Source organism: Rhipicephalus microplus, chromosome X, assembly GCF_043290135.1.
Source record: "Rhipicephalus microplus isolate Deutch F79 chromosome X, USDA_Rmic, whole genome shotgun sequence".
NCBI classification, from domain to species: domain Eukaryota; kingdom Metazoa; phylum Arthropoda; class Arachnida; order Ixodida; family Ixodidae; genus Rhipicephalus; species Rhipicephalus microplus.
Window position 1 is genome coordinate 396272583 of NC_134710.1, and position 144179 is coordinate 396416761.

Here is a 144179-nt window from a genome sequence, read left to right on the forward strand (position 1 = left end):
ATCTATATGTATTTACATGCATTAACCACCGGCTTCTTGGCCAATCCCCCTTAGTGGGTGAGAGCCACAAAAGAAAGGAACAAGCAAGCAAGCAAGCAAAATTCGATCGAATTGGTTGCTCGGTGTTCTGTGGTGGGTCTGCGGCGCATAGCAGTCTTGCTTCACTCGCCCTTCTTACTCGTGACGCCTGCTGCTGCGTCTCGTCGTCTCTCTGCACGTCATCCTTGTGCCAGAAAGCGTTCTCACCGTCATGTGAGTACCATTTCGAAGCACTCGGCGAGCTCGCGCTTTCTTTTCGATGTCATCACGAGTTCCGTCGTGATGTCCTCGTTTGAAAAGCTTTCCGAAACTCAGCTGTCTTACAGAGAGAGCCACGACATTGCCTCGTCAAGGAATTGACAAGAGCAGTGTCTTACATAGAAGAAATTTAACGGCGTTTCAAGAACAGCGCGTCCTTACGCCTCGTTCGCGATCTTTGGTATTAGCTTGGTGCCACTTTTTTGCGAGCTACGTCAATTGCTTGAATTGCATCTGAATACGGCTGCGAGCCCAGACGAGATATTGCTTTTTCCAATGTCGACGGTATTCAGAAGTCTTATGTGCTTTGACTCTGCCGAAGCTCTCTCTCTCGCAGCAAGTGGCGCAGTCTGGTGGCATGTGTTTCCCATTTGATCAATTTGCCGGGTGTAGCTGTCGCACCCCAACACTTCACTTGTTCTACTGACGCCTCTGCATGGTTCAGTAGCGGAAAACGTCTGCTAGCTGCTTAGGTCACAATAACTGTCGATATGTGGCTGTTCTGTACGACTTGAATTTGTTCAGATTTCTTCGCTGATGTTGAGGCAGTTTATCGGGAGATTTATGGCTACACGCGTACAATCGCAAGGTGAGGCTACGCGCAAGGTGAGGAATCTGGGGATTTGGTACGTGCGCATAATTCATCGTGTCGCTTTCGGCATATGAAATCTTATCATCGCTGTCATTCAACTTCGTTCATCAATGTCCTACCCCCATCAACTGTACTCACCATTCTGTTATCATTGCAGGTCGGTCAAGAAGTGGTGTCTCCAGGACTTTGAGATTGGTCGGCCACTTGGCAAAGGCAAGTTTGGCAATGTGTACCTCGCACGCGAGAAGACAACCAAGTACGTCGTGGCACTGAAGGTAAGTTTGAAGCTTGTCTGCAGCCGTGTTTTGGCACTGACAAGCATGCCAGCTCAGGAAAGTAATACTTCCTGCATTCTAAACATGTAGCTGCTAACGAACATGGTCGTCCCAGTTTAATTGCGCACTGCAGGTAATGTAATGATAAAATTGCTCACTAACAAATGTATTTGTTTACTGTGCATGTGTTTATTCTTAAATAGCACCTTCCAAGGTCAATGCATCACGAGCAAAGTAGTATGGTGCATAGATAACACCATAGCTAGAGTGTTTATAACGGCATCAAAGGAGTGCTGACACAAATTTTATATATTTTCAGATTCTTGTTGTAAGTAACAACACTGGTGTCGAGTGCCTTAAAAGTAGTGATGTGGTGTTTAAATAGGCGTTGAATATATCAATACCGCTGCTGGTTGTGGAATCGTGGGGGTGATTTCCCAGTAACATGTCATTGCAGTGTGACGTCACAAGGAGACAATAATTCACGAGGCTAGCAGTGGCAGACCTTTCATGTGCTGGAGGTGCATAAAAAAAGAGATAAGTGAATTGTCATGCAGCAACACCAAAAGCATGCAAGACACTCAGGCATAGAAAATGGCATTCGGTAGCGAAGGCATTGATTTCCTGAATGAAATTTTTTTTCGGCGGCGCTGCTACACGTCCAAAGCAAATGCCAAAGCTACACCTAGGCCAATGCTTGTCAGATCCACAGCTTAAAGGAAAATGGTGCCTGTCGCATTTATTTTACAGTATCTTCCAGCTGAAGATCTTACAGTATTTTCCGGCTATTGCCAAAACTCAGTTGAATGAGTTTTGGCAATAGCATTAGGTGACGAATGGCATTTGGCCGAATGCCATTTCATTCATCCGTGTGGCACCGCGCGATTGACATTCAATCTTAAGGCATTAAGAGGTAAATGCCATTTTCTCTGCCCGTGTGGCACGGGTATAAGTTCCCAAACTAAGAGAGAATGTGTTGATGGTGATATAGTCATATCGTCTGGATCGGGTTGCCTGTAGTCATTGTGTAGGGTAGTCTCAAACAATATTGTCAGGATGAGTCACAAGTACTGGGGGATTTATTAAACCACCAGGTAGCTAGCACTAGGACGATGCGTCAGTCGTGGCTGGCTCTCGAGCAAAGAAGCACGCGATCTTCTTTTTTCCTCCAGATTGAGAGCCGCTCTTGCTGTCAACCCACTACGTGCTGGTGGCATTATCGCCCCTTCCGAAAAGAAAAAAAAGAAGTACCAAAAAGAGGAAAGGAAAGTACACAGCAGCACCGCGATGCTACTACATAGGCACGTGAAAAAAAATGGAAATTCGGATGAAGTGAAAGTAAAAATTGAAGAGCGTGCCAACATAGGAAACGTCAATGAACGAGAAAGTAAGTTCACAAAATGAACAAAAAACACAAAAAACGCTGTACGGTAAAGGAAAAGTTACGAACAACGCGCAATAAATGGCTTCATGCGCAACACATGAACTACGTCCGGCCTCAGCCGTGTCCTGCTCCGTGCATGGGGTGTTGAGTCCGGAACCACTTCGTAGTTCACGTCACTGACGCGACGTAACACTTTATATGGGCCAAAGTACCGGCTCAGCAACTTTTCACTGAGGCCATGGCGGCGGACGGGCGTCCACACCCAAACTTGATCTCCGGGGCTGTAAAACACTTCTCTGTGGCGGGTATTATAGCGTCGTGCGTCTGCCTGCTGTTGCTGGCCGATGTGCAGTCGCGCGAGCTGCCGGGCTTCCTCGGCACGCTCTGCGAATTCTTCGGCGTCTGTTGCCAACTCGTCTTCGTCCTGACACGGTAGCATTGAGTCTAGCATGGTCTGCACTTCGCGGCCGTAGAGAAGCCGAAATGGCGTGAATCGCGTGGTCTCTTGCACGGCGGTATTATACGCGAAGGTCACGTAAGGCAAGATCCGGTCCCACGTTTTGTGCTGTACGTCGATGTAAATTGAGATCATGTCTGCGAGGGTCTTATTCAGTCGTTCAGTAAGTCCGTTGGTTTGCGGGTGGTACGCAGTTGTCCTTCGGTGTCTGGTGTTGCTCAGTTTGAAAACTTCGTCCGTAAGCTGCGCCGTGAATGCCGTCCCTCTGTCCGTTATTACACTGGAAGGAGCACCGTGTCGTAACACAATGTGGCGCATGAAAAATTGTGCTACCTCAGAAGCCGTGGCTCGTGGGATCGCCTGGGTTTCAGCGTAGCGTGTCAAATAGTCGGTCGCGACGATCACCCATTTGTTGCTGTCCGCAGACATAGGAAATGGCCCCAGAATGTCCATGCCGACTTGGTCGAACGGCGTGCAGGGTGCTTCAATGGGCTGAAGCAAACCAGCTGGCTTAACAGACGGTTGCTTTCGGCGCTGACATTCCCGACAGCTCTTTACGTACTTCTTTACGCTTGCTGAAAGTCCTGGCCAATAGTACCTCTCGCTCACTCTGGCAAGTGTCCTTGAGTAGCCCAGATGACCGGATGTGGGTTCGTCATGGCAAGCGAAGAGGACGTCGTGTCGCATGTCTCGAGGAACCACCAGGAGGTAAGCACGATTGTTCGAACGAGCGTTCTTCTTGTACAGCACACCGTCTCGTAGGCAGAACGACGTCAACGAGCGGGATAAATGACGTGGTATGATTGCGCCCTGGCCCTCTAAATGATCAATGATTGGACGAATCTCTGCATCATCTCGCTGTCGTTTGCTCAAGTCTGATGCACTAACGGCGCCCAGAAAGCCTTCGTCTTCCTCTGCTTCCTGACTGACGACATGAAGGGGTGCGCGTGACAGTGTGTCAGCGTCTTCATGCTTACGGCCGGACTTATGGACGATGGTGACATCAAATTCGTGTAGCCGCAAACTCCACCGTGCTAGCCGACCTGAAGGGTCACGCAGGCTTGCCAACCAAGAGAGCGCGTGATGGTCCGTCACTATCTTGAAGGGACGACCATAAAGGTACGGGCGGAACTTGGTGATTGCCCACACGACTGCGAGGCACTCTTTCTCCGTAGTGGAATAATTCGCCTCGGCACGGGATAGAGAGCGGCTGGCGTAGGCTATCACTCTTTCGATGTCCTCTTGACGCTGAACGAGCACTGCACCCAATGTTATTAGCGTCGGTATAGACCTCCGTGTCAGCATCATCGTCAAAATGAGCGAGAACGGGCGCTGATTGCATGCGCTGTCGAAGCTCATCAAAAGCTGCTTGTTGCTCGTTTTCCCAGACAAACGGTGTGTCGTCCCTTGTGAGACGAGTCAGAGGTTCTGCTATCTGTGAAAAGCCATGAATGAATCGGCGATAGTAGGCGCACAAACCAAGTAAGCGCCGGACGGCTTTCTTATCGAAAGGAGCTGGTAATTCGGCAACAGCGGCAAGCTTGTCCGGATCGGGACGGATTCCTTCGGCGCTAACTACATGTCCAAGAAATTTTAGTTCTTTATAGCCGAAGTGGCACTTCTGTGGCTTTAGTGTGAGGTCCGCCGATTGGATAGCCTCCAGCACGCTGCGCAGGCGGTGAAGGTGCTGCTCAATCGTGGTAGAGAAGGCCACCACATCATTAAGGTAGACAAGACAAGTCTGCCACTTGAGCCCTGCGAGGACAGTGTCCATTATTCGCTGGAAAGTTGCCGGTGCTGAACACAAGCCAAAAGGAAGCACTCGAAATTGGTATAGGCCGTCTGGAGTCACAAAGGCTGTTTTCTCACGGTCTCGCTGATCTACTTCAATTTTCCAATACCCGCTTTTGAGATCGAGAGAAGTGAAATAATGGGCACGACGAAGTCTATCCAGTGAATCGTCGATACGTGGCAGCGGATACACATCCTTTTTCGTCACGTTGTTAAGCTTTCGGTAGTCGACGCAGAAGCGTAGCGACCCGTCCTTCTTTTTGACAAGTACGACAAGAGATGACCACGGGCTGTTAGATGGTTCAATAACGCCATCGTCAAGCATCTCGGTGACTTGCGTACGTATTGCTTCACGTTCTTTGGCCGACACGCGGTAGGGGTTCTGGTGTATCGGACGTGCGTCCTCGTACGTGATGATCCTGTGTTGAGTGATGGACGGCTGGCGGATCTTTGAGCAAGTTGCGAAGGAAGACCTGAACTCGAACAAGAGCGCTCGTAGTGCAGTCTGGTTAACGGTGGACAGATCAGGATTGATGTCAATATTACTCATTGACGTGTCGGCGGTATCCACTATTTCCGACGTGAAACAGTTGGTGACGTTTGCTACTTCGTGGGCAAACGCTATCGAAGTGCCACGGAAAAGATGTCGATGCTCGTTGCTAAAGTTGGTTACGAGCAATTCAGATCGACCATCACGAAGGTGTATTACACTTCTAGCTACACAAATGCCTTGCTGCAGGAGGTGTTCTAAATTTGTCTCAGCCACCACATCGCCATCGCCCAAACCACAGCATGTTACGTCGACTAGAACACTTGTTCGTGGAGGAAGCGTCACACTCTGTTCAGAAATACGGAGTACGTCGACACGCCTTCCACCATCCTGCACGTTGATTGCTCGCTGGGCTGAGAACGTGACGCGGCGCTCTTGCAGATCAATGATAGCTCCATTTTCTTGTAGAAAGTCAACTCCCAGAATGACGTCACGGGAACATTCGCGTAGAACAAGGCAGCTTGCTGTACCCTTGAATCTGTATTCTAGTTGTGCAGGCACCCAGTCGAGTAACGACGTGGCCACCAGCTGTCCGAATCTGCGAGTTATGCCACGGCGTGATGACTTTCTTCAGCTGCGTTGTCAGTTTCCCGCTCAGTGTGGAATAGTCTGCGCCGGTGTCCACTAACGCATTAACTGCACAACCATCAATTATCACTACTATGTCGAGTGAAAGTCGGCCATCCTTTGCAGCAGTATGTGATGTCGGGCCGGTTTCTGTACAGTTCTGCGTCAATAGGAGGTCTTCAGCGCTTCGACGTTCAGCGACCCCGCCCCCAGAGGTCGCTTTGGCTAGTTTTCCCGTCGGGGGCTGGGAGACCGTGTGGTGGAATACCGCTGGGGCGTTGATGGATATCGCCTCGGTGATGGCGAGCGCGACTGGCACCCGGCAGATGGTGGTGCATGCTGCTGGGAGAGGTAGTTTTCGATGTCGCGCGGTCTCTGGCCGTAACGGGGTGGCGGTGAGTACGCAGAGAAGCCACAAAGCCCAAGATGGTGATATGGGCACTGGCGGTACAAGTGATCAGCTTCTCCGCAGTGAAAGCACAGAGGCCGGCGATCAGGTGTGCGCCAAACACCAGACTTTCGAGGAGACGTGCGCCGATCGTCGATGTACTGAACTGGTTGCACTGAACGATGGGCGACAGAAGCACCAGAGACAAAGGCCAACGGTGGTGGCGTGTACGTGCCTTCGTAGTACTGTATGTGCTGCGCTGACTGTAGTGAAACAGCAGGAACAGGATGGACGAATAATGGCGGCGTTGCAGCAGGGCGTTTCAAGGCTTCCGCGTAGGTTGTCTCACGGCGGTATTCAGCAGAAGCTGGCACAGCTGTATCATGAGGCAAGGTGTCCCGGAGGGCCTCGTGCAGCTCATCCTTGATCACAGTTGCAATAGAGTTGACTGTAGGATGAGGTGTTACACCAGCCTTTTGCAACTCTTCACGTACTATATCACGGATGAGTTCACGTAGACAGTCGTTGTTGGTTCTAGTGGCGGTGAAAATGTCGGCAGTAGACATGCCACTGACTTGCCTGTCGTATTGGTTGGATCGCTGCTGCAGCATTTTATCCATTGTCACGGCCTCGGACAAGAACTCCGCGACCGTCTTAGGAGGACTTCGCACGAGGCCGGCAAAAAACTGGTCCTTGACACCGCGCATCAAGTGACGCAACTTCTTGTCCTCCGTCATTCTTGAATCGGCCCGTCGGAAGAGGCGCGTCATGTCTTCGACGAACGTGGTCACAGTTTCGTTTGGCAGCTGGACGCGGGCCAGAATAGCTCGTTCAGCTCGTTCTTGGCGATCAGCGCTGGCATACGTCTGCAGAAGTCTACGAGAGAATTCGGGCCACGTCGTCAGCTGTTCCTCTCGGTTTTGATACCACGTACGTGCCCCGTCTTCGAGATAGAAGTAGACACGACCCAGTTTCGCCGCGTCGTCCCACTGATTCAAGGTGGCTACGCGATCGAAATCCGCCAACCAGTCCTCAACGTCCTCGTGCTCCGAGCCATGGAACGTCGCCGGTGCGCGTGGGCTTTCCAACGTGTAGCGGTTCGACGTCGTGCTTCCCGTGCCGGTTGCCGAGGTTTGCACCGAAGCGCTGGTCATGTTTGTCGACGCGGTGGGAGCAGTATCGTCGGCTTCCGGAGGCAATCCCCTAATTTGGCGGCTGGTCCGATGCACGGGAGTATTGACTGGCACTGGACTCGTATCGTGGCTTCCTGGGGGGGGGGTCTGCAGCATCCGTGAGACTACCCAGCACTTCCACCAGTTTGTCACGATGAGTCACAAGTACTGGGGGATTTATTAAACCACCAGGTAGCTAGCACTAGGACGATGCGTCAGTCGTGGCTGGCTCTCGAGCAAAGAAGCACGCGATCTTTTTTTTCCTCCAGATTGAGAGCCGCTTTTGCTGTCAACCCACTACGTGCTGGTGGCAATATTTAAGAAAATAGCAATGCTATAATGTCAAACAAGAACATCTGACAATTTTTCACATGATCAATTTTCTCTTACTGATGTTGGCACCATTACCTGCCCATCCTTGCTCCAGCAATGTGTAAATAACCATTGTGAAACTTTTTAGTTTGCAAATCATGTGAAAGATTGTTAACCCACCCCTCATGTAATATCTGCATCGGGTGACCCTTAAGGTGAATAAACTGAGTTGAATTGATTCGTTGAGGTAATGTTCATTGTGGTGGACTGGCTTGCAGAAAATCAGCGACAAAAACTTGAAGGTCAAAGTAAAATATTTCATGTGTGTTGACTTACTTCGGTGTGTGGAGAGCAATAATTTTGCTTTGTGAGAAAACGAAAAACGTCCCTTTTGCAATGCCTCAAAATCGCATCTGTGTGGCTTCATGCAAACAGCTGTGTCGTATAGAAACTGTTGAAATGTCAAATCGAATAGCGTGCACCCTTCCAGAGAAAGTTGCAGTTTGAATGAGAGCCGAGATGATATGCTCAATTTCCCTATGCAACGCTCACTGCTTCCGTACAACAAAACAAACTCTGACCTTGACATGGCTTCATCTCATCTGGAACACACAACTGCTTTCCCTGTAAAGGTACCTCAATGAAAAAACGCCAGGCCTGCGCGGAAAGTGCAGCACAGTTACAGCGAAAGCTAGAAAGCGACCTTTCAGAGCCTTTTCTAAACACTCATTGGATAACTGCTGCAAGCACTCTTGCTGGGTACCCACTACAGCATTAATGATAATAATTTCTGGGCAGTAGGCCGGCATTCACTTTGCTATCCTTCGTCATTCTTCTTAGAAGTTTGGTATCTGCTACACACTTGCAAGGAAATTTGTGCCTATTGTTCATGCAGTGGCTGACGATGACAAGGAATCATGGCTGAAGTGGGGATGCGCCACAGTGAATAGGTGATCAAGAAAAAGATATTGTAGTGGGTTAGAGCATTGGAGGACCCACTCGTTACACTATTGTCATTGTCGGACACCTGGTTGTTCTTTTGCTGTTATAAAACACTTCTTTACTCATTTCAATGCGATTCCTTTCCCGGCGTCAAGACTGTCAAAGGAAAGTTAGTGAACAAGTCTCAAGCACCGGCACGAATGAATGGTAGAACTATGGGCTGCTACGCAACGGACCCTGGTTTGAGCTCCACTGTGTCATTGGTGCTAGATTTTTTAGGGGCGAAGCTCCTTAGGGCGTGGGTCTGTACATCCCATGGGGTTTGTTGTTGGTGAAGTATATGGGCACCAATGGCGGTACTTGTAGTTGATTATGCTTGTATTTGATAAAGTTTAAACTAGATCGCGATACTTGTGGTTTATAAGCTTAAAACATAATAAATTTAAAACTACATGGCGGTTCTTGTAGTTGATGATGAAAGGTGTGAGATGTTGTAATTTGAATTCTGTCACATGAAGAACGTATCATTGGTGGAGTGCATTTGTTCGGCGACGTACGCTAGGGGAGCTTTTTAATGAAATTTTTTCGCTGTTGGCGCGCGCTCAGAGTCGTTGAGTGATTCTAGAAGAAGAAAGAAGGCACCTAATTTCTGTCTGCATCATGAGCCACATGGCGCAGTGCCTACACGCTCGGAGTCATTGGATGGACACGGCTGCGGAGCGTAAATCGCTCAAGGTTGCTGCGGCGCTTGCTCGCAGGTAGAATTCTAATGTGTGAACTCGCGAGGCAGGTGAGCAGTTCCTATACAGGAACCGGTCACTCTTCATTTCAAGGACCATAAAGCCATCATAATGAAGGGACATCGCAAGCCATTCATCGTCTCTAAGAACAAATAAAAGTTGATTTCTATATATACACACACAGTGTTTCTCACGATCTACTTATATCATGATCGACTGGGCGAATTACACACGGAAAATTCACGGCTTTACTGATGATACTCTCCGGAGCTTTGCCCACTCGTCATCATTCACCCCGTGGATATGCTGTGATTTTTTTGATCTTTTTTCCTGCGAAGTGGTTACGGACAACGGCGGGAGAGGCGAACAAAGAACTACGGCACCACCCGTGACCCGAGTTGTGATCTCATAACAGCTTCCGCTTTAAATGAAAGTGGTGGTCCGCTGGGGTGGTATGGTGGTTGCACTGCTCAGCTGCCGACTCGAAAGTCGGTGGTTCGATGTTAGCTGCAGTGGTTGCCTTTCTACGGAGGCGAAATGCTAAAGACTCGTGCAACGTGTGACATCTATACACATTAAGGTTGAGCAAGACTTCGTTTTGTCGGAAAACTTGATTTTGAGATTTCTCAATCGTCTGACGCAGAATTTTTTTATCTCTCAGAAAATTTGTCACCCTTGAGTGCTCGCGGTTCCAAAAATCATTTTTGGGCCTTCTTCTTTGAAAGTGTGACAGAAAATGTGGGTGTACCTCTACGTTGTTTCCGAGTTTGAGTACCTTTTTCTGGGGAGCTTCATGACATAAACAAAGATTCTCCCACATGTTTCTTAGCGGTACTTACATAACTAAAACTGAAGCCTAGGCACTGCATTTATATATTTTTTATTATAAAAGATAACCTTCATATGTGGCAACTGTGATGCAGTGACAAGTCTAAAAAAGCAGTTTTCGTAGTCTGCTCGCAATTTTAGTTCCACTTCAATAAACCTTCGATAGCTGCCCTTGTGCGAAATTGCAGTGATCTGCAGGTAGTGTATATTAACAAGAAGAACAAGAAAAACTAAAACAGTATACAGAACACCATCTACAATTTAAAAATATTTTTGGGTTGTAATGCAACCCGCGTGTATTTTAAAAATGTTTTGCAGAATTTATAGCCATAGCTTTTTAAAATCTGCTGTACAGTCAAATAATAAAACTCTCTAAATCTCGCTCCATGTTAAGAGGAACATTAGATGGTGTAAATTTGTGGGGCCTTCTTCTGTGGAGTCACTCATAATGGGGCGGGGGGGAGGGTATATGCTACACATCGTGAATGAATGAGAAACCATCACAGACGACGTAGGCGATCACGCTTGTGTTGTTGTGATCGCTTCGGCAGGAGCGGGCCCCTGGCTTGCCATGGTGGAAAAAACCAAACCTTGGCCACTTCGAAGTTTACTCATGTCATGTTGTTGCCAACATCTCCGCCAAATGTCGCGGGGTTGAGAGTATGAATGAAAGATATATATATATTTACAAAATATAAAGGTAGAATTTCGGGAAGCTGCAGGCAAAATGGCGGGACAACAACACAAGTGAAATCACCTTCGTTGTCTCCATCGTCCGTCTGATGGTTCCTCATTCGTTCCTAATGTCACACAACAATATTGTGGTTTTGGTGCGAAACCGTACAAATGATTTATTATTAAAGGGGCCCTGCAACACTTTTTGAGCATGCTCATAAAACACTGCCGATCAGTAGTAGAGGCTCCTGACAACACTTGAGCAAAATATTATGGCGCAACATATGGCCTGGAATTCACAGTGAATTATCAAGGTCAGCTAAAAATTGCTTTCTTTTATGTCGTGAATTGACGGAAGATGCTCAAAAATCACTCGTAGTAAGCCCACCTATCAGCCATTAGCTGATTTGAACGTGGTACACTCGGTTGTTACAGAGATCGTCGCGATATGCTGCGCGATCACACTGAAAAAGCCGCAAATTCAAAAAAAGAAATTAAAAAATTCCTCAAGGTCACGACGCGTCACGTGACATATTTTGTTTGCCTTGGCCATCCCTCTGTGCTTAGCTTGTAGCGCTTTTGTCGGGACGAGAGGAGAGATAATGTAATTGTAGCATACAGCAAATTTTTGTAACTCCACTCGCACTGGACGGATTCTTAGAAATTTTCTGGCGTTGAATTTGTGAGGCAATAAACATTTCCTGTGAATTCGTTCCATGGTTACTTTAAAAAGTGTTTCAGGGCCCCTTTAAAAGCAAGTGCTGTGGTTCGGTGCGGGAATGTGTCATGAGTGCTAGGATCTGGCGCATGGGAGAATGCTGAGAATGAGCAGCGCTTCAGGGCACTGATCGTTGAGAAGTCTGTAAAGAGTAAAACTAGTCTCTGTGTGATGTGCCTACTTTTGATACTTCATGAATATTTTGAAAACTGCTGATTTACACTGCGGGATCTGCTTGGTTGCTAAAGAAAGCTAAAAATGGATGATAGTGGCCTTGACAGGCTTTCATTAGGGCTATGCTACCAAGTTTAAATGAGCAGTGGTAACGTACGGTTATTTTGTGTAAAAGTACAGTGCAAGCTGCATAAAAACTCATTTGCATATATTATAACGCTCAAGTGACCGTGACAGCTTTTGCAATGAACAATACGATTTACTAACATAATGTAGTAAGATAACATGATATGTGATGCCAACAGGCAAAAAATATTCCACGCTTGCTGTAATACCTGCTGACTGCGCTGACTGACACTCTCGTGTTTAAATGCACGCACACACCCCATAAAGTGGATGGAGGGATGACCGCTGGTGTAGCTCATTAGGTAGAGCATCAGATGCATTATTCTAAAGTCAAAGGTTTGGTCCCTGCTCGTGGCGAGTTATCTCTTCATCTGCTTTTCTTTCTCAACATGTAAATTTCAATTATTTCTAATAACATTTCATGTTAGGCTTGTGCGAGTAGTAAATTCTAGGTTCAAAGTGAATAGTGATCTTAGTAGAATAATTTTGAAGAGAATTCGAATAGTATATATGATATACAAAGAAAAATGGACATATTTATCGTCACCTAACTAACCTGTACATTATTTCTTCAAAATTGAAATAGGACCTCTATTTCTTTTGTTCAAAGAAAGTCAAAATAACTTTGAGTAGTAGCAGGATTTAACTTTCAGTAGGGTGTGAGTGATGACCTGTAAAATACGTAAGATATCAAAATTTATTTACTTACGAGCATATAAGCAGTCATAACAAGCTTTTAGGCTTAATTAAATGATAAATTGATTTGAGGGTAATATGCTTATTGAAAAGTGCCTTGCAACACTTGTTCAAGTAGCCATGGAATGGCTTCAGTAACGAAGCTTATTGCCTCGTGAATTCACCACAGCAAAAATTTTTAGAATTTGTCCAGTACAAGCGGAGTTGCAAAGATTTGTTTCCCACTGCAGTTGCATTCTCTTCTCTCGTCCTGACAAAAGAGGAGGAAGCTAAGCAAGGAGGGATGGCACTGGGAAAGAAGATCACGCTCTTTTTTTCTTTTCTTCGAATACGCAACCTTTCAATGTTATCCCGCACGTTCATGTAGACAAGTTGCGGCTGTCTGCAGCAACCCCTAGTAATGACTGAGCGCACCATGCTCAAATCAGCCAGTGGCTGATACAATGGTTGTGACGAGTGATTGTTGAGCTTGTGGTATCATTTGCTGAGAGAAGAGAGCAGTTTTTAGCTGACTGAGAATTTATTGTGAATTCAAGGCCGTGTACTGCGCTATAAAATTTGGCTTGCGTGTTCTCGTTAGCCTCGAGTGCTGATTGGCAGCATTTTCTGACCATGCTCAAGAAATGTTGCGGGACACTTTAAATTTGAGGGGGAGGGGGGCTTCGCGGCAGAGCGGATTTCTCCTGGACAGGTACTTTTTTGGCTTAGCATTATTACACTACAGAAAAGTTGCTTTTAAAGGCAGTTGCGTGCGGAATAATATACTATACATTTATTGGTTCATTGCGAATACGTTGAAATGTTCATTAATTTGAATTTGAATACACTACTATCATTCACACAAGCCTATCTGATTTGCTTTCTTTGGCATCGTTATCTATTACCTTGTATTATTATAATTATAACGTCAAGCAGTAACTACTGACTCAGTGGAATAAAGCTTCTTTGATGCCCCGTTACGGATGTCTAGTGGCTAAGGTACTCGGCTGCTGACCCGCAGGTCGCGAGTTCAAATCACGGTTGAAGTGGCTGCATTTCGGATGGAGGCGGAAATGTTGTAGGCCCGTGTACTCAGATTTGGGTGCACGTTAAAGAATCTCAGGTGGTCAAAATTTCCGGAGCCCTCTACTACGGCGTCTCTCATAATCAAATAGTTGTTTTGAGACGTTAAAACCCACAAATCAATCAAATCAATCAAAGCTTCTTTGATGTTTTCCCCTATTTTATATATAGTGAAAGAAGCACATTTGATCTCATAAGATGAACATCACAAATTGGAGTTGTAAAACTTGTGAACATAGAAATGATTGCTGGCGCTTCGGTATTCTCAAAGGTGCATGAGCAGCGGCAATCGCTATTACTTGGTGACACTTGTGTAAATGACAGATCGGCTCATCTCAAGACGTACAGTATTGTCAAATTTTACTGCACTGTTGTGTGCATATGACCACTGTTGTTTCGTAAAGTCCATCGAATGAGAACCAAACTGAGCGTGATGCTCTTTGCTCAGGTCATGTTCAAGTCTCAGCTTCAGAAGAGCGGAATGGAGCATCAACTTCGACGGGAGATTGAGATCCAGTCTCATCTCAGGTGAGCTTAATTTTTGACGCTGAATGTAGTGCGGCTATCATACACAATGAGACGTTGGCAGGCTTGTTACGCCATCCAATGTACGTTCTTCCGTAACAGCGATGACCGCGCCACTGTTTTTCTTTTTATCTCTAATTATGACAGCTTACGGCAGATATCTGTTTTCCTCGCCTGCGTTGTTAAGGTACGAGGCCAAGAGTCAAAAATGTTTTTTAAGGCAATAATCATTACAGAATATTAGTCTGCAATATAAAGCACACCATTTTAGGCACATGTGAGCATTATAAACAATCACATTTTTTGTAACCTTTTCATAATTAAAAAGATTTTTTAAAGGTAGGCCTTACACCAATACTTGTAACTCAAGTTTTACTTGTAACTCAGAATATTATTTTTGTAGGGACATAGGGAAATAAAAAAGCTTTAGCCTGTGCAGTGAACCAAAACAAATGAGATCTGGTGAATATTTTGAAAAAATTCTTATTGAATGAATACCCAGAAATTATCTACTAGTACTAAAGGCACATAAGTATAACAGGCAGCCATATTTAAGGGGGGAGGTGGCATTGAAAAAAACTTTTGGTTTGTTGACCTACAGCAATGAAATTTGGCATGCATATTCATAAGTGTCTCGAATTGGGAAATATGCAGTTTCATCATGATATCTTCAGCAGTTCTCAAGTTACATAATGCTGCACGATACAAATACATGGTCTGCTCGTGGAAAGGCCAGGAAGCTGCTGGCCTTTCCTGGCATGAAAACATGCCAAGAAGCTGCGAATGGTGTTGATCTTTACTCAAAAGAAAGCTACAGGGTATGACACTCTCAGAAGTTTTTATTAAGTACTCTTTTTTTAGAGATCATCATGGCTGCCGACATACATTGTCAGAAACAGTGGCAGGAACAAATCATCGTCTAGAAAAATAACAGGGCCATAAAACAGAAAGTCAAGATTGCTGTACCCACAAGCAGTGTTCAGGAATTCAGGGGAAAAAACAGAATCAAAATCGGTCTAATTGTTCCCGTGCTAATTTTTCCACGAGCAATGCACAATGTCCAAAATACACTTGTGAGAAAAAGCCTGTCGAAGTTTTCGACAGGCGTTTTTCAATGAACTTTTTTGTTTCTCGTTGAATATTGATGAAAATTGGCACCGACACTAACAATTACCTCACAATGCTTTCAAAAAAATTTTGAAGTGATACCACAAATATTTTACGAGAAACAAATTATTTCTTCATTGAACCATGTGGAGGGGCTGAGCATAATGTCAAAAAAAAACAGTATTGAGAAAGCTGCGCTTAAAGTTTGAACTTTCTTTACGTCTCTAAGACACCTAAAAATTGTGATCTCTGGTTTGTCTTGAGATATTTGACTTCTTTTCACGATTTACTCCTTTTCATGATTTACAAAGAACAAGTATGGATTTCAAACCAAGTTCTTTGCATGAAGCAGTGGTGTGATAGGTATGACACAAAAGATTGTCAATTGAATAAAACCATATACTGAAATTATTACACATACTTTTTGTGCTGAAATTGTAATTAGTGTAATTAGGTACTTGATTACAAATATTCACTGAACTTTTCTTTATTTGGAGAGAGGCTTATTGCATCAGAAATAAGGATCACATCATGACGGCCTACGCCTTCTTTCTCAATAACAAAATTATGGGCAGAAGACTGGTGGCACGGGGATTTCTTGCACAATAATTAATGACACAAAATAGGCATATAAAAATTCGTGCTCCTGATTCATACATGCTCTTTCGCCGCTCTTGCTGTAAAACGCATCATCATACAGCCGGTCGCGGAAACTCTAATCTACAGCAATTCATTAACCTCGGAACATTCATGGACGTTCATGGCGATATCAAGCACGCCTCCAAGCACGTCAGAACTTCATCACAAAAGCTTATTGACAGCACTTCATATGATCGTGGGGTGCGCGGCCGCGTGGACAGTGCAGCCGGCACGTGATGCACTTGCCGGCGGCGTTCGATGACGATGCGCGAATTGTGTAACTACGAAGACTAAAAAGTCGGCACGCACTGCACTTGGCATCTCATTTTCGAATGACGACGCGCGAAATTGCTAGCCGCTGTTCTGAGCGACCCTTGGCAGTGAAGGGTTGGGGGGGGGGGGGGGCGAGCTTGACTGCGTTGTCCGCGGCCGATGCGTAAAATGCCCGTACGTGATTCAGAGGAGCTAGCGAGTGATGTGGTACATTCCTTGCGAAAAAGCATGTCTCCAAGAGTGCGCTTGCGCGTCGTTTCTGCCCGCAGTCTCGCTGTCAGCGGAGTTAAGCCTATAGCCGACTCCGTTGACGCGCCGCACTCGTAGACCGCCGCGCGCCCGCTCGTAGTAATCTGATTGTGCATCCGGTGCGGCCACTCGTAGTAATCAGATTGTGCCGCCGCTTTCAGCTTCGTTGCTTGCGAAGAAGCACGTCACCGCGAATGCGCTAGCGCGCCGTTCCTGCCCGCAGCTTCACTGTCGGCGTAGTCAGGGCTAAAGAAGACTCCGATGACGCGCGGCGCTTGTAGAGTGCGCTCCCGCTCGTAGTAACCTGATCCCGCATCCGCTTACTGCTCGTAACTAAAGCGTGGTTATATCTCAAGTGATTATCAAGCCGTTAACACGTCACAAAGTGGCGATTTTCGAGAGTCATGTCCTCGCGGCGCACAAGCAGCAGACGACGATCTCCCGGAGCGAGCATCGGGCCAATGGCGATGCGAGCTGAGGCAACATGGCCACCACGGCCAATCAAGGGCCTCAAAACGACCTTCAAACATTTGCTTTTTGCTCGCTTGTTGTTAAAAAAAGGAGTCAGCTGAGGCGGGAAAATTAAAGACAGAGAAATGCTATTTCCGATGAGCTCAAGAAGCCGGCTCCCGGCCCAAGCATCGCGAAGCTAAAATTTTTTGAAAAACGCCGTTTTCTTGCCATTTACAAAAAAATTTTCCCTTCCTAGGAGGGTGAAACGAATTTTCCAAAGCACTTCTGCGCGGTTTTCAGTGTAGGTATTTTCGAACCAGATAGAAAAAGGTTCCAGAAACTGAAAACTTGAGTTTCAAACAATCAATTTTTTTGCCATTTTTCGCGATCTCAAAGCCGCGTCCCCCCCTTAATATTGTAGCACGGTGTTTGCTCATTAAGGTTCATTGCGTTGCAAGAATCGAGGCTAGTCCGTCGCCTCTTTCTGCGTTCTCATGTCCCGGCATTACTCTCCTCTCCTCCGCGGTGTGCCGCGTTGGGAGAGTGGGGAGGGACGTTTAACTCCTCTCACCCGGTTGCGGATATTGACTGTGGCACCATGCGTGGAGTCTCTCGGGACGTTTCGCGCACGTGCGTCGGGAGTGAGAGAGAACCTCTCCGAGACGACATAAGGTAAGCACGCATTTCTTTTTCGTCCGTCGACTGGTTTTGTTTGGGGCTCATCGGGACTTCACCAACAGCGCCTTGCGCCTGCAGAGGACGCTCGCCTTTATCTGAAGCCAATGCGCACGGAGTTTTTGCCCTCGTTTGAGCAACCGGGCCCTTTGTCCTGGTGTCACCGTGAATCACATTTGCCCACGGAGACGAGCTCGTGGCACCCCTGTGTAGTACTTCTCGCCCGTGGCATGGATAAGCCCATTTGCTTTCCCGCTGCACCTTTGCAACGGGCTCTGTACGGTTTTTTGATGTTGCTGCAGACAATCAAGTATTACGACCTTTAGCAGTACCGTGTTTTCGCCACAGCGACGGTTATCGCGTGCCCGGCGGCTTGCTAAGACTGAACCCCCGCTAGTGGCCGTACGCCTTTGGGATACTTGTACACTACACGGGTGCCCAACCTGCAATCAAGCGATGGGGCACTAAAGCATGCATACTAGTTTGATAAGGAATTGTGTCAAGTTTTACTCAAAACTATTTATTAGCAAAAGAGTTATGACTGTTCCCGTACGGAAAAATAGCAGGAATGTAAGTTCTGAGAATGTCGACAAAATAGACGGGAACAAGCAGATCACTTTCACCAGATAATAATCATTATCATCATAATCAGCCTGACTACGTCCACTGCAAGACAAAGGCCTCTCCAATGTTCCGCCACTCATCTCGGTCCTCTGCTTGCTGCTGCCAATCTATACCCGCAAATTTCTTAATCACATCTGTCCGCCTAATCTTATGTCTCCCCCTAACCTACTTGCCTTTTCTGGGAATCTAGTTAGTTACCCTAATAACCAGTGGTTATCCTGTCTACGTGCTATGTGCCCGGCCCATGTCTATTTCCTCTTCTTGATTTCAACTATAATATCCTTAACGCCGGTTTGTTTCCTGATGCGATCTGCTCTCTTCTTGTCTCTTAAGGTTACACCTACCATTTTTCTTTCCATTGCTCGCTGAGTCATCCTCGATTTAAGCTTAACTCTTATTGTAAGTCTCCAGGTTTCTGCTCTTTAGCTAAGTGCCGGCAGGGTGCAGATGTTATATACCTTCCTCTTGAGGTATAGTGGCAAACTACCTGTCATGATTTGAGAGTGCTTGCCAAATGGGCTCCATCCCATTTTTATTCTTCTAGTTACTTCAATCTCGTGGTTCTGCTCCGCTGTTACTACCTGTCCTAAGTAGACACAGTCTTTCACAAATTCAAGTGCACTATTACCTATCTCGAAGAGCTGCACTCTTGCGAGATTGGTGTACATTATTTTCATTTTCTGCAGATAAATTTAAGACCTACTTTTCTGCTCTCGGTGTCTCACTCCGTAATCATGAATTGGGATTCGTCCCCTGAGTTACTGAGCAATGCAATGTCATCGGCAAAGGGCAGCTTACTAAGGTACTCTCCATTAACACTTATGCCAAACATTTCCCATTCTAGGCCTCTGAAAACCTCCCTTAAGCCCGTGTTAAACATCATTGGGGAGATTGTGTCCCCCTGCCTTACACACTTGTTAATTGTTATTTTGTTGCTTTCTTTATAAAGCACTACTGTAGCAGTTGATCCCATGTAGATTTCTTGCAGGATGTTTATATATGCTTCGTCGATGCCCTGATTCCGCAGTGTCTGCATAACTGCTGATATTTCTACTACATAAAATGCCCTCTCGTATTCTATGAAAGCTATGTGTAGTGGCTGGCTGTATTTTGAACATTTCTCTCTTAGCAGATTGATAGCATGAATGCGTTTGATTGTTGATTAGCCTGTTCTAAATCCTGCTTGTTCCTTTGGTTGATTGAATTTTAATGTTTTCTTAATTTTGTTAGAAATTACCTTTGTAAATAGCTTGTATCCTATGGAGAGCAAGCTGATCAGCCTGTATTCTTCAAGTCCTTGTTATCTCCTTTCTTATGTATTAGGATGATGTTAGCATTCTTCCAAGATGATCAGGAGTCCTGAAATTTTTAATATTTGCAGCAACTTTTGTCGCGGACTTTACTGCTGTGCGCCCTCGCTCGAGTGGCAACTCTGCATTTTCGTTTTGTAGCTGACATTGTATGGTCAGTACAAGAACCACGGTGTTTTCAGGCTGAGGTGCTAATTAATATTGAGGCAAGCTTTTGCAGTGCAGAGACCAGGCTTGATTCAGATTTGCTTATAATATCAAATGTTCTTCTTCTGTCATTATTGAAATGACACGCAGCGTCAACCAGAGCAAATTTGATGGTTGACAAGTTCACATATCAGTGCTTGAGCACGAACAACACATGTAACATGTTATATGTTTATTTAGTTAGACGTTTATGATTTTTATGATAAAAAATGAGGGGTGGACAATGCTTTTAGAGCACTGTTACGTTAGCACTTGATATCATAGCTAAATAACGAAGAAAATACTACATAACAAGCTAATCTGATGATGCAGACGAAGCTCGCAGTTTCAGTTTCGTGGGTGATCGGTGGTCTCACATTTTTGCCTGTAACTCTTCATAAAAAAACAAAAAACTAGGCGGAAGCTTTCTGCAGCTAAATGTTGGGCGAAAAAGTGCACATTTCCCATGATAGAAAACCAAAAAATTGACATTTAGAAAAAAATCTGTTTTTTCCTTGAAGTAATATGCATTAACAAAAACATTTCACAAAACATTCCCTTATGAATCGATCGCCCTTAGATTCTTTAGAATCTGTGAAGTATCAGCAAAGTCGAACATTTCTTGCACACTAAATTGCTTTCTCTCTTCTCTTGTCTCGACAAGGACGGTGGAAGCAAAGCAGGCAGGGTTGGCATGGTAGAAACAAGTTACGTCACGCAAATCAGGACCTTGAGCACATTTTCTTTTTTTCTCTTCGAACACGCAACTTACCTTCAATGTGATCACGCACACGGCCGCGTGTCTGTCTTCTACGGTGACCTCCGTAACTGTGCAGCTAACAATGCTCAAATCGGCCAGTGACTATAAATTTGGGCATAGAGCATCATTTGTACAAAGAAAAAGGAACGATTTCTAGCCTACGTTGTGAGTTAGTTCTAAATTTCTGGCTGCATGCCGAGCTATATCGTTTGCCTCACGTGTTCATCATAGTCTTGATTACTGGATAGCAGCGTTTTCTAAGCCTGCTGATAAGGTGTTGCAGGTCCTCTTTTCATTCCCACTGAGGCATGTGCCGCAACTGTGCAGCGAGCAGTTCTCCAATCAGCCAGTGAACATAAATTTCGGTATGTGGCATAATTTGTAGAAAAAGTAGGGAACGAACTCTAGCTAAAGTTTCGAGTGAATATGCTGCGATTTTTGTTTCCTTCCCCAGCTGTTACACCCACTGTGGTAGCTAAACAGTCCGGCGCATAGCCAGAAATTTTTTTCAGGGGGTGAAAGGGGGGCCACCAATTTTATTTTGGGAGGGGCACCCTCTTGCAAGGGTTATTTTTCACTTTCTGTGCCTTGGTGAAAAAAAAAATTTGGGGGGGCAGTGGTCTTGTGTGCCACCCCCTGTGTAGGTCTCTGGGTCATGTTGGTGATATTTTGAACACAGATGTGACTTTTGGTCATGGTTTTCTAGTTCCAGGAAGGATGGAACTTGAAAGGGGTGAGGGCCATGGATATGTAAATGGCATGTATGTGAACTTAAATTTAGGAGTATTTTGGATAATCTCACGAAATTGATTTGCTCTCCTTGTTATGGCGTATCTCGGTTTCGACATGTAAAACCCCTAACTTCATCTAAAGCCTGTGACCGTGCCTGTGTTGTTGGGAACACTTTGCTGAAGACTGTCAATAGTGTCATATTGCAAAGACAACTGGCATTTTACAAAGACCTGCGATAATACTCTTCATGCCTTTGTGGAACTTAGCCTGATGGCTTATGAATTTGAAGCTTGCTGAACGTGTGCTTTTTTGTATCTCTCAAAAGGTTTTGATTTGCTGGTTTATTGACATTTGCTCCTAATTTTTGCTGCCATATGCTCCTGCTCCTGTATTCGACTAATAAGCAAACTCAATGTAATAATATGCATTCGAACCTGTGGAACCATGTTCCTTAGTTTTCTTGCCATGGTAGCCCAACAGGCTGAGGCATCTTGCTGCTACACTGATGAACGGCAATGTGATTTCTGGCCACTGGCTAGGTTTCAGTGGAGGTGCAATGAAAGAATACCAACATACTTAGCATGCAGCATGACCACCATTAGTGCGCATGCGCCAAGTATCTCCTTACGCGTGCGCGAGGAAAGGGGAGAGTTGGCGCATAAACAGTGGGGGAGAGAACAGTCGCCAAGGGCCCCCTCTTCATGTGAGTGCAACGTAGGAGAAGGTGGCTCAGTGCTGCTTCCGCTTTGTTTCTCTTCTCCCGTTTATCTCTTTGCCACAGCTGTGCGCTCATATACTGCTGCACATGCTCGCTCCGTTGCCCTCTCCTAGAAGCGCTGGGTGTTCACTTTGTGGCACTCACACACACACACATTAATTCACACAAATGGGGGGGGGGGCAACATAAGCGGTACACAACATGTACACAACTCCACACACAAATGAAACCTACACGGACGCATACAAATGGAAACGCAAGTGAACACCAGTGCTGCTTCGCATACCCACATGGTTCCCTTTAGTGGGAGACGATGTAATTATTTTTCTGTAGTTTATTTTATGAAATGCAATAGAGGGATTTTACAGTCTCTAAAGAATTATGCGGTGAAATGTCACGTCTGCGTAAACTTGGAGCGATAGCAGAGTTAAAAAGCTTGAGCTGGCAGATCCGTGGGCACTCGTCATTTCAGCAGCATGTCTTGTCTGTTGTTGCAAAATGTTTTTCAGGCACCCGAACATCCTGTGCCTGTTCAACTGGTTCCACGATGAGACGAGGGTCTATCTGATCCTGGAATATGCGCCTCAGGGCGAACTCTACAAGCAGCTTACTTCGGCCAGGCGTTTCACTGACAAGAGAGCTGCCACTGTAAGAACATAGCCGAGCCTTTCGGTTGTGAATTTGCAGACGGGTGTGTCACGTGTCATTTCATGCTGTGGTAGGCAGAACTTTTGGGAGGGTGATATGCCAAAGTCTCTTATCCCTGGGCTGATAGTTACTGGAAGATAATGAAGTAAAATACTAAAGACTTCAAACAGCCCCTGGAAAAAACGAGTTTGTACATGGGTCCTGGTTCAGTTTCTTTATTGTCAATTAAAAAGTGACACAAGAAATTCCTATCTAAAGTGTTCACCTTATGATGTGGTTTCTCTTTTCTCACTATTCTTGTGTTCAGTACATCTACCAGCTCTGCGATGCGCTCAAGGTCTGCCATGCACAAAACGTCATCCACCGCGACATCAAGCCGGAAAATCTTCTCGTCGGCATTAATGGCGAGATTAAGATTGCAGACTTCGGCTGGTCCGTGCATGCACCTTCATCCAGGTGCGTTCGTCTGACTGTTAAATTCTTTTACACTGCGATAGGATGTACAGCAGTCTATCGAGAATTGCTTGGTGGCAATTTATCACAGAAATGGCGTCAGTAAATTTGTGCACAAACTGGTCAAAAAAGGAAAACTGTGCTTAAGCGCTTGACCAGGTAATCAAAGCTACAGTGCGTTACTCTGTGGAGACAGACGCCAGGCACTCCAGCCACTATGCCGTCAGCACACGCACCCAGTGTGATGGGAATGTGTTTAGCCATGTTCCTCATATTGGTATCGACTCATTGAGTGGAAACGCTAGACAAAAGACGAAGGAGAGAACAAATGTGCGGCTGCGTTAGCCTAAATGTGAAAGCATGCGTTTATGCCGCAGGCGGGCCACAATGTGCGGCACGCTGGATTACCTGCCACCTGAGATGATTGAAGCTGCCCCCTACAACGAGAAGGTGGACCACTGGGCCCTCGGCATTCTCATCTACGAGTTCTTGGTGGGCAAGCCCCCCTTTGAGTCGCCCACGATGCACGAGACGTACCGGCGCATACGCGAGTGCAAGGTGCAGTTCCCTCCGTACGTAAGCGCCGAGGCACGGGACCTAATTGGCAAGGTGAGCACCATTCAGTGTGAATAAACAGTGGTCATCCTCATATTCAAGTAAGAGCATTGCATGGCGAGTCAGTTGAGAAGCAATAATGTTTGGCGTTATGAACACGAATGTCTAGGGACATTAACAAAGGATGCAGCCCGTGAAAGCCAGAAATCTACCCAAAAACTGTTTTCAAACTTGTGCCTCAGAATGGGTCTGTGAATTCTTGCTTTGTCTATTTTATAGTTTACACTGATCAGAATGGCAACAACGTGTTCTTGAACATTATAGTAGTTTTATTGCTCTAACCACTATCTTGAGGATTTCTGTTCGGATGGTAATTTCCCTTTGAGCAAGAAAGCAAACTTAGACAGTGACGTTAGAGCATGCTATAAATTATTTTTTCTGCCATAAAAGTAGTTCCTTTTTGGAATCAAAAGGTGAGAATACAAACTCTGTTAAAATATTGTTCACATCTGTTCATGAATCAGTTCTATTGAGCATAGTTTCCCCTCTTAATGAGTGGCATCATAGAGATGCTGTAGTACCTTGAGGAATAATTAATGTGAATTCAGTGAATCGAAACTGAGCCGATGTGTGCTAAAGTGAATTGAGACACTGACTTTTAATTCACGTAGGTCGAAACGAATCAAATGCATAAATTTAAATCAATGTACGTTGAAGTGAATAACGCCTTCAGGCATGAATTACTGTATTTACTCGCCTAATGAACGCACTCGCACAATAAACCCACCCGCATCTTCAGTCGTCAAAATTTAGAATTTTTCCCCACGTAATAAACGCACCCCCTAAATTCATCCGCTGCAGTTTCACTAACCACACCTGGCGCCTCCTTACCTGTTGCTTCCTTCCCCTTTTTATTATTATGCCAATTTCCCTCGGCCACCTCTGCTCGCTGCCTCCTCCCCTTCGCCCGTTGCTGTGCGCCGTATTGTTTTTTCTTTCTATCTGTGTGCGGCACGTCCCCTGTCTTTTTTATCTGTGCATTACAGCGGGGTTCATGAACGGTGTGAGTGTAGAGACGTCGCAGCTGATAAGCAGACGGCAAGCGAAGGTAATGAAACTTCCCGTGCCAACCGACGGTCGCTTCGTGCAAGTATGAAACTTTAAGGCCCAACGACGTGCACGCGATTTTATAGCGACGGCAACAGGACTTATTGTCGCTATCGCGTCGCAGGTTTTCAGAAAACCTGAAAAAATTGTTTGTCGCTCAAATAAGATCTTGACAATTTCCACAACATGGTAGCACCCTCAATTCTCACTTTGCTTGTTCTCTGCACGTACAGGAACTTCTCAAGTAGAAGCGAGGCGGCAGCTGTATTTTGTAATTATTATTGTTATGAACTGTTTGTTTTGATGCTTTGGGGTAGCTTCTTGTAATGTTAGTTACTTGCTACAATGTGAACGGCATCATTGTGGTTGTCGTGCGAGGCTGCCATGATGTTGTCAGAGTGCGCGTCGTAGCGCACGCTTCTGGGTGCCCCTTGAGATCAAAGCAGATACCACTGTTACGGTTAAATGATTGCAAAATAAGATGGTCGCAAAACGCTTTTATGGCATGCGTGGGCGATGCGGGTACAGCTTGCACAAGATGGCGTCGTCAACCACCGAAGATGCATAAAATGCAACAAAGAGGCTGTTTCGGAACAGTGTATGTGTACATCAATTGCGAAAGGCTCAGTGGCCTAAATTTTTTTGCATGACTGGATTCTTTGCTCATCCCAAAAAAGTTTTAATAAAAGTATCCCCGCAATATAAACACACCCCCAACTTTGCTTTGATTTCTCGAGAAAAAAAGTGCGTTAATTACGCGAGTAAATACGGTACGATGCTCTGTTTACGTATGTCTCAAATTATCACAGCATAATTCTGAGGCACTTAATCTTACAATCCAAGAAAGAAAATGAAGCAATGTGTTGTTTTGCATGAGTTTGTCTTTTACTGTTAATAGTGTGTAATTAAATATTTAATTAATTTTTCTGCAGTAACTTGCTTTCTAACGTTACATGAAAATAACGAATTGTCTTGTTCCAATTGTGTGTGTAAGTTGTTTTTGGTTGTGCACACTCATTTTGAGGAAAGGAAAGTAGTAGTTTGGCTTGGGTCCTGAAGTGTGGTGTGCTGAACGACTAGTCGCAGCACCTACACCAAAAAGATCGATCAGTCATACGCAGCACACTGTAGTACAAGACATCCTGAATCAAATGTAAACGTTTTGCAGAAGCGCACTAGGTTGGCATAAAATGTTGAAGAGAAAACTCCAACCAAATTTACATCATTAAGTCAAGACATACTGGATATGGATAAGGTTCAGTTCATTCAATGAGACGTGCATCTAGCTCTCTTTTCCCTACAAGTTGACACAACTAGCATAAACGAGTTGCGTACACAAGCATAGTCACCACCGCTGAATGTGATGAAGGGAAGTTAGTGCTTTGCAGAGCAATAACCTTTGCTTGTGATTTGCTTAGAGTTAGCTTGAAGTTGCCATGACACCAAATTTTCAATCATAATCTGCGTCATGTGGGTAAGTCTCTAGGTATTCCCTTATAATCTGGTTTAGCTTTAGTGCATTTCTTCAGGTACTCAATTTTAAATTTGATATTATAAGCACGCGAGCTGCCTGTGAGTCGGGCTACACCGGGGCACACGCCAGCTTTGATGTAAGGAGCAGTTGACTAAGCGAGTGCCTGCATTCGGCAGCTGATGTTGTTCCATGGTAAGCTGCGCGTCAAATCAAGATATTCTATCTTTCTTCAGTTTGGTGCTGAAATTGAAAAATTCGTAACGGTTGAAACTTCAATAGTACGCGACGGCTCTGCTCCTTCCAACTTGTGACGTCACAGGTGCCATAGCAAAAGAGCAGTCACTGGCGGTGGGCGGGGTTTAGAGCTGGCCTCATCTCGGGCTTGTTTTGCCCTGAAATATTCTTTTACAGCCCACTTTTTAGACCTGTGTATGTATAATAGGCTCTCTACCAATAGTTTTTGCTGAAAAACACAAATTCTTGGATGACCATGCAATGGCCTCTTAAGGAACCTCGTTGCTTTGTCTTACCAGAAGCTGGAGATGGGGGAAGGCAGGCTGTACAGTTGAAGAGTAGTATAGTACAATTCCAATGGCTGTCTGATGTGGTGAACTCGCCAGGGTACAATAAACTTGACAATTGGACTACTAGCCGCAGTAGCTCTTTGGCTATGGCACTGCGCTACTGAGCTCACTTGTGGGTTTAATACTGAGTGTTGTAGCTGCATTCTGATGTGCTTGAGAATATCAGAAGGAGCATATAGTTTGCAAGATAGTGCTTAGCAATGTACATAGGCAATGGCAAGCAGTCCTAAATGTTGCGCCAAGTTAAAAACACATCACTTATCAGTCTTTGCTATTAGCACTACATGTTATCCAAATTGTTTCCTTGTTTGAGGATAAATGAAATTAGGGGACCCTAAAGCTTCACCTTTAGGAGTTAGACGATAGCAACTACCTGTTCCTAGTGTGCATTTCAGACACTTAGTTCATGAAACCTTTCTGAATTTGCTATGCACCCACTATGCATGGCCTTAAGGGAATAGGTGCAGTAGCATGTGTGCCTTTTGTAGTGGCGTACCGGCTTTCAACCACGGAGCCATTTTATTAACCACATATTCTGATGCCCTGATGCCCGTGGCTTATACCACGCATTATTACTGCAATATTACATATTGTATTGTGAAGAATGTAACAAGGACGCGTGTGTTTGTGGAGCATGTAAACTACTTTCAATGCATTTCCAAGCAGAGGAAGTTCTCACTGTTTTCAGAAACAGAAGTTTGGCTGTGTGGTCGAACATCTGCTTGCCACACAAACGACCCGATTTCAATTCCAACTCGGACCCAAATGGCTCTGGTTTAGGCCCCACTCTGCTTCACGAATATTTAATATATTTATTTTATTTCTGTCGTTTCATATTTTTTCGTCATGCATAAGATGATGAATTTTCGCTCACAACCAACGACGCCGACACTGGAATTTCTGCGAAACGAGCTCTTTAACGCTATCACATTAGTTTGTTAGTGTATGTAGATCCCGCAAAAGGCACTTTAGCCGGGGCAAGTGTTCAAGACATAATGGCTGAATACCTTTTTATGTACGTATTATTTTCTAGATGCGAAGTAGCTCTTCGACTAGCCTGTGTAACGCTGTCCCTCCGTACGAACGCGCTGCACGGTCCAGGTGCTGGCACGGTGCCAAGTAGGTCCCGCTGCTGCTGCGCGTTGATGTCACGCTCCCCTCACAGTGTGCACTGACAACACTTTCTTTCTCGCCTGCCGTGCGCTCGCTCGGCGCCTGGAGCTGCCATCTCGTCCGTTTGCTTGTGACTGCCGCTTGCTACGCCGCGAACTCATCAGTTCAAGCTCAATAAAGCTGACATACGCCTAACGTACGCGTTGAAACATTTCTGTACGTGTCACCTACAAGACGTACGCTAGCCATCGCTTCAAACGAATCTTCCAGTGCCCACTGGAGCACGCGCATTCGCGCAATTCAAGCCGTTACGTCACTCGTGTGCAACGCTGCTGCTTTGTATCCCATCAGGGTTCCCTTCGAGAAGATGGTTCAAGCTTTTTTTGTGTGGGTAAAGTGAAAACACTTCCCCTCTAAACTCTAGAAGCATACTGCTACAAAAGCCCTAGCTGTTGCATTTTCGGTGGAGTCTAAAATGTGTGAGGTCCATGTACTTAAATTTCGGTGCATGGTAAAGAACCCATGGTGTTCGAAATTGGGCAGTTGCGGCAGTTGGGCAGTGCCTAAAAAAGTACTGTTATGTGGGAGCACGATATAAAATTGTACCGCCATGCCCTTGTTCTTTCGATTGCCCCTTATGATGCTATTTGTTGTAACAAGTGATGTTGCAGCAAAACTGGTAGAGCAGTTAGAGCATGCCTCAGAAATAAAATAAAAAGTGACTGTGGCAAGGTTCTAACATATTGTTTAGGGTGCTCTATGATTTTAGATGTGCTAAACTACCATTAAACGCAGTAGACGGAGAGAAAAAGGGTATCATTAGCCTTCTGAAAAAAAAGTTGATGCGCCCTCTCTATAGATGTAGAGATCACTCAACCTTTAGAAATCTTTGATTTCTTGCATGTGCCAGTGATATATAAGTATAATCTTAGTTCTCTCAATGAACTGTCTGTGAACTGTGCTTGTTTTTGATCACAACAGCTTCTGAGAAAATGCCCGTCTGAGCGCATATCCCTGGACGAAGTCAAGGTCCACCCGTGGGTTGTGAACAACGCAGACACTACAGTCGTGTGCAAGACCTTGTAGGAACGGACGACTGTGGCAAATGCATGTATATAAACATGTACAGGCACACCCGGGGCTTCTTGTCACTCTACTCCTGTAAAATTCCTTCAGACATTAGGTACATTTCACCATGTGAGACTTGGACCTCATCAATGTGAAGCTAACTTCAAGGCGTAGTAACACTTCAAGAACTAGATGCACTGCACATTAGAGTGTGCGTCTCACTTTTTTAGCCACTTTTATTCTACACATGTTGATCATTCAAACTTTGCAAGCTTTTATTTGATATACATTGGTTCAGCATGTATAAATGTTTTGAAAGTTTTTAACTTAGTTTCTTCATTGACACGTGCATGACACTACAGGTATGAATGTGAAATATAACTAATACACCGACATTGAGTCACACTTCGAGGTGGAAGAAATATTACGAACGTACCTGCAGTAAACAACCCAGGGTAGACTATTTGTGTCGCAATAATTGCATATTGTGTAATCTGAGGAAGCTGCCGCTTGAATTGTACAAATAAGTGCTGCGGCAAGGAAGTTGCAGGCTATAGAACCCATATCAGCTGATTTGGATTTCTCACTCTGCCTTCTCACCCTTCTAGTTTGCGAAAGAAGGTAGGTTTAGGCTGTTGTTGTGACAACTCTTTTTTTTTGGCTGCGCGATGTCAACAATGTCGTGGGTGCGCTGTTATGCCTGCGAGTCCACAGCGGACATCCGTGCCTCTGAAAAGGCAATCTGTGTCAAGGCCCGCCCGCCTGACGCGAACAACTCAACGGCGTAAACACGCGCGGCGCCTTTCTGCCGCCCACGTGCAGTGAGTCACCTCAGCAAGCGAGCCCGTCGAGTAAACAACTGGCGCCTTCCTGTCTGGCGGGTCTGACGCAATGCCTTGCGACGTCACTCGTCCTTGGGTGCAGCCACCTGCAGCGCAGCCTCTCCAGATTTGAGGAGAAAGAAGGACGCGGCCCAGCGGCGACCTCATTGAAGAATTCGGACCTCGCGACCAGCGGCGCTTCAGGTTGGACGTTTGGGTTGGACCCGGGGCATATAAAAGAAGCCCTGCAGCGCGTCGAGAGAGACCCCCTTTTTACAGCGGATCCATTTTAGAGCAGACCTATGTGTTAGAGAGGACAGCTCGGCTCTTCGAGTCTCTGTCGGCCCCAGTGCCGAATTTGTAACGCCTCCGTATATATGCTGTACATAAACCTTGTTTAACTCACCGTCGTCTCGTCCGCTCGTCTATCAGCTCTGCGCAGAAGCAGTCGCGAGCTGAGAAACCTACGCTACCAAACGGCTGGTGACCTTCCCGGTGGAGTTCGAAGCAGTGGCGCCTTCTGGACCGTGTTGGCGTCGCCGTCTTTCGAAACAGTGGTTGCAGCGGTGAGATTTCTAGGCGCCCTTCGTAACGTCGTCGGAGGTGCGCTTCGCAACAGCGGTGGCATCGGCGGGATTGGCCGGCGTCGCAACAGTGGTTGGCAGCTGCGGGATCGGCCGGCGTCAGCGACATCGATGCGGTGAGTGCCTGATGTTTTCCGCTCAGTTCACCAGACTACTCTAGCTGAGGTTATAGTAGTTTAGAGAAGGGCTGTGTGAAGCATTAGAGTGAGTTTTGATCGTTTCAAGCCAAGTCGACGCGCTTTGAAACCAAAGGTAATGCGGAGGGTGTAAACACAGGAGTGTTTAAAATTGCTTGCGCGTCTTGCTAGTAGGCTTATAGTGGGTACGGCAAGTAAATTGTTAACAGGGGCAAACAGCAAGAGGCTAGTGCGAACGATGGATAACCTTAAAGTGAAGGAACTCATCGAAATTTGTGAGGAACTCGGCATTACTTTGGGCCGTGCGAAACGAAAGCAAGCGATCCTTGAGATCATGAAGGATGAGGGAGTGTCGGCTGAGGAAGTCGATGAGGCCTGGGTGGATATCAAAGCACGCCGCGAGGAGGCTGGAGGGCGAGAAGCTCGCGAACGTGAAGAGGCTGAAAGGCGAGAAGCTCGCGAACGTGAAGAAGCTGAAAGGCGAGAAGCTCGCGAACGTGAACAAGCTGAAAGGCGAGAAGCTCGCAAACATGAAGAAAGGCCAGAAGCTCGCGAACGTGAAGAAGCTGAAAGGCGAGAACGCCGCGAGGAGGCCGAGAGACAGGAGCGCCTCGAGTTGAAACGAATAGAATTGGCAATCCTACAGTGTTCGCAGGCGCCTAGCGTAGCTTCTCCGACGATTCAGGTCAGTGGTTTTAGAATTCGGAACCAACTGCCACTATTCGTAGTAGGCAAAGACATGGCGAAGTATCTCGTCAAGTTTGAACACGTGTGTGAGCGAAACGCTTTGGAGCAGTCTCTTTGGGCGCAGAACCTGTTAGCTCTTCTTCCCGGCGAAGTGTCCGACGCGATAACTTGCTTGTCGAGGGAAGCGTTTGAGAGCTATGTCGAGGTTAAGGAAGTGCTCTTGAGACGTTATAAGTTGTCTCGCGAGGCTTTCAGGCAAAGGTTCCGGTATGCTAAAAAGGGGAATGAGTCACACGTTCACTTCGCGTTTCGTCTTAAAGCTGATTTATTTGAATGGCTCAAGGGCAAAGGTGCTTATGACGACCGCGATAAAGTGGTGAAACGCGTTGCATTGGAGCAATTCTACCACTGCATCGAGGAGGATGTCAAACTTTGGCTGCAGGACAAACTTGGTGAAATACAGCTAAACAAGGCAGCAGAGTTAGCTGAGGAGTATTATACTCGCCAAAAGTTGCATAGCAGGGCAGTGCGCGTTGAGAAGGATGAAAGGAAAAAGGGCTTTTCGAAGAAACCTGATCAACGAAAACCCGCTCCGCACCGTAATTTCAAGAAGGACCCGTCTCTTACGAAGTAGGGCAAGGGCAAACAGAAGCGGAGAAATCGAGTGAGGTTCCTAAACAACGCACTAATACCACACGGGCGTTTGAATCACGGAAGCCACTCATCTGCTACAACTGCAAAAAGGAAGGGCGCATTGCGATAAACTGTCAGGAAAAGTTTGCTTTCGCAACAATCCGAGAATCAGAAAAAAACATGCGGTTGTTGGAGCCGTATCTCCAAGAAATTAGAGGAATGGGTAAACGTGTTGAGCACTTAGAGACTCAGGGGCAACCATGGACGTTGTCCATCCTTCACTGGTGTCTCCGGATGACTTTACAGGAGAACGCGCGTGGATCAGGCAGGTCGCCGAGGAGCAGAATGCTTGCTTACCAATAGCTAGGGTTGTCATTGAAGGCCCGTTCGGTAAGCTTCGCACCAAAGCGGCTGTGTCTGCCACGCTTCCCGATCGTTTTCCTTATCTTTTCTCTAACAACTCAGAGCAGCTTCTCAAAGAACAGGGTAAATGGTTCTTCCCCAACTTAGCGTACATGGCCCTCACGCCATCCCAAGCGCGGAAGCTTTCGCAGGGGCCTGATCTGGTTCAATGCGGTGAACTCTCAAGTGACCTTGTCGGCGGGTCGACGGAACCTCAGAGAGGAAATTTTCCGCGTGAGTCATGTGAGCAGTCACGCAAGCGGCCCGTCGCCGAAGTGACCGGCGTGGTTTCCGTAGCAAGGGGAGACGACATGGCGCCATTAGGTCAGAGCGAGAGGGCTGCCACGCTCTCGCCTGTAGCGGAAAGTTGGAGCGAGCTGTCGAGGGTTGATCGAGAGACGCTTATTCAAGAGCAGCGTGAGGACCTCTCGATTAAAGCGCTAGAGGAAAGCCACATGAAAGCTTCACAAATGTTGTCGAAGGAGTACTATGACAAATCGGTGAAGAAGCGCGTTTTTGATGTAGGAAGTCAGGTAATGCTGCTGCAGCCGTTCAAAAAGAACAAAGTTGAGGTTTAATGGAAAGGGCCCGCCAAAGTAATATCTAAGCTTTTCGATACGAATTATGAAGTGAAATTGGGAAGGCGGCCGAACAAAATTTACGACAGTAACTCGAAAGCAGTCGTAAATCTGTATTTGAATGCTTCAGAGGAAGAGGGAGCAGAAATTTGAAGTTTTAGTTGTAATCGAAAGGGGATCGGAGGTAATTTTGGAGCAGTTGAACCTAGAGCCTAGGTTAAGTGAAGTCCAAAAGGAGGACCCGAGAAAGATTGTTTCCAAGATTGGAGACGTTTGTTCGGACTGTCCCGGAGACACGACGGTGATCGAACACGATATAGAGCTAACTTGTGAGGAGCCGATCCCTAGCAAACCGTATCGTTGTTACCCTCTGCAACGTCGCAAGTATGAGCCGCTCTAGGTACCGCATAGGTATCGTCGCCTAAAAGTGACCGGTTATTGAGATGGAGCGTGATACTCCGAGAGCGCAACTTTGACGTTCGCTAAAGAAAAAAAGGAAAGCTAAACGGTATTTCAGGTGCATTTAGCAGTGCGTTCTAGCTAGTACCTTCTCAACCTTTCGGATTCTCGCTGGCGATTGGGGGCAAACTTTTGACCTCATCACGACCTGAGCTGAGCGCTCTCGTCCAGAGTGGGCTCAAGGGGCCAACTTTATGTTGTATTTTAATTCGTTGCGTTGTTGTAAGTGGGAAAATTCGAGTTCTTATTTTAAGAGTCTTGTGTCCCACATGTGCCTCTTGATGTAGAGGGAACGAAATTCCGATAGACATGTAGCTAGGTATATGTTGTACTATACTTTGTCTGGTGTTCTGTCGGGTGAGCGAGGGCACTTGCTTGTGTCGTGTATTGTCTGTTGTCGAACCGTTCTTGACAAGTTGCAAAACCATCGACAAGTGCTGAAACCAAAGATTGTCAGAAGAGACGAGCGAAGCTGGTCAACAAGTTGTGGCGACAAGCCAGCGGAGCTGGGATTCATCCTCAAGAATGGGATGTGTTCCCGGAACGGAGTCTGGAGCTGCATTCTCCCCATAGCCCTGGAGGCGAACCTGGAAGGACCTGGCAAACGAGCGCGCCTGTCATCCGAGCCACGTGGAAGCAGCTCGTCTTTTCGGCGCATTGTCTGGCGGCGGGGGTGCTGTAATGCCTGCGAGTTCACAGCGGACGTCCGTGCCTCTGAAAAGGCAATCTGTGTCAAGGCCAGCCGGCCTGACGTGAACAACTCAACGGCGTAAACACGCGTGGCGCCTTTCTGTCGCCCACGTGCAGTGAGTCACCTCAGCAAGCGAGCCCGTCGAGTAAACTGGCGCCTTCCTGTCTGGCGGGTCTGACGCAATGCCTTGCGACGTCACTCGTCCTTGGGTGCAGCCACCTGCAGCACAGCCTCTCCAGATTTGAGGAGAAAGAAGGACGCGGCCCAGCGGCGACCTCATTGGAGGATTCGGACCTCACGACCAGCGGCGCTTCGGGTCGGACGTTTGGGTTGGACCCGGGGCATATAAAAGAAGCCCTGCGGCGCGTCAAGAGAGACCCCCTTTTTACAGCGGACCCATTTTAGAGCAGACCTATGCGTTAGAGAGGAGATCTCGGCTCTTCGAGTCTCTGTCGGCCCCAGTGCCGAATTTGTAACGCCTCTGTATATATGTTGTACATAAACCTTGTTTAACTCACCGTCGTCTCGTCCGCTCGTCTATCAGCTCTGCGCAGAAGCAGTCGCGAGCTGAGAAACCTACGCTACCAAACAGCAGGTGACCTTCCCGGTGGAGTTCGAAGCAGTGGTGCCTTCGGGACCATGTTGGCGTCGCCGTCTTTCGAAACAATGGTTGCAGCGGTGAGATTTCGAGGCGCCCTTCGTAACGTCGTCGGAGGTGCGCTTCGCAACAGTGGTGGCATCGGCGGGATCGGCCCGCGTCGCAACAGCGCCCTCAAGAGCCGAACGAGGCATCCTCTTTGTATTGAGAGTGACATGGGGAAGAGGCACGGTGCAAGGCTTTGGCAAACTAGGTGGTGCATATCAATTATTGGTGGCGAAAGTTTTCTTTAGGTTGCTTTTAGATTGTTGCTAGCCTTCAGCTAGGTGATGCTAGGTTGTTTTTGTGTTGATTTTCAGCACAAAGAGGTTTGAGTGAAAGAGCAGACAGTTGAATTCAACACTGATGTCAAACTGCAGAAATAGAAGCTTGCGATGAAACGGAGCATTTGCAAATCTCTTGCACTTTATGGGCACATCATCATTGCTGTAGACCGTCTATTGCATCGGGGTCTCGTCGCAGCCATCGTTGCCTGTCTCAGCCCCCCAGTACGTTTGATGACTATAGTTCATTCTTTGTGGACCATCGGTCAGGCGCAGAAATAATTTAATTTCTATGGCATATACCCCATTGTGATGATGGTTTTCTGTTAGACTACACAATGGGACATAATCGTTTGATGATGATAGTTCAATTTTAGTGAACCACTGGCGAGTTGTGGGATTTAGCCAACTTCTGTGGCACATATTTGTTTATGAGGTAACTAGGAAATCACTAACATGAAAGAGTTGAAACTACAAGTTTAGTGGTGCACCGCCGAGGTGGTCTAGTGGCTAAGGTACTCGCTCGGCGGCTGCATTTTCGATGGAGGTGAAAATGTTGTAGGCCCGTGAGCTCAGATTTGGGTGTACGTTAAAGAACCCCAGGTGGTCAAAATTTCCAAAGCCCTCCACTATGGCGTCTCTCGTAATAATATGGTGGTTTTGGGACGTTAAACACCACATATCAATCAATCAATCAAGCTTTCAGCTTAGCTGAGCTACAAACATCACTAAACTCCTGCAGTAGTTTTGCTCCGGCTCTGATCATGTGGTGCATAAAATGTTAAAAAACCTACCAATGGAAACACAAAAAACCTTACTTGTTTTGTACAATGCTGTCTGGTTCTCTGGTGCTATCCCTACTTCCTGGAAAGAGGCTATTGTTGTTCCAATTTTGAAACAGGGCAAGTGCCCTTCTTCAGTTTCGAGTTATAGGCCTTTTGCATTAGCAAGCTGCCTGTGCAAACTTTTAGACAGAAATAATAAAATGCCAACTTGTACATTTCCTTGAAACAAACCATTTGCTCGACCAATTCCAAAGCGGGTTTCAAGAGGGTAGATCCACCACCGACCACCTTGTTTGTGTCGAGGCACAGATCAGAAACACTTTCGCTCATAAACAATACTTTCTGTCGGTGTTCCTCGATATCGAAAAGGCATATGATAGAACATGGCGCTTTAAATTAATAGGAGACCTGCCCCATCTTGACACGCTTGGCAGATTGTTTACTATAATCGAAAGTTACTTGCCAAACCAGACATCCCGTGTTCGAGTGGGCAGCGTTCTTTCCCAAACATTTGTCCAAGAAACAGGCGTGCCACCTGGTGGTTTACTTATTTGCACACTTTTTCTTATCAAAATGAACTATTTGCGTTTGTCTATCTCTTGCATTATGTTTTATTGTACATATGTCAACGGCATCCAGCTTGGCTTTAGATCTTGCAATCTGGCCATGTGTGAGTGGCAGGTTCAGCTTGGTTTGAACAATGTCTCCGAATCAGCAGAAAAAAACAGGTTCTGACTGAATACACAGAAAAGCACGTGTGTTTTCTTCTCCAGGAAGAGAGGCATTTATCTTGAACCCGGTATTCAACTGCATGGGCAACGTCTTTCTGTTAATACCGAACACAAATTCCTAGGTCTAATCTTTGACATCAAGCTAACCTTCATACCTCACATCCAGTATTTAAAAAAACAAGTGCATTAAAGACAATAACATTCTAAAAGTGTTGTCAAGCACTACATGGGGAATTGACAAGAAGTGTCTAAAAAATTTATATAAAAGCCTCATGCGTACCCGCCTACACTATGGGGCAAGAGCATATCAGTCTGCGACACCTACTGCCCTTAAAATGCTTCATGCTGTTCATCATATACACATCCACCTCTCGACGGGTGCTTTTCCCACTAGCCCTGTGGAAAGCCTGTACGTGGAATCAAACGAATAGTCGCTTCACCTACAGAGATGTTACATGTCTTTTAAATAATATCTTGTTAATGCAGACAAGGATCGTACATCACATTCGAGAATTAATGACACGTCAAGTTTTGCTGTCTGAAAAACGGTCTTCTATGAGACAGCCCTATTCACTCCTTGCAAGGGGCCTAGCGAAGGAAACCGGTGTGCCACTTCAACACCGTTTGATGGCTCCCACAGCATGCCTGCCATCGTGGCAGTGGCAGGTGATAGATTGCGACGTGTCTTTCTTGAAGGTTAGGAAGCACACACCGATTGCACATATTCAGACATACTTTCAAGAACTACAACAGAAATACTCAAGTTCTTAGTTCTTTACGAATGCCTCAAAGACCAACACTTTTCTCTCGTATGCAGCCGTTGGCCCATCCTTTTCAAAAGCCGGCGTTCTGCACCCTGATACAAGCATTTTCCCTGGCGAAGCTTATGCGATACTTGCGGCTGTTAAACACAATAAACAAATAAAACTACAGAAGGCAATAATATATACAGATTCCCTAAGCGTAGTAAAAACTCAGGAAACTCTTAAAAAGCACCGAAACCCCGTCCTTGTCTCACTTTACTCACTTTTATGCCAAGTCTACTAATCTAAACAGCATGTTGCAGTCTGCTGGGTGCCAGGGTACCGCAAAATACAAGGTAACGTTTTGGTATTCCAGCTAGCTGGAAATTCCAACGAAGCCGCTACCACTACATAGATACCAATTCCTGCACTTGACTTGAAACCTTTTCTAAAACGAAAGCTGAGGGGTTATTGGCAGAGCACATGGCACACACACACAGGTAATAAACTGCATGTTATCAAGCCGCATCTTGGACACTGGCCACCAGTATCAAAATCACGCCACAGAGAAGTAATACTTGGAAGGTTAAAAACAGGACATACATACACTACACATTCATTTCTTTGGTATGGTGGTGATCCACTTTTGTGTGACAGATGTGGAGACGTACTCACCGTACTTCACATAATCCAGTGTAAAGAATAAGACAAGATAAGAAGACAACACTTTCCGTAACCCTACTGACAACAGATACCATTTCACCTTGCAATGTTCAAGGGTAGGGAAGCATTTTTCACACATAAAACGTTAGCTTTTTCGAGAGATGTACGTACCTTTCACGTGATATATCCGGGCATTCCGTAGAACGACCTCTCCAGAGAGGTTTCCGCTGCGATGACTACACTGAACAACGCACTTGCCTCGCGGCCCTTGGACGCAACGGTTAGAATGATCAAGGCATTTGCACAGCGCAAGACTAGTAGTAGTTACGACGTACCCACAGAAGAAGAGACAAGGACAGAAAGACCGCTACAAAAGAAGAGACAAGGACAGAAAGACCGCTCTTTCTGTCCTTGTCTCTTCGCTCTTTCTGTCCTTGTCTCTTCATCTGTAGTTACGTCGTAACTACTCGTAGTCTTGCGCTGTGCAAATATATTGCTTCCCTATCACCAACCAGCCCAAGCATCTGTCTTATCAACGATCAAGGCACTTGTGCGGATGCCATACATGCCCACCATGGTTTTTATTAACATAAACTTTCGCCATCCATTGACACCACACATATTTCAAACATAGTCATGATTTGATTGCTTCTATATTTTTACCCGCCTTAGTGTGAGGAATTTTAAGGCCCTTATACAGCCGCTTATCACAATCATTGTGCACATTTCTAGTCCCATGAACTGGCGCTCTTTGCCCCATGAAATGGCCCTTGCGCCACAAAACACCAAACGTCGTCATCATCATCATGAGATAACTTATAGGATATACATGTATGTGCACACGTATTATGTACGAAATGCCAACACGTAAAATAGCCTAGATTTGGTGGTTGCCAACCGTTTAAAACAGAAGGCATAGCTGCATGAAGCCGACACACGGGGGCGGTGCGAAGAATTGGGATGGGGGAGGTTAAATCAAGAAACTTCAGCACAGCGCCAAGCGAAAGTGTCGCGTTGCCCTGTTAAGCGCGGCCATCTTGTTATTTGCAGCGAAAGCTGTTATTACATCAGAACACAGGTCACGTGCGGTGCCGTGTTCAGACACCACTGCCAGTGTCTGTAACCTATATCGCAGGAAACAAGAGAAAAAGTCTCAGAATATCTACTGGCTGAATGATGATGATGATGAGTGGGGCAAAGCGCTGGAGGGTTTCATCGCTAAACCATGAGCAATTCACCAATATCGCCCACTAAATCATGAAAGACGTCACAAACACTGTATATATTTATTCAATAAATTTTATTTTTCGTAAGTGCTAGCTATATGTTGCTTCCGTTTCCCTTTAATTATAACAGCTTTATGGTTAGCGAAGTGGTGGATCAGTCATGGGGCGTAGTGGGATGTTTGCAAGGATGAAGTAATGGGCAGTTTACAAAGGTGGAACTATAGGTGGTCACGTACTAACAAGGGATAGACACAGTGGAACAACCTAAGGTTCTTTAACGCGCACCTGGATACAAGTAAATGACCATAATGCATTCCATATTGGCAACTTCTCAATAGTATTTACTTTATGGACTGTGAAGTGGTGGATCGGTAATGAGGCATAATGGGATGTTTTAAAGGACGATGTAGTGGGCAGTCGGAAAAGGTGGAACTATAGGTGGTCACGTGCATACCTACAAGGAATGGACAGACCCACGCCAATAGGAGCTTCGTCCCTAAAAAACTCGGTAGAAAAAAAACATTTAGGTTCACAATGGGACTCGAACCCGAGTTCCCTGCGTGCCAGTCAAGTATCCTACCGCTGAGACACGCCGGCGCTGGGATCTGATTTTAAAACAAGCTGTAGGCACGCTTAATGTTTTAGAACATCAGAGGTACAACCAGGTGTCACAGATTGCGAATTGCATAAAGAGTGGGTCACCCAGTGATCCAACCCATTACAAAAGCTTGTTCACCTATTAACTTCGGTGCATACCCACTTCAGGCATATTTCGTCGTCAGCCACTGAATAAAATTTTTGCACAATATTTCTAGAAGGTGTGTTGTGGATACCACGCTTCTCTGGCATAGTGAATGCCAGAATACTACACAATTATTTATGACATAGTGGGTACCCAGCAAGTGTGCTTCTAGCAGTTACTCCGAAAGTTGAGAAAAGGCTCTGAAAAGCTGCTCTTCGAGATTTCGCTGTGACAATGTTCCGCGTTCCACTCAGACCTGGAGTTTTTTTTGACGATGGTTACCAGCACGCCGGCAAGCAGGCCGGCAAGGAGAGAGGTTTTACGTTACGAAAAGAGGGTGGCGCTGGGGTGGGGTGTGGAGAGGGGACTGATGAAAGAGTCGCCAAACTCTACCGAAGAGTATCCATGGCTCTGGGTCACCCCTAACGGTGGCGGCGCGGTGGCTTCCTGGTGCACCATGCTCGTTACGCCGTGTCCATTCCATGCAGAAAGCCTCACCACGAGTTTTCATCGAGTGGACATAACAAGTGGTGGTAAGAAAAGTAAGAGGGAAAAGGTGGAGAGAGGGCAGTACAGAAGTAAAGAAACTAGAGAAAGGTGAACTGAATGTGCTTTCGCCTGGCAATGTCGCTTGCTTTTCCAAAAGCTTGCTTTTCCAAAAGGCTTATCCAAAATCTCACGAAGGACCGCTCGCTCTGAGGGCAGCCGGGTAGAGTCCCTCGAAATCGAGTGAGTTATTGACAGTCACCGGCGGCCAGAGGCGCACGACAGTTGACGCGAGCTGCCGCTTGAAGAACTGCCTGGCGGCGTCGTCCAGCCAAGACATCCTGCTCACACCGTCGATGGCCTTCTGTTTGAGAGTCCCTAACAGGGAGGCCGCTAGCGCCTCTCCCTTCTGCGTGATCCGAGAAGACATGTAGAGCTTTGCTAAGACCGGGTTGTAGACGGCCTCGACCTGCGCCGCGCACAGCAGAGCCAAGTAGCTCGCCGCGTACGGGCCGCTTCTCAGGACGTCTTCGAGCAGCTTCTTGTCGAGGGCAAGCACGTACTACTGAACGAATTCCCAGGACACAAGCATGAGGGTTGCGACGTCGCCGAGGTGCTCGACGTAGCCTTTGGTGACGAACAGGGCCGCCGAATAGGCGACTAGCACGTCGTCGCCGGCGGCCACCGACTGGTCATTTTCTCTGAGCGCCTCCAACCACATGTCCACGCTTCCGTGGGAGGACGCGTTGGTTTAGCGGATCAGTGAGGCATTCGTGTAAGACCTCAGCATGGCCATCGGTATGAGTATGGCGACCACGTCGCCTTGGGATTCGGCGCTTTCTTTGATGACCATCTCGTACTCGGGACCAGGTTGCTGACCCATAAAGAAATGGTAGATGAGACCCCAGTACCTGGGCATACATAACTTCCACAGCAAAAGCGTGAAGTGCAATCAGAGCATGTATATAGCGAATACCCCGAGCTATGTATCTATTTACTTATATCCCCCGTTTGCAATGTCAAGTCGGCAGGTCCTTTGGAAGATTGAAATGAATAAATAAAGCTAATTTTTGGAAGGCGTTGGGTAAGTTGCTCGCATTAAAATAACAAGCAAAGCCTGAGGCTGAAGCCAATGTTTCAAGAAATGTTTCGACCGAATAACCAAAAGTAGAAATCTAGCGTGGGTCGTTAGCCACACAGCACATACGCAGCGTGGCTATTAACATGACATGGCCTGCGTCTAGCTCAATCCTAATTCGGCGACGTGTGACGCATTGTGCGTTTGCGACTACTGTGAAATGCTGTTGGTCTTTCGAACACGCACACTCAAAGTGACTTGAGAAACCAGTGTTCTGAGCTCCCAATTCCAGAACCCTCGAAGCGCGGAGTGACGACCTTTAAAACATGCCCTTCTAGTAATCTAGGGTGATACTGAGGCCCATCCAGGCTTTTCTTATCACCTGCGGTAAATGGTGCATATGATTAGCTCGTCGTTAGTACGCTAAAGGCTGTATGCTGCGTGGTCGAATTGTCTAACGCGGGGCTCTGTCTGCAGAGCAAGTGTTTGTAGGTGCGCTTCACTAAATTCCTATTTTGAAATATTTTGTTTATGATATATATATATGTATATATATATATATATATATATATATATATATATATAGGAGATATGGGATATATATGGGACATTACGGAATTGATATAGCATAGTAAAAGAAGCGCAAACGCAACAGATGGAAATCTCAGATTTCTTTTAAACGGGTAGTTGCAGGATTCAACGTTTTGTCATAAGTGTGATTCTACGTAAGGTCCAACAAAGCAGTGTTGCTTCATGAGTGGAAAGAAGAGATCCGCAATTGGTTTTACCGAAAAAAAATGTTGAGGCACAGGCAATCAATAATTTCAAAGAGGTGGGGTGCCACACTTACCTGCTCTGCTGTTTTTCGACCGTGGCGAATAATTACACAAAATATAATAAAGCGACATACCTCGAATTCGTTTAGCTAATTATTGGTGGATTTGCTCTCATGTTTATATATTTTTCTCTTCTATGGGTATACAGTGTAGATGTTTTTATTAAAAAATATCAAAATTGAGCCAGCAAACATTCTTTTGCTATTTTGCAGACCTTTATTTCAAAAAGGGGCTTCGACAGATTGGTCAAATGTTCCCTTTTCCTTTCTGAGATGCTCATTTGTAAAACAGCGAAAGTTTATATTATTAACACTTTTCAATAAACAGATAGAATTACGCCAACTTCAAGAAAACAGCATGCAAAATAAATTTCCAACGATGATAAAAAACATTTTTTGATATTTTTTTAAACCGTTCCCTTATTATATAGCACGTCAGCTTTCACAATCAATAAACACATGCTGCATAATATATGGTTTCACATGCAGTTACGCCACGTCAAATAATGCCTTTGTGCAAAGATAGCAAATCGTAGAATGAAGGCCTATACTTCAGTTTCTCAAAAGGAAAGCAGCCTTGTAATGGCTGTCGACTCCACTGAGGACCCCAATTTTGAAATGATTTTGTCACTGGAGCGGCCATTACCGCAGAAAGAATTAACAAGCAAGCAAGCAAGCGCAGTCCGGCGCATTCCGGTGTAAAGAGGGCTCGTTTTCGTGTAATCAGACGGATAGATTGCGACACTGCGGGGCGTAAATTCCACGAATGTGCGTAGGAGTGTCGCGATTTTATCCGCCCTTTGCTCGCATCACAGCCATGCGCTGCTAACACGTCATATCAGAAATGCAGACGTAGCAGAGATCGATTTGTATTTAAAAACTATAGTCTTTCTTGGGGATCTTTGGCGCAAAAACTTTGGTCTGTCTGTCTGTCTGTCTGTCTGTCTGTACATTTGTCTGTCCACCGTTACCGCGAACCGGGTAGTCTAAACAGCACCTGCCGATACCTCGAACGGCCAACCCCGTCCCCAGCGCCCACTAATGTTGCTCAAGGATGAGTGTTCATACGTGTGTGATTGTCAATAAAAAAGCAATTATTGCGCATATCTAAGGTACCATAACAACACGTACATAGTCTGCATGTTCGCATTTTACTAGAAAAGGCATACATAGGTAATTTTAAGGACCGTAGCACTCGTCACGCTGCAGTGACCATGCAACGCTTGCACGGAAAGGCGAGCGCTTCAAACGCTTTGCTAAGACGACATGGTGGTGGCCTCTGCCCGTCGCCTTGCGTTCTACACCTTATCACCTCTGAGACGGACGCGCACGCCCGTCTGTCTAACGCAGTGCCGCCAGAATAGCATTCACGTATTTTCTTGCCCAGAACATCAAATAAATGTTTTGTTCAAGCTCTCGAGACGCAACACTATCGTCTTTCGACGACATTTGCATTCTAACATGCAGATACGGGGCCAATTTTTTTTTTGTGTGTGTATGTGTTTAAAGGAAACACACACACAAAAAACGCGTCTACAATGCGTATACTTACATATTCAAATAAAAGCTTCCCGAGGTGACTGATGTGGCATGGTGGAATTTCAGCGCACGTTATCGGCGCGTAAACAGAGGCAGTCGGCTACAGTCAGATTCGCCGTCTGTAGCTAAGGTTCCCCGACCGCATCCGGCGTCCACAAAAGAAACGCTTCAAGGCGTCGACGGAGAAGTTGAAATTCGCCTGTGTTCCCTCAATGGGAAGTACCATGCAAATTCTCGTCGGGAAGCTGCGAGCGCTCGCTTCTCACAAGCGGGTGACACCGCTTTCGCCAAAGAAACTGCGCTGCGTGAATTGATCTCACTGAAATGCCGTGAAAGTGACGCCCCAGGAGACAAATACAAATGGAACAAACGAAAAAAATATGGACAACCGAATCCGCCTGCCCATCTAAGATGACGTCGGCAGATGACTTTTGCTGGCCGTGCTAGAATGACCTAAGGTCACTCTAGACGTGCGCACAGTCCGCTGCTCACACTTCATCTGATTCCGACAGTGCTCTTGGTTTTCTCTGCTCCTGTGCGTTTCATGGCGATAAATTATACCCCTTAACAAAATTATTGTTCAGACTACCATTCGAAGCACAAGAAACTCATTTCAAAGAAACAATATTTTCGAGGAGTTGCCAACTCATACGTCACAGCTTGATGTCACAGTGCCTCAAGGAAGGCCACGAGTACAACAATCATTTCTAATCATTCACTATACCGTGTTTATAACTGCTAATTTGCAGTGGCAAGAAGTAATTACTCAATACGATATCATGCCAAATTTCGGAGTCCTACGCACTCACAAACAATCTTCAGACCCACATGTTAATTGTGCCCAGTCTTGCACAAGATGGCTGTCTTCACACCGGAAGACGCCGGACTATGCGCACTTGTTCGGTAATTCCGCACTCATGACCGCTTCCGTGACGAAAAAATCTCAGAATTGGCGTCCTCAGTGCAGTCAAGATCTATTTCAGTGCTGCGCTTTTTTTAAACTGAAATATTGGCCTCGAGATCGGAGTGGTGTGCTCTCGCGTGTGACGTCAGTTTGTGGACTCCCCTCTCAGCCGCGCTGCAGCAGGCGCTGCTCTTGTGCGCGGGTCGTCTGGTTCGGGAAAAAACTTTGTCGAACGAACAGCCTCGCGAAGGTGAACTAACGCCCTAAAAAAACGTTTTTGAGTGAAATTATCCATTTGTTCAATTGTAGCCCAATCTAAAGCGCCAAACTCCTCCCAGATGGCCGATAAGCGTGCCGATGCCGCCAACCACATTGCTGGTCAGAAAGTGAAACTGTGTATGTCTTCGCTCGTCATCTGTAGTTTCCGCGGTGTGATACTCGTTATTTCGGGTGTGCAGCATCTCTTTTTGCGCTCAAAACTGAGCTGCGCTTAAAGCAATATTTTAACATGGCTCGCCCAGTAAGCAGTACTTGTGGATTTCTTCCTTAGCTTCGGGTCTCTAAGATAGTTGTGAAAGTTAACGTCACGGGTGGGTGATCACATAGAGGCACATAGCAGTACTCCATCATTGCGCAGCACACGCCGAGACAAGCGGCTGCAGTTTTAAGAAATAAAGCACTGCGCTTTTAAAATGACCGTTGAAAGCGGACATCCACGGTTGTCGGAACAGCGTCAGTAGACACCAATCACAAGATAACCTGTTGAACTGCGTCTTTGCCGAGTTTTACCACGACGGTGCCTCGAGAGCGCGCGAACACTCGAACTGACGTAATACTACAGTGTCTAGAAATATACTGCCTAGTGTGTTGAGCGCGGGCTAGGAGACGGCCCCGCAGCTGATGACTGCCGGCGGCGCCCGCATGGCGCGCTGCTGTGCGAGTGGGTGCATTCGCGTTCAATGCTTGCGCTCTGAAAGCGCTGCGAAGCTTTCAGGAGGCAGAGCCGCGCGAGGCCAACTATTTTCCTACCTTTTCGGAGTGTTTTTTACACAAGGCTTTATTGTACATGAACTCCTCGATTGCTTTCACAGTTTTGGCGCTTTGCAATACCAAATGAAGATCATTTCGTGGCGTACATTTCGCCATCCTCTACTGCCAGCAAAAAAAAAAAAGAGGCAGATCCCACGTAACTTGGGAATCAATGCTGATTGAAGGCGACTCTGTTGTAATTTTTTATTAAGCGAAACATTACGAAGTGGCGCTAAATATATCCGAGAAATTGGAGAGTCAACCCTGAAACCTGCATTGGCGTTTCACGAACATTTGGCTGTTCTTGCAAAGTATTTCGAAGACCTGGCGAGGCTCTGCAACAGAATACTTAGTTTCCATGCAGATTGCTTGGCTTCGATTCCTGTAGTATGACACCAACGTTTGTTATTTGCATTCGTAGGGTCAATGTTGCCAATGCCAGCTCAACGCTCACGCATTAAAAAACATGTGGCGAGAAAGGTTTGATGGCGTACGTGACGGGATTGTGAATTATTCATGTCAGGACCAGCGAGTCATATTCATTGAATCATCTTACCCACCCGCACTAATTTTGGTTTACCCTAAGTTAAGGGGGTGATCGTGAGGGCACTCAAAAACATATCTATAGATAGATAGATAGATAGATAGATAGATAGATAGATAGATAGATAGATAGATAGATAGATAGATAGATAGATAGATAGATAGATAGATAGATAGATAGATAGATAGACCGACAGGTGCTCAAAGTGGTGCAAAGAAATTAATTTTAAAAATCACTGACAGGATAACCACCAGAGTCATTTTTAAAAATGTGCCTTGTTCTTGAGAGCAGGAATTATCACAGAAGATCCCAAAACCTTTACCTCTTAGCCTGCATTTCATTAGGATTAGAGCAAAAACAAAGAATCATAACATGCTAATGAAGAATCTGACACTCGCAGGATATATTAATACGTTGTTGGAAAGGGAGTCTGACGTTGAAATTGGGGAATGGGGGGAGGGGAAGTGTGTGAAAGAAATTTGAAAGGGCATTTTCAAATTTTAGGATAAATACTGATATTTGAAATTATGCTTATAAGGCGAATTCGTTCCCGACACCGTTCACCCTAACCCGAAAAGATAGTTCGATAGAGTCACTCTCAAAATGCTTTTCTCACACGACAGCGTTTGGCTTCGGCCTTCTGTCTGCCCTCTTGATCCTACTTTTTCATTCACGAAACCGTGCTGGATCCGTTAGTGCGGGGAAAAAGACTTTTCCTTGTTCGACCAATAACTTTTTTGACACAGTGGCACAATACACGTCCGTTATTTGCATTGTCGCTTAGATTTTAACACCTCAGGGTGTTGCAGTGCACTTTGGGCGCCGTCCAACTTCACAGTAAATCAGATGGGAGCTCTCACTCTCTGATTTTAAACGTGGCGAGGCTCCGGCAGCAACAGGACAAGGACACTCAGGGCACTCAGATGCCAACAGGTTACTCAGATGCCACAAGCAGCGCTGCGTTTCGAGAGGGTGCACAAACGCGCGAAATTCCTCTCGTCCTGTTGCTGCCGGAGCCTCGCGACGTTTGAAATCAGTGTGTGGCAGCTGCCATCTGATTTACTGTGAAGTTCGACGGCTCCTAATGTGCACTGCAACACTCTGAGGTGTTGAAAGCTAAGTGGCAACGCAAATAAAGGACGTGTATTGTGCCGCTGTGTCAAAGAATTTATCGGTTGAACAGGGAAAAGGTGTCCTGTTCCCCACACTAACAGATCCAGCACGGTTTCCTGAATGAAAAAGTAGGATCAAGGGAGAAGAATCCGAAGGCTGTCGTGTGAGAAAAGCATTCTGAGAGTGACCCCACCAAGCTATCTTTTCGGATTAGGGTGAACGGTGTCGGGAATGAAATCACTGTTTAGGCGAAATTTCAAATATTCATATTTATCTCAAAAATTAAAAATACCCTTTTGAATTTCATTCACACAGTTTTTCTCCTATGTCAACGTCGGACTCTCTTTCCAACAACATTCTGAGTATCATATGCGTCGGGTGTTAAATTATTAATTAGCATGTTATCAGTCTTTGTTTTCACTCAAATTCTAATGGAATGCAGGCTAAGAGGTAAAGGTTCAAAGGTCTTCTGTGATAATTATTGCTCTCAAGAACAAAGCACATTAAAAAATAACTCTAGTGGTTATACTGTCATTGGTTTTTAAAATTAATTGCTTTGCGCACTGTAACCACTTTGAGCATCCATCTATCTATCTATCTGCCCGTTCGTCTGTCCATCCGTCTGTCCGTCCGTCTGTCTCTCTGTCCACCTGTCTGTGTCTGTCCATCTGCCTGTCTATCCGTCCGTTCATCCGTCTGTGTGTCCGTACGTCTGTCTGTCTATCTATCTATCTATCTGTCTATCTATCTATCAATCTATCTAATCATCTACGTCTACTTAGGGTCTTCGAAATACTTTGCAAGAAGAGCCAAATATTCGTGAAACGCCAATGCTGGCTCCTGTGTTGAATATGCAATTTATTGCATTTATTTAGCGCCACTTCATAATGTTTCACCTAATAAAAAATTACAACAGAGTCACCTTTCTTAGCATTGATTCCCAAATTATGTGGCATCTGCGTCTTTTTTTTTGCGGGCAGTAGCAGATGGCGAAATGTATGCCACGAAATGATCTTCATTTGGTGTTGCGAAGCGCCAGTACTGTGAAAATAATCGAGTAGTACCTATACAATAAAGCATTATGCAAAAAACACTCCGAAATTGCAGGAAAATAATACTTGGCCTCGCGCAGCTCGTCCCCCTGCAGGGTTTGCAGCGCTTGCGGAGCGCAACGATTGAACGCAAGCCCCGCCGCGGTGGTCTAGTGCAGGGCTAAGGTACTCGGGTGCTGACCCGTAGGTCGCGGGATCGAATCCCGGCTATGGCGGCGGCATTTCCGATGGAGGCGGAATTGGTGTAGGCCCGTGTGCTCAGATTTGGGTGCACTTTAAAGAACCCCAGGTGGACTAAATTTCCGGAGCCCTCCACTACAGCGTCTCTCATAATCATATGGTGGTTTTTGGGACGTTAAACCCCACATATCAATCAACGATTGAACGCAAATGCACCCACCCGCACAGCAGCGCACCATGCGGATGCTTCCGGCAGTCATCAGCTGCGGGGCCATCTCTTAGCCGGCGCTCAGCACACTAGGCAGTATATTTCTATACACTGTACTGTAGCAAGCGTGCACATGGTTTGCAGCGCGACGCCATCGGTCGCACACTTTGACGGGTCGTAACTGCAAGCGAAACCACATTATGTAACATTTTTTTATTGATTGTGAAAGGTGATGTGCAAGAAAATAAGTGTAGAAAGTTTACGAATATCAAAAGTGTTTTTTTATTGTTGCCTTAGGTTTCCTTTGCATGCTGGTTTCTTGACGTTCGCGTGATCGTGCCTTTTGTTGGAAACTGTTATCAATATAACCTTTGTCAGTTCCATGAATAAGCATGCTGAGAAAGTAATGCGGAATTTTCACCATTCTGTCGTCAGCCCTTTTTGAAAGTCCTGTAATGTAGGCAAAGGACGTTTTCTGGGTGAAATTTGACAATAAAAGAAATATCTGCGCTATCCAGATAAGCGAAAAATAATTTAACATCAGCACTAATACGCCTATTTTTACCTAAATGAGATTGAGATAGGTAGATTTTTATATTTTGTGTAATTCAACGCCAAAGTCGAAAAAACAACAGCACAGCAGGTAAGCGTGGCACTCCATTTCTTCGTCATTATAGATTTACTGTGCTTCAAAGAAAAAAAGTTTTTTTGGCAAAACCAATTGCGGATCTCTTCTTTTCACTCATTGGGCAGTAATATATAAAAGTGTGAGAAAAATTTAAGGGGTCGACTGGTCATGCATTGTTCGATCTTACGTGGAATCACCCATACTTCGCTTTTTTTTCAAGACCACCACGTCATGTTGCAGTCTTGATGAAGACAAGCGCTCTTGCCAAAATGCTGCTCCAGTGGCTCTCCGCATTTAACAATTTTCTATCTTATCGAGCTTACATGTTTCCATGGGTTTCTGTTGTTTCTGTATGCACGCCGTAGGTCGGAAGAAATTGTGAACTGATGCAGACTCACTCATGAAATATATTTTACACTTTGGACTCAATCGTGTTCAGACTCACTAAAATATGCCTGAGCCCCACCCACTCAGACTCAAATTCACGAAAGTCCTACTTATTGGAGTCAGATACTCAGCTCAAACTGAGTTCGAGTTCCAGAGATCGACTCACGAGTCCGTTAGCCTATAATTAGCTTGTCTGACTGTGGTGTCAATACGCTTTAGTCGGTCTGTCATTTATAAATCTTACACAATAAAATATTGTTATAGAAAATTATACAGGTTCCTATTACCGAAGACTGCAGCCGGACCATGCAGTGGAACACAGATATTTAACGTAATCGATTCTCGTCTGGGTGCCTTTTGATATAGTTGCTTGGAATACGAGTTCCGTGTGGTCGCATAGAATTATAAAGACATTTTTGACCAAGATGACAACATCTTATATGTTTATCAAGAACTTCCCTAAAGAGTTGGCAGGGGGGGATGTCAAGGAACCCCTTCAACGTAATTCACGCATCTGACGAGTAAATGTCGAAATGGTGTATGAACGATGTTGCTCTTTAATGCGTGAGAATAGGTATGAGTACAAATGTGAATTCACGTATGACTTATAATAATGCTGAAGATGAGTAGGCGCGACAATAGGTCGATAAAAAATGCGGAACTCACTCGGACTCACTTAAGAATTGCATCTTGCTCTTTGGGCTCACTCGGAGTTAGACTCGTCAAATTTTCTTCAGCCGAACTCACTCAGACCCGCCAAAATATTAGTAATCCGGACCCTCTCAGAATCAGGCTCATGGTTTGATCCAACGTTTTTAGATACTAAAAACGTTGGTTTGATCTGAGTGCGTCCGATTGAGTCGACTCAAGAATGAGTTCGCCAGCCTATGAGGTCGCACGCATAACGTTATGATACAAGTAAAATCAAGATATATGTACCTTGCGTAGTCGCCTGTAGACATGACGTACTCGTGCAACGCTGCGAACAGCCGCACGTCGCTCCTCCGACCAGGTAGTAGAAGGAACCGCCGTGCACCGGGCGTGAACGGATGCTTCAACACGCGGACGCGCATCCACAACGCCATCTCCCAATTCATGGCTAAGTCAACGAACACGGTAGGCGCACGCACGCCGCCACGTGGTTTGTCGGGCCAGGCCAATTTGCGATCCCTGAGAAACTCGAGAAACAAACCCTTGTCCGCCTCGCTGGAGCCACTGTTCTCCACGCACGAGGAGTACATGGCCAGTGGTTTAGCGGCCAGCGACGCAACCTTGGCTCCCTCTTCGAGCAGCTCAGGCAAGCCGTCCAGCCAGGAGATGCTGAGGTCACCCAGCAATGTCTGGGACACCCGGGGAAACCGGTCGTCAGGTTTCCACGTGGAACAGACGTACGCGTCGAAGTCGTGGCACGGGTCAACGCTGCGGTTAAGCTTGTGCGCGAGCAACGTCACATCTGGCGACCGTCGCTGGTGTCGCACCAGCGTGACACGTCTCCCTGCGGCCTGGTTGACGGTAGCAGAAACGACAGGATTGTGAAGGCGCACACCATGGCCAGTGCCAGCGTGGTGATCGTGATGAGCCTCTTGGTGTCGTCGGGCCGTATGTGGGCGGGGCCGTGCCGGGCAGAGCCGTCGTGCGCATGCTGCGTGAACAATCCGACGGCCGCACGACGAAACAGAATATCATGGCTCAAATGAACACCAACGGCAACAGTAATTTACTTGCGAAGTCCTGTTGCACGCTTCTAAAGTAGCAGAGTAGTAGCGAGAGGGGAATATTCGAAATGGAATGAGATTTTTTTTAGCACATATACGCCTTAACCGGTAAACATGCGCTGCACGACCGATGCACACGCATAACTCTTCTATGCGCAGTTTTTTTGCAGTACATATGATGAAATATATATTGCGAAAGTGGCACTATTTGCGTGATACTGCGGACATTTGTGCTCTTAAATGATTATTTCAACATGAAACAGTTTTATATTTCCGTTATGGAAACGACGTTGGTAAATTGACACTAACGAATGAGAAAGAATGAAAACTAGAAGAAAAATTTCTGCCGCTGGGAATCAAACCCGCATCTCTCGGTCAGTGATGATAGGCGCACGGCGCTCTGTCAACTACGCCACCGAAGTATAAGCGCGAAGTTTCGCAAGATGCGTTTTATATCTCTCATATTTTTTCTCCCGCATGAGCCGAATTTCCGAGCACGAGCCCGGCCCGATCCATGCTATCTGCTTTGAAGACCCGCCAGACCTCGATACTAGAGGTGCGGGCCCGCCCGGTCCGACGTGCAAACAGCCCGAGCCCAGCACATAGTCTGGTCCAATAATATGAAGAATTGTTGCGGAAAAGGATTATCGGTTTCAATAATGTGGCATCGTATTAAATCTATAAAAGTTAGACAAACAAGGGACCCATGACAGCCGCATATTAGAAGTTGTCGTGTACCAATCACAAGCTGTCTACAATGATCCGGGCTTCAGTGAAATGCAGTGCTCCCGTATCACATGTCCCGTCGAACCGAAGTTCCGTTCGCTGCTCGCACAGTAGCAATAGTACAGCCGCAACTGCCAACATCTTTTTGTTAACGTATAGCTATAATTTGGAATTTTAAGATCTACTTGTTCCATCAGGAGTTTAGAACCTCAGATACAGGACAGGAGCCTGGTTCTATGGGTCAATGGTAGGCAATAGCCTTTTGAAGCGGAGGGCCAAATTTGCATTAAGCCGACACAGTGAGGGTCGTATGGCAAATCGGGGGGAGGGAGAGTCTTGCAGACAAGGGGTGAAAATTTAGGGCATTGAGAATCTACAAAATCGAAATGAAAATCATGCTTATTTTGCGGACGCAGGGGCAAGTGTGCAATTTTACTAATATAGATTGCAAAAGAAAACACCATTTGAGGTCAAAGCTGCCATGTCGGCCTTCAGATACGTATATATGACAAGGTAAGGGGGTGGGATGTTCTCATATATAGTGTTTGAAACAGAAATGTGGCCCGCTGGCCGCAGGTTGCCAGTCATTGCCATGGATTATCCCAACACCCATCTTGTACGCTATCGCTGCATTCTGGAAAACAATTCTGGTGAATTGCTTACATCCAGGGGTTGATTCGGGCTTTGTACTTAGTTAGGCCCTCACGATAACGAACAAAGCAGCCCGGACCAGCCCGGGAGAGGTGAGAATACGTCAGCCTACCCGAGCCTGATTTACGGGCTTGATTGGACTCGGGCTTTTGGGCTACCCAAAGCCCTGGTACACCTGTCTCCTTCTCTTGACGGAGCGGAGTGGTGCCCCCGTCTATGAGCAGAAGAGTGAAAGACTCATGAAACTACGTAATGAGTTCCGTGGGGCTATTCGGTGACGATGCAGGTAGGGTGTCTCGGTGTCAGCGAGCAACGCTGGCCACAGCGTGGATATGCTTCCCGTGTTGCTCTGCCTCCCGTGTTTCTGGGCCTCCATGATGTTGCGAAAGCACAGTGCGGTAGCGTAGAGCAGAGGCTGTGTTTACCGTATTACTCGGCTTTGACGCGCACAACATGCCGTGCCTCTACTTAATTAACGGTGCTTTGAAAAAGTGCATATCGAGTACCAGTTCAATAATGTGCTTAGTTGGGCGCGCTGGTTCACACTGGAATCGATTTGAGCGCAAACGGACAACACACAAGAAGAGAGAAAGATATATGAGCGCTCACTGCCAACTGGTTTTATTCCGAATAAAACCAGTTGGCAGTGAGTGGTCATAGTCGTCCTGTCTTCTTGTGTGTTGTCCGTTTGCGATCAAATCTATCCGAGTACTAGTGTTTATTATATGCTTGTGTTTTATCTTTGCACTGAATTCAAGGTATATGCTGTCTCCAGGCATAATATTTACATCTTCAGCTGCCACAGCGCCTAAAACATGATCATGAGCGTTAATTGTTGCGATGTAGATGTGCCACTAGACGTCAACGTAGGCACATCCATGAGAAATGATGCTGCAGCTGTTGCATACCCATAAAATTTTTACAAGCTCTGAAAATGTACAAGCTCTCATTTCTAACACTTACGCTCTGAGAAAACTACACTCAGCGAAACTTGCTTCTCTTCGTGGCATGTTCTGTATTCTGTTTACTCTTACTCTAGGTGTAGCCGATTTGAAGCACACCAAGAGAGTATGGTTTGTTACGCTTACCGATTCACATTAAGATAGTCAAAGGGGGTATATACGTGATTGAGCCGCTTTTCATAGTTTTCGTCATCATCATTAGCCTGACTGGGCCCAACGCAAGGCGAAGGCGTTTCCCATGTTTCTCAATTAACCCGGAACCTACCCTTGCTATGGCTACGTTATGCCCACAAACTTCCTAATTATATATACCCACTTAACAATCAGGTTCTCTTGTCACGCTTGCCTTCTTTTGGAATACAACCTCAGTATTAGTGCGATAGCAATGATAAGAACAGTCGCCGCCGCCGTCATGAACCGTATGTGTATACGTATCTATATATATGAAAACTTAAGAAAGAAAAAAAAAGACGCCCGCACTCGGCACCCAGCTCGTCGCAATGCGCCAACGCGCGCTTATCTCCCTACGCGTACTTTGCCCGCAGATTAGGGTGGGGGGGTAAGCACTTGTGTGCGCGCGCTTATTCTTCGTTGGGCAGAATCATGTACCTTGGCCTTTCACCGGAACGATTGCGTTAGTTGTCTGAGCCACAAAGGTCACTTCGCTCGCTGGGCAGGCCCGGTTTGCGAAAAGAGCGCGCTTTCAAGAACAGTGAAGTAACAAGTGGGGCACTCGTTAGTTCACACTCATATCAGTACCTGTGATTATGTTTCGTGCGTCGTTTTTGTTCAAATAGCGCGTTGAGCGTTGAGCTGTAAGCGTTGTTAGATAGCTTTCGTCCTGTGTGTGTTCTTTTTGTGCTTCATTTGTGCGTGAGCAGCGCGTTGAACGTCTCAATCTGCTAGCCGTTCTCAGCATTAAATTCTAAGCTGCTATCGCATTCATTGCTTCGCCCCTGCGGCGAAACTGTGACTTTTTATTAACCAGCAGTTAGCTTTGTTTTCCGCTGCAAGCCTGTGTATGTGCCCATTTTACTTGATTCCTTAAAGCATTTGCTCTTTCACCCACGTGGTTCTCGTCTTTTCCCTCAACGCTGGGCGTACCATTTTCCCCTCCATGGCTCGCTGCCTGATTTCCACTGTTGGAGTTCCCTGTTAGGCGTGGAACTCATAACGGTGAGTCAGGTAGCGATGCGCAACTGATGCACCACAGAACACCGTTCACCCAAAGAAACTTAGAATAAACGGCATACGCGAGAAAGTTGATCGTAGCTAGTGTGTCACGTCACGCTGACTGCGTATCACAGCCTGTCGAGTTCGCACGCCTTCTTAGTCCGACTCGGAAAGAAAAGGTCTACTAAGCACGACAACCTACTTAGACTACTTAGACCGGGCCTACTTAGGCCTACTCGGCAAGGCTGTGCAAGTAAGAGTAATTCAAGCAGGATCACCAAACGGCGACTCATATTACCACCTGCGGAAATTGCTTCCGCGACGATACATTTGTCCCTCTGTGCCAAAGGCATTTCTGGCAGCTCGCCATATCAAGTCGCGCGTATAAGCGACGTAGCTATAGGACGTGGCACACTGGGCCCGTTGCCTCTCCCCACAAATTGGTTTCGCCCTGGCATACAGATTGCAAAATTACCATTTTCCTGCTGAGCCCCACTTCAGACCAAAGAGGTGCCCCTCCCCCCACTCCAAAAAAACTTTCTGCCTACGCTGCTCTTATCCATGACCCGCGACGACCATCACGACACAGTCTCGCCGCCTACCGTAGCAATTGGGGTGCTTCATATAGCTTTCCAACATCAAATACCTCATGTGTCAATTTTACAGCTGGGACGGAACAACAATCAGTGAGTAGTTCGACTACCGCGAGACATCTGTCGGCGATTCCTTATTACTCAAGAAATATGGCCGAGTGGAGGAAAAAGAGGGGCACTGGGTTTCAGAAGCTCGCACGCATGAGCGTGAGGACAGAAGAAAACGATGGAGGAGAGACCAGCTGGCCAATAGAACAGGCGTAATCGGGTGAATGTGGCATTTTCAGCGTCCGAGATATATCGCTTGGTGACATCTCTGAGTTGGCGCAGTCCACGCAGCTGAATATTTAAGGCAATTACCAAAAGAGTGGCGTTTTACGATTGCAGAGAAATGTACTTAACGACATCTATTGCCAGAGTACCGGACAAGTTTTAAAAACAGTCGAATAGGTCTGCCAGTAACGTCTGGCATGTGGAGGATGCGGACAGCGCGGTGAAATATTAGTGATTGAAGGATCGCCAGCGGCATTGTTCGCGCAGCGTGCATTCGGGCAAAACATGGCAAGAGATATAGCTTACCGTGTATCGCACCAGCGTTGAGATGTTTGCAGTCCCCGTTGGAGCGTAGGATGCGTCGGCATGCTCCAGGCCCTGCTTGCACCCGAAGTCTGGCAGGGCTGGCGGCGGGTCTTCCGAATCGTTCACCCGAGGTGCATCCGAAAGACGCGACTGCTGCTGGGTGCGGTCGCGTTCGACAATCGTCCGCACTTCAGTGGATGAGGGTTTGTGCATTGGCACTGTCCTGATTGATTTGCCCTGCTCCAAGGCGGCCACCTGGCACAGCCCACTTCGGGGGATCGGCATGCATCTGATGACGATGATGGCTCTGCAATGCCTCTGCTTCTGGGATGTCAAGGGCATTGACCAGGAGTCGAGCCTGATGATGATAATATCTGCTGCATGATGGCGCTTATACCCGCAACAGAAAATGGAACTTTATGATGAAAAGAAAAATAAATCACCTTGAATATCGCGGTACAGTGGCTTGGGGGTCGAAAGAATGCGCGTTTGTCGTTTGAATGTTTTTTACTAAAATGGCAAATACCTACTCTGGAGGGATAAGCTAAAAACCTACTCATACCCAAACACCCACTCTGGAGGACTCAGCTAAACACACACACACACACACACACACACACACACACACGGAGGATGCTTCAACTTATCTTTCAACAGTAGAACGTTACAGTGTACTATCGGGCTACTTTCACATCGAGGTATACGCTAGCCAGCTTTCGCTTCTCGGTGGACAGTTTAAACGGACTGCTAGAAAAAGAACGTCCGTGTGCGCAACATGGGCTCTTTAAAACAATCCTACATTGCCTACCACGAGTACTTCGCCATGTGCCCATTCGGACGTAGCTTTTCCTTCTGTAAACTGCCATAGTACCCACTAGCCATCCGTAAGGCTATACGCGCCCATGTGCAGCTGCACACTGTGTAGATGTTGCTGCTGATAATGTTTATTAATTGTGCCTGTGCGCTTTGTACGGGTGGACCAACTACTCGTTGCGCATTACACGTTTTGACGCCTCGTGTGATTCCACGCTTCTGCGACGCGATACTGCACGCCTTAAAGGGGCTCCTCGCACTAAATGGGAATGCATTTCTTAGTGGGGCTATGTCCATCTGGATCCGTCTGGATCTGTCTGGTTCCGTCCTCCGCCGTCTCGCATATCAATAGCAGTGGGCGCGCCCGCGCCAAGAAACCCGAGCCACCACCATGTCACGCTTCAGCGTCGGCAGCTGTCAGCAGCAGCTGCGGGCGCGCTCGCTTGTCCTCGCCCAACGGAAGTCCTCACCTCTTTGACTTGAACGTTACTTGCCACAGCCTCAATGCAGTGCATTTAAAACGCGTTTGTAGCGTCCGTGCGGCCAGCTTTTGTGTAGCGTTTTTTTTTTGTTAAAACGCTGACAGCATGGCCGTCAAGAATGACAGGTGCAGTGCTTGACCGCTCTTTCTCTCGCCATTCGCTCTCTCTCCTCCCTGTGCCCCACTTTCTCGTCCACTCGCGCCTCACTCTCGACCGTTCGCTGGCTGGACGGCTCTCAAGAAGATTCGAAATTGTGTGCCTGAGATGGTGCTGTGAAACGCCAACGTCGAGCCGAGAACGCTGTTTGTGTTTGTTTCGTTTACTTCATAGTGCTGCTAGGGCCTTCGCTCCTGGTTCCATGTGCAAAGAAGTTTCTAGAACTTTCCCTCACAAGGAACTCACCCACCACACTATTATTTCGACCCTTTTCACCTTGGCTTGAAGGTCGGGCGCCTTCCCAATGTCAACGAGCTAGCCCTTTCTAAGGCACGAGGCTTCACTTACCGCGCCGGGACTTTTGCTTCCCAGACAGAGTAATCAGCTCCCAACCTTCATTATAGGGACGTTTTGACTACCTTCAACGAGATCACGAAACACTATCAATGAGGCCGTAGGTCCTTTCCGTTGCCGGTCCAAAAATTGTCTAGGCCACAGGCAATCTCTCTTCGCATGCTTCAGACAGGAACATACCGTAGCCTCGTAACTTATAGCAATTATTCCGATATTTCAGAACTTTGTCCGGACTGCCGCACTCGCAGTGATTTTAACCACATGCTCTAAAGGTGCCCCTTATTACAAAGAAAAGATGAAGAATTTCCTCAAAACTCCTTTCCTTTAACTCTCACGAGTCCAGTTCTCATACAACAACTATAGGCTGTCCAGAATGCCCACGATGCGACGATGAGGCTGGGCCTCCCCGTCCCTGCGTGGGAGCGGCCCACGATCCTACCCTATAAAACGGGGGTGGAATCCTTCAGGAGCCCAATAAAAGTTTTCATCCATCATCCAACCGACTTCATAGTAGTTTTTAACCGTGCACGCTAGCTACAATAAATGTACACACACACACACACACACATACACACACACACACACACACATATATATATATATATATATATATATATATATATATGTATATATATATATATATATATATATATATATATATATATATTGCAACGAGCGAGTTCACGCAAAAAACACTTGTTATTAAACAAGAAGCGTTAGCCGCAAGAAGCTGGTACAGGCAGAAACCCGGCAAGCACGAGCCACACACGGACGTCAACGTCTTTTTCACGCTGGCACAGAGCTGGCGCCACTATGATCCGGTACAATTACTCCCCGCGCAGAAAAGTGCCAACCTGGCGATCTAAGGAAATGACACGACAGGGGGGTCATAGCATGGTTTGAGTCGTGATACGTGAACCGATTCACGCCCTCGGCAGCGTTGGTTCGGAGGTGAACCACTGGGCTCAACTTCATAGTTGACGGGAGATGTTTGTCGCACCACACGGTAGGGGCCATGGTATTTCGACGAAATCTTTGCGGAAAGACCGGGAGGGGTAGACGGGACCCAGAGCCAAACCAACATTCCTGGGTTATAGTGGGCACTAGATGCAGATGCATCGTGGTCAGTTTTTGGGCGCCACTGGTCTTGCGCGGTAAACGAGCGAGCGAGTTGACGACACTCTTCGGCAAAAGCAGCTGCTTCGGAAACGGGCGTCGCTTCGGAAACGTCAGGTCTGTACTTTAGAATGGTGTCCATGGAGCATGATGGTTCACGTCCGTACAGGAAGAAGAAAGGAGAGAAGCCGGTGGTTGTTTGTGGCGCAGAGTTGTACGCGTACGTTACAAAAGGGAGCACTTGGTCCAAATCAGTGTGGTCGTCAGACGCGTACATGGCAAGAATATCTCCAAGGGTGCGATTAAAGCGTTCTGTCATTCCATTGGTTTGAGGATGGTATGCCGAGGTTTTCCGATGAACAGTGCGACATTTCTTGAGCAGCTCGTCGACGGCGTTCGAGAGAAACACGCATCCACGGTCACTCAGTAATTCACGAGGTGCACCGTGCCGCAAAATCAGATGGGGCAGAAGAAAGGACCCAACGTATTTCGCAATGGTAGCAGGCAGCGCAGATGTTTCAGCGTAGCGTGTCAAATGATCGACGGCGACGATAATCCACCGGTTGCCTCGAGAAGTGTAGGGTAGAGGACCATAAATATCAATTCCGACGCGGTCGAATGATCTCGCTGGACAGGTTAAGGGTTGCAAAGAACCAGTAGTGCTGCGAGAAGGCGTCTTGCGGCGTTGACACGTGGCACATGACCGAACGTACTGGCGAACGTGCCGATACATGCCGCGCCAGTAGTATCTTAGACGAAGGCGAGAGTAGGTCTTGAATACTTCAGCGTGGCCACACTGGGGGTGATCGTGAAAGGCAGCGATGCCCGAGCGCAAATGACGGGAGATGACTAGGAGCCACCTATGGCTATCAGTCTCGTAATTGCGGCGATGCAACAAGCCTTCACGGACAGCAAAGTGTCTTGCTTGATGAGACAGGGACCGTGAAGTCGATTCTACCAAACCCTTAGAGAGGAATTCGAGCAGAGAATTGATACAGGGATCCCTGCGCTGCTCGGCTGACATGTTGGTGATGCTCAGCGATGAAGAGTTGCAGATGGCAGATGGTAAGCAGGCAAGATCAGAAGGCAGCGCAGAACGGGATTGGGCATCGGCGTCTCAATGTCTGCGTCCTGAGCGATAAACAACATGGATGTCGTATTCTTGAAGGCGTAAAGCCCAATGAGCGAGACGACCAGTAGGGTCTTTCATGGACGCTAGTCAGCATAAGGAATGGTGTTCTGTGACAACATCAAACTGGCGTCCGTAAAGGTAAGTGCGAAATTTTCCTATAGCCAAAATGATAGCTAAGCACTCCTTTTCCGTGACGGAATAGTTGGACTCTGCCTTTGTTAGGGTACGGCTGGCATAGGCGTCAACATACTCTTCGCAGCCATCCTTGCGTTGAGCGAGAATGGCACCGAGGCCGACACCGCAAGCATCCATGTGAACTTCAGTAGGTGCATTGGGATCGAAGTGGCGGAGAACTGGTGGAGACGTGAGTATCCGGCGCAGCATCGTGAATGCGACATTGCAATAGGAATTCCAGCCCGAGAGGTCTGCTCTACTGGAGACAAGCTGAGTTAGGAGGGCGATTATAGAAGAAAAATTGCGGATGAAACGCCGAAAATACGAGCACAAGCCTACGAAGCTACGGAGCTCCTTTAGGGTGGTAGGTTGGGGTACTCGGCAACGGCACGCAGTTTGGCAGGGTCTGGCGATATTCCTTATTTTGACACGACGTGGCCGAGAATTGTGAGTTTGCGTGCGCCAAAACGACATTTTTTGAAGTTGAGTTGCAACCCGGCTGCTGTAAGGCACTGGAGAACTTGTTCCAGACGGGAAAGATGAGTTTCAAAACTTGTAGAACAGACAACTATGTCATCTAATTAGCAAAGACACATATGCCATTTATGTCCCCTGAGGACACTGTCCATCATCCTTTCAAAAGTTGCCGGCGCATTGCAAAGACCGACGGGCATAACATTAAATTCATATAAGCCGACTGGGGTCGCAAACGCCGTTTTTGGATGGTCTGGTTTGGCTATTGGCACTTGCCATTATCCAAAGTGCAGATTCAGTGAAGAGAAAAACTCCGCACCTTGAAGGCAATCCAGGGCGTCATGAATGCGTGGCAGAGGATAAACATCCTTGCGTGTGATGTTGTTTAGTCGCCGATAATCCACGCGAAACCTAATGGAATCATCTTTTTTTCGCACAAGGACCACTGGCGAAGCCCAAAGACTGTGCGAGTGTTGAATGACACTACGTTGGAGCATCTAATTGACGTTTTGAGTGATGACGTCACGCTCAGCCGGCGAGACGCTGTAGGGGCGCTGACGAAATGGATTAGGATGACCGGTGTCGATAGTGTGAGCGACAACTGACGTGCGTACCAAGGGAGGTTGTCCGTGGTCGAAAGGGGCGCGGAAACGGTCAAGTAGTTGAATGAGCTGTTTGCGCTGGTCTTGCGTAAGCCCGATGTCCACGCTGCTTGACAGAACGTCTTCGTCAGGTAGTGAGGGTGCGGTGGCAGCCGTGACAGCATCCACGGACATCGGCGTCGTATCGGAAGGGGAATCGAAAGGAATGATGGCATCATAAGCGTCAAGATGCCCAGTACATTCGCCATGTAATAAAGTAGCGGGACAAGGGAACACATTGCACATGTACACGGCACTCGAACCATTGGCAAGCGTTATGACAGCAAACGGGACGTCACGGTTCCGGTGACGAGCGCATTCTTGCGACGGTATAAAGAGGGCAGTTGAATCAGGGACAGAGTTGTAAAAAATAGAGACCATGGCGACCAAAAAAGCAGAGATGATGACGTCAGTGTCGACGGTCACCTTTTTAGGCGAGCAAGGGAGATCTATGAATGTCGTGCTGAACGGAAACAAAACGAGTTGTGCACGGGCGCAGTCGACAACCGCTTGTATAGCGGAAAGAAAGTTCCATCCCAGGATGATCTTATGAGACGCATGCGGAAGGACGACAAATTCAACGATATAAAGCACCCCTTGAATCACCACACGAGCAGTGCATGTGGCAGAAGGCTGGACGTGCTGCAAACTCGCTGTGCGTAAAGAAATATCAACCAGTGGAGTCGTCACTTTGTTCAGTTTGCGGCACAACATTTCACTCATTACACAAATAGCGGCACATCTGTCGACAAGAGCAGTTGTGGCGAAACCGTTCACAAACACGGCAATCTCGTTAGGGGGCGAAAGATGAAGCCTTGGAAATTTCGTCGGTGGCGCAGATTTGCCTCGGGAACTGTGACGCTTAGTTTTCCTCCTGGGCGTGGTTGGAACGGCGAAGCATGGGAGAAGGAGACCGAATACGGGTGAAGGAGGTCGACGTGGGCTGATGTCTGGTCGACGTGAGTGGTGGTCAGCTGCATCAGGTGTAACATGTGATTCTGGTTGCCGAGAAACGTTGCTGGAATGCTGAGCCTCATTAAAATAGAATCAACGGCGACGACAGTAGCGCGCGACATGCCCTGGAATACCCCAGTTGCAGCAGACTTGCCGGTTATCCGGAGTACGCCAAGAGTTAACAGGTGCTCGAGGTGGCGATACGGTTTATTTACCAGATAAACTGGAACAGGCGACCAGTAGTAGTTGGTGGCTAGACTGTATGAAGGGAGCGGCGGTTGGGCAGGAGGTCGGCGGCGGCTTCTGCATAAGTAAGCATTGCAGTACCTGATATTGGGGACGTGGGTGAAGGGAGAGCCTCGGCAACTTGCGTCTGAATAGCATGGCGAAGTGAGTGGTCCAGTGCTTGGGGGTATCGTCGATGGTGGTCACAAGCGAGAGCTGTCGAGCTACTTCTTCACGGATGTACTGTTGAATTTGAGGCATCAATACGGTGTAGTCAGAGCCACTTCTTTTCCACTCCAAAGACGAAATATCTGCCGTTTGCGTATTAGCGCGACGTGTAGAATTTCGCTTCTTGAGCAGCTCATCAAACCTTTGACAGAGCTGAATCCCGGCAGTGACGGTCTGTGGGTCTTTGGCCACAAGCATATGAAAAGCGTCGTCATCAATGTTTTTCATTATATGCTTTATTCTGTCAGCCTCTGTCATCCTCGTATTCACTCGCCTACAGAGGCCGATCACATCCTCAATGTAGTTCGCGAAGCTGTCACCGTTTAGCTGAAATTGTCCCCACAGGCCAAGTTAAGCGCGAAGCTTGCGCATAGCTGGACGACCGAAAAACGAGGTCACGGTCACCTTGAAAACCGACCAGGTGGGGATGTCGGCTTGGTGGTTGGTGAACCATAGATTGGACAATTCTGTCAAATAGAAGATGACATGAGTCAGCTTCGCAAGGTCTTCCCACTTGTTAATCGCGCTGGCATGCTCGTACTTTGCCAGCCAATCCTCGACATCGTAATCTTCAGCGCCATTGTAGACTGGTGGGTCAAGCAGACGAAGTACGCCAGGGCACATGACAGGCGGCGACATGGAAGAGGCTTGTGGGGGATCGACGCGCTCGGTAATTGCGGAATCAGATGGTAGCTTACGGCTGCGGAGCTCCAGGATGTTACCCAGCACGTTTCCACCAAATGCAACGAGCGAGTTCACGTAAAAAAACTTGTTAATAATCAAGAAGCGTTAGCCGCAACAAGCTGGTACAGGCAGGAACCCGGCAAGGACGAGCCACACGGACGTCAACGTCTTCTTTCACGCTGGCACAGAGCTGGCGCCACTACGCTCCGGTACAATATATATATATATATATATATATATATATATATATATATATATATTGCCACTTGCCATTCCTCAAGCTTTGTTATCGCCCCAACACACTACACAATTCTCAGCGCAAACTGCGCCTGCAGTTTTCGAGAAGTTTCGATACTGTAGTAGATCATTTCGATAAGATCATGCCCACTACGCGAACTGTACAGATTATTCTGAAACACTCGTCACCGCCAGCGATAACGCTAGAACATTAGATGGCAGGAGTTTAAATGCCGACGCACTTCGCCGCTTGTCAGTACTTGATCGACGGCCGACGCTCCGTTTGCCGCTTACCTGGTGCCGGGATTTCCGTGACCAGGGGCGCTGCCAGTCGTCAACCCCATCTCATCGAGCATCAAGCGAAGCCCTGGACAACCCCCCGGCTCTGTTCAGGCCTTCATCTTGAGCCAACGCCTGGGCACCACAGCGCACGCCGCGGGAGCCAGGGCCAGGACGGAAGTGTGATGGCTTTCGCAGCGCCACCACCAAAACCTCATTGCTTTAACTTCAGCGCTCCAGAGGGGAGCACCGTCGATGACATCATAGATGCCCTCGAAGCAGTAATCGGCCCAGCTGGTATCAAGTCCCTCCAGCACATGGGAAGTGCAAATTTCGGTGCCGCAGCCGCGTCCATGCAGCCACCAAGCTGAAGAGCCGGGCCGCCATTCTCTTGAACAGCGAATTATTTTCACTAGTAAGCGTAGGTCCTGAAATAGTCCACGTCACAGTCTTACGGGTACCGCTGTGGGTAGGCGACGCAGCCCAAGCGACTGCTCTCTCCGCCTATGGCAACGTGCAACATATCCACGAGCCAGTGTTCAAGGGCCGCCCTGGGGTTGGCACAGGTGTCCGTGTGACGTGAGTGGAAATGAAAAGCCAAATACCGAACTTTCTGACAGTTCAAGGCTACAATGTCATGTGTGACTACCGGGGTGTCAAGAAAGTGTGCTCCAAGTGCAGAAATGCTGGCCACATCGCCAAAGATTGTGCCACGCCCCGTTGCACGCGCTGCAACGTATTTGGACATGCCACAGAGGGGTGCGAAGAACCGTGCCGCAAGTGCTCGGGCAGCCATGCAACAGCTGACTACGTACGTCCGAAGTCCACAGCGAATGCAGCAGCGACAACCGAAGAACAAGCGTGCACCGACCTCACGCTCGCATTGCAAGATGATTATCCGGTGCTCGAGCCTGCGAGCGACACTGACACAAGCGACACTGACGCCCATGCTGAACCCCAAGACGAAGGAGACCTGCCTCCCCTGTCTGAGAAAGCCTCGTCAACCCTTCACGCCCCGTCGGAGACCAGCGACTTTTCGACGGACGCCTATGAAGAACACAGCTCATCCAAAGCCGAAGCCTGAGGGCCCGTACTAAGCAGAGACCACGAAAGCTACAGCTCTGACACAGTTGACACCACCGGTAGCTCCGAGGCACCGAGAGCTTCGATGGAACGCGGCACCAGAACAACGGGACGTGCAGACGTTCCGGTCATCAGCGCAGACAAGACCACAACGGTGATTACGCCACTGACAACGACGAGCGCCCGCGCCACCAAGTACTCGGCTCAGACCAGCAAACTGAGCCTGTCAAACCCCATTTACCAGAGTACAGGTGCGGCCGCCGATGCGAGTGTCTGTGCCAACGCCATGGAAATAGACCGTCCAGCCACCAAACAAGCCCACCCACCGACCACGAACTCTGAGGGCTCTACGGACAGTAGTAAGCCCCAAAAATTGGCTAATGCTCTGACGACGTCAGAGCATTTCTCTCTTTAGTCATGTTCACTCGTTGAGCACTCGGCCCACCCTCTGCAAGGAGTTTTTCTGAAGTTTGCGCGCACTCTCCCTTTTCAAAATGGCTACGGTGCATTTTCTTTCGTTAAACGTCAGGGGTTTCAGACGCCAAGATAAGCAGAAAGAAGTCATGCACTTCGCAAGGTCACGTCATGTCGACATCCTCTTCTTACAGGAATGTAATTTTAGAACCTCTTTTGATGTGCAATCCTTTTGTTCACACTTTGGAGTCGAAGCCTTTTTTTGGCTGACTGATTCAAAGATGTGCGGAGTCGGAGTTGTTTTCTTAACACCAGCGTTACATCGAACGGCACGCTGTGTTTATGGTTTTGACGGTCCCACACTAGTACTAGACTTTGACCTCCACGGCAGGCGAGTAAGGGCGCTCGTAATATATGCCCCAGCTCAACGTGGGGGCACGGTCGATTTTTTCAATTCACTCGACTCATTTAATTTTGACAGCTACCCTACTTTCTTAGTAGGGGATTTTAACTGTGTTGAGGACACCGACAGAGATGCGCGCGGACGCAGACAAAGCAGACTATATAGCGGAGTTGGCGCATTGCGACAACTCATCCACAATTTCAAGCTCAGGGATGCGTGGGTCGACACTCACGGAAATGACTTCGTTGCAACATTGCAATGGGGTCCCAACATGACCCGGCTAGACCGCTTCTATTTTCCAGAAGTGCTAGCCACACATGTCCTTAGTTGCGAGGTCCTACATTTCCCAGCGGACGTTCCATGCATTAAAGACCACTTTACAGTGTCTGTAATACTTTTTTTGAACAAGCCACTACATTTAGAAACCATTGGAAAATAGACACCACACTCATGGACGACCCGGAGAGCGTAGCATTACTGCGCAATGCACTAAAGCAAGCATGCAGAAGGCCGCCTGAACCACGTAACTGGGAGGCATTGAAACACAGTTGGCGCGCCGAGCTTATCAAAGCGGGGCGCGAAAGGAAAGCGCGCCTGTTGATAGAGATAAACGACACGCTACGAAAAGCGCGCATTGTACGCAGAGGCGAGATTCTGACGTTCGCAATGCACGACTATCTCGATCAGTTAAAGGTGTGGTACGAACATTTGCTACGTCTTAGTTCGCGCACGGCTGCGCAGTCTTTTATCAACGGACGACCGGTTTCAGATCCAGCTGTTCTTCGAAGTGTTCGCAATGGCTCCTTGGGTGCACAAATGCATGTTCCTTTCGTTCAGTTGCCGAACGGTGAACAGTCCACACAGCAGGAGACATAATGAAGGTCTTTGAAACACATTTTTCAAATCTTTTCAAGGCGGAGAACGCAAATGACGTGAACTATACCACCATAGTTAATGAGTTTTGCGAGGGAATTTTCCGCGTACCGGAGGAGCTCCGTGATAGTCTGTGCAGCCCTGTGACGCTGGATGAATTACGCATCGTGCTTAAGCGCATTGAACACAACCGCCGCCGCTGGCCCCGACGGGATAGCTTTGAGTTTCTACAAAACCTTCCTAGAAACAATACAAGACCACCTTTTGACAATGCTAAATGGGCTTTTTGCTGACAGAATCCGACCGATTACGTTTCGTGAGAGCACAGTTATACTCTTGCTGAAAAGCGAAGGAGAGCCGTCCGATCCAAGGGCGTGGAGGCCCATTTCCCTATTTAACTCGGATTATAAGATATTGACAGCCATCCTTGCAAACCGCATAACAACCATTCTACGGGAAATAGTAAGCGACATACAAACATGCTGTGTCCAAGGTCGTACAATCTGTTCGTCGCTTGCGCTGACTCGCGATTTATTCACGTACGCGACAAGAACACAAATATCTTGCGTTTTTGTTTTCTTGGTTCTGGAAAAGGCTTTTGATCACGTAGAATGGATCTATCTCTTCGCTGTGCTTGAGTGTTATGGCTTCCCAGCACATTTAACCGACACCCTCCGCTTACTCTACACAGGCTTAGAAACGTCATTAGTAGTGAATGGCTGTACATCTAAACCTATTGCCGTAAGTAGGGGCATTCGACAAGGCTGTCCCCTCTTCGCGATTCTCTTTGTATTTTGCATAGATTCATTATTGAAACAAATCCAGAAATGCACTTCGATACGCGGTTTCTCTCTTCCAGGCTTGGGCGAAGTGAAAGTAGCGGCATACACCGATGACATCTCGTTGTTTATTCGGAACATAGATAGCTACAGAGCCTTTCTGCGAATATTCCACACGTATAGTTACCTGTCGGGAGCACGTCTTAATCCCGGAACAAGCAAGGCATTGTGCTTTGGGATGCACATTGAAGAATTTCCTGATGGCGTCCAAATTGTCCAAGGCGTTAAAGTCTTAGGTGTAACTATCCTTTCGACTGGTGAGGTAGCCCGCACCACATGGAAAGAAATCCAACACAAAGTGGACAGACGCATTGAAGTCGCCAGAACGTTTCAGCTACCTTTTACTGAAAAAGCTTTTCTAATGAAATCCAACATAACAGCACCCCTGCTTTATGTAGCCAGAATTGCCCGGCCACCTCGACGGGTTTTGCTGAGAGTGGCTACTGCGTACGGCTCCTTTTTTTTGGGATGGCCACGCCGAAGTTTTTGCCAGAGCCTTGGTCCGCCTACCCATAAAATGGGGAGGGCTCAGTGTACCCAACCTTGATGTAATTTGCCACATGTTGGCTCTCGAAAACACCTGGGCACTCTTAGAGAACTCATCGTATGGAGGCAGGCAACTTGTAGTGTATCTGCTAAGAACCTCTAGAAGGCTTTTTGCTTTAGCAAACGACACGGGATCAACTGCTGAGCAGCCACTAGCGTATTACACACATGTTATGAAATCTTTGCAACAATGGCGAAACGATTTTTCAGTTCAAGAACTTATGGAAATGTCCCCCACCGAGATGAGGGAATTAATAGCATTTAAAAGCTTATCTGAAGAACAACGCCGGAAATGCCGGGTGAAAAGACGCTGGACTCTTACAAACACGTCTCTCCCCTCCGAAGTCTATGACTTAAACTGGCTCAGGGAATGGGGGGCTTTACGAACGGCCAACCGCCTTGCGGCGTGGGGTGTGGCGCCCTCCGCCACATGCCCGCAATGCGGTTGCGTCAAAACACTAAACAATGTCTTCCATGAATGTATAGTAGCGCGCACCTTTTGGCGCATGGTTACCAGGATGCTCCAAACAAGTATGCAGTGGAAGTCTAGCCACAGGGATAACTTAGTCGTACTCTTAGTGGCTATCGGAGCCTTCTTCTTATGGAAACGAAGGGGACTGGCCTGCCTGAGGGGACGCCCCCAGAGAGCCATGTTTCCCCTACTACATCGGCTAAAAAACATAATGGTTATGCGTCTTAACGCAGAACTAGTCATGCTGGGAGAGGAGACTTTCGTCCGACGGTGGTCTACGTGATTTATTATCGTAAAAAACAACAGTGTTCATGGCTTTCCTCACCTATTGAGGAGGTAGGCTAGAGCTTGTACCACTGTGACATTACAGTGTGTATTTTTCTTTTCTTCTTTAGAAACATGTCCTTTTGTGCAATATTGTTCATGAGCGCGAGAATAAATTGTCCTCACAGGTGAATGCAAAATATCACGCAACACTGTGAATGACCTCCCCTTGTTTGTTCATATAGCCTTAATGTTTGTTTAAGTTTAATCATCTCGATGTCGTGAATGTCCTCTCTTTGTTGTACAATGTTCGCATTGTACGTCACTGTATACGCTATACGTTCTTTCGCTGTATATAACAGCTTGCATTGTACATACTCATTGTTCACCATTGTCCGTTTTTATGTGTGCACATAAGCTGTGTAAGATATATCCGGAAATAAAATTCTCTTAAATGCTATCAGTGCAAGACTGCTACTGTAATCGGACTTTCCGTTTACCAGGCACAGGTTCGCCCAAAAAACAAGTTGAATCCCATCATAAAGTCTTCTGTGTTCGGCCACGTCACTACTCCGTGACATCTGGTGCAGGTGATGTTTTTTCCATGTACCGGACGCCTCCGTCAAGCCGTAAACCCAGCCCACACCGTGAAGGCCCCGACGCCAGCAACGAGCGGCGAGTTAGCCGCAGGCAAGAAGGTCTGCCACCAGAGTACGGGCTTTTACTGGAAGAGGTTATGAAAACCAAGACGTTGACGTCAACCACGGTGACCATATCAACGCCGGTTCCACCCACACCCCTCCTGCTCCGGCAACCCAAAGAGCCACCAACTTTCCGTGGTTCGCCATTGGAAGACCCGGAAAGCTGGATCGAAAGGTTCGACCACGTCGCCACCTTCAGTGAATGGACAGACGATGAGAAGCTCCGGCGTGTGTATTTCGCCTTAGAAGATGCTGCTCGGACCTGGTCTGGGAATCAAGAGCGAAGGCTTAACCCGCGGGACGCCTTTCGCGCCAGCTCCCTCACCACTTTCGCAAGTGTGGTGCGCAAGGAGAAGGCTGCAGCTCTCCTCAAAACCTACATGAAGATGCCAAATGAAAACGTGGTGCTATTCACGGACGATATGATTAAACTCTTCCGCCATGCTGACTCCGACATGTCCGAGGAGAAGAATGTCCGTCTGCTCATGCAAGGAGTAAAGCAGGAATTCTTCACCGGGCTGATCAGAAACCCGCCAAAGATGGTCGCCGAATTCATTTCAGAAGCATCTACGATAGAGAAGACGCTCGAGATGCACACGCGGCTATATAACCGTAGATTCTCGTCTACAAACTACGCCGGCATTCAAGCGCAGGAACCACTTACTTGCGTGAGACGATCCGAGCGATCGTGCAAGAGGAGCTGCGAAAATTACTTCTTTCCGCGGAGCCTAAAGTGGAATCCATCGTGGACGTCGTACTCCAGGAGATCCAGCAATCGTTGAAAAATTTAATTGCTGCACAAACTTAAAGGGAAACAAGTTTGTGCAGCAATTTAATTTTTCAAGTATGAACCAACTAGTCTGCAAACAAGTATAGATCCAGCAATCGCTGGGCGTTCCTCAACCTCAAGAGCCGCAGCGGCAAGTCATGAGCTATGCTGCTGCAGCCCGCCGCCACGCCCTTCCTCCACGCGCACGCCAAAACGCCGCCCCATCGCACTTCCGTCGCCAGACGCCACCGCCGCCACCACCCTCACTGACATCCTACCGGTCGCCAGCTGCCCAGCGCAGTGCGCCGAGGAAAACCGACGTTTGGTGCACCCCTAACCACCGCCCACTCTGCTACCGTTGTGGCGAGGCCGGGCACACATGCCGACGTTGCCAGTACCGACTGATGGGACTGCGTGGATTCGCCGTCAATGCACCACGTCCGCAGCCAGGAAAACGGCCACGCGACATTGACGACTACCTGACAGGAACTCAGTGGACACCACGAAGTCCTTCCCATTCACCGTCGCCCAGCCGCCGCATGTCACCGCAACACCGGCAGTACTCTGGCCCAACGCGGGCCTGGTCTCCTAGCCCGTATCCGGGAAAGTAAGGGCAGCATCCGATGGAGGTGTGGTTGCTGTGCGACGAACTACCGAAGATCCTCCGACGACGATGACGCCGCGATGGAGCATTCGGAACACCACGCCAACCAGGCAAAGTCTTCACGACGAAACCTCACTTACCGAAGGTGATCTGACGACGCAACATAGAAGCAGCGGAACAAGCCGACGAAGCCATGACCCGACGCCACGACCTAACTGCAACGCGAGACGGCGAACTAGCGACCTCATCGTTCTTATCGACGACCACAGTGTGACCGCTCTCGTCGATACTGGGGCCGACTATTCTGACATCAGTGGGTCGTTCGCCACGAAGTTAAAGAAAGTTAGGACAGCTTGGAAAGGCCCTGAAATCCGCACAGCCGGAGGTCATCTCGTAACGCCTGCAGGAATCTGCACAGCGAGAGTCACCATTAACGGCCGTATTTATCCTACAGACTTCGTAGTCCTACAGCGTTGCTCGAGAGATGTCATCCTTGGCATGGACTTCTTATGCCTCCATGGTGCTGTCATCAACCTAAGAACAAAGTCGATAACGTTATCCACAGAAGCACTACCGCCACGCACGCCGTCAGGAAACCATGCCTTGATTGTGCTGGAAGAACAAGTTACCATTCCGCCTCGCTCTAGCGTCATTATTTCAGTCGGCGCCCCTAAATCACCTGACTTGAAAGGCGCCGTTGAAGGCAGTCAGCATTTGTTGGTCACCCGCAATATTTGCGTCGCAAGAGGAATTGCAGAGCTGCGGGGAGACAAAGCATCGGTTATGCTCACAAATTTCAGCAATGATTACAAACATGTGTACAAAGTAACGACGGTCGCATACATCGAAGAAATTGTGGAAGCCACCAGTGCTTTCACTCTCGCCGATTCTGCGGAACCTGTTCAGCGAAACCAAGCCCCTCCCTCAGCTTTTGACGTCAATCCCAGCCTTCCGAACCATAAGCGAGAACAGCTCAGGACCCTGCTGCTGCAATACGAAGATTGCTTTTCATCATCGTCAAAAATTCGGCAGACGCCAATCACGAAACATCGCATCATAACCAATAAAAATGCTAGACCACTCCATCAGGGTCCGTACAGTGTTTAGAGGCGAGAACGCGAGGCCGTAAAGACACAAGTTGTTGAAATGCTACGGGACGACATCAACCAGCCGTCCAAGAGCCCATGGGCGTCCCCCGTGGTATTAGTGAAGAAAAATGTTGAGACCCTACGTTTCTGCGTTGATTATCGCCGCCTGAACAAAATCACAAAAAGGACGTGTGTCCTCTCCCACGAGTAGACGACGCACTGGATCGGCTCCATAACGCCAAGTATTTTCCGTCAATGGACCTCAAGACTGGCTATTGGCAAATCGAAGCCGACGAAAGAGACCGAGAGAAGATGGCGTTCATAATACCGGACGGCTTCTTTGAGTTTAAGGTGATGCCCTTCGGTCTTTGCTCAACGCCTGCAACTTTTCAACGCGTTATGGATACAGTACTGGCAGGATTGAAGTGGCAGAGTTGCCTTGTGCACTTGGGTGACGTCATCGTGTTTTCCTCGAGTTCCGACGAGCATTTTCGGCGCTTTTAAGCTGTACTTCAAGCAATCAAGACGTCCGGATTTTCATCTGAAGCCAGAAAGGGGCAGATTTGCGTGCGAGGAGTTCTTGTTCTTGGGGCAGGTAATTAACAAGTCTGGAGTTCATCCCGATCCACAGAAAACAGCCGCCATCGCCGACTTCCCGCCGCTCACTGACAAGAAGGCTGTGCGCCAATTTCTGGGCCTGTGCGCCTACTATAGGCGGTTCGCGAAAAAATTTGCCCACATCGCCAATCCACTCACTAACCTTACCGAGGCCGACGTAGAGTTCAAGTGGGAAACGCCACAGGAACACGCTTTCCAGGAGCCTAAACATCGCCTCCAGACGCCTCCGTTACTTGCCCATTTCGACGAATTCGCCGAGACGGAAATACACATAGACGCAAGCAGCGTAGGTATCGGAGCCGTTTTGTGCAGAGGGCTGACGGACTTGAAAGTGTTATTAGTTACGCCAGCCGATCGCTGTCGAAAGCAAAGCCATTTATTCCACAATTGGAAAAGAGTGCCTAGCCATCATCTGGGCTACATCGAAATTTCACCTCTACCTCTACGGCGGGCCCTTGAATGTTGTGAGCGACCACCACGCCTTGTGTTGGCTAGCTACCTTGAAGGACCCTTCAGGTCGTCTCGTACGATGGAGCCAGAGACTTCAAGAATATGACATTACCGTCGTTTACAAGTCCGGCAAGAAACACTCCGACGCCGACCGTCTCTCTCGTGCGCCTGTCGACCAACCACCGCCCGACGACACGGTTGACGACTACTTCTTGGAAACGATAACTGCCGACGACTTCACTGAACGACAGCGGGCCGACCCGGAACTGAAGGCCCTAATAGAATACCTCGAAGGTAGTACCGCTGATGCCCAGAAGGTATTCAAGCGCGCACTGGCGTCGTTCTTCCTGTGAGGCGGTCTTCTCCAAAGGAAAAACTTCTCACCGCTCCGAGCCAAGTACCTCCTTGTGGGGCCTTCAGCTCTGTGGCCCGAACCCCTGCAGATCCTGCACCACGGTCCCACGGCAGGGCACCTCGGTGTTTCCCGCACGCTCGCGAGAATACAAGAAGGGTACTACTGGCCACGTCTTACTACCGGTGTCACTCGTTATGTGAGGACATGCCGGGACTGTGAGCGACGCAAGACACCAGCGAAAAGGCCAGCAGGACTTCTGCAGCCAATTGAACCAACTCGCTGAACATTCCAGCAGATTGGTATAGACCTACTGGGGCCATTCCCGACGTTGGCTTTCGGAAACAAGTGGATTGCGGTAGCTACCGACTACCTCACCCAGTATGCCGAGACAAAAGCCCTGCCCAAAGGCAGTGCATCTGAGGTAGCTAAGTTCTTCGTCGCAAATATCGTGCTACGTCACGGCGCCCCGGAGGTCCTCCTCACCGACAGGAGAACGGCATTTAGTGCTGACCTAACTCAAGCAATCTTGGCATACAGCCAGACAAACCACCGTCGGATGACAGCGTACCACCCACAGACCAACGGCCTCACCAACGGCTAAACAAGACGGTCGCAGACATGGTGTCAATGTAGTACGTCGAGGCCGAACACAAGACGTGGGACGCCATTCTTCCGTACGTGACCTTCGCATACAACACGGCAGTGCAGGAGACGACGCAGGTATCTCCATACAAATCGGTCTACGAAAGGAGCCCGGCAACGATGCTTGATGCCATGTTACCCAACGTCACCGACGAAGAAAACCTCGATGTGAGTGAGTACCTTCAACGCGCCGAAGAATCCCGACAACTCGTGCGTCTTTGCATCAAGGATCAACAGTAGAACGACAGCCACCGTTACAATCTTTGACGACGCTTCGTGGAATACCAGCCCGGTGAACGTGTTTCGGTGTGGACGCCAATACACCGACGTAGACTCAGTGAAAAGCTTCTGCGACGGTACTTCGGACCGCACAGGGTGGTTCGACGTCTCGGCCCATTCGATTACGAGGTTGTCCCCGACGGCATCACGAACTCTCAACGACGCCGATCGTGACTTGAAGTCGTTCATGTCGCGCGGCTCAGCCGTTTCATACGTGTTATCAAACTGAAACAGTGATTTTTGTATTATTACTGTATCGTAATTTATTCATTCTACTTTCTTGCATAATTGTTGATCCTTCATGTTTACTTAAAGCATCGGGACGATGCTTTTTTCACCGGGGGGCAATGCCACGTGACATCCTCAAGCTTTGTTATCGTCCCAATACACTACACGATTTTCAGCGCAAACCGCGCCTGCAGTTTTCGAGAAGGTTCGGGACTGTATTAGATCATTTCGATAAGATCATGCCCACTCCGCGAACTGTATGGATTATTCTGGAACACTCGCCACCGCCAGCGATAACGCTACAACATTCGATGGCAACAGTATAAATGCCGACGCACTTCACTGCTTGTCAGTAGTTGATCGACGGCCGACGTTCCGTTCACTACTATCTGTGCGAGACTGCTATTGTAATCGGACTTACCGTTTACCGGGCATAGGTTCGCCCGAATAAACTGTTAAATCCCAAGATAAGGTCTTCTGTCTCTTCGGCCACGTCACTCACGACCCTGTGACAATATATATATATATATATATATATATATATATATATATATATATATATATATATATGAGATCTAACAGACAGTAATGCCAAGGAATGTACAGGGGAAGTTATTAGAACCAATTGAATGTAAATAAGAACAAAAAAAAAGTGGATGATATAATAACCAGCCGTTAGCAGGAATCCAACCTACGACCTTCGAATAACGCGTTCGATGCTCTAACCACTGAGCTACCACAGCGGCCTTCCCTCTATCCACTTTTTTGGGTTTACATGTGAATTTAGAAGTAGGAGTAACAGTCAGCGCCATCTATAAGCCAAACGACGAGTGTGAAAACAGTCCTATGCGCATGTTTGGCGTCACGTAGCACGTGAACCTATTATGAGCGGGCAGCTGATTGATTGTTCCTCCTATACAACCTAAACACACCAAGTCTGCCATTACGAGTCCCTCGTTCAACGAAATAAGGGAAAGAAGTGTATACCTAAGGGCTCGTTTTTCCGTGTTTTAACACAATATTAATGAGGTATAACAGACAGTAATGCCAAGAAATGTACAGGGGAAGTTATTAGAACCAATTGAATGTAAATAGGAAGAAAGAAAAGCGAACGAAAAAATAACCAGCCGTGACCAGGAATCCAACCTACGACCTTCGAATAACGCGTTCGATGCTCTAGCCACTGAGCTACCACAGCGGCCTTCCCTCCATCCACTTTTTTGGGTTTATATGTGAATTTACAAATATGAGTGACAGTCAGCGCCATCTATAAGCCAAACGACGAGTGTGAAAACACTCTTATGCGCATGTTTGGCGTCACGTAGCACGTGAACTTATTATGAGCGGGCAGCTGAATAATTGTCCCTCTTATACAACCTAAACACACCAAGTCTGCCATTACGAGACCCTCGGTTTATGAAATAAGGGAAATAAGTGTATACCTAAGGGCTCGTTTTTCCGTGTTTTAACACAATATAAAGGAGATCTAACAGACAGTAATGCCAAGGAAGGTACAGGGAAAGTTATTACAACCAATTGAATGTAAGTAAGAAGAAAGAAAAGTGGATGAAAAAATAACCAGCCGTGAGCAGCAATCGAACTTACGACCTTCGAATAACGCGTTCGATGCTCTAACCACTGTGCTACCACAGCGGCCTTCCCTGCATCCACTTTTTTGGGTTTATATGTGAATTTAGAAGTAGGAGTGACAGTCAGCGCCATCTTTAAGCCAAACGACGAGTGTGAAAACACTCTCATGCGCATGTTTGGCGTCACGTAGCACGTGAACTTATTATGAGCGGGCAGCTGATTAATTGTCCCTCTTATACAACCTAAACACACCAAATCTGCCATTACGAGACCCTAGTTCAATGAAATAAGGGAAAGAAGTGTGTACCTAAGGGCTCGTTTTTCCTTGTTTTAACACAATATTAATGAGATCTAACAGACAGTCATGCCAAGGCATGTACAGGGGAAGTTATTAGAACCAATTAAATGTAAATAGGAAGAAAGAAAAGTGGATGAAAAAATAACCAGCCGTGACCAGGAATCCAACCTACGACCTTCGAATAACGCGTTCGATGCTCTAACCACTGAGCTACCACAGCGGCCTTCTCTCCGTCCACTTTTTTGGGCTTATATGTGAAGTTAGAAGTAGAAGTGACAGTCAGCGCAATCTATAAGCCAAACGACGAGTTTGAAAACACTCTTATGCGCATGTTTGGCGTCACGTAGCACGTGAACTTATTATGAGCGGGCAGCTGATTATTTGTCCCTCTTATACAACCTAAACACACCAAGTCTGCCATTACGAGACCCTCGTTCAATGAAATAGGGGAAAGAAGTGTATACCTAAGGGCTCGTTTTTCCGTGTTTTAACACAATAATAATGAGATCTAACCGACAGTAATGCCAAGGAATGTACAGGGGAATGTATTAGAACCAATTGAATGTAAATAGGAAGAAAGAAAAGTGGATACTCAGTGGTAGGAGCATTGAACGCGTTTTTCGAAAGTCGTAGGTTCGATTCCTGCTCACAGCTGGTTATTTTTTCATCCACTTTTCTTTCTTCTTATTTACATTCAATTGGTTCTAATAACTTCCCCTGTACATTCCTTGGCATTACTGTCTGTTAGATCTCAATAATATTGTTACGTGAAATTTACACGAGGCGTGTCTATTTAAAATCTATGTTTAAACTGATGCGTATGGCGTCGGCTAAGATGGAAGCAGCACGCACAACCAACAGACCACTTCCTCGTTGTCGTCTTCTGACTGCTGATACGTCAGCTACGTAGCATTACCCCCCCCCCCCGGCGGTAAAAGCGCCGTCTCGGTGCACATTAACTGCGGTCTTCATTAGGCAGGTGGTAAGGTTTTAGCCTGCTGACGTGCACAACATCACAGGGTGTGGTTGCAGGCAGGCTTGTGGTCTTAGATGCCGGAATGATCTCATAGGTGACGTCAGTTACCTGGCGGATGATACGCTAAGGACCCATGTAGCGAGACAATAACTTCTCTGATAAGCCAACTCGACGAACTGGGCACCACAGGAGAACAAGAGAACCGGGTTAGAAGTGAACGTCAGCATGCCGGCTGTCGTAGATGGCTTTCTGGGTGGCTTGCGAAGCCGAAAGTCTAGAGCGGGCGATCTGACGTGCGTGGTCGGCACGAGCACTAGCGTCGCGTGCATATTCGGTTGACGGCGTTGTAGTGGTTGGAAGTAAGGTGTAGAGTCTAACGTCGGATCACGGCCATAAAGCAAATAAAAGGGTGAATAACCAGTGGTGTCGTGGCGCCAAGAATTGTACGCGAAAGTCACGTGAGGTAGCGCCAGGTCCCAGTCATGGCGGTCGAAGGAGACATACATCGCGAGCATGTCCGTTAGGGTCCGATTGAGCCGTTCGGTAAGGCCATTTTTTTGGGGGATGGTAGGAAGTGGTCAGATTGTGGTGCGTCGAGGAAGAGCGCAGAAGATCGTCGATCGCACGGGACAAAAATGCGCGGACACGATCCGTGAGTAATTGGCGAGGAGCGCCATGGTGTAGGATGACGTCGTGGAGCAAAAAGTCCGCAACGTCAGTAGCGGTGCTGGTGGGGAGTGCTTGAGTGATGGCATACCTAGTCGCGTAGTCTATTGCAACGGCGACCCACTTGTTGCCCAATTTCGACTCGGGAAAAGGACCGAGAAGATCTATACCAACACGAAAAAAAGGTTCGGTTGGGGTGGAGATCGGTTGAAGAAGTCCAGCCAGGGCCGCAGTAGGTCGCTTCCTACGTTGGCATTTATCGCAGGAGGACACGTAACGGCGAACGGACCGGGCGAGACCGCGCCATAAGAAGCGGCGACGCACGCGGTCGTACGTCCGAGATACACCCAGATGACCAGCAGTTAGTTCTTCGTGAAGCTCATGCAGAACGGTTGAACGCAAATTTTTCGGCACGACAAGAAAGAGCTCAGGGCCATCTGGCTGGAGGCTACGACGGTACAGCGTGCCATTCAGGAGGACGTACATGCGAAGTGACGTGTCGTTCTGAGCAGATTCGAGACGATCAATAAGTTGTCGCAGAGAAGCATCACGACGTTGTTCATCACGTATCTGAAGGAACTGGGACATTGACATGACGCTGAGGCTAGGCTCGATGTCTGGTTCGTCGGGCTGATCAACAGGGTAGTGGGATAAACAATCGCCGTCCAGATGGAGACGTCCAGACTTATAAGCAACCGAGTAGGAATACTCCTGTAGGCGTAATGCTTAACGACCAAGTCGTCCAGTGGGGTCCTTCAGAGAAGAAAGCCAACACAGCGCGTGATGATCTGTAATGACACGGAAAGGGCGGCCATACAAGTAAGGACGGAATTTCGAAACCGCCTAAACAAGAGCGAGACATTCCCGTTCTGTTATAGAATAATTGCGTTCAGACTTAGAAAGCAGACGGCTTGCGTACGCGATTACACGGTCGTAGCCCCGCTGAATTTGCGCCAAAACTGCACCAATTCCGTGACCACTCACGTCTGTTCGCACTTCTGTGGGAGCATCGGGGTCGAAATGTGCAAGAATAGGAGGTGTCGTTAGAGCAGTGATTAGCTGAGAGAAGGCGTCAGCTTGAGGTGGGCCCCAAGAAAATGGGACGTCTTGTTTGAGAAGGTCAGTGAGTGGCCGGCGAGTGCCGCAAAGTTTTTCACCAACCGGCGAGAGTAGGAGCCGAGGCCCACAAAACTGCGAACATCATGGATAGAGCGTGAGACTGGGAAGTTTGTTTCAGCGCGTACTTTCGCCGGGTCTGGCCGTACGCCGGCAGCGTCAACAAGGTGACCCAATACAGTAATCTGACGAAGACAGAAGTGGCACTTGAAGAAATTGAGCTGCAGGCCGGCCCGTCGAAATATGGATAGAATGGTCGAAAGGCGTTCAAGGTGGGTTGCAAAGGTAGGTGAGAAAATGATCACGTCGTCCAGGTAACACAAACATGTCGACCATTTAAATCCTTGTAGGAGCGTGTTCATTATTCTCTCGAAGGTCGCTGGAGCGTTGCAGAGCCCGAATGGCATGACCTTGAATTGCTAAAGACCGTCAGGGGTAACGAAGGCGGTCTTTTCTCGATCCATTTCATCTACAGCAATTTGCCAGTAGCCAGATCGGAGGTCGAGAGATGAAAAGAAGGTGGCGCCATGAAGGCAATCAAGGGCATCGTCAATGCGTGGTAGAGGGTACACGTCTTTTTTGATAATTTTGTTGAGGTGGCGATAATCAACACAGAAACGCCATGAGCTGTCTTTCTTTTTCACTAATACCACGGGAGATGCCCAAGGGCTCGTTGATGGTTCAATTACGTTTTTCGTAAGCATTTTGGCCACTTCTTTCTGAATCACTTCTCGCTCAGACGCTGACACGCGGTACGGCCGACGGTGAATGGGTGCAGAGTCACCAGTGTTGATTCGGTGAGTGACAATTTTAGTCTGGTCCAAGGGACGATCGTCAGTGTCGAAAATGCCACTGTATGAGGCCAAAACTTGGCAGAGGGCGTCGGCCTGGTGAGGCGACAGCTCCGATCCAATCATGTTTCGAAAAATAGCATCGTATGATCTGGGTGACCATGAAACTGCGCTTCGATCAAGAGCAGATACAGCGACAACACTGACATCGTCCTCTGTTATGGCAGTTAGCTGGGCTAGAGACATCTGGCAGGGCAACATTTGAGGGGTAAAACCAAAGTTAAGGAGCAGAAGTAACACACAGTTATCCGCTATGGTCGTGACGGTATACGGCACAGTAACACTGCGCGTCAGCCGAACGTCAGTATTTGGCGTAACGATATAATCACCGTCAGGAACGGGATGGGGTCGATGACAAAGACACGTACGTGACGGCTCGAGGTGGCAGGCGAACGAAAGTGGTTGGGCTCAAGCGGCTGGTGGGCTTTGCAGAGTAGTCAGCAAAGATTGGTAGATCAAGGCTGAGGGTACAAGACGAACAATCAATTAAGGCCGAGTGTGCTGAAAGGAAATCAAGGCCAAGTATGAGGTCATGAGGGCAGCAGGCTAGCACGGCAAAAAGGACCATGGCGTGACGACTGGCAATGCTGACACGAGCAGTGCACATTCCGATTACTGGTACAGTACCACCATCGGCAACACGTATTGCCTGCGTCGTAGATGGCGTAATAATCTTTTGTAAGCGGCATCGTAGAGAAGTGCTCATAATAGACAGGTGTGCACCTGTGTCAATGAGGGCGGTCACAGGAACATGGTCGACTTGTACTTCAAGCAGCCTATGGTGCCTGGGAAGCGTCAGTAGAGGATTTTCGGCCGTCATTGGTATTGCAGCTTCACCTGTATAAGCTGCAATATCTAGTTTTCCTGCTGCGGTCGTCCAGAAAAGCTCGGCGAGGAACAGCGCCGAGGTGGCGGAGAGCGGGATTGGCGACGTAGCGGCGACGGGGAGCGAGAACTGCGGCGACCGGACGAAGGGGCGTCAGGGTAGCGGCGACCGGGTAAAGGGGCGTCAGTGGAAGGCTCGTAAGATGACGACGAATAGAAATTGAAGGGTGCGGCGACTGAACGTCGAGGGGTCGTCGGATGCATGAGCGCCGAGGTAGAGAAAGTCTGACGTGGTTGGTTTGACCAACGGCGGCGGCAATAGCGAGAAACGTGCCCAGGCTGGTGGCAGAAAAAACAAATAGGCCGGTCGTTGGGTGTTCGCCATTCCGAAGGGTTACGGAAGGGCATTGTTGGAGGTGAACGGCGAGCGTGTCCTCGGGAGTAGGACGGGGCTTCAGGGCGAGTCAAGGGACATGCTGATGGAAGTCCGAGATTCGCAAACTCCTGCCTCACCACAGCTTGTATTAACGCCACTGACGGCTGTTGTTGGTCAGACGCGAGCGTTGCGAAAACGGGTGGCTCAAGAGGAGCCGGACAGGCTGCTCCGATTTCCCGACGAACAATGCGTGTGACGTTGTCATACGTGGGGGTCTGGCGGGCGGCTTCACACGATGAGGTCGTGGCCGTGTTGGACCGCCGGGTGAATCGCTGAGTAATACGGCGGCTCTTGGCTTCTTCGAACCGCCGGCACTCTTTAATGATGGCGTCGACGCTGGCAACGTTGTTGTAAACTAGAAGATTAAATGCGTCGTCTGCTATGCCTTTCAGCACATGGGCCACTTTCTCCGACTCACTCATATGCTCGTCAATCTAGCGGCATAGGGCGATGACGTCGTGAATGTACGCGACGTACGACTCCGTCGACGTCTGTGCACGAGCCGCCAGTTGAATCCGCGCTGTGATCTGCCGCCCAACGGTGTCGCCAAAAAGGTCGCGGATCTTCTCTTTAAAGGAGTCCCAGCTCGTAATCTCCGCCTCGTGCGTCTCGAACCACACTCGCGGTGGCCCATCGAGGTAAAAAAGCACATTGGCAAGCATAAGAGTCGGGTCCCACCTATCGCTTGCGCTGACCCGTTCGTACCGGTTGATCCATTTGTCGACGTCAACGCCATCCTGACCGGAAAATACACTGGGATCATGAGCAGGAGGTAGAACGACGTATGTAGAAGTCACGGTAGGGGCAGGTGGCGAAGACGATGGTTGTTCAACCTGTGACATGGTTGGACCTATGATGATGCGGCCGTTGCGGAGCTTCGTGATGTAGACGGGGAAGTACCCAGCACGTCTATCAAAAAGATGTTACGTGAGAATGACACGAGGCGTGTCTATTTAAAATATATATTTAAACTGATGCGTATGGCGTCGGCTAAGATGGAAGCTGCACGCAAAACCAACAGACCACTTCCTCGTTGTCGTCTTCTGACTGCTGATACGTCAGCTACGTAGCAATATTGTGTTAAAACACAAAAAAACGAGCCCTTAGGTATACACTTCTTTCCCTCATTTCATTGAACGAGGGACTCGTAATGGCAGACTTGGTGTGTTTAGGTTGTATAAGAGAGACAATTAATCAGCTGGCCGCTCATAATAAGTTCACGTGCTACGTGACGCCAAACATGCGCATAAGAGTGTTTTCACACTCGTCGTTTGGCTTATAGATGGCGCTGACTGTCACTCCTACTTCTAAATTCACATATAAACCCAAAACGTGGATGGGGGGAAGGCCGCTGTGGTAGCTCAGTGGTTAGAGCATCGAACGCGTTATTCGAAGGTCATAGGTTCGATTCCTGCTCACAGCTGGTTATTTTTTCATCCACTTTTCTTTCTTTGTATTTACATTCAATTGGTTCTAATAACTTCCCCTGTACATTCCTTGGCATTACTGTCTGTTAGATCTCATTAATATTGTATTAAAACACGGAAAAACGAGCCCTTCGGTATACACTTCTTTCCCTTATTTCATTGAACGAGGGTCTCGTAATGGCAGACTTGGTGTGTTTAGGTTGTATAAGAGGGAAAATTAATCAGCTGCCCGCTCATAATAGGTTCACGTGCTACGTGACGCCAAACATGCGCATAAGAGTGTTTTCACACTAGTAATTTGGCTTATAGATGGCGCTGACTGTTACTCCTAATTCTAAATTCACATATAAACCCAAAAAAGTGGATGGAGGGAAGGCCGCTGTGGTAGCTCAGTGGATAGAGCATCGAATGCGTTAATCGAAGGTCGTAGGTTTGATTCCTGCTCACGGCTGGTTATTTTTTCATCCACTTTTCTTTCTTCTTATTTACATTCATTTGGTTCTAATAACTTCCCCTGTACATTTCTTGGCATTACTGTCTGTTAGATCCCATTATATTGTGTTGAAACACGAAAAAACGAGCCCTTAGGTATATACTTCTTTCCCTTATATATATCTATATATATATGAAAGAAGGGTATACCTAAGGGCTCGTTTTCTAGTGTTTTCACACAATATCAATAAGATCTAACAGACAATTATGCCAAGGAATATATAAGGGAAGTTAGTAGAACCAATGTATTGTAAATAAGAAGAAAAGCAAAGTGCGTGACAAAGTAAGTTGCTGTAAGCAGGAATGGAACCTTCGAACAACGCGTTCGATATATATATATATATATATATATATATATATATATATATATATATATATATATATATATATATATATATATATAACGCATGCTGCGCATGCTGCGTTTTTCGCGACAGAAAAGCGCCACGTACGGCCAACGGCGCTATTGACTGCATGCATGGTGTAAAGAAAACATTATTCTTCTAACGCGGGGAGGCATTGAGATTGCTAGAGCGAGGGGATGCACATAATGTCGGCTCCGCTTTTTTTTGCACGTTTGCGGGGCGAAAATCGCCAAGCGTCGTCAAAAAGTCTACAATAGCAGAACGAGCGCCTCACCAGAACCAGTGGACACGAAGCTCGAGGTGAGCATTTCGATTGTCGCCAAGATACGGCCGTTGTCGTACCACGAACGCGTAGCAAGAAGCCCGGTCCCACACCCGTGGGCGCGCCACCAACGTTCCCGCTGATGCTGAGTCGCCAGCATAGCCTCACGTGTGGTGAGCAGCGACGCACCTCGCTTGCAACTTTGCGGCCGTGACTGGCGTTCCGTGGAGCCAAGTTTCTCAGCGTTTGCTGATCATTCACACAATCACGGAAGTCACTGCGAAGTGACGCAGCATCACAGAGGAAGAACTGGATGAGAGCAAGGGATGGAAAGAGGCCAGGAACAGAAGGTCAAGCCGGCAAGACTCCCAACATTACGAAAGCAACTCGGCGCCGACGTGGCCTGTCAAGCGCAACGATACACCCAGGAAAGGAAGACTAGTCCAAATACTCAAAGGAAGCAGAATGCCACGTTCGCCAAGAGGGGATTACAAGATTGTGATCAGACCGACTGGAGGAATCAAAATATCTGAGCATGGTGTGGTTAACGTAACAGCGGCGGTGCAAGATGCGGCGGGGATTTCTCTAGAAAAACGGGAGGAGGATATCATCTGCCTCAACAACTATCAAAATATTCTGTTCGCCAGTACACCGGATCAGGAGCATAACAACAAATATCAGACTATAAGACGCATCAAAGTTCAAGACAAGTGTTACGATAAATATTCTTATCAGACAGCGTTGGACATGACGGCCAAAGGGAGTCATCAAAGGAATATCCCACTCGAATAGTGTCCAAGAGACATCACAGCAGCTATTGTTACTACCAAAAATTTAATGGAGATAGCAGCGGAGAGATTCAGTAACACTACCGCAGTGATTGTTCTCTTTGACGGACACAAAGTGCCCACGTTTTTCCGATACAGGGCAGCTCTGCTCCAATGCTCAATGTACCCGAAACAAGTAGATTTCTGTCGCAATTGCAACAGACTTGAACACTGGAGAGACTTGTACCCCAATCCTGACAGCAAGCTTTGTGCCGGTTGTGGAACACCACATCCAGATGAAGATCATCGGTGCGAACCCAAATGCCAATTATGCGGTGCGGGCCATACCACAGCAGACAGGACATGCAGGGCCAACTTCAAAAAAACCCTTCATTGTCAAGCAAAGACAATGACAAAGGCTGCAACAGAAGCAACAACAAAAATATGGAGACTATACATCAAAAGTAGAGACGGCTGATTTTCGCGGAAAACCTGGTCTCCCAGAAGCAAAGGAACGACACTCCAAGCCCAGAAGGTCAAGCACGAGATCAAGATCTCCATCGACCCGTCGATCTTCATCTCAATTTGACTCCGGAAAATCGGGGACACGACGCCAATCCCGATCCAAGTCTAGGTCCACAACACGGCCACCCACTACAGGAGACTCTAAGTTCAAGGTGAGCTGGGCAGACGTGGTCGAGGGCACGCGTCCACGTGTTGACGAGGAGACTGCCATTACCAATTGGTTAAGGGAACTAAAACAAGAGAACGTGCAGCTGAGGATAATGCTAGCACGCATGAGTGATGAAATAAAAGCCTCAAGGAGAAAAGAAAAGCCCAGTAAACCAGGTAACTCCCGCTCCATATGCGAGCACAAAAGAAATAACTGAAATCCCAGAGAACAAGATGGATGAAGGGGATGAGTCCCCTCCTCTCAAACGCAAAGCTCAAGTGAAAGTGTTAAAGAAGATGGCGCGACGGTAGATAAAACATTAGCTGATATACAAAAGACCCTTGAGGAGATTCAAAAATCAAATGGTAAACGGGACGAAATGCTGAACCAAATGGCTAAGGCAAGAGCAACGATTATGAATAGATTTACACCTTCTAAAAATAAAGCAGTCACCAGGAATCCGACTTTCCTCCGACGCAGTAGAAGCGCCACAATTCATATCAATTTTCAGTCACAGAATTATTTAAGATCAGCCTCTCTACAACCTCTCAATTTCATTTCATGGTCACAATTACAATGATGCGACCTAAGAAAGCTTTTCGAATGTGGCAATGGCACTGAAGAAGTTACAAAAACAAAACGTCAGTTTTGCAGCAGTACTTAAAAAGAAAAGATAAACCGGACGTCATAACTTTGCAGGAAACACACGGTATTACAAAGCTAGCAGGATACAGATCTTTTGGCTATGCCGAAGGGGAGACCAGGCCATCAACCATGCTGGTAAAAAGAAGCATCACGTGCGTGCAACAGGGATAGTGCACATTAACAATATTTTATTGGAACACCTTCCGCAAAAGGAGACAGGCCATAGCTTATTTATTCTGAACATTAATAGCAACCCTTCGCAACATAAGCATGAATTTAATAAAACACTTAGCCTGGCTGGAGAAAATCTAGTAGTTATAGCAGGAGACTTTATTGCACCACATGCTGCCTGGGGATACCTGTATACAAGACCAGAAGGAAGGGCCTTATGGCATGACTCGCAAGAGTTAGGCCTAACACTCGTCACAGATCACCGCAGTCCAACTGGAATTGGCACGCCGCTAAACAGGGAAGCAACCCGAGACCTAACCTTCACCAAAATTATCGAAATGACAGCGTGGTACAACAGAAGGAAGGAAGAGATTTGGGCAGTGACCACCGTATATGAGAGTAACACTTCACATATGGCCCACGTAGCCCCAAAGAAAGAGAAATCAAGTTAATAGACTGGGAAGTACTTCGTAGAACGCGAGAGGCAACAGAACAACGACCAATTACAGACATTGAACAAAGGACTAAGCAGCTCAGGGGAGACGTCAAAACTGCTACTAAAATCGTGCCACCTGAACCTAACTAAACGATATGCGATAGCAAACTTCTCCACATGTGGGAATATAAGCAGTCACTTCAACACAAACTGAATGACAAAAATTATAGCATGAAGTTGAGAAAGCACACAGCGCTTCAACGAAATAGAACAATGTGCTCAGCAACACTGTAAACAACAATGGGACGAGATTTGTAATTCTATGGACGGGAAATTAGGCACCGGAAGAACCTGGCACTTCCTTAAGGTCTTGATCCGGAAAATAACAAAAAAACAACAGCAACGCTAATACTAAGTTAATTCACGGCTATGATCACACAGAAGAGGAATCTCTAAAGGAATTGGAGAAGAAACACATCACACAGGCATCTCCTTGTAACTATTCTAGCTACAATGGTGATGCAAACTCAAAACTAGACGAGGAAATTACAGAGGCAGAAATTCGTGTGGTCCTAAAACATTTAAACACCAAATCAGCCCCAGGATCTGACGGTATAAGTAACAAAACACTTGGAAACCTCGATGATGAATCAATCTCCAAACTTACAGAATACATGAATGAGTGCCGGATAAAAGGAGAAGTACCAGCTGAGTGGAAGAAAGTAACAATTACGCTCATTCCAAAGCCTTGTAGGAAGCTTGCCATCGACAACCTCAGACCAAATTCTCTAACATCCTGCGTCGGAAAATTACTAGAACATGTAATTTTAAACAGAGTCCACAACTTCTTAGAACACAACATCTGCACAGATACGATGATAGGGTTTCGAAAAAAACCTTTTGACACAAGATGCGATGCTTCAGCTTAAGCATCAGATAATCGACTATAAAACCCACTCTACAAGGGCCATCTTGGGTCTTGATCTTAAAAGGGCTTTCGATAATGCTAACCATACAGCCATATTGAAAAACATTGAACTGATAGGACGGTGGCAGTGGATGTATAACTACGTTAAGAGTTTCCTGTCAGACCGAAAAGCAGTCATCTCCGTCGGAGGATTCAAATCAGCGGGGATCGACATCGGCGGCGCTGGCAAGCCGCAAGGCTCTGTCCTATCTCCGGTGCTCTTGAATCTCGTCTTAATAGGGCTTCCCGGGAAACTAAATGAAATTGAATCTCTACACCATGCAATCTACGCGGATGAAATTAGTATCTGGGTTTGAGATGGGAGCGATGACTCTATAGAACAACGACTGCAGACCGCAGTAAACATAGTAGAGCAACACCTGATAGAAACAGGTGTTGCACACCTGACAGAAACACAGGTGAGCAACACCTGACAGAAACAGCTTCTTTCGTACCGTCCTACGCTTGAGGGTAGGCCTTCCACGGGTTATGACAGAAATGAGGCTTATGGAGAAAGTGAGATACACACTGGGAACGACCGAAATATCTCTATAGTCAACCAATTCAAGGTACTGGGCCTTGTAATTGAGGACAAAGTTACAAACGGAGAAACCATTAAAAATTAGAAGCGAAGGTAACAGACGCCTTATGATTAATAAAACGAATGACTAACAAGCACCAGGGTATGAAGGAAGCAGGTATAATACGGCTGATACAATATTTTGTAATCATTCAGATCGCATACATAGCAGCCTTCCGTAATTAATTTGCAGATTAAAAGACCAAAATTAACAACGTGGTAAAACAAGGTGTACAAACTAGTGCTAGGGATTGCCATCAGTGCGCGCACCACAGACATTTTCATAAACCTATGATTCCACAACACACTGGAGGAACTCATAGAAGCGCAACAATTGTCTGAGGTGTAACGACTAACAAAAACCTCTACTGGACGGAATATACTACGCAAGCTAGAAATGAATTACCACAACCGAATCGAATAAAAAAGGACGATGACGAGAGAAATTCGTGAGAAACTTCTGGCACCTAATATACCCAAGAACATGCATCCATGTTGCAACAAAGGTAGGCGCTCGAAGAGAGCAGAAAAAAAATATTCAGGGCTACTGGTTGGATGACAGAGCCGCCTTAGTAGACGCGACATACCCAAACAGAAATAGCTACGTTGCGGTAGTCGTAGATCACAACCAAAAGCTGGTTACCAGCGTGTCAGTTAATACGCAATTTTCCGAGAGAGCAGAGGAAGTAGCCATTGCACTAGCACTCGTCTCCACGAATGCTCCGTACATTATTTATTACAGATTAACCGGCGGCCATTTAAATTACGTGATGGGCCGGATCTCCCCGGAGGCATGGCGCATCATGGGTGTAAACGAAGCAAAATTTTCCGTAGTAGAAAAGAATGACAGACAACTGCTCTGGAACCCAGCGCATACAGCTCCCCACATTCACACAGTCAACCCCAATGAGGTAAAACACTGCGAGCCGCGACGTCTCACTCGCCGAGCTCAGCAAGGTGTGACCTCTACGGGCGAGGGGAACGTGGAGGGGGAGAGGTGGAGAGAAAAAGATCGAGTAACCACATTCAGTTATATAACCAAATACTACCAAATGCAGAGGCGAATTCATCTACCACCTCACAATAAACTCAACAGAGCAAGTCTGTTGCTTGGAGGTGATTACACACAGCAAGCTGCCCCAATGCCGTGCAATTAAAGAATTTCTACGCTGCCATATACGAGAGCGACACATGCAAGCTATGCAAGTCTGGTAGAGCCACGCTTGAACACAAGCAGTGGGGTTGTCGAATATACCAAGATCAAATGGCGGTGTCTTCGGGAGATGTGCGGGCGCGGTGTTCGGCCACGCTGCAAACTCAAAACTCACGGACCAACTTTGGGTCATCCAGCGAGCCCTGGAGGCAGCGCGGAAGCAACAGCTTCAAGCTGCAATCTAGGCGGCCCCAGGCCCGGGCCTTCCAATCGCCGGATATTCAATATAGTTTTTTCAACATTCTTCTAACGCTCTCTAAAAGAGGAGTGTTTCTCAGGACCCAATAAAGTTCAGTGTCTGTCGGTCTTCTAACGCTGGCTTCTCACGTGCAAAATGCCGTTATGGACGCTATGCAATGCATTTGCATTTCCTCACGATTCCCTTCGGAGGGGGGGGGGGGCATATATTTTTCAATTATTGTTCTTGTACTTCACTGAACGAAATCAGTGAAATGCAGCTACTTCACTGCTTATACAAAGCGCTAAATAACTACTCCGGAAAAGTTTTACGACTCTCATGATGCCTGACAGCCGGCATCGTCTAGGCGAGCGTGTTGCTTTCGTAAAAGGTAGCAGCTCATTCCTTGTCGAATTGAAGCATCAAACGGGTATTAACGGTAAAGATTCTTAGCTTTGTGGCCGATAATGCGCAAAATCACACTATTTCATTCGTTGTAGGTTAGGATATAAATACAGGCCATGGTTGACATGACAAGAATGCGCAAATTTGCATTTTTGTTTAGCACAAGTAACCTACGAAGCTCAACGAAAGCGGATTTCCCACTTTGTGGGAAGCAACACAACATTCTTACAGTTGCAGCCACAAACAACCTTTCTGGTATGATTGCGGGCAAACGTGAGTCACACACAAGCGTGTCTCATTCGAGTTGTAACGCGAGGTGAAAGTTCACACGATGCAAAGTTCCTCAATCTGCGGCATAATCCTAATATTCATTGCACAAATTTTCTGCTGTTGTCACGCGAGGCACAATCGATTGCCATCGAGCCACACATGGGTGGAAGTTATAAATGATTGGCTCAGCTTTACAGCCTCTTCAAAGGCGTAGTTTGTGATACGAAAATTCGAACCCGACTGTGCTTAATTACGATGGCAAATACACTGCGTGCTTACAAGCCAGATGTGTTATTTTGCACCCTTGAATGAGCATGCTGCTAGTTTTCACGTACTACGATCTAAACGGCAATTTCATGTTTCAGTGTCCAGATTTTTTTACAACTTCACTCATAGGCTGTGCGACACTTAACAGCAGTTAGAAGATGAATCAGTTTTCGAAGATGACTGCGTTTTCGTCTACAGATGAAAACAACATTGAAAAGAACTGGCAGTGGCTGTGGGCCCATGATCTTGTGAGATGAAGTTTTGGCCGGCAGGGGCCATGGGAAGGGGTGCAGGCAGAATTATTTTTTTCGGATGGGGCACCACCTTGTCTAGAATTAGGGGCCGGCCGGGCCGGCTGATGTGGTCGGCCGTTATTTTGTGTGCTATATATAATCCATGAGAAAACATTATTTCGGGAGTGAGGGGGCGGAGAGTACAGGCTTGACGTGCTACCTCCTGGCTACGCCACTGGCGGACGGAAATTCGTGTAGTCGGGTATACACATTAAAACGGACACTCACGGAGGAGGGGGCAAGCGCAGACTGCGGTAAAAGTTATTTAGGCTGGCAAAAGAAGTATAAGCTTGTGTGATTCAAGAAAGAAGGTTTCGTCGTATGCACTGACCGAAAACGCAGGAGCACCTCGCCACGAAATAGGAATAGAGTAAAATAACGACTATTAAGAGAAAAGAACTGGACTTCCCGGTTTTATCGGGAATGTATGATAATTCAGATAACGCCGTACATTCTTAAATGATGTGACAGCAACTTCTGAACATGTACGCACGTACGTCGTAATTTAAATACGCAAAGCCTCTCATAATAGGACCCTGCTCATTCATTTTTTGTTGTGCGCGAGGCTTCCACACGGAAACCTAAACGCTCTGCTTTCATGTGAACATGCGTGGTTGGTGCTCATTTCAATTCCATGGGCTAGAAATAACAATCACAACAACGAAGAATGAAAGAGGTGACAATGGCACTACCAGCGACAGTTACTGTGGCACGCACCGGAAACTCTTACTGCGACTTTCCGGATTGTGTAGTCTCCTGAAATCCGCACACATGAAGTAAGAGCAGGACAACTCTGTTTAAAAGTGAAAACATCACAAAGTCGTGGCTGAAAAGAACACATCCAATCGCCAACTTTCCTTCCCCAGATCGAGGTGAGATCACGTGATCCAACACTGCACGTCACAACGATTGCAGCGTGCGCTCTTCCACTTGTGGGCTTCGCGTGCAATATATACATTTATGCAACGTCCTCTTTAGGGCCAGATAACCGGTTCCGAAACCGAAGCCCCGACACCGCATATGTTAACAAACTGCAACTAAATGGACAGTCACGTGCTACGTGGGCGTATAAACTGGACGCCCCTCACTGCGTTCGGCTTATGGCTTCTTGTTCGCCGATCACTCGGGACAGCGCACCTATGGCGCGCTGATTTCCTCAGCGTGAGCCAGCGCATGCCATGACACGACCGTCTGCTGCACCCACAGCACTCCGGTAGTCGTCGCTCGGTAGCTCAGAAGCCACAAGGTAGTTCCAGCGGCACACCGGGGTCATTCAAGCCATCTGGAACAGCAATCGAAACAGTGGCCCACGGCAGACCGGAACAGTGGCGCCTTGCCTGAACCCTGGGCCAGTCGCCCAACCTGACTGCAGGCCTTGTCTGTTGGTTGCCCAGCGGTCAGGGACGGCAACTAGAACACCGGCTGTCAAGAAGTACGCAACAGCTGGTAGCCAAGCAGGAACTGTTTTTATGTGCAGAAGCATACTATTATATACATATGTACAATGCCCTCTTGGGGCCAGCCAACCGGTTCTAAAACCGGAACCGAGACCACGACACCACAAAGAGCACAACGCCTGGTCCCAGGGCCAGTCACCCAGTTGGATTCTGGGAATAGAACAGTGCCCCGATGACGTCAGTGAGTTCTCCGGATCAGACGTCCAGCCGAGAACTGCCTCGAAAGCTGCTATGCCTCGAACAATGATGATAGTGATGATGATTTCCGGAAGAGTGGCACAACCCACCGCAGCAGACTGGTCACGAGGTGCGTGGCAGTAAAATTCAGGTAACAAAAATAAATAAGTACTAAAAGGTGAATGAAAGATAAGGAAAAAGTAGGGGAAGTATACAAGAAATGAATAATCTCTAAAGAAACAAGAATATCTGTGACAATTTAAGTGTGTTTTGCAGCAACGCTAATTAAACATATCAACTCAATATTTGATATAGTTTAGGTAAACAGAGAAATGAAAAGTAATGTGAAAGAAATCTTTGCCTTAAGTTTTGATATGTTTTTCGTTCTGTAAAGAAGGTCTTGATCGTTGCTGCTCCTTTACAAAGGTTACATTGAGGGGAAGTGACGAGTCCAGGCCTGTGTAAGTAAAAATTTAGTGAGGTAGTCTGAACTGCAATTTCGGCAACGTAACTTCAAATTGCCTTGTGCTGCACCATGAGCAATTCCATGGATACCTCATGTGCTTGAAATTTGTGACGCTTAGTACAGAGGATTTAGTGTATTCCTCGGGCAGACAATGGTTTTTGAATCATGCGAACGTGTTATTGCGGGATGATTTTAGATTATTTAGGACAGGCACATGAATGGATGCTGCCGCTAGGGTGTCCGCCGATTCATTTAATTCTAATCGAAGGTGGCCTGGTGCCCAAACATGACGGTCGTTGTGCACATTATTAGGCATATACGAGTAAAGTTCTGCGAGAATGCTCGACGAGCGAGATGCTGATAGAGCATCGCACACGGACAAGGGATCTGTTAGCACCACTACTGAAGAAATGTGTGCTGGGCGTTTACAAAATTCAAAATTAATTGCCAATAATTCTGCTTGGAATGTCCGTGTCTTGTCGGGCAAGTGAGAAGAAAAGGACCAACTGAGATCGGTTGAATAGGCTCGCACTCCGGCCTTCACGTCAGTTTCAGAAGCATCTGCGGCTGCTACTGAATTTATCCACATGCCCTTAAGGTGCTCTTCCAACAACCCTTTTAAATATCTGTTGGGTAATAGCTTAGCGTTCTCTGGATATATATCATCAAGTTCTACTACCGCTGAGAAATAGATACGTTTGGGTAAATTACATAATGAAGTGGTACTTGTAATGATTCCAAAAGCTTTTCCGCAAAATTAGTTGAGGCCTATGTAGCCTAGACCACTAACATTGAAAACATCTGCACGGCTCTCTAAGTGACATATATTGAGAGCGTCTGCGTGGGGAGGCAAAATGTTTATTTATGGTTTAACTGTTAACATTCAAAACCTAATTTGAGAAGATGGCAGGTACATTTCGGATTAAGTATATTGCTGGCTTCAAATTTTGGAAGGCCAAGACATAAACATGGCGCCTCACGTTCTAAGGTTAAAAGAAGGCGTGAATTATAAGCGGCTCCCCCAGAGAACGATACACACACAAACTCTAATGTTGGACTGAAATAACATACAATAGATTATTAACAATGTTTACCTACGCATTCCAAACCGACTGCTGCTGATTCGTGTTAATAATCGAACTGCACGTGAACCTTTAGCTGCTATATACTTAATGTGCGAGCTCCAATTAAGCTTAGCTGTATGAATTATGCCTAGAGACTTTAATAATTGTACCTGAGGAGCAAAGGCCTTGTAGCATGGCTGAGTCACTCTGACGTCACCGGCCATTTCGTTAAAATCACGTGACCTGTTACGTCACCATTCTTGCTTATATCTACTTCGTTTCAACGACAATAAACGTTGTTCATCACCCGACTGCAGGCCCGCTTACATGGTGGCAGCGATGCCTAGCTGAAACGGGCACGCCGCCAGCGATTTCCGTCAACAATCTTGCCGCCGCCAAAGCCGCTGAACACATCGGGCAACACCTGGCTTGCATGGAAAACTTGAAAGAGTGAGTTCACGCTATTTTCCACTGCTACCCAGTTGACAAGACAAGTGGAAGAAGTGCAAGCAGCCACATTGCTAGTGGTTATTTGCGAAGAGGCAAGGAAGGTATACAGCACCTTCACGTTTAAGGCTGAAGAGGGCAAAAATAACGTAGACTTCTTAAATGCCAAGTTTGAAGAGTTCTACAAGCCAGACACGAACTTGACCTATCATGAATTTCTATTTGGGTCCAGAAATCAAAGGGAACCTTATCGGAAAAATTGCCATGGTGGATACTGGAAAACATGGTGGGCGTAGTGGAAATATTAGTGGGCACGGTGGAAATTATGTTGGATATGGTGGGACGTAGTAGAAAATATGGTGGATATGTCGGGGCATACTGGGTGGTATGGTGTACAGATGTTGGGTAAAGTGGAAATGATGGTGGAAAGCAGAGGCTAGATAGTGAGGAATAATAGGACACTCTGCCCACCATTGCGATAATGCGGGAAAGCCCTAAGCATATGGTGGGTGGTGCTTATTATGGTGGGCCACATGGTGTACCAAGCTGAGAAACTCTTCCCACCATTGCGATAATGCTGGGAAGCAGTAAGCAGATGATGGACGGGCTCATAATGGTGAGCAATTTGTATAGAGTACCAAGCTGGGATCTCTACACATTTTCTACCACCATGATTTCCACCAAAGTTTAGGCCTACCGTCTAAGCTCGTACAATTGTGTTATCCGTGCTTCCGGGTTCCAGAATACAGCATTTCGACGAATAACAATGACAATACAGCGCAGTCATGGCATCAATTAACCTAAATGAAGCATTTTTCATTGTGTATGGTGTCCGCTCAAGAAGCAACAAACATCGATGCGACGTGATTCAAGCACTCCCAGAGAACGTACGTCTCTTCTCACCGACAGCAGCCGGTCGCACTCACCGGCACTTCTATAGCTTTTGTGTGAGAACTCAGACATGGCGATTCGTATGCTTGGGGAACCAATATGATAGTGTAATGTTTCCGGCACACTGCAATCGTTTTGACCAAGCCGTTATGTAGTTGTTTCTTTAGCGAAAGAGCTACAGCATTGCGCTGGCACGACCGCCGTCTACAATGCGCGAAAAGCATCTCAATACTCAATCAAATAATTTAAGCAGGCGTATATATAGATTGAGCCTAGAAGCGTCATAAAGCTGAGCAGATGTCGCTCCTTAGAACGAGCGCGAAATGGATATTAAACTTGGCAGACCCCGCCGGTGAACTGTTGCTGCTCCCCAGTCTACTTGGTTTTTGCTCTTGCAGTTGTAAATTGTAAAAAAATAGCACTGGTGCCATTAACGCAGTGGCAAGCGTTACAGGCAGCATTTGCTTGTGCTCAATAAATGTGCAATGTTTAGTAGAAGGTGCAGATCTCGTCTGCGTCGTGTACACGACAAACATAACTGACGTTGAACCCTAAGTTTGTATGCCAACTAACCATTTAACACACAACCAATCTCATGTTGGTATGGTGCAGTCAGACGCTGGATGGGTCGTTCCTTGCGAGGTGAACAAACAGCCGACGCTGGCCGGGATGAAGGTTTTTCATGCCCTCCACCGGGCTACCGCTTTTTACTGCCGACTTTGGCGACTGGTGAAGGAATGGAACTTTGTGTTTTTCTACACGGAGACCCTTCGAAGAGGCCCTATCGAATCGAAGACTTCTGGGAACCCTTGAAAAAGCCGGCGTGCTCAAGGCTCTCAGTGGTATAGGTGCGTGCGAGATGAGACATGTCTGGCTTGTCAAGTTTCGCACGTGACAGGCAAAGAACACTGTGGTTAGCAAAGGAGGCTTACGTGTGAGAGGTGGATATTGTGCAATTATTGATCCTTGTAAGCAAGAAATTGCGCTGAAGATTCACTGGGTGCCTTTCCACATCGCAAGAGAGGCTCTGCAAAAGGCTCTGAGTGAGTTTGGTGAAGTGAAGGACGTGCGTCTTGACGAGTGGAGTGTTCCTGGATTTCAGTTCGCAGAATCGACAACGCGATATGTACGAATGGTCCTCAACGAAGGTGTGTCAGTCAAGGAACTACCACATCTGTTCAATTTCTACAACGGTTCTGTACCTTCGTTGTGCCTGGACGAGCGCCAGTTTGCCTGAGGTGCCGAAGGCGTGGGCATATCAGACGTGATTGTCAGACGCCACGCTGCACGGGGTCTCGTGCTTTTGGGCACGTCAGGGAGGACTGTGCTAGAACATATGCCAGCGTTAGTGGCGCGTCTCCTACTGTAGACGACAGCCACGAGAACAATATGGACGCCGACGAGGCTGATACTGCGGCACCATTGGCGGAAGACTGTTCTGCGCAACGCGGACCAAGCGGACAATCTGAGCGCTCTGAAAGTTCGCTGACAGAGCCTGAGGTCACCGATGAGGAGATGATTGAAGACGAAAACGCAGTGGAGCAACAGGAATGCGGAGACCGCCGCGGGTTACCTGTCGAAGGATAGCCCAGCGCCGACAAAGCGCCCGAGACCGAACGCTACCTTGCAAATAGAGAAGGCATCCGACTGCAAGCAGCAACGCCGCGAGCGTCCGTCGCCCAAGGGCCGTGGTCTAAAAGGCAATACATCTGCAATGTCTCGATCGGCGTCCTTGTCGCCTGCGCGTGGCGAACGGCGCAGAAAGTGAGCGTTCTGGCCTTGAGCCTGGACGCGCACTGGTGGTGTTGAGCTAACCGTGTAGGTCTGTTCACACTTGTTGAAAATGATGCGTCTGACTGCACCGATTCCCGTAGGCACGCTTAACGTGCGTGGATTGTCTGCAAGGCGTAAACAGTGTCAGGTTAGGCGTCTCATTGAAGGAAAAGACTTGGGCATATTTGCTGTCCAAGAGACAAAGGTCGAAAGCGAGAGTGGAAGCGAACATATAGTTGCTTCTTTCAGCACGCGTTATAACGTGTGTGTCAGCCAAGCAATAGGTACTTCTGCAGTGTGTGCAATATTTATTATGAAATGCTTAGGCATTGTAGAAGAAACAGTGGTTACATCTTTGTATGGAAGGTTTGTTTTGTGCAATTTCACCTATGAAGAAGCAAAATTCAGAATAATTTGCTAGCACGCACCAACAGACCATCGTGATCGCTTAGCTTTTTTTCAAGAACTGTGTCATTATTTTAAAACGAATAGGCTACTTGTTGTTCTAGGCAATTTTAACTGTGTGTTCAGTGCAGAAGATTGATCTAGTTGCTTAGATAGAAAAGATGACAGTGCTAAATACATAAAAGAGAGTATCAACAAGTATTCCTTTCAGGATGTAGCTTTCTTTGCTAAAGGTGGATTGCAGCGTCAATATACCCACTTAAAGAGGTCCAGTCACGCAAGATTGGACAGAGCTTACGTGGTATTATAGCTGGCGAACGTTTGTGATGGTTATGGTGTTGTAAAAGTCTCATTCAGTGATCACTGACTTGTTATGTTTTCCTTAGGCTAAAAAGAAGCGCATAAACGTGCATTTATACGGAACCTCTGGAAGTTAAATGCCAAACTACTTAATGATAATAAATTTTTCAATTGTATCAAAAAAAGAAATACACAAAATTAACACCCTCGCATTTAGTAACTGGTCGGAAATTGGGAATCCTTTAAATCTACTGTGAAAATGTGCGCCGTGGAAAGGACTGCAGAAATACGGTGAAGGAACGTGTGGAGGAGAACAGTTTAAAGAAGTTGCTTGTGGAATACAGCAAGGCAGAAATAGAAAACCCTGGATTTTACGACGAAGTTATTAGAGATATTAAAAACAAACTTGAGGCCATCGACGTCGCTAAATTCAAATGTGCAGTTTTAAGGGCCCGAGCAGACAGGTTACTTGCAGTATAAATGCCTAATCAGCGATTTCTCACTACGGAAAAAAGTATGCGCGTGCTAAAGACATCACAAAAATTGAATATAATGGACAGTTAATGACTAAACCCGAAGATATAAAGAATTCATTTACGGAATAATATCGCGAATTATTTTCCAATCGTATACCTGAAGAAGCCACTTTTTATAAGATTTTCTAAGCCTTTTGCCAACGCTAGATCACCGAGATACAGAAGATTTATCGGTTGATATAATTTCGGGAGAGGTAGAAATAGTTATAGACCAATTGCATAACGGAAAATCTCCTGGCCTAGACGGGATAACGGCAGCATTCTACAAGACATTCAAGGCAGAGATAGCCACAGTTTTACAAAATGTTTGCGCTGAATCCTCTAACAAGGGTGGCCTACCACCTTCATTTAAGAAAGCACACACTGTTCTGATCCCGAAAAGTAAAGACCCCGTAAAACAGAAATATGTGTCTGGTTATAGGCCGATAACATTGACGAATGTTGACTACAAAATACTAATAAAAGTTCTGGCGATGCGATTGCAAACAGTCATAAGTACACTGGTTGGCCCACATCCAACATGTGGAATAAGAAAAAGATCAATTTTCACGAACATACATGTAACACGAAGCATATTGGAGTGCTGTGACGCTGACTTCAGAACAGTTGCAGTGTTGCAAATCGATCTAGCGAAGGCTTTTGATCTAGTTTGTCATAGCATTTTGTTTAAGTTGTTAAAACATGTTGGCGTTGGCTCTGTGATACTGAAGGGTGTTTAGATGGCTTACGACAATTGTTCAACCAAGTTGATTGTGAACCGTGAGTTAACTAGTAGAATTAATGTACGTTCATCTGTACGGGAAGGATGCCAACTTTTACCTTTATTATTTGCTTTGTACCTGGAACCTCTGTGTGTGGCCATTACGAAAAATTCAGATATACAGGATTTTCATTTAGAAGCGTGTGAGGTGAAGATATTGGCATATGCTGATGATGTTGCAATATTTTGTACTAGTCAGGAGAGCATACCCACCTCCTTGAGCATTGTACGAAGGTATTGTGATGATACTAGTAGCATTGTAAACATATACAAGTGCGTTGGGCTGTGGCATGGAAATTAGGAAGCGTTCCAAGCGGTTTATGAACAGATCAAATGGTCAAGCGAGCCTAACACATACCTCGGTGTTCCGCTTGACCAGTATAAGAACAACGATGATCTGTGGGCCGAGAAAACCAAAAGGCTATCTGTTCTGACACAGAAATGGGGAGGCCGTGATTCGTCCATCTTCGCTCGCACGAAAATATGCAACGTCTTCTTAGTTTCGCGGCTGCTTTACTTGCTGCAAGTACTGTCGTGTTCCAGGATCAATATCCAAAGGTTCATAGGCTTCTTGCTGTTTTCGTGTGGCAATCCCAGTACGATCGGACAAGCCGCAACAACCTCTTCTTAAGACTGAAGAGAGGTGGTTTAGCCTTGCCACATTTCTTTTTGAGGCAGGTTGTATCAAAGTTTCTCTTTCTACGAGATCAACAAGATCCGTTTTTACGTACATTCCTTCAAATCAGGCTAGCACCGGCATTGCCGAACTTTATTGTTACCTCGAATGATGAATTCCGCTATGGTGTCAGCACCTTTCTTCGAGAAGTTGTAGCAGCTTTTCGTTATCTTAGTGCTAGATTTAGTTTAGAGTACTTATCTAATGTCACTCAGAAGCGTTTGTCGAGAGACTTGATTAAAACTGTTTTTCCTGTTCCTTTGTATCGTTCTAAGTATAGTGGAAGCCAAGGAGAAGACGTTCTGAAAAGAGTTAAAAAGATGACCGTTTCAGCTGTAGTTAAAACGTTCTTTTATAAGCTGCACACGAATACGCTGCTGGTTAAAACGTGGCTAGAACAAAGAGGCGACTACTTACCTTGGGGATCTAACTGTTTATTGTGCCGAAAGCCTGAGTCGGTAGAACATGTTTTTATCGATTGCTGGGACGCATTTTTGTTCTGGGATGTTCTACAGAGAACACTTAAGAAAGATTTGCCTCTTACTTCACATGGTATTCGATTTTTAGCAATAGAACTTGGCCTACTAAATTATGATATGTTCTTTCTCCTTGGCTTACGCAGCATATGGCTAAGCCGCATGGCAGTCAGACATTGTGAATTAGACGCGTGGCCAGTACGCATTTATTTTATTGAACGTATGTGCAAGTTGTGAGAAGTTTTTGCAAAACTTTGCTACAATGATGAACTGCTAAATGTTATGGGTGAAATATGTCATTTGAAACTACTTTAAATATGTGTGGCAAACGGCTCATCTGCCTTGAAGCCATGGAATTGAGCTAGAAGCTCAGTCCGACTGTGTTTGCTGTTGTTTGAATGTCACATGCTGCAATAAAGAAAAAAAGGTTGGTATAGTGCAGTTGTTATTGTCTCCGAATGAAAATCCGCAAGTTGCACGTTCGATCCTCCGTGGCACGTTTTTTTACGGGACGGGTGTTTTTTGTACGGTTTTTATAGAATTATTTTTTATTTTTTGTGGCAGCTCGTCACGGTGATTCTGACGTCATTTCGCGCTTAAGCATTGCCGGCACTGCAGAACCCAACATATCCCACCATGCGCCATGGTGGGCGTTTCCCACCATTCACTCACTACATTAATCCACTATAATGGTGGGTGGTGGTTTACACCATGCCCACCATTCGTTTTTTTTTTGATAGGGAATGAAAACCTTTCAATGAGTGGCTGACGGAGCTACGAATGTTAGCCACAAACTGTGAATTTGGGGTAATGGAAGACCGGATGCTGCTCAGTCGTATTATTCTGAGTATTCATGACAAGAACCTGCTGCAGAAACTGATTGCGGAAAACCCTTCGTAAAAGAAGGCTATTGATGTCTGTCGCACGCAAGAGCAAGGGAAACAGCAGTATCGTGAAATCAGTGAAGCCGCGGAGACAGCGCAGGACACGGCAGTTAACGCAGTCGCAAAGAAAGGGGATGCCTGCGGCAGCTGCGGCTATCGCGCCCACCGCGGCCAAAGATGCCCCGCCACCGGTAGAACATGCAATAAGTGCGGATGATTCAACCACTTTGCCCGAGCATGCAAATCGGCAAAGCCTTCGCGAACAGTTCCTTGCAAGAAGATAGAACTACGAGAACTATGCACAGAAGACAGCAATTTTTTCTGCAAACATTAACGGTTGAGCATGGTCAACACAGGCCACTGGAGCACGATGGTGGACATTGAAGGCCCACCAATGATTTGAACTTATACACGGTGGCTAATTGTTGCGTCATTTTAAGGAGGGACGTTGCAAAGCTACTGGATCTACCAGAGCAGGTTTGCCGGGTCGCGATAACACCTTTTTTCGGCCACAAGGCAACCGCCCAAGCGAAAGTGCACCTGCGGCTTTAAGCTAATGAGAGTGTGACTCAGCAATGCTACAATCGCTGCTCCAGGCACCTGCCACCTCTATCACCTGGCCAGAGGGTGACTACATACGATACCCATGAAAAGACCTGGAAACCTGCGGTCGTTCTAAGGCCAGCTGAGACTCCGCACTCCGTGGTGGTGTAGACGGAAAAGGGCCAGAAAATTAGACGCACACGCGAGCATCTGTGAGACGCACCTACACATCCCGAAGAGAGACCTCGTGACGAGTCCGAACTACTAGACGACGCGCAGCCCGCTCAAGAGCTACGGAGAAGCACAAGGCCACGCCGGGAGCCCTGCCGCTACCCACAACAAGAAAGACCAGTGTAATTATTTGCTTCCCTAAGAAAAGGGAGGTGTAGCGTGGCTGAGTCACTCCGACGTCACCAGCCATTTCGTCAAAATCACGTGGCCTGATACGTCATAATTCTTGCCAATATATACTTTGTTTCAACGACAATAAACGTTGTTCATCACCCGACTGCAGGCCCGCTTACAGGCCGGTCCATGCGTTAGTGAACTATTCACAGGAAAAGTCAATGGGAAAGCAAGAAAGGCACTTTTGCTAGCATTCAGAAACATTTCATACCACTGAGCAATATTTCAATCTCATCCAAGCACGCCTGTAGAATGTTGTACAGCTAATGTATATCGGTGAAAGAATAAAAAAATGCCATGTGAGGTAGCGAACCAGCTCTAATTGCACCATCAGCGTGGTATGTAATCCATGCCATGCATGGCATGCATATCATTATTTTTATGTTACCATGCAGCATATTTGTTAGCCTTACAATTAACTCATGCAATGAAATTGTTGGTGCCTATCGAGCAAGCGAACTGGTCGCAAACCCTCCATGAGCATTCCATGCAAATTATGCTGTACGCTTATTGCATGGCATAATTTTCACGTACCACTGGTCATTTGTCTTCGTCACACTGCCATGTAGCGCAATACCGTGTTCAGTGTATATGAATCAAGCGAAGTGGCCGCGAGTGCACCGTTGGCGTAGCATGCAAGTCATGCTTGTTTGACAGGATTGCAACGATTTTCATATAACCACTTGTCACTGTTCCTCGTAGAGTCATGTCAGCCAATGTGCAATTTGGTACACCTCTAGCAAGAGAAACGGGCGTAAGTCAACCATGAGAGTAACGTGAATGTCATGGTATGCATGACATGCATATCACAATTTTCGTACTAGCAACTGTCATATAGGTAATTCATGCAGAAATGTCGCTCGTACCAATTACGGTACATATCTAATGAAATGGCCGCGGGTGCCTCGAACCTTGAAATTTAAATCATCTTGTATATGTCAGGCTTGTCGTTATTTGCGCGTTAGGACCTCCCACGTAATATTTGCCTCATGCACTCCAATCATGCCATATCAAGCTTCGCATATGTCTAGTGAACAAAATGGTTGCAAGAACACCAAGATCATGATACGTAAATCAGGCCATTCATGACGAGTACACCATTATTTTCGTGATATGTCCTGAATCTTTGTGATACTGCAGCCATGCAAGAACACTGGTTTTGCTGTACATTCTATCAGAAGAGCACAAAGTGGTAGGTGGATGGATAGATAGATAGATAGATTGATAAATAGATAGACAGATAGATAGATAGATAGATAGATAGATAGATAGATAGATGGATAGATAGATAGATAGATAGATAGTGATTATCAATACGGGCAATGCTGGAGGAACGACGAAGAAGACGTTTGTTGTGGCGGAGGCTCGTGCTGCTTCTGCTGAAACCGCTGGCTGCTGTCTCCCTGCTGTTAGGCACATTAAATGGTTGCCTTACCTGGGCGTCTAAAAGTATTCTCACATTCGGTGGAGAGTGCTGGTTGTCTCAAACTGGAACTCCGTCCCGGGACTCTTACTCAACCCCTCGCCTCACCAATGCCTGACGGCATGACCGAGCCACCTGCAGTCCTTATCCCATTTTTAAACTGTTGCAGAACACCACGACAGCGAGATCCGGTGATAAGCAAATGAAAATGTGTAATGAGTGCAAAATAACCTTAAAATCCAACAGTAAAAAAACATTTGTTGAGAAGTGATTGTACACTTCTACTCACACGCGTGCGCATGAATGGGTGCAGACAGTAACCTCAGAATGTATTTTACATAAAATGAGATAATAAAGATGCGGGGCACTTCGACGAGCTTTGGCACCCACTTGAAGGAGCCCCCTGCGCGCGCTTATGCTTCTACTGAAATGCGCGAGTACAAATATTTTTCTCTCTACCTCTCTTGCAGGGTTATTGCTCGTGCCAAACAGGAAACCTCGCCATTGACTGTACGTTGTGTGCACGGTGGCACCCAACACATTTCGTGATTCTTCTACCTGTAGCTAACATTGAGTAAACAATAAATAGTAAATCATCACTACCACTACTCGCAGAACCTGTCTGATTTCGGTAGTTCACTACCGAATTCAGAATAAACGTAGTAAAAATTGCCAGCGACTAAATATAAAGCACCAGCGAACCACCAAAGTGAACCGACTGAACGCTCGCATGGGCTGCATGCGCGGGCATTCACCAAACGGCAGCTATGACGGCTGCAGCATGGCGGCCCCACCATCTGTGAAAGTTGCGAAAAGCTTCGCTCGACGCGACTTGGACAGCTATGCATGACAGGTGCTAAGATTCAAATCTTCACATGCACGTGATATACGACGTGTATTACATGTCACACTCATCATGTTTTCGCAGCCGTTTCTCTAGCTCGTTATACGTCACAGTGGTACTCGCTGACGTGACTATGACAAACATAAGTGAGAAGCGGTAAGATGAAAAGCAAGATATGCGTGCCATGTACGACTTGTAATACACGGCACGCTCATGGTGCGCTCGCGGCCAGTTCGCTAACCTTATATATACACAAAAATCTGTACTGCGCGACGTGATTGTATCACAAACGCAAATGACGGGCCCTAACAAGCACATCATGGCGTACATGATATGTACATCATGATTTGCTTCTTGCTGGCTGCTTCACGTTACATCGATTCCCATGGAGCATGGGAACTGCCGCGTTGTCCCTTCGCCAGAGATTTCTCTCTGTACTTCTTTCGCTTTATTTTTTTTCTCTAAACTCGTTCTCTCGTGAATGGAGTTATTGCAGCACGCATGACCAAATTGACACATGTTCTGGCAGCAAAGAAAAAGAGGACGAAGATAGAAAAGACGGTGAAGAGAGTACATGCCCTTTCTTAATGACGACAACGCACCGTATACCCCCAGCATAGAGATGCTGCAGTAAAAGTTATTTCAGGATTCGTTCGCCTCGGATGCCTGTATAGACATCGGGTTTATACCAGTGAACATTGCAGTATGTTGCGTGAGCGATCTCAACTAAGATTTCATGTCACTTCTTGGGCATGATCCTTTCACGTCCTCGAGGGCGTTTTACATAGATCCTCTGGCTTCAGCCTCAGGAAGGGCGTCGCCTGCAACTCCAGATTTGTCCAGAATTTCATTATAATAAGACTCGGTGACCACTCTTTCGCGTAAGGTCGAATGCTTGAATTGCTGGAGCTGGTATTGCATGTTAGGTTTGCGATGTTATAGAAATGCGAACAAGCAGTATTATGATGACAAGTGCGTAAAATAATAAGGCAAAATGAAAAATAGGCGTAGACAGGACAAGCGAGTGTATTACTTACGTATCTTTGTCTCCGTTTTCAGAACCGAGCTATTGAGGCTTGGCAAATCCAGGTGTCGCCTCGATAAGAAACTGCACATAGCTATGACTTCACCTCGAGTAGCGTAGAAACCGCCCGGCGAGCTGTACTTTCCTTGCTCAGCTTAGAAACCAGCTATATGACCACGTAAGAACTAGTCATGGGACCAAAAGTCACGTAGCTACCAGTCCTGTTGATAAAATCTTGTTACATACCGTAACCACTAGTCATATGACATGTTCCCGGCGTAACCACGCCTTAACTACTTACGTGACACGGTCCCACCAAAACAAAGAATATATCCGGAGTACATGCTCCTCCCCAAAGCTATAACCAACCAGGTAACTAGTTAATTGACGTGCTGACATTTTAACCAGACAAGAACTCTGAATGCGACACGGTCGCGCCAGAATCACGCGACTATATTCCCTTTCCTTCCACTACGGGCCCCCTGGGGACCACGACGTTGCGGTCCCCAGGGGGCCCGTAGTGGAAGGAAAGCCCGAGTTCGCTCCCTACCAGGATATCGGGAAGGTGAGACTACAACATCTCCTATCCTTGTAAAGAAAAATTAACACATCAATATACAGATAGATATTGTCACGATGAGTCAGATGTACTGGGGGATTTATTAAACCACCGGGTAGCTATCTCTAGGACGATGCGTCAGTCATGGCTGGCTCCCGATTAGAGAAGAAGCACGCGATCTTCTTTTTCCTACAGAGTGAGAGCCGCTCTTGCTGTCGACCCACTACGTGCTGGTGGCATTATCCCTCCTTCCGAAAAGAAAAAAAATCCCCAAAATAGGAAAGAAAAGTACATAGCAGCACCGCGATGCTACTACATAGGCACGTGAAAAAGAAATAGGTGAAAGTAGAAAGTGAGAAGCGTGCCAATATAAGAAACGTCAATAAAAGAGAAAGCAAGTTCACAAAAAGAAACAAAAACACAAAGAACGCTGTACGGTAAAGTTACGAGCAACGCGCAATGAATGGTTTCATGCGCAGCACATGGACGACGTCCGGCCTCAGTCGGGTCCTGCTCCATGCATGGGGTGTTGAGTGCGTAACCACTTCGTAGTTCACGTCACTGACGCGGCGTAACACTTTATATGGTCCAAAGTACCGGCTCAGTAACTTTTCACTAAGGCCATGGCGACGACACCTGAACTTGATCTCCGGGGTAGTAAAACACTTCTCTATGGTGGGTGTTATAGCGTCATGCATCTGCCTACTGTTGCTGGCCGATGTGCAGTCGTGCGAGCTGCCGGGCTTCCTCAGCACGCTCTGCGAATTTTTCGGCGTCAGTTGCCAACTCGTCTTCGTCTTGACACGGTAGCATAGAGTCTAGCATGGTCTGCACTTCGCGGCCATAGAGAAGCCGAAATGGCGTAAATCGCGTGGTCTCTTGCACGGCAGTAATTTACGCTAAGGTCACGTAAGGTAAGATCCGGTCCCATGTTTTGTGCTTTACGTCGATGTACATTGAGGTCATGTATGCGAGGGTCTTATTCAGTCACTCGGTAAGTCCGTTGGTTTGAGGGTGGTATGCAGTTGTCCTTCGTTGTCTGGTGTTGCTCAGTTTGAAAACTTCGTCCGTAAGCTGCGCCGTGAATGCCGTCCCTCTGTCCGTTATTACACTGGAAGGAGCACCGTGTCGTAACACAATGTGGCGCATGTAAAATCGTGCTACCTCAGAAGCCGTGGCCCGTGGGATCGCCTGCGTCTCAGCGTAGCGTGTCGAATAGTCGGTCGCGACGATCACCCATTTGTTGCTGTCCGCAGACAGGGGAAATGGCCCGAGAATGTCCATGCCGTGCAGGGCGTGCACGGCATGGACATTCCGTTCGGACATGTCAGAACGGCGTGCGGGGTGCTTCGATGGTCGGAAGCAAACCAGCTGGCTTAACAGATGGTTGCTTTCGGCGCTGACATTCACGACAGCTCTTGACGTACTTCTTGACGCTTGCTGAATGTCCTGGCCAATAGTACCTCTCGCTCACTCTGGCAAGTGTCCTTGAGTAGCCTAGATGACCGGATGTGGGTTCGTCATAGCAAGCGAAGAGGACGTCGTCTCGCATGTCTCGAGGAACCACCAGGAGGTAAGCACGGTTGTTCGAACGAGCGTTCTTCTTGTACAGTTCACCCTCTTGCAGGCAGAACGACGTCAACGAGCAGAATAAATCACGTGGTATGATAGAGCCCTGGCCCTCTAAACGATCAATGATTGGACGAATCTCTGCGTCATCTCGCTGCCGTTGGCTCAAGTCTGCTCCGCTAACGGCACCCAGGAAGCCTTCCTCTTCCTCTGCTTTCTGACTGACGACATGAAGGGGTGCACGTGACAGTGTGTCAGTGTCTTCATGCTTACGACCAGACTTGTGGACGATGGTGATATCAAATTCCTGAAGCCGCAAGCTCCACCGTGCTAGCCGTCCTGAAGGGTCGCGCAGGCTTGCCAACCAACAGAGCGCGTGATGGTCCGTCACTATCTCGAAGGGACGACCATAAAGGTACGGGCGAAACTTGGTGATTGCCCACACGACTGCGAGGCAGTCTTTCTCCGTAGTGGAATAATTCGCCTCGGCGCGGGAGAAAGAGCGGCTGGCTTAGGCTATCACTTTTTCGGTGTCTTCTTGTTGCTGAACGAGCACTGCACCGAGCCCAATGTTACTAGCGTCGGTATGGACATCCGTTTCAATATACAACAACGCACCAAAAATTAACTGTGCCCGCTGTGGTGCAGCGGTTATGGCGCTTGGATGCTGACCCGAAGGTCGCGGGTTCGCTCCCTGTCATCATGGTCGCATTTCTATCTATGCGAAATGCAAGAGGCCTGTGTACTATGTGGTGACGGTCCACGGTAAGGAGTGCCAGGTTGTGGAAACTTCCGGATATCTTCACTACAGTATCTTCTATATTCATATCTTGGTTCGGGTATGTCAAACTCGAGATATTGTTACTATTTAGAATTACTGCGCTATAGCTGTCACACGGGATGCATCATTTTTAAATTCTGACGGTAAAAAAGCACCGCAGTAGCAACAGGAACACACACACAAAAAGGGAAGTACGGAGGACAGGTGCTGAAGCAAGAACTGTCTGGTTTATTGCAGTCGAGAAAGCAAAGTTACGTTTGATATGATAGCACTGAACCACAATCACTCATAGAGAAACTGTAGAAGACGGGACGGGAGCTCCCCTGTCTTGTGCTTCTCCTCAGGCGAATAATACCTTGATCTAATAATAATGCCAAGTTAAGTGTGGGATGTCATTAGAAGTCATTGTAATGTACATGTTAAGAAAGGAAAGTCAATGCACAGATACGACCGTGCGCAGAGACCGTACCAGTAACCTTTTAATAACAAGTTTGATGCTCTACCAACTAAGGTACCACGGCGGCTTCAAGAAGGTATTCAAGTACCGTACATTATTACGTTCGGTGAACTCTACTAATGATTCCCCTCGAGAATTTGTAAAGCTGATGCCATATTTTCCCACTGCATGGTATCCGGCCTTTTTCTTGCCCATCAGAATAGTATATTGTGTCTTTGCTTTATTAGTGGCTGACTCTACGTCTTCGTAAAAGCTTGGAGCCAAATTATCGTCATGGCTCGATTATGCGTGTAGGCTTGTATCAGATTCATCGTGTACCTATTGTTAAGTTTAATTATGCTTCTGTACACTCTTTCACAGATGCTATAGTATTCTTCTATGTTGCTAGCGATATTCTTGAGTATAAGAAACGCCACTCCTGGTTCTTTTATGTCAACTAATCCACGGTAGCATAGGACTAGTCCGTTCTTCAACACTGTAAAAAGCTTCATTTGTCTTCCGAATTTCGCTGAGCCATACAAGATCCCATGTAACACCATCTTATTCCTCAAATAGCCCAGCTATACTAGCCTCACTAGGTAGTGTTCTCGACTTGAACGTTGCCAAGTTCAGACTCTAATGGCATCTTGTCTGGCCCAAAAATTATAAGCACCTTCTGCTGCGTCACAGGTCTGACCGCCACTATCGACAGTTGCTTCGCAACCGGTGGAGACTGAGGGCCAAGCATTGATTGGCACTTTCATACTGGAAGTAGGGGACAAATACTGCACCAGGGCGGCCAATCCTGCTCTGGTGGGAAAGTGTATACCGGCAGGTTATCGCCAATGAGGCCGCACTCGAGACCTCTTTATTTATTTTAACGATTGCTTTACCTCCTTTTTCCTCCTTTATTTCATTTAACTAAAGGGACGAATTACTACTCATTATTACTGAAGTGGACATGGAAAGCATAAATGTAGGTCTGAAGACTAATATGCACAAAACTAAAGTAATGCGCAGCAGTCTCGGCAGAAAAAGCACTTTGGAATATTTGCAGACACGCTGGATAAGTTGTAGAAGAATATGTCTACTTATGACAGGTAGCAACCACGGAGGCCAACCACGAGATTGAAGTAACTAGAAGAATAGGAATGCGGTGGGATACATTCGGCAACCATTCTCAAGTCATGACTGGTAGATTGCCACTGTCGCTCAAGGGGAAGATATATAACAGCTGCATCTTGCCAGTACTTATCTACGGAGCAAAAACGTGGAGTCTTACAAACAAGGTTCAGCTTAAATTGAGAACGACGCAGTGAGCGATGGAAAGAAAAATGGTAGGTGTAACCTTAAGAGACAAGAAGATAGCACAATTAGTAAGGGAACAAGCTGATGATGCGGATATCATAGTTGAAATCAAGAAGAAATGGACAAGGGCATAGAACGTAGCATGTAGGCAGGATAACCGCTGGTCAATAAGGTAACCGACTGAATTTCCAGACAAGGCAAGCGCACGAAGAAGAGACAGAAAGTTAGGCGGGACGATGAGATTAAAAAGTTTGCAGGTACTACGTGGCAGTAGAAAGCACAAGACCGGGTTGATTGGCGGATCGTGGGACAGGCCTTTGGCCTGCAGTATATGGTGCTAGTGTCAGTGTTGCTCTGACGTACTGGACTTGCTCTACGCATTCTTCTGACGCTGACAAGAGCACTCGCAAGTGGTGCCCCGTCCTCCTGTGACTCTGACTCCTGTGACCGGACTCCTGTGAACACGGTCACGGACTCCTGTGAGCGTGTTTCCATCTTTCTAATCTCTTCTATCCCCTCATATGTCCTCGCTTTCTGGCTTACCACCTCACGCCTCTTTCTCTCTCTACACCTTCATTCCTATCCTTATAACTGTAGGCGTCAACAACACTGCTTTGCTCAGTGAAAAGAATGCGTTGAACCTCATAGATATCAACGCGTTTGTTCTATATACAATACTTCACGCTGGTAATTCACGCTGGTGTTGCAACACCGGACCGAGATGCTCACCATTCTGGTGTTGCAGGACGTGATCTTCAGCATCGTTGTACCAGCTTTGCTTTAAAACAGCTGGCCCTGGTGAAATCTAACAGGACTGTCAGGGTTAGGTGCACTGTCCCTGACAGTAGCTCTAGCGGGCCAACGTGGTCTCGCACAGTTACGGTCTGTAAACAAAAGTAAGCCAAGATAGGAGTAAATGATTTGTCCTCTAGCGCACGCCCAGATGGGGAGTTTAAAAACACCATCCATAGAGAGTAAAACATTTACTCTCCTGTAGGAGGGTTTTTTCAAGGGATTGAGGGGAATTTTGTTTACATCCATCGGGGAGTTTTTTGGGCAGCTATGGGAGTACATATTTACACCCATCAAGGAGGTTTCTCAGGCAGCTATGTGAGTAAATGTTTACTTCCATCGGGAGGTTTTTCAGGCAGCTATGTGAGTTTATATTTACATCCATCAGAGAGGTTTCTCAGGCAGCTGAGAGGTTTCTCAGGCTTATGGACACGGTACTTTTGTGATTGAAGTGGAAGACGTGCCTAGTCTATCTGGACGACGTTATAGTGTTTTCGACCACTTTTGACGAGCATCTCAAAAGGCTGGAAGTTGTTTTACGTGCTATATGGTTTGCGAGCCTGACATTCAAACCAGAAAAGTGTCATTTCTGTTTTCACAAACTTCAGTTTCTCGGTCACATCGTCAGCAACGCAGGCGTCCAGCCCGATCCTGGAAAAATTGCCGCCGTCGCACAGTTCCCAGTATCCTTCAATAAGAAGGCTGTCAGACGCTTCCTGGGTCTTTGTGTCTGTTATCGCTGGTTTATCGCAGATTTCGCCCGCATCGCGTTGCCACTAACTCGTCTCACAAGAGATGATGTTGCCTTTGAGTGGAAAGAAGAACAGTAGGCTGCATTTAATGACCTGCGTCAACGTCTTCAAACGCCTCCAGTGCTTGCCCACTTCGACGAAGAAGCCCCGACGATGCTTCACACAGACGCTAGCAATGTAGGTCTTGGGGCTGTGCTTGTGCAATGGCAAGAGGACACAGAAAGAGTGATCGCCTACGCGAGCCGAACGCTAACACGCGCAGAGGCTAACTATTCAACAACAGAGAAAGAATGCCTCGCCGTAGTATGGGCAGTAACGAAATTTCGCCCGTACTTGTATGGCTGGCACTTCAACGTTATTAGTGACCATGACTCCCTTCGCTAGTTAACTAATCTAAAAGATCCCACCAGCCGATTAGCGCGTTGGAGTCTAAAACTGCAAGAGTTTGACATGACGGTCGTGCACAAGTCAGGCAAGCGACATATGGACGCGGACTGTCTGTCTCGTTCACCCATTGAGTCGGCAACCCTATCTGAGGAGGAGGAAACGGCATTTCTCGGTGTCCTCAACACGACCGCCATTGTGCAGCAACAACGTGACTACACTGAGTTGCTTGGCTTAATTAACTACTTGGAAGGCAGATCTCAGAAGGCGCCATTAGCCTTCTTAAGAGAGTTGTCATCGTTTTGTTAACGGGGCGGAGTACTCTACAAAAGAAACTTTTCGTCGACAGGATCCGCCTATCTGCTCGTCATACCAGCAGCCTTTCGTTCCGAAGTACTCAAAGCATGCCACAACGAGGTGACCTCTGGCCCTTTGGGTTACATGAGAACGTTGGTCAGTGTACAGCAAAGATATTACTGGCCGAGACTAACCACAGCCGTGAAGCACCACGTTCGTACCTGTCTCGACTGCCAACGACGCAAGTCACCACCGACTAAACCAGCTGGCCTCCTGCAGCCCGTGCAGGTCCTAACAGCTCCATTCTACCAGATAGGGATGGACATTTTGGGCCCATAACCTACTTCTACTGCAGCGAACCGCTGGGTTATCGTCGTGACTGAGTATCTGACCCGTTATGCTGAGACAAAGGCTATCCAGAGAGGTACAGCAGCGGAAGTGGCAAGATGTTTCATCGAAAATATTGTACTGAGGCATGGTGCACCAACCATTGTGATCACAGACAGAGAAACCGCATTTACGGCAGCTCTTTTGGATCACGTCCTGATGCTGAGTGCAACAACGCATCGTAAGACCACCGCCTACCACCCACAAACAAACGGGCTGACGGAGCGTCTGAACAAAACCATTGAAGATATGCTTTCGATGTACGTAGACATTGAGCACAAAAATTGGGATGAAATCTTGCCATACATAACGTTTGCGTACAACAAGGCCAAGCAAGAAACGACCCGCATAACCCTGTTCAGCCTCGTTCATGGACGAGAAGTACGAACTATGTTAGATGCTATGCTGCCGCACAAAATCGACGACATCGACCCAGACGCCAAAACGTTTACGGAACGCGCGGAAGAAGCTAGACAACTGGCACATATACGTGATCCGCCAGCAGCAAGAGTACGATGCAGGCCGCTACAATGCTAACCGCAGAGCAGTTTTCTATCAAACTGGCGACAAAGTATGGGTTTGGACACCTGTACGGAAACGAGGACTATCAGAAAAGCTCTTAAGAAAATACTTTGGGCCATACCGAGTGCTGCGACATTTGAGTGACGTCACTTACGAAGTCGTCCCTGACAATTCGTGTAGTACCAAGCGTCGCCAGCACCATCTTGAACTCGTTCACGTAGTGCGCATGAAGCCTTATGTCAGCGAGTTATTGCGTGAGACTTTTCTTTTAAAAAAACTGCATTATTGACTTCGCATCAGGTTGATGCTCGTTGAGAGGGTGGCAAATGACCCGTGTGTACATGTGGACAAAAACGATGATGGGGGGATTTTGCGGACACCAGATAATGGGCCTCTGGCTTGACTGGAGAACGAAGAAAAAAATCTTGCGGCTCAGCTGTTGAGAACACGCTGCTTTCGCTGCCTCAAGGCGTACTTGTGCTTTGTTTGCGTTGTACTGCGACAATATACTTCATCGATGCCCTGATTCTGCAGTGTCTGCATGACGCCTGATATTTCTACTGAATAAAACACCTTCTCGTAATCTATGAAGGCTATGTATAGTGGTTGGTTATATTCAGAGCATTTCTCTATTACCTGATTGATAGTATAAATGTGGTCGATTGTTGAGTAGCCAGTTCGAATTCCTGCTTGTTCCTTGGGTTGATTGAATTCTAATGTTTTCTTTACTTTGTTAGCAATTACCTTTGTAAATAGCTTGTACACTACAGAGAGCAAGCTAATAGGCCTGTAAATCTTCATGTCCTTGTCATGTCCTTTCTTATGTATTAAGATGATAGCGTTCTTCGAAGACTCTGGTACTCTTCCCGTCAGGAGACACTTCGTAAAAAGGATGGCTAGTTTTTCTAACACAACCTGTCCTCCATCTTTCAACAGATCTGATGTTACCTGATCCTCACCAGCAGCTTTGCCTCTTTGCATGCTCTCCAAAGCTTTTCTGACTTCTTCAATCATTACGGGGGGGGGGATGTCACCTGCGTTACTGCTAGTTCTTATAGTATTAAAGTCGTGGTTGTCCCGGCTACTGTACAGATCTCTGTAAAACTCCTCCGCTGTTTTAACTATCCTATCCATACTGGTAGTTATTTTGCCTTCTTTGTTCCTTAGTGCATACATCCGATATTTGCCTATCCCAAGTTTCCTCTTCACTGCTTTGACGCTTCCATCGTTTTTCAGAGCGTGTTTGATTCTCTCCATGTTATACCTCTTAGATCGGATACCTTACACCTATTAATTAACTTCGAAAGCTCTGCCAGTTCTATTTTGTCAGTTGTACTCTAGACTTTCATGATTTTACGCTTCCTAATGAGATTCTTTGTTTCCTGGGTAAGCTTGCCAGGGGCCTGTCTAACTATCCTGCCTCTAACTTCTACTGCACTATCCGTAATGATACTCGTCAGATTATCATTCATTGTATCTATGCTAAGGTTGGCTTCCTCACTGAAAACCGAGTACCTGTTCTGAAGTGAGACTCTGGATTCCTGTACTTTCCCTCTCAGTGCTAGCTCATTGATTGGCTTCTTGCGTATCAGTTTCTGTCGTTCCTTTCTCAACTCTAGGCGAATTCGAGACCTTACCATTCTATGGTCACTGCATCGTACCTTGCCAACCACTTCCACATCCTGCACAATGCCTGGGTGTGCACTCATTATAAAGTCTATTTCTTTCTTGTTTTCGCCATTAGGGCTCCTCCATGTCCACTTGCGGTTTCCTTGTTTTCGGTAGAAGGTATTCAAAATCCGTAAATTATTGCGTTCTGCGAATTCTACTAGTAGCTCTCCTCTGGCGTTTCTAGTAACGATGCCATAATCTTCTACTGCCTGGTCTGCAGCCTGCTTCTTCCCTACCTTTGCATTAACGTCTCCCATCAGTATTGTATACTGTGTTTTTACCTTACTCATTGCCGATTCCATGTCTTCATAGAAGCCTTCAACTGAAGCGTCATCAAGGCTGGATGTAGGCGCGTAAGCCTGCACCACCTTCATAATGTATCTCTTATTCGGTTTAATTATAATACCTACTAGCCTTTCGTTAATTCTATAGTATTCATCCATGTTGCCAGCTATGTTTCTTTGAATTAGGAGCCCCACTCCCAGTTCTCTTCTGTCAGCCAAGCACCAATAGAAAAGGACGTGCCCATTCTGTAGCACTGTATAGGCCTCATCTGTCCTCCTAAACTCACTGAGCCCTATTATATCCCATTTAACACCCTCTAGCTCCTCAAATAGTACAGCTAGACTTCCCTCACTAGATAAGGTTCTAGCGTTAAACGTTGCCAAGTTCAGGTTTCATTGGCGGCCTGTTCGAATACAGAGATCCTTAGCTCCCTCTGCTGCGTTGGGGACCTGACCGCCGCCGTGGTCAATTGCTTCTCAGCTGCTGGGGACGGAGGGCCGTGAGTTAGTTGACGTATGCACTAGGGAGGTAGTGGCCAGATACTGCACCTGGATGCCAAATTCTTCTCTGGTGAGGGAGTGCGTTCCCGGTGGTGGTTATCGGTGAGGCCGTACCCCTTGCTTCGTAATGGAGTTCCATCACCACGCGGATTTTCTTTATCCGGTTGGGAACTGCGTAGCTCCGGGATTTGAACAACGGACCTTTTACATGCGAGGCGGATGCTCTAACCACTACGCCATTGTTGCTTCACCCAACGTTCCGTTATCCGTCTGCACGGTGAACACATGATGACAAGCCGATCTGCTTCTAGTGTCAAAGAATCGGGCACATTTCTCGCCATTGCAGAAGTGCTGCAGTCCTCCTGCACATGCTTCTTCTCGTTACTTCCATGCACGTTCTGCCTGTCGCCGTGAGACCAGCCGCGACCATTTTGCCTAAGAACATTCTACTGAACACCGCTACTTCCGCTCTCCATCCCACCCAACGTCACCAGTCTTGTTCTCCCCAGCCCCACAGACCATCTTCCCCCGCCTTCCCACGAGGTTCTTCGACGGCAAACTAAGTGTTGCAGCCCCCGGAGGTGGCGCTACATCGCTCAGGCTGACAGAAAATCTTCTCTTGACAATATGGATAAAATAGGACCTTATAGACGTGCAAGTAAACGGCGTACACTTCACTGCTCTTGTCGACACTGGCGCAAAACTTTCCGTGATGACGAGTGATTTTCGCCACAAGCTCAAGAAGGTTCTCACACCTGGTACGACTCAGTTCGTCCGTGTCGGATGGCGGAATAGCATCTATCGTTAGAATGTGCTCCGCTAGTGTGAGCATTGCGGATCGACACACAGTTGTTCTCTTCACGATCCTTGATAAATGCCCCCACGACGTAATCTTGGGCCTCGGCTTCCTGTCCGCGCATTTTGCCCTCATAGACTGTTTGACGAGTACGCTCCATCTACACTTGTCCGCAACAAAACCACTTGTACAACGGCCGAGTCGCCTCTGCACAAAGGGACATGCGCACCTGCCTCCATAGACAGTGACCTACGTAGAGCTCGTCTTAATACCATCAGTTACCGACGGTGACTATGTTCTGACCCCCATTGCCAATGTCCTCATAAACCGCGGCATTAGATTACCGCACACCATTCTGTCCGTCGCAGGAAATTCTACGCGCCTCCCAGTTGTCAACTTTAGCTTGACACCTAAAGTGCTGCCACAAGGAATATCTTTGGCGTTGCTCTGCACCTTAGAAGACAATGCGGTAGATGTTTTCACGATGGCCGCTTCTTCTGAGCTTTACACTCAACATCAATCTGACACTTGCTCCGACAGCGCTATTACGTCGATGATCTCTTCCAGCTTAACGCCGCAGCAGACTGATGAGCTCCACCAGGTTCTGCTGTCCTACATCGAAGTTTTTGACCTCAATGGCCGTCCTTAGGGTCGTCCTAGTTGGCGTCCATCATGCACCACAACACCGAAACTGAACACCTGCAGAACAAAAAACGAAAACACGTGTAAACAACCGACTTTATGTGTAATCAACTATATGACAGCACAAGACATTAACATCCATGCCGTTTGTCTGTCTGTCCAACTATGCATCTGCACGTGCGTTTATTCATCTGTCCATCCATTATTCTGATCAACGACTTTAACTTGAATATTATGGACCTTAAGACCCATAGATTTGCTCCTCATGGTCATTCACATCAAGGAGATGCACTGATTATTCTTAACAAGCTTGAATTAAAATTACCAAAAGATCTGTGTGCGCCATTCTTTGGTGTCAACCACCTTCAGTGCGTTGTGCATAACTGCAGTGGATCTTAACCTGATGTGACGGCTGTTTGTAGGAGGACATATGTAATGCCTATAAAATTGGATTGTTATCACTGCATCCCCTGTTGATGTTTCATAAACATTACGACCTATATGAAAAGCAGTTGCGAGACCTGGCGTGGCTCTGTGGTAGAATACTTGGTTGCCGCACAGAATACTGGGGCTAAAATCCAGCTGGGACCCTTACATTTTTTCTTTACATTCGCTGGGTCACCGCTGCTGATGTCAGATCTGTCTTAATGCTCACGCATTAAAATTACCGATGTGTGTTCTCGCCGTTCCTGGGTAGATATGAAGTGTCCGTCACCACTGGCACATACCTGCATAGCAGTGGCACATACCCGCCCGAGGGTATGTGCCAGGGTGTTTGGCGGAGTACCATGATGAGATGGTGGCATTATTCTTGTCATTATCAGCCAATTGTATTCATCCAACTATCTTGCTTTTCCATACTAATTTTGGTTTACTTCAAGTTAACGGGCTAATCACCTGAGCACCCAGGCGTAGGAGGCTAGATAGATAGATACGTAGATAGACGCCAAAAAGTGCATGCAGCACTTGAAGCAACGCTTCACTTTTAATAACAATTTATGTCAGAGTGAAAGCTCAATGTATGCTCAATGTATGTCCTGTAAGTCTGCTTTAGTGTGAAACTTTCGTCAAGCTGTGGTGAGCGTATTTGAGGTACAGTGTGAGGGATGATGCCGGTTTTCCATGAAAATGAGAGACGTCGCAAAGCAAGATTGAAAAATTAAATCAAGACACCAACCATTACTTTTATTTTACATACTATATATATTCTTTATTTTCTTCTGTCCTCTACCCTATGGCCTTTCCTACTTCCATTCTTCACCTTCCTTGCAGAGCAGCGTGCTAGATAAATAATTGTACACTGTCAAATTTCTGGGTTCACATCGACCAGTGGTCACAAACTGACCTCTGGTAATGGCCTACTGCTACTGAAGCGTGTGACCAATCCCTGTAACCCCGCTCATTCATGCTTGACGTATTCTAAAGTTTGTTGCGGCAGTAGATATGCAAGGCAATAAGCTCTCTTAGAAAGCTACACAATTACTTAGAAAAGTGTTTCAGCACTACTGCATCGCGACACAAAAATTTTCTTTAAAGAAAATTTTTTAGTCGCGATGCAGTAGTGACACTTTACTACTGGAGCTGTATCCTTTTGGTATGTAAAACAAATGTTAGACGCAGCTTGTCACCTTCATTTTAGTGAAGTGGCTTCTCTTTTGATAACGGTAGTTTAGTCGGCATAACTACTGTGTACAGCTTACCTGCTATCCATACCTGGCAAATATCTGCAGGAAGGATTTTTTTGGTCACTTGTAGTCGTAATGCTTCTAGTTTGACAAGTTTTTCTTGTACACTATGTGAGTATTGTCTGCCAGCATTATTTAGCAATTGCATCAGTCAGTCCGCCATAGTGCTTTAGCATTGACAGGGCTTGGCTGCTGACCCGAATGTGGTCGATTCGATCCCGGCCATGGTGATCGCACGACCACGGAGGTCCATCTTTTGTGCGATGTCAGTGCACGTGACAACAGAGTTATTCGACTGTACGAGTTGCGAAACTTCCCATAGGCTCTGTGTATCGAAATCCAGACACGCCATTAGCCCTGCTGTCGGGAGGGAGCAGAGATACTGTATATGCAACCTTTAGACAACAGAGTTGAGCATACCTTTTTCTTCTGCCGCTCGCGCCGCTGTACAGCGAGCACTGTAACGTGGTGCAAAGGAATGTCAAGTGTTCAGTTTCACGTGGCGAAGCCAACTTTATGTGCACGATAGCGAGGCACTCGCGCGTTCTCTGCACGCACCCACTTCAGTCTCATCGTGACCGTCATTAGGGCCTTTTAGCTTGTACTTACTATATGATTTGCGTTACCATGTTACCATATAAAATCTGCACATGCGCGGGTCTTCACAGAACGTAAACCTTTACGTAACGTAAACTACCCGCCGGATAGGCTTTATGTTGTGGTTCTATTCTGTAAACTACCTGCGTTTGTAGAAAGTTGCAATAGCCACATTGTGGAGACTACAGACATCGTGTCTAAATAAGCTGAAAGGCGAGCGCCAATAGCAATTACATTGTTTCAACAGGATTACCAAAGCTATTCTAGCTTTGGTAATCGAGGCTTCACACGTTCGAGCCCTTCGGAAGACCCAGAATAGGATCCAGTGGGCCAGTTGGTTGTACATAGTTTAAACAATTAGCGCGATACACGGAAGTAAAACCGAATGAGAACTCGCAAGAAAAAGAAATCAGCGAAGACTACGCAGTGCACTGTGCCGGCGCTGTTTCCTGTGTTAGCGCTCTTTCGCTATCCCTAACAGTAGCGGAAGTGTCATTCCTTCATGGCAAAGAACCTACGGTAACAGCTGTCAAGATACATGGGCACCGAATTGAGGATAGTATCTCTCTTGAGGTAATTCTTGCGCGTGTGTGAGTGTTTTTCGTTCTGTTTGTTTCCCTGCTTCGTCCTAACACAAGAGTTTCTTGGAACAGTGAGGTGCAGCCGCAGGAAGCACAATGTATTTGCAGGTGTGAACCCATGCCAATCTTAATTTATATTAACTCGTGTGTTAGGACGAAGCAGGGAAACGTTAGCCCATAAAGTACTTGAGGCATATAAGATAGAAAGAAAGGGGAACGAATGCGTCAGTGTCCCGTCGATCGCTTTGTACAAGAAGGAATACCTGTTTCTAGATAGCACTGTGTGATGGCTTTCTTCTGTATGTGTTTTTGGGTGTTCAATGTCATAGTCGCTTGTGCTGCATTCCCTCACTTTGTGCTCAATCTGGAAGCATATATATTTAGGCGATGTGAAAAAAATAAACAAGTTGAAAGTCTGGTGCCCAATCCTGTCTCCTTTTTTTCTTGCTTGTATCAGTTGCGCCACAAATACTTCATTAAGCTGATAGAAGCGTAAAGGTAAAGGTTGGGTGCTGAGTTGTGTATGCAGGTGCTCTGTAGCCAACGTTTTTGCATAGGTATGAGAATACATTCTGTCTGTAATAGTTTATTTAAATATTAACATGGTGAATTTGGGTGCACTACTCTGAAAGCAGGTCTTCGTAATGGGTATGCTTAAAACAACAGCATCTTTTTTTAATGACGTTGGCTGTGCAGCTGAAAAGTGAGTTTACGCAGAAGCTGTGAGCAGTTCTAGCAAACATAGTCGTTCTAATTGAATGATTGAAACAATTGATGTGCAGCCAGTGCTAAGCAGCAAATGTTGGCTAATGCTTTTCGAGAAGCGCACGTTGCCAGGCACAGATAATTTGCCGTGTTGCACCGATTGTTCGTTGATTGTTATGAACGTAGTGTTTCTTTTGCTTTGAATACCATAGTCCTCCTAAACTCAAACTTTTTAGGCATTGTCTTAGTGTTAGTTGCTGCAGGTACAGCATACTCATGGCAACAAAACAGAACAATTGTGTGGTTGCGAAAAGCTTTCATGGGTACCACATGAACTCTGATAAGCATAGATCGCGTGCTACATTATGTCCTTTGGCAAGAAGTGCTCGGTGCATTATTCTTGGCCTAATTGTCTCTTGGACTTCTTTGGTTGTGTCCTCTATACAAGGCACTGCTGTGAAGTGGTTCTTGTTAACACTCATGGTGCCGGCTAGAAAATTGCCAAATAATAGGAAATACAGACAGAAAAACATAATTCCACGAATATTAGAAGCAATATTTCATTGTAGTCACATCCAGCAACCACTACTCGATGGTGCAGCTTCGTGCATTATGGATAGCGGGAGGAAATGCAGGCTCAAATATTGTGAATGCCACAAAGCCAGAATGACCCAGAAAAGCTGTGCAATATTTTCTGCAAGGCTCTTTTTCTGAAATCTGCGAAGTGCGTGCTTCCTATCCATCGATTTCTGGGGCTCCTTGCAGGATCTAATTCTGCTCAGCCGATGCCAGCTTTGACCGAGTGGTGGCCTTCATCGGGACGCACAGCAATGAGTTGATAGAGTGCCATGCATTCTTCTGCGCTAAGCGAAGAGTTGCCCAAGCGGCCGCTCTCATCATGTCGCAAGCCTTTCAGGTGGATGCCTGATCGCAGTCGCAGTGACATCTTTGTACATGTGCGCTCATCTTAAAGCCTCTTAAGGGAGGGAATGAGACGTGCCAATAAGAATGGCAGTTTTGGTTCAAATGTACAATTTATTTTTGACTTTTTCTGCAACCATGAGACCATTTTTTACGTAATGGCAAAATATAAGGTGGAAATAAGTAGCAGAAGTTATGAAAAATACTTTTTTACTGGTGGGCTTTCATCAAAAGCTATGAGGAAATTGGGGAGGGGGGGGGGGAGGATTATAAAATACCTATCGGTAGTGTTCCCTTGGCACAATGACACCATAATGGCATCATCATAAGGAGGACAGGTCGAAGCTCAAGACAGCCACAAAACTGCAATTCTCCGGTGAAAAAGAAAGCCAGCATCCTTGCGAGTTCCATTTGCTTAGCTTCTAGCTCCTATTTTTTAGACTCAATTTTCTCAGCTTTCATTTTTGAGCAGTTGCTGTCAGTCACTCCTGTGCCATTTTGCAACGAATGAAGATGTAGCCACTTCGTTTTCTTCACTTAGATGCTGAGACCTTGGTCAGTGCCGTAAAGCTGTTTATATTTGTGGGCACATCATACAGATATTTATAATCTGAGATTTTGCTAATCTGTAAGTGCACTTCTTTGCGATGCATATTCACCCTACTAATGGCAGTACCAGTAGTGCTTCAAGTCGAAATGACGTGATGTGGCTTGTCTATTATCCGTGTCTATATCGAGACAGCCGAGGCGACATTTTCAACGCCATTGTGCGAGAAAATTGTGCTCGAATTCATTGCTTTTAGTAAGAGGCTAGGTGCCATTAGAAGTACAAACTGCATAGCAGAGAAGCGCACTTGTGGACTACAAAAAGCTCCTATTGGCTTTTTGTGAAGGTGTTTGTTGAACAATATGCCCAGAACATTTCAAACATTTTTTGGTGTGCTTACTTGAATATAAAAAAATAAGCCAATAGCATTACAGCACAGAATGGCCCTTATAAATATCTTTATAAGGGCCATTTATAAAAAAAATTGACAGACTTATGGCTAATTATTAATTTTGGGCTGACAACGAGATTCTTTAAAGAGTTGCAACTCAAGAACTGCATTGAACTGATTACAGTTATGATATACGCACAACAAATGACATCTGCATGCCAAATGTCATCACTTTATAAGTAAAGGAACTAGTGCTCATTGCCACATCCCCCCAGGGTTCCTGCATCATTTTTGAGCATCGTCAAAAAACTCTGCCGATCGGTAGTAAAGTCTCCTGAGAAAACCTGAGCCAGATATTATAGCACACAACGCAGCCTGGAATTCATGATAAATTCTCAAAGTCTGCTGAAAATTGCTTTTGACAAATGACGATACAGGCTCGGAAATTGCTCGTCGCAGCTGTTGTATCCGCCATTGGTTGATATGAGTATGTTGCATTCATTTGTTACTTGGGCCACCACGAGAAACTGCGACTTCTCCATGTGCGCACGCAATCGCACTGAAAAGTTTCATATTCGAAGAAAAAGAAAAGAAAGAGAGAGAGAAAAGAAAAAGTTCTCAAGGTCACGCAGCGCTCGGGATGTGCTTTCTTTCCTTTAGCCATTCCTTCAAGCTTTGCTTCAAGCGCTTTCGTCTGAACGAAATCAGAAAGAATGCAATGGTGGCATTCGACAAATCGTGCAACTCTGCTCGCACTTGACGGCCTCTAAAAATCTTTGTGGTAGTGAATTTATTAGGTAATAAGCTCTTATATTGTATTCTTTCCAAGGTGTGATGACTGATGAAAACGACAACGACAGAAGTGCGGGGCAAGGCGCGTGTAATGCGCGCCTGAAGTCAGCCAATCAGCTGATGACCTGTTGTGGCCCATAGAGGTGGCGTGCCACGATTGGGCCACGTGTGATCATTACGTGGCGGTAAGCTTTGCGGCTGGGGATGAGCCGAAGCAGCGGCAGACGGGACACAGCGGGCCGAAGCGTCGGACGCAGGCTATCCAGGTTCCGGCCAGGGAACGCGGCTGTCCACGCTACTACCGTCCAACTACCTGCTGGAGTGGCGTTGCCGGCGCGAGTACTATATCTCGGGGCGCGTCCTGGCGTGCTGTTCTCTTCCTTGCCGAGGACATCACAGATCTCGGCGAGGCGTCTCCGTGGTCATGGTTCGGCACAGCAACGTGCGTAGCCTGGCTAATGGTCACGGTTGCGCCGAGCATTGCGTCTCGACGCAAGCTGTTCGCTGGACGGGCTGGCCATTTACACGCATGGAGCATCGCTTCTCCGATACGAGTTGACTGCTCCGTAGTCGCACCCACGCCGTCAAATGCCGTCGTCACCAGAGCGTCGCACATCAGCAAGCGAGCGCATTCTACAGCGCCTTTCTACCGCCTTCTGCCCTGCACCTCAACAGCGTCTGTCGTACCACCGATCTGGCCCTCAGGCGCCTTGCAGTTTCGGAAAAGAGAGCTCGAGGGTTGAGGCCACGAAGGCAGAGGAAGCGGTGCACCGCTCGAGAGGACGAGCTCCTGGCAGCGTTCCTGAGCCGGAAGTAGGACCCGTACGTGTCGGCCAGGTCGAGCTCTGGTGTGTCTGTGCGAGGTCGCGTCCGTCGGCCTTTACAAGGTCCAAGGACGGGGCCTGCTGAACGGCTCCTGCCTGGGTGCAGTGGCTGGGAGCAGGTTCGTGGGCGAGGCCTACCGGGTGTGGTCCTCGTGAGCCATGGCCTGATCCTGGACCTCAGGATTTGCGACCCTGACTGCTGGGTTAGCCGCGACGTCCGACTCAACGGCGCTGCCCACGGTAGCGTATCCGTGTGCCGTCAGCCGTTCCAGCCGTGCCACCTTCGCCCTCGCGCACGTCGACGACCGCATCATGTTGGGACGACGGGGACCCAAACTGTGAGACAGCGGTTTCTTTTTACGAACCGAGAACTATATGCGCTGGACACTGAGTTAGCGTAGCCGCGAACTCTGCGCATATTAATGGCGGTCTGCCTCTCGTGCATGATGCGTGATGCTTGGCCTATAGGGTTGGATATATATAGTTTTATTTTCTCCTGCCACTTCCTTCTCTAGTGTACATATAAAGCTTCTTTTGTTCGCTTAAATTGCTCATGTTAATACTTTCTCGTCCGCTATAAACAAACATAGTGACGAACGTCCTTAACCATCACAATATCTGGCGTCAACGCGACAGGACTAAGCTCTCGCGTTACATCTAAGAGCCTCACGTTGTTTGTGTGTGGCAGACGAGAATAGACGACAAGAGAAAGCTAGTTGAGCTAAGGAAGGAGATGGGGCCGCGTGGAGAGGCTTTGCTGGCATGGGTGAGCGCTGAGTAAAAAGAAATGAGGGACCAGAGAGCGAAAGATCGAGAGGAGGCACGTCTTGCAGCACAGGTGGAGCATGAGTGTGAAATAGCTCGCATGGAGGCTGAAAGGCTCCTGCTCGAGGAGTGACGTCGGGTCGCAGAAGCGCAGCGTCCGAGCATGAATTCTGCGGACGATAGTATGGGTGGTGGTCAAAGTTTCCGAAGCCCACACAAAATGATTCCACCCTACAATGAGAGTAGGGACGAATTGGATGCGTACATCCAGAGATTTGAGAGGGTTGCCGCGAGCCAAGGCTGGCCAACCGACAAGTGGGCCCTGTCACTGAGCTTGCGTCTAACGGGAGAAGCCTTGACCGTGGTAGGACGGATGTCTGCAGAACACTCTACGGACTACGCAAAGCTCAAGCAGACGCTCCTACAGCGGTTCCGTTATACAGAGGAGGGATACCGCACGAAGTTTAGGGATGCTCGGCCCGAGAATACTGAGACAGATCGGCGTTTCCATTAGTGTCATCTCCGGATATTGTTAGAGGTTGCATGTTTTTCTGTCCCTCATCACTTTGTTGTATGAGAAAAGTTGTTTTGTGGAAACAACTTTCTTGTGTGGAGGGTTATTGTGATGAGTGATGAAAACGACAACGACGGAAGTGCGGGGCAAGGCGCGTGTAATCCGCGCGTGAGGTCAGCCAATCAGCTGATGACCTGTGGTGGCCCATAGAGGTGGCGTGCCACGATTGGGCCACGTGTGACCATTACGTGGCGCTAAGCTTTGTGGCTGGGGATGAGCCGAAGCAGCGGCAGACGGGAGACAGTGGGCCGAAGCGTCGGACGCAGGCGATCCAGGTTCCGGCCAAAGAACGCGGCTGTCCACGCTACTACCGTCCAACTACCAGCTGGAGTGACGTTGCCGGCACGAGTACTGCATCTCGGGGCGCGGCCTGGCCTGCTGTTCTCTTCCTTGCCGAGGACATTGCGGATCTCGGCGAGGCGTCTCCGTGGTCTGAGTTCTGCACAGCAACGTACGTGGCCTGGCTATTGGTCACGGTTGCGCCGAGCATCGCGTCTCGACGCAAGCTATTCGCTGGACGGGCTGGCCATTTACACGCATGGAGCATCACGTCTCCGATGCAGGTTGACTGCTCCGTAGTCGCACCCAGGCCGTCAAATGCCGTCGTCACCAGAGCGTCACACATCGGCAAGCGAGCGCATTCTACAGCGCCTTTCGCCATCTCCTGCCCTGCACCTCATCGGCGTCTGTCGTACCGCCAATCTGGCCCTCAGGCGCCTTGCAGTTTCGGAAAAGAGAGCTCGAGGGTTGAGGCCACGAAGACAGAGGAAGCGGTGCACCGCTCGAGAGGACGAGCTCCTGGCAGCGTTCCTGAGTAGGACGTGGGACCCGTACGTGTCGGCCAGGTCGAGCTCCGGTGTGTCTGTTCGAGGTCGAGTCCATCGGCCTGTACAAGGTCCAAGGACGGGGCCTGCTGAACGGCTCCTGCATGGGTGCTGTGGCTGGGAGCAGGTTCGTGGGCGAGGACTACCGGGTGTGGTCCTCATGAGCCGTGGCCTGATCCTGAACCTCACGAGTTGCGGCCCTGACTGCTGGGTTAGCCGCGACGTCCGACTCAACGGCGCTGCACACGGTAGCGGATCCATGTGCCGTCAGCCGTTCCACCCGTGCAACCTTTGCCCTCGTGCACGTCGACCACCGCATCATGTCGGGACGACGGGGACACACACTATGAGACAGCGGTTTCTTCTTACGAACCGAAAACTATACGCTCTGGACACTGAGTTAGAGTAGCCGCAAACTCTGCGCAGATTAATGGCGGTCTGACTCTCGTGCATGTTGCGTGATGCTTGGCCTATAGGGTTGGATATATATAGTTTTATTTTCTCCTGCCACTTCCGTCTGTAGTGTACAATATAAAGCTTCTTTTGTTCGCTTAAATTGCTCATGTTAATCCTTTCTCGTCCGCTATAAACAAACATAGTGACGAACGTCCTTAACCATCACACAAGGCTATTTCAAAAAGTTCTGCAGGGTCCCAAGTCGGAGACTCAGTTGAAACAGGAGTTGTCACACTTTTCGGAACTTTATAGCCTATGGGAGCTATTGCAAACGTTTTTTTACACTTGGTGCAGTTCTTTTTGCATAGCTGAATGTTTTCAGGTGTAGTTTTCGTGCAGCATAGCACTGCTTACTTGTGTTCCACAAAACCTTATTTAACTAACATTTTAAATGTTTCACTATATTCCAGCCTATGGCTCTCTGTCATATATGACACATTTTCTTTTATGCTATGCAGACTTGTGATATGTGGCTCTAGACGGCAGTGTATCACTCAAGTCGGCCTCTTGTTGCATGGCACACCTTGAACACATGGCTGCTTTGGAGTGTCCACACCAGCTGTGTTGCTAGCTGTATTCTTTCTGGCATTTGTTATTGACCAGCCACCACTGCACCGGGCTTGTCTGGAAATACTGACTGCCAGATTCACTAAGGAAAAAAAGCCATTGTCTTAGGCAGTCAAAGCAGAAGATCACTGCGAAAAGGTTGAATGGGCAGCTAGAATTACGAGTGCTACTTTGGTTCGACTGTTGTCTGCTTTCAGGGCCATCATGGTCAGCACCATGTACTTGATGGAGACACATCAAACTGCGATAATTGATCAGTTTTATGACCCGAAAAATCTTGACGCACTTTTTTACTGTCCAATTCAACTTTGGAAGTCTGCGGCATCTCTTCCTTAACGGCGAATGCATGCAAGCCTGCCCCAATGAAAATGCACTCTGAACTGACAGAACCAGACACCCAGTAACCTCATCTTTCGGGAAAGCATTGCGGACTGCACGAGCAGGACCACTTCTTTAGTCATGGAGGTGATGTCTGCTGCCGTAATTTGACCTTGTTTGCACGGCCTTTCTGGTTTCTTCAAGTTCTGTCCGACTACAGTGCCACTATGGGCAGGTGCGTTGTATTTACCATAAAAAATCATAATTTATTGTGCACAAAAGTGCATTCGCTGTGCAAACCTTGGGAAGCACATACTGCAATCGCTCAATTACAGTACAGTTGCACTCAGCCCTGAGCTTAATGTTGTTGGTTCGATTCCCGGCTCCCTCAACTTCATAACAATGCAAGGCAGAATGCCAAAGAGTGCACGGTGTGCTCCGGTTTGAATGATAAATTCTCAATTGCTCAAACTCAATCCTAAGCCCCCAGCAACAGTTTCCATGATAGTTTACCACGCTAACTAGCTTAGGAGTTGTTAATCTTACATATTTATACGTATATCTGTGTCCACTGTATTAGGTACGTATCGCATTCACTGTACTATGTATAGAAGTTCACCTGTAGTTTTTTAAGTAGGAGGGTCAATGATTGTCATCACATTTTATCTTTGTGTATGTCCCCTTGCTGCGAGGCCGTTGGCCTAATTACTGTTTTTTTGCCCATAATTCAGGTGGCCTACCAAGCCGGGCAAGGTTCACGACAAGCTGCAGCAGCCTCACAGGTACGTTATGACATTGCACAGATGAAAATTTGAATTCTCCATAAGACTGCAAGATGCTTCCTGCGACGTGACAAAATAGTGCAACCTGAATTCTAGAAGTGTGATTCATTGGGCTACAGTCAATCCCATGGAGATGTATCAAACTCAGATATATAAAATTATTGGCTATATCGAACGGTTGAGAAATCCCGTTGAATTTCCAATGCAAAAGTATGGGACCGGTGCACCCATATGTCGAACTCCCGCACAGCTGCAGTTCGCTGTGTAGAATGCTGCGCTGAGCCTAAGCCCAGAAAGTGCATTTTTCCCTGCAAATATTCATCAATTTTTGGTCATGTTCTAACGAGTTTCGATTCCTTTACGTGCGCATGTGACGAAAAGGCGGTGTTATTCCATTGCGCTGATTTGATTCGTTGTGTGGCACTTACAAGTGCCCCGGTATGCTTGTTGTGCAATCTGCAGGTTTTAACACACGGCCATTATGTTTTTCAAAAAAGAATGTTGCCGAGGACACCAAAATGAGAATGTGAAGTGACTCAGGGATCTAGTTCGCATTTCCTTCCTTGTCTGTTAGCGCACAATGGCATGCGATGGGCATACGAAGTTGAAAAGCATACCCTTCGAGATATGCATGCAACCTTTTGACGTAATTTTAGTGTTTTCGGGTAGGCGGGCGGCGGCTGATGCCACCTAGCCGTAGTACTTAGTGAACCAAAAACTAGATTTTTCTCTTTTTTTTACTCGAAGTAGTGAAGATGAGCACTGGCACTTTGCAGTGAAAAGTTTAAAACTCTGCGCCGTCAAAAACTCTACGCCATCATCCTGAACTATACGGTCAAGCCCTTTACAGATCACAAACAAGTGTTCGGCAGTTTCCTCCTCCTCTCCACATGCACTGCATACTGTGCCTACCCCTTCGTAGTTGGTCCAATGAGTCTTGGTTCGCAATACTCCAAGCCTGGCCTCAAACAGTAGAGAACTACCTCAAGTATTATCATAGATTCCTTTCCTTGGCAATTTCCTGCTTAAAACTTCGATAGATCTCTAGTGCTGGCTTCTTAATCATACCAATTCTCTACATATGGGTCTCCATTTTCTTCACCTTCTTCTTGACGGATGGTTCTCTTTGGTTTGGCCCCCTGCTCTCCTCTAAGTATTTACTCGTCAAATTTATGGTTTGCTTCCTCCATTTTGTATCGACATTCCTCATGTACAAGTAGCTGGAAACCTTCCTAGCCCAACGCTCCTCTCCCATTTTTCTCAGTCGCTTCTCAAATTTTATTTTTCTGCTAGCTTCCCTGCCCTCGAATGATGTCCATGCCATATCATCTTCTACTCCCCGATTTGGTGTATTCCTGTGAGCGCCTAAAGCAAGCCTACCTATTCCATGTTGCTCAATCACTAATCTTGCTTGAACCACTGATCTCATGCACAAGACCGCATTGCCGAAAGTCAGACCAAGAACTATGACACCTTTCCAAATTCTTCTCACAACATCATACCTATTGTAATTCCACAGTGCCCTATTTTACATCACCGCTGCATTCCTGTTTCCTTTAGTCGTTACATATATTTCGTGTTCCCTTAGGTACTTAATCCCATTGCTTATTCATACGCCCAGATATTTGTATTTATTCTTTAACTCTAGTATGACCTCCTGTATTCTAAGCTCACTACCTTCATTATCATTAAATATCACGACTGCTGATTTTTCCTTACTGAATCTCAAATCTAACCTATCTGCCTCATTACCGCAGATGTCCATATATCTCTGCAAATCTTCCTTGTTGTCGGCCATTAGCACTATATCATCCTCCTACATTATTGCTGGTAGTGCCTGTTCAATTAATTTTCCTTGTTTTACGAAATAGAGGTTGGAGCCAATTCCACTTCCCTCTAATTTGGCCTCTAATCTTTGTAGGTACATCATGAATAACAAAGATGACAGAGCCTTTTACGGCAAAGCGTGTGGGGTCTCGACGAGGCGAGATAGCGCCACGCTACGTTCTTGGAGTGAACGGACACAGTTGACACGGTCGGTACAAAGCAAACAACATACATTTATTTAAGTAATTTTTAACGACCATATCGTCCGCCAAATCGGTACATCAATTGTTATCAACATGCTGAATCATCATTACACATAATTACCAAACACTCAAACAACATAACACAAGAGAACACAAAAGGCGGCGTCGTGAATGCTTCACTCACCACGTGGGCCTACCACAGGCGGCCCACGGTGCCGTCCACGGCAGACCCACCGCGAGAGACAACCGTTAGCGGCAACCACCACGCGCAGAAGAGGCTCGCTCAACTCTCGCCCGCCACCAAAGCTTGCCATCCACCAGGGGTCACTACTGGCGCTACCACTGTCACAACCATGATGATGAGGATGACAGTGGTAATCAATGCCACCTACCACCCGGTAGTTTTAACATGAAATGCGGCTTTTCGGCGAGGTCTCAGGCCACACGGCGCAATCAACTTAACAGGGGGTGTCAGCACCCCCACAAGCGCCATCTGTTGAATGCAGGAGAAAACTTTTTGCTGATAGTGCCATGCAAGGACAGCGGCACAAAAACAAAGTGCATGGCCTTCAAACTGGCACGTGCGTGGCGTAGAGACACCTCTCAATTTCGAAGGTCATGCGAAATGCATGTGCATCCATCGTGCCAACGGCGTGTTGTACGCCGCCATCCGACGCTGCCTTATATTGCAATAGCAATTAAATGGATACTTTCGGCTGGGTTCTGCCACCGATGTCGGTGTCACTCACCGTATATGTATCGATATATATGAAAACCTAAATAAAAATTGACCCCGTACCTGCATGGTAATCAGCAAATGTTGTCGAAAGATAATAGTCTTGCGTGGAGAGAGAGTGAACAAGACATTTATTTGATGTTCTGCGCAAGAAAACCGATGAATGGTATTCTGGAGGCGCTGTGTTAGAGTGCCTCGAGTGTGCAGCGGAGGCGAACGAGTGCATGATGTCACGCCACACGTGAGACATGAGCGCCATTTGGCAGTTTTCTTAGAAAACGAAGCGCGTGGCTTTGAGACAGGTGTGGACGCCCGTCTCAGAGGTGGTAAAGTGTAGAACGCAAGGCGACGGGTAGGTGCCACCACCGTCTCGTTTTAGCGAAGTGTAGGAAACAATCGCCTTTTCATGCAAGCGTTGCATGGTCAGCGCAGTGTGATAATGGCGACGGTCCTTAAAACTTCTCATGTATGCCTGTTCTAGTAAAATATGAACATGCAGAATATACACGTGTTGTTATGGTGCCCCGGACATGCGCAATAATTGCTTTTTAATTGACAATTGCACAAGTATGAACGCTGAATCTTGAGCAACATTGGTGGGCGCTGCGAATGGGGTCGGCCGTTTCAAGTACCCGGTGCAGTTAAGAGTGCACAGACAATAGTACAGACAGAAAAATAAAAATTTTTGCGTCGAAAGTCCCCAAGAAAGACTATCGTCTTTAAAAAGCCGTCTTCGCTAGGGACGCAGCTCGGTCATGATGCGCCGACACGCGCTTATCCCCCACGCGTACTTTGCCCCACGAATGAAAGTGGGGGGGGGGGGTCTATAGATGCTTGTGCGTGCGTGCTCATCTTTCGGGAGGGAGAATCACGGGCCTTTCACTTTGACCGAAACGATTGTGTTTAGGTACCGGGCGCAAAAAGATCCCTTTGCTCGCTGGACAGGCGCCGTTTGCGAAATAAGGGCGCTTTTCAAACACAGCAAAGTAACAACTGGAGCGCTTTTTACTTCTTAATGCGCACTCATATCAAAACCTGTGATTATGCTTAGTGCGTAGTTTTTGTTTGAACAGTGCGCTACGTGTCGAGCCATAAACGTTAGTTAGCTCTCGTCCTGTGTGTGTTGTTTTGTGCGTCATGTGTGCATGAACAGCGTGTTGCACGTTTCGATCTGCTAGCCGTCCTCAGCGTTACATTCTAAGTTGTTTTTATCGTATTCATTGCTTCGCTTTTGCGGCAAAACTGCCACTTCTTTGTTTTCAGGTTTCTCGTTTTGAACTTAGTTGGGACACCTGCTGCGTGGGGCTCGTTCGGCCGGTACTTAAGCTACACGGCTGGTTACAAACAGCAAGCGCTGGAGCATTCGAAGCGAGCTGCACGACGACACTTCGGCGTTGATCTGTGCGCTTTCGTTACGAGAGGAAACAAAAAGAGCTTCGGGCTACAAAAAAGATTTGTCGCGCATTTCACGGGCCCAAACAAGCAAAGCCGTGACGCGTAATTTTCGCTGTTGTGACACCCGTAGCTTGTTTTCTTCACGTAATGAACCCTCCCCCCAAATTGGCATGAACTTTTCTGAAAAAAAAAGGTGTGTTCATTACGCCAGTAAGTACTCTATATTTATGCAAAATAAAGTGCGGTAATTTGCAGTTCACACCTTGTTCTTCATCATACTGTGAGCTAATGGTTATGTTAGCGCTGGTAACAATTTCCGAGGTCTGAAATGCTTCAATTTAGGTCTGCAACGCGCGGACGAGAACCGGCGCATTCAGCATGGTATGGCCGATGGCTGCAACGCGCATATTTTGTGTTTTGAATTATCAATACATCAAACCATAGCATGATCGTCTTCAAGTTTGATATATCTAGGATCTACTGTAGTAGGTCAAACAATTGTAACAAAAAAAACAGCGCGAAGGAGGCGTAACACAAGCGTACAAACATACAGGACAAGCCCTGCCCGCAGCGTTTAACTCTGCGAATGTTATCTGTGAAGGTGTTATAAATGTTGCACCAGTGCCGTCCTGTGTGTTTCCCAAGCAATGAAACACACAAGACAAGCACTGCCCACAGTGTTGAACACTGTGAGTGTTACGCAGTTAATTAGTTATATAACAGTGTCAACGTGTACATTCCACAAACGAAGGAATATACAGGACAAGCACTGCCCACAGTGGTGAACACTGAAAACGTTACACAGTGAATTAATTATGAATGTTCCACCAGTGTTGACGTGTGTGTTTTTTGTGCTGCCCTTTTACAAGTGTGAACTTATTTCCTGCAAGGAATGAAGGAGGTAGCGTGCTATGCCTTGTTATTTCTTTCTTCCTTGTTTCTCATTAGCTCTCCATCCTTCTTAGTTTATTGGCTGACCCTAATTTTTATCCTATTGCTCTTTGTAGCTTTTGGTGGGCAGTTATGAATGTCTCGCCATTATAATGTTAGTGCAACTGTTCATGAAACTAGCAGGAGTTAGATGGATTGAAAATAGCGGGTATATTATATGTCCCAACTGATTCTAAAAAATCCCCTCTAAAAACACATGAAAGGGCCCATTAGCCCTTTTCAAATTCCTATTTATTTTATTTGTGTGTATTGTTGAATCAAGGATCTACAGATAAACACTCCGCTAATAGCACTCCAAAAGATGCTCAGTTCACTTAAGTGTTTCTAATGCAAGTAAAAGCTGGTGCTTCTAGACATGCTCCCCCTCAATTCATCAACATCTGTAGCCTTTTTGTTAGCACCTTCGTTGCCTTGAATTTAATCAAATTCAAGCTCGTCAAGCATTCCTTTTGAATAAGATTTAATGAGCTCATATCGTATCAAATTAATTTGTGATCTCTTTCTGATTCAATACTCGTGTTCGACAGCATAAACGGGAGGAGAAATGAGGAGGTCACCAGAACGTTTGAAGATGTGTTCAGGACCACAGTAGGGATCTTGAGAGAGCCCTTGTTGGCAGCAGATGTTTTGTGTGACTGACTCGGTTACTTTGCTTAACAGCTAGGACACTGCCCCTCTATTTTCGCAGGATGCAGATAGTCAGCCGGACAACCAGGTCGAGGCCAACGGCAACAAGGAGGTCGAATGAAAGGAGGTCGGTCGTGTGACACCACTCATCGACCTCTCCTCTGACACGGTGGGTATAATGTGTTGCTGTGCCCTTTCTAGCCACCTTTTTCTACGATGGTTTTCTGTGTGATACATTGGCGGCCATCTTTGTCACGTCGAATGAAGACAGCTTTGTAGGTGGTTAAAAGGGGCAGGCTTGCTTTCTTCACCATTGCTTCATCATTTCTTCATCATGGCTAAGACGCTTCCAATGCTAGAGGTGGCATGCCAGAAGCATGCATACACTGGTGGTCGAATATATGGTGCATCGGGCTGCTGAGTTCGAGGAGAGCGATATTACAGGTCTGATTTCTCGATTGATCAGGGATTATTTGGGGACCTACTGGGCTTTGAAGTAGCGGCAGCCGTGGCAATCATCATGTGCCCTTGTAAAATGTTCTGCTAAACCACATCGAAAAACCTTTGTAGAACTGCTTCGTGTCCATACTGCTTTGTATTTTTTGTAGTTTTGGTAGCTGGTAATCATCCTCGCCTTCTGGACAGTTTTGCTCATTGAAACACTTGTTGGCGTGTTGCATGTCTAAAAGCCACACAATGTTTAGCGATGGTGATTGCATACTCTAACGTCAAACCATGCACGATTTGGCTACATTCGTTATTTTAGGTTCACCATTGCAACCTAATTAGGCATGTGCAAATATTCAAGTATTTCAAACCTTGAGACGAACGTTACAGTATTTTAAAAGTAATTTTGACTAATGTTTAAATTTGTCAAAATTTCTAAGTATTTGAAATGAACTAATGCATATATTAGATCACTTGTTCAACTGAAAACTCTCTATGCTTAGGATAAATGTAGAAACAACCCTCACCAGTAAATTCAGGCCTAGAAACAATCTAGAAGCAACCAGATTAGTCTTTAGAATTGTCCAGTTTTGCTGTTTCTAGCCTTGCGCGGCTTAGGGCTCTGTTATACCCAGCGGTTCAGAATGTGCGCTTGGTGGCATTCATTTAGTTGAATCATGTTGGCAATACCTTGCTGGGCGCAAATCCACCTGCCCGATATTCCTCTGCAAGCCCCGTGATTACTTGCCTTGACGCATGCGCGTTTGAGCAAGCTCGGCGTTCCTCCGTTACGAAGAGACGCAGGCGCAGTGGAGTCTGAGGTTACGTTCCTGGCGCGAATTGTAACATCTTGCACAGGCTGCCGTACTTCGCGCTGTGCCTGATCCCGGACTTCGCGCTGTGCCTGTTTGGAGGGTAGTTGTTGAGCCAGGTCATGTATGATTTCGTTCCCGGGGAGAGAGAAATGAGCAGGTGTCCATATAATATGAACTCCCGCTCGTTGCAGAGGTTAGCCAGAATTCTTAGCGCTTACCGTGAGATCCTTCCGTTGGTGTAATTTTTAACAGCGGTTTGGAATCTCTGATCACGAGTTCGGCTTTTGTGGAGGCTAATGCTAGTGCTAGTGCTATCGCAGCCTCCTCCGCCACTTCTGCCCTATCTGTTCGTACACTGCCACTGACGTTGGAATCTCTTTGAATATTTGTAGGTACAATCGTTATGTTTCGGCCATTCTCGTATTCTACTGCATCTACATCGACGACGTCCCGGGCGTTGCTGAACGTTTATGTAAGCTTTTCGCCCTTTATACCCTCCTAGCGTGGTGATGCTCAGGATGCATATTTCTAGGTAATGGAGGCACCGCGATATGCCCCCTTGCCTCCCAAGGAACGTCTTTTTACCCCATGTTGCACGTTGTACGTGACGCCGAGTGTGTCCAAAATATGCCTGCCAGTACGGCTCTGGATTAACCGATCATACTGTGCCATCTTGTGGGCCTCTATTAGCGATGCGAGTGTGTTATGTAGCCCTAGAGGTAAGAACTTGTCGTGCGACGTATTTCATGGTAGGCCTACTGCTTTTTTATATGCTTTCCTATTGATGCAATCTATTTTGCTCTGTTCGGCTGCGTGCAGTTTAAGATATGGGGCGACGTACACGATGCGGCTGACTACAAAAGCCTGGAATAAACGAACTAAGTTATGTTCCTTCATACCATAGTTTTTGTTGGCTATTCGTTTGATCAGCCCGCTTGTTTGGTGGACGCTGTTCTCTAATAGCCTAATAGTTTCTCTTTTGTGCCGATTCTCAGATATACAGAGGCCGAGAACTCGTATGTTTGCTACCATGGGTATTTTACTTCTCCCTCCAAAAATCGTGATGACTGGCCTTTCCTGGAGGCTTTTGCGTCCCCTACTTGTGTGCCTATAAATTAGCAATTCCAACTTTTTGGGAGAACATTTTAGCCCGATACCTTCTACATTTCTTTCTACAGTGTCAGCAGCCTCTTGTAATATGTTTTCAATGTCGCCGTCACTCCCACTCGTCACCCATAGGGTGATGTCGTCTGCATATATGCTATGTCTAAGACCCTCGATCTGGTTGAGTTTTGCGGATAGGTCAATCATCGCCACAATAAATAACAGGGGAGACAGCACCGAACCCTGTGGCGTCCCCCTTCTGCCCTAATCAATCTCTTCAGATCTTGCCTCTCCAATCGCAATTCTTACAGTGCGGTTGGATAGGAAGTCTCTCACATACGCGTAGGTGTGCTCTCCTATCTCCAGTCACTGAAGATTCTCTAATATGGCTCTGTGTGTGATGGTATCAAGGGCGTTAGTCAGATCTAGGCCAAGGATAGCCTTAGATTCTAAAGATTGGGTCCCCACGTCGAGTATTTGATGCTTAATCTTTAACATGTTGTCCTGCGTTGATAATTTAGGTATGGAACCGATCATGGTATGTGGGAAGAGTCCATTCTCCTCCATCTAGGTAGTGAGGCGTGCAAGGATGACGTGCTCCGTGAGTTTGCCCAAACATGAAGTCAGTGAAATTGGTCTAAGGTTATCTAACTGTGCTTTATTTCCAGGCTTTCATTATTCCTAATGACCTAAGCAGTCTTCCATTGACATGGAATGGTCGCTCTCTCTCAACACTTATTCATGTACTCAGGGAGGGCCTTCCTGTATTCGTTGTCTAAGTATCTGAGCGTCTTATTAGTTATTTCATCTGGTCCCGGAGCAGACCTATTGTCTAGTCCAGAGAGCTCGAATCTAATATCGGTCTCCATTATATCAGCATTGTGTATAATGTTGTCCTACCCCTTGTAATCGGGAAGTAGTTCCTTTGTTGCGTCGGCGAAGTACTTTTTCGTAGCTCGTGGAAAAGCTCCTCCTCTGTTCCTGCCTAGTTATGTATTACTTGTTGCAGCTTATGCCTCTGTGCAGTCTTTGTACTTTGCGTGTCTAGGAGACTTCGGAGAATGTTCAAAGTCTTTGACATCTTCATTTCTTTATCAATCAAGTTTCACGTGGCTTTCCACTGTTGTTGGGGAAGCCGATTCGCATGGAGCTTCATCTCGTTGTGTAATGCAGCTACTTTCTTTCCTAAATTACGATTGTATTTTTGTCTTTTCCAGCGCTTTTGGATGCTAGTCCTTGCCTCCCACAGACGCAAGAGTTTGCTGTCCATCTCCGCCATTCCCGCTTCTTTGGGAACAATTTTAGTGGATTTCTTGACACTCTGTTGGGAGCTTCTTTACCCATTTGTATATCTGCTATGGTATAATCCGAGTCCTCCTCTCGAATCTTGCGGAACTAGTTCCATTCTACAAGTGCCAGTTTTCTATCTTCTTTTTTGAGGGCCTGCATGCACTGCTGTAACTACAATATAATGATCGCTGCCCAAATTCTGCTGCGTGTTTACTCATCGCGAGTCTGCTTTGTTCTTCGTAAAAGTTATGTTATGTCTGTGTTGTGTCATTGCTAATGCTGTTGCATATTCTTGTGAGCTCCTCGGGATTCATTATCAGCGTAAGGGCCTCGTGTTGAGCGTCTGTCCATAAGTTGCGTCCCTCTATATTCTCAACAGTGTATCCCCAAGGTGCGTTAATGTCACCGACTATGACGAGAGCCTATCTCTTTGCTATGCTCAAGGCTTTGCGAAAAAATGGACCAAACTTGGCCTTCTGTCAGGGTGGGCTATAAATGTTAAGCATGAAGAGGCTTCCCTCTCTCTTACGGGAGTGTATTATTTCTATAAGGACGTGGTCTATGCTTTGCATTCTGGTATCATGCTCTACAGCCTTGAGGTTTCCATGTACCAGAGTTGTGACTGTCGCCTTCTCACTATAAGTACTAGACGACTTGTACCGCGATAACTTTGCCGTCCCCCCGGTCTCCTGCTGGGCGATGACATCTGGTGCCTTACTGTTTATCACGAACTGCTGCAAGTTCCCTCGTTTCCTACGGTACCTGCAGCACTGCCGAATAATGTACTGGTTACGTGGTGCCGTGTTTATTTATAGGATCCTACCCACTTACCTTTTTGATTTTTACTGTGGGTGTACTGCTGTACGATTCTGATTTAACGGGCCCTGCACTAGATGACCTAACGTCCTTTGGCGTGCTCTCTATCGCTAATACCCTGTGCTCGAGTCCATCAAATCGTTGCTTTATTTTCATGTACATGCATGTAATTTGGCTTTTTAGTTTATCAAACATTTCTTTATACAGTCCATTAACCTCGCTAATCGAAAAATTTCCGGCTTTTTCTGCTTCTTCCTGCGCCCTCCTTTTGAGTGGCGGTGACTCCCCGCTCACTAGCGAGAGAACAGATGTTGGGGCTCGATTAAGCGTTGGTATTTTACTAACAGAGGGGCCGTTAGTCATCGTACCCACGTTCCCCACCTTCTGAAGCTTCGCATTTTCTACTTTCAGTTGCTTAATCTCTTCTTCAAGCATTAGGTTCTCTCTAGTAATCTGTTCTAACATTTTTTTATCTGCATAAGTTCCTTTTCCGAAACAGACCCTATAACATTACTTGAAAAGGCAGTGTCGGGGACGACAATTGCAAAGCTCACCTGTGTGCTGCCGCTTCCTCGAGTGGCTCTTGAGTGGGACCTTGGCCTTGATCTTGATCTGGTTTTGGAGCAGGACCTGTACTGTCTTCTTCTCTTTCCCTCAGTAAGCTTTGGGGAGGATGCGGAGTGGTCTCGTGCGAGGCCGTTCCCATCGTTTCGCCTGTCAGTGTCCTTGTCCGACTGCTGGCTGTTTGTTGTGTTGTGGTCGTAATGGCATACGCTTACTTCCTTGTACTGGTAGCAGGCTTAAGCGCTCGCTGCCGGTGCTTCCTCCTCGTCTCGCCTCGTCCGTTCCCAGCGATGTCTCCTAACCAGGTACCGTATCTTGTATCTTGCCATATATCTCTTGTCTCCAGTGGGGTGATCTTTGCCACATAACTTGCATTCCACTTGACAACTGTACTCTTGCACTGTATTCTCGCTTCCACATCTCCTGCACACCTTGACGTTGGGGTAGGGACACACGTCTGCTCTATGTCCAAGTCTCCCACAACCGTAGCAGGCATCGAAGTGTTTCCTGTAGAGTGTGCACTTAACAAGCATTGCTTCACACCTCACATATCTCGGAATGCAAAATCCCTCAAACAGCACAATAATATTGTTACGAGAACGAGACCGACTCGGAGGGCTAGTCACTGATGTATTTACAGCCGGTTAAGCGAGCAGCGCCAGCCACAAAGACTAGCTCGCGCCAGTCTATCTGCTTTGTCTTCTTCAACTTCAAACACTGGCACATAGCATGATTCCCCGGTGGCGGAGGCACCGTCCCGGTGCTTCAAAGGTCGTTATCTGATGCATTCTTTTACGGCTTGATCCGCGAGACATGTACAATATTACTGGATTGCATAGCAGATCATGATGGATAGATGGGGCTGATCTCGTAGGTGACAGGTGTTAGGTGACAGGTGACGCAGTATACGGTAGGGTCCCGTGTAATGAGACAGAAGTTCTTCTGATAGGCCCAGCTGACGATGGGGAGACCAGAGTAAAACGAGGGTACCGGGAGCGAAATGTACGTCTCTATGTTCCGCATCGTACCGACGGCATTGGTTGGTTTACGACGCCATTAGCCGAGCAAAAGCGAGCTGACGGGCATGATCAGTTCGCGCAATCGCGTCGCGGGCATACTAATTAGTCGACGAGGTGTGAGCTGAGATGAATGTGTTCAGTGGTAAAGTCGGCTCTCTTCTGTACAATAGGTAGAACGGTGAAAAGCCCACTGCGTCATGAAGGGATGAATTGTATGCGAAAGTTGCGTAGGGTAAGGCAAGGTCCCAGTCTCTGTGGTTGGGCGATACGTACATAGCGAGCATATTTGCTAGAGTGCGGGTAAATCGTTCCATGAGGCCATTTGTTGGAGGGTGGTAAGCGGTTGTCAGTGTGTGTTGCGTGGAACAAGAATGCACAATGTCCGCGATGACTTGGGTTAGAAATGTACGGCCATGGTCTGTGAGAAGCTGTCTCGGAGCACTGTGAATCAATACAACGTCCCGTAACAAGAAGTCAGTGACGTCGGTTGCACAGCTGGTCGGTAGAGCTCGCGTAATAGTCTAGGGTTTAGCGTAGTATAACGGCTATCTATTTGTTTCACAATGTTGATGTTAGAAAAGGACCAAGCAAGTCTAACCCAACACAATAAATTGGTTCCGTGGGTATGTCAATTGGTTGAAGATTGCCACCGGGTTGCAGCGACAGTGGTTTACGACGCTGGCATAGGTCACACGTGGCGTCGTATCGGCGTACCGAGTGAGCAAGGCCTGGCCAGAAGAAACGGCGCCGGACACGCTCGTACGTGCGGGATACGCCAAGGTGTCTAGCCGTGGGAGCGTCGTGAAGTTTGGTGAGAACGCAGCGGCGCAAATGCTTAGGCACAACAATGAGAAGGTCGGGCCCGTCTGGTCGGAAATTGCGACGGTATAGCACACCCTTTTCTGAATGACAACGTAGCGGACGGAAGTATAATTTGGGGATGATTCCATACAGCTGATGATGACAAGCAGCACTGGATCGTGCTTCTGTTCTTCCCCAATATTAAGGAATTCGCACACTGACAAGATAGAGTTCTTCGTGGGCTCGTCAGTGTCCTCAGGATCGTCGACAGGGTACCGGGAGAGGCAATCGGCATCATGGTGTAGGCGGCCAGATTTGTAGACCACCGAATAGGAAACCTCTTGCAGGCGCAAAGCCCAGCGACCAAGGCAGCCTGATGGATCTTTCAGAGAGTTGAGCCAGCAGAGCGCGTGGTGGTCAGTAACTAACGAAAACGGGCGTCCGTATCGATAAGGTCGACGTTTTGCCACCACCATACACACAAGAGCCAAGCACTCACGGTCTGTGATAGAATAGTTACATTCAGGGGCGGATAGGAGCTGGCTGTCTTATGCAATAACGCAATCGTGGCCATGTTGTTTTTGAGCCAGCACTGCACCAATGCCAAGTCCACTTGCATCTGTACGGTTTTCCGTAGGGGCAGCAGGGCTGAAGTGTGCCAGAATCGGAGGAGTAGGGAGAAGAGCGATGAGCGTCGAGAACGCAGAAGCCCTTTCAGAGCCCCATGAAAACCGGACATCTTTCTTGAGGAGCTGCGTAAGCGACATCGCTATGTGCCCAAATTTTATACGAAGCGTCGGAAGTATGAACATAGTTCGATAAAGCTGCGTACATCCTTCGCAGATTGTGGTACAGGAAAGTTTTTGACCGCGCTGATTTTTGCCGTGTCTGGTTGTACACCGTTGGTGTCTACTAAAGGGCCAAGTACTGTGATTTGATGGCGTACAAAGTGACATTAGGATGAGTTGAGTTGCAGGCAGCGCGACGGAAGATTCCTAAGGTGGCTGAGAGGCGCTCTATATGAGTTTCAAAGTTTGGTGAAAAGACGATGACGTCGTCAAAGTAGCACAGACAAGTGGACCATTTGAATCCTCTGAGCAGGGAGTCCATCATTCGTTCGAACGTGGGTGGAGCGTTACAAAGGCCAAAGGGCATGGCTCTGAATTAATATAGGCCATCGGGGGTGATGAATGCCGTCTTTTTACGGTCGATTTCATCTACCTCTATCTGCCAGTAGCCGGTACGAAGGTCTATGGAGGAAAAATAGTGGGACCCATAGAGGCAATCAAGCACATCATCTATTCGTGGCAGAGGGTACACGTTTTTTTGGTAATTTTGTTGAGGTGTCGATAATCAACGCAGAAACGCCAAGCACCGTCTTTCTTGTGGACTAGCACTACAGGAGAAGACCAAGGACTGCAGGATGGCTCAATGATGTCCTTGGAGAGCATTTTGTCGTTCACTTTGGATAATGTAACGCTCGGCCGCCTACACCCGATATGAACGAACGCCGATAAATAGGATGCTCATTACCGGTGTTTATGCGGTAAGTCATACCAGTAGCTTTCCCCAATGGATGGCCACTGAGGTCAAAAACGTGGATGTAGGACAGCAGAACCCGGTGGAGCTCGTCAGTCTGCTGCGGCGTTAAGTTGGAAGCGATCATCGACGTAATAGCGCTGTCGGAGCAAGTGGCAGATTGATGTTGAGCGTGGGGATCATAAGGAGTGGTCATCGTGAAAACATCTACCGCATTGTCTTCTAAGATGCAGAGCAACGCCAAAGAGATCCCTTGTGGCAGCACTTGAGGTGTCGAGCTAAAGTTGATAACTGGGAGGCGCGTAGAATTTCCTGCGACGGACAGAATGGTGTGCGATAATGTAATGCCGCGGTTTATGAGGACATCGGTGATAGGGGTCAAGGAATGGTCACCGTCGGGAACTGGTCGTATAGACCGCTACCGGGGTACGTCACAGCGTGACGTCACTGGTGCAAGTGCAAGGCACCGGTGACGTTACGCACCCTTTCAGTGGTTGGCAAAACATTCCCGCCATTGGTTGAGGGAGGTGCAGTCCCTCGGTTCTTGGCCCAAGTTTTTTTGTTTTTGAAAGCTTAATCTTCATCTCACAGTGGCCGCACTAGGTGTGGTATGTGTCAGAGAACATCGAGGTATGTGGTAAAGTGCGTGATGAAATATTTGCCACGCTGGCTGGCCTTTTATTACGGAGAAGTAAACACACGTGGCGGTCTGTGCGAGGAACAGCGGCATCATCCTCGAAAATGCGCAGTGTTGACTGTCGCTTGTAGTGTGTGTTGAAAGGCATCGAAAATATTTTTTCACCATTACGGACGGTGAAACTAGAAATATTGTGCGTGCTGTGTGCACTGTGAATAACGCGATGCGTCCTGATTGCGAAAACACTGGTATTCGTTGTGGGCCGGTTGCAGTAACTGGTTATCGACGGAACTTTCCAATCTTACATTTTAGTCAAGGTAAATATGCATATGACGCGATTATCTATGAGTGGGTACATCTCAACGTATGCACGGTGTTCAGAAAATTGAAAGTGCATGGTCTCCGGGTGATGTATATGACTACACATGAGGTAGGTATAAGCATGGTGCAGCATTTCCAAATCTGCATATACGCTTTACCACGGCTGTAATTGGTAATATTGAATACCTAGTACGTGCTAATGGAAACAGCGGAGATTTTCAGTTCTTATTTACTTTGTACTTTTACTGCTCAATCCTTAATAAGTGACAATAAGCATTAGAAGTTCGTGTGTCAGGCCTAAAGAAGCAATATAGGTACGACAAGACGTTATACGTGTCAAATGCCGTAAGGTAACTGTGCCAGATAATATTGTTGCAAATGTTGTATATTATTAAGTTGTCGGGTTTTACAATACATAGATAATTTTCACTGGGTTATCGAGAAACGCAACGGCAAAATTTCACTTTAAATTTCACGAGGATATGTTAACCTGAGCCTTACACACGGCAAGAAGTGTTTTTCTTTTTTTCATTTGTCTTCCATCAGAGTTTTGCGCAATGAGCGAGAATCTTATCCCTGACGTCGCACGCAGCAGC

General features: G+C 47.0%; 2 protein-coding genes across 3 annotated transcripts; one reads left to right on the forward strand and one right to left on the reverse strand.

Annotated features, from left to right (window-relative positions):
* The first annotated feature begins 1050 nt into the window (after positions 1–1050).
* Positions 1051–29065, forward strand: LOC119161902 (aurora kinase A-B). Of its 2 annotated transcripts, XM_075881677.1 has the most exons (6): positions 1051–1164; positions 14195–14274; positions 22507–22645; positions 22953–23101; positions 23476–23707; positions 28913–29065. In XM_075881677.1, exons 2-6 carry the CDS (start codon positions 14198–14200, stop codon positions 29015–29017), a joined length of 702 nt encoding a protein of 233 aa, XP_075737792.1. In that variant the 5' UTR covers positions 1051–1164; positions 14195–14197; the 3' UTR covers positions 29018–29065. The 2 variants fall into 2 exon arrangements, with proteins under 2 accessions (XP_075737792.1, XP_075737793.1); XM_075881678.1 differs by lacking the exons at positions 1051–1164; positions 14195–14274 and adding an exon at positions 17570–17664.
* An 11974-nt stretch (positions 29066–41039) lies between these two features.
* LOC142775438 (uncharacterized) lies at positions 41040–64198 on the reverse strand. Its single transcript, XM_075876835.1, has 4 exons — positions 64149–64198; positions 56185–56372; positions 50725–51427; positions 41040–41199 (listed from the first exon to the last, which is right to left on the reverse strand). Exons 1-4 carry the CDS (start codon positions 64196–64198, stop codon positions 41040–41042), a joined length of 1101 nt encoding a protein of 366 aa, XP_075732950.1.
* Between the last annotated feature and the right edge of the window lie 79981 nt (positions 64199–144179).

Bases quoted from the DNA above. Each gene is read 5' to 3' on its own strand.
- LOC119161902 (XM_075881677.1), top strand. From the start codon at position 14,198: ATGTTCAAGTCTCAGCTTCAGAAGAGCGGAATGGAGCATCAACTTCGA. The intron at 22,646-22,952 runs GTAAGAACATAG...TCTTGTGTTCAG, and splicing joins CTGACAAGAGAGCTGCCACT to TACATCTACCAGCTCTGCGA. The intron at 23,708-28,912 runs GTGAGCACCATT...TGATCACAACAG, and splicing joins CACGGGACCTAATTGGCAAG to CTTCTGAGAAAATGCCCGTC.
- LOC142775438 (XM_075876835.1), bottom strand. From the start codon at position 64,198: ATGGGGTTGACGACTGGCAGCGCCCCTGGTCACGGAAATCCCGGCACC. The intron at 51,428-56,184 runs GTAAGCTATATC...TTGTTCACGCAG, and splicing joins CAACGCTGGTGCGATACACG to CATGCGCACGACGGCTCTGC. The intron at 41,200-50,724 runs GTACATATATCT...ATGTATGCCCAG, and splicing joins TCTACAGGCGACTACGCAAG to GTACTGGGGTCTCATCTACC.